Raw genomic sequence first — 144,179 nt, 5'->3', positions numbered from 1 at the left:
TGCATGGAAGGAAAGGCATTAGTATATGTAAAATACATGTCTCAAGAAGTGGTAATCTTTGAAAGGAAGAGAGAAAAGGCATCACATATTCCCCAAGTGGGATTAATCATAAAAACATACCATTGTAAGAAATGATAATCACATATGAAAAATGCAGCCCCTAAAGGAAACAGTGATACATGAGATAAAATGAAAGAAAGAAAAAGGAGGGAAAATCCTTGCCCCCCAAGTGAGGAAGACAAAGAGAAACATTAAACATCTTCTAATGGTGATTATTAGAAAATGATATGCCTTCCTAGTGGAACAAATCCTTGTAAGGAAGGGATACATACTTCACAAGAGATCATTACATGCCAAGGGGCATATCCTGCTTGCTAATAATCGAGAGGTAAGTTTCTGAGAGAATGAAGGAAAGAGAAAAAGAGCACTGCCCATTAAATAAATTACTCTTTAGCAAAGATAAAAACCCAAGAACAATTATATTCTCACATATGAATGATTCTTATGCTAGAAAAGAGATCTAATAATGTATAATGCACCAAGATAGAGATGAACATAAAGAGAAATGAATTTCAAGTTGCTGCCCCAAAGTATGTAAAGTTGAAACAACACCACCACAAATGATAAAAAGCCCCCAACTAGCTTGACTATTTATGTGATAAGGGTGAGGAGAAACATGAAGAGAAAAGAAGTGCTAAGGCACTATTTTGATGTCAAGGAAGACAACTAGATCTATTGTAAGAGAAATTTGTGCAAGGTCATATTGCTTTTGAACAAATTTCTTAAATGCATAACATTTCCCAAGAGAATGTGAATGTAAATCATGAAAAATGCAATATTCAATACCTTTCACTTGATTAATATTTTTTTTTATTTTGAGGAGGAAAGGAAATGTTCCTATCATATTTCAATTTCCAATAGATTGGTGCAACTAGTCTTTCAGGAAGATAGATATCATCTTGACATAAAGGAGAAGAATGAGTAGAAGAAGGAGGTTTATCATCCACAATTCTAATTTTGCCACTGCCTATTCCATCTTGAATAGGTTTTTGAAAATCAGGGCAATCATCGGCATCATGGTCATGGGTTTGATGAAATGAACAAAAAGGATGTTTTGAAGAGGAAGCATTCTTGCGGGCTCTTTTGATTTGTTGTTTTTTAAGATAATTTTCAAAATTTTAGAGCCTAAGGAGTTCATCCATAGAGAGAGGAGCATCACTTCCTAGGCCTTTTGTAGTAGTTTGTGTAGGAAGATTTATAGGCACACGAATTCCTTGCTCAAATTTCCCAATTCCTTGTCTTGTAAAACCTTGTTTTGTGATTATATGAAAGCCAAGACTATAACAATGTTGCAATTGAGTAGATGGAGGAATAGGATTGTGAATTTCTTGGAAATATTATGTATAAGGGGGAAGCAAAGGATTTGTAGATGAAGAAGGAGTATCATGTGAAATGACAATCTCCTTTCCTTTATCAAGCTTATCCTTTGTGGAGGATTGGGGATGAACATTTTCATCATCTAGAAGCTCATTTTTAGTTATTTCTATGTGAGGGGAAAGATCATGAATAAAATGCATGACATCAACCTCCCTACATAGACTTTGATGTTGAAGATAGGTCTTAGGAGAATAAGGAGGATTTAAAGATGTAAGAATGTTAATGTTTTGATTTTGCCCCACTTGCTCAAGGGTATGTGTAGAAGACTATGGGTCCTTGTCTCTTTCCAATGCTTGCACTTTTTTAAAGAGAGAATTGGTTAAAGAATTAGGTCTCATCTCATTCACATAAGATACCCTCGGAGAGGTACGAGAGTTAGGATCTACAAAAGCTTTAAGATGATTAACATAGGAAATGCATTTTGCTAACAATGTCACCATAATGCAACATAAATGATACATGAAAGCTTTGAGATCTAATTGAAAAGAAAATAATTTGGAAATCCTAACAACACAATATGACCAAGTGCTATGAATAAAGAGAAGCAACAGGAAATGAAATAAACTCTTATCTGACACATGATTGAAGTAAATATCTGAAAAAATTAATGTAATCATCTGTGAAAGAGCAAGTAAATCCAATTTATTAATTGCCATTGAAAGTCTCTTATTTAAAATCTTAATTTGTTGGAAAAGAAGATCTAAAATTAGGACCTTTTTATGAAATTAATTGAAATTTTGAATTTGATGAAATTTGAATTTGTGTTCGACCTTAGGAGGTGTTAAAATTGATAAAGTATGTTAGTTTTCTGGATTTAAGTAGAAAAATATAGTCAATTCCATCTCCCAGAATTTTAAGAAAAAACTCAGGGACCGTGTTGAAAGTGCACATGGTCCGACCAACTTTTTTCAAAATATTTAGGGTTGATAGCTATTATGATTTTATTGCAAAATTCAAAAAATAGTTGATTTGAAGATGTTTAGATCGGGCAAATTAGCAGTCAAAGGTCAAAAAATAAAAGGATTTAAAAATTAAGGTTTTCTTGTTTAACCACTGAATTTTTAGAATAACAAGGCAGATTTCGATTGCAATTTTGAAATAAAAACCAAATCTGAAACAAACAATTAAAATTTTGCACTTAACAAGCTTAATGTTCACAAAATAAAAAATTATGGTTTCAATGCAATTAACCTCTAAAATTTGCAAATAGACCAAACTTGGAAATGAAAAATTCAAATTCAAATTGCACTTAATCAAATCTAATAATGAGAATTCAAAATTAATGTGTAAGACGTCGGGTTCACCAAAATGTAAAGTGGAAAATTGGATCCTAGTGACTCCCCAACTAGGAGAGAGAAAGGAAGCCACTAGGATGATTTTCACTTGGAAGGACTTTACATTCAAAAGAGGGGCTTGAATCCACTAGATACAAATCCAAGGGAAACAAGGATGTGAATTCTAGGTGGATTGCAAGGGTTGAAGTGTTATTTACCCTCTTTTGTAAATGAGAAAGTTGACTTGTTGACTATATAGAAAAGAGAGATGAAATGAGTGAAATGAGGGGCTACCGGTTCAGGATCACATTGTAACTTTGGATCTGAGATATCTAGACTAGTATGGATCTGCCCTGCAAATTTGAGGAAAATTTATCAGGACTGTGCTAAAAGTGTCCATGATCCTCTGACAAATTCGTGAAACGAAAAGGGTTTCTTTGTCTCTGCAAATGAAGCCCAAACCTGCAATTACAGTTGCGCACTTGCAACCTACACACAGAAAAGAGGGGAAGAAGGGTTGTGGATAGGGGTTTGCCTCATTCAAACCCTGGTTGAGGAATCAACCTTAAAAGAAAGTAATTGCAATTGCTTGAATGTAAACAATAGAAATGTATACCTTGTAGATCTGAAATTTATTGATAATGGTTGCTTAGCTTCTTCAATGTAATCACAAATGTTGTATCCAATGGCATGTAACATGATAAAACCCTAACACACACATATGCTTGCAAATGAATGTTGTAAATGTTTCTCCAATGGATAAATGAAGACACATGGAGAAGAAGACTTGATGTATGCTTGAAGATTTGAATGCTTGAACTTCGCCTATTGTGTATATTTCTTCCTTTGTCTCTTTTGTATCACCCATTCATATATCCAAATTAGAGTACCAACTCCCTTTTATACATGCCTCAAAGGATCAATTCACCAAAGGCCGACATCAAGGAAGTTCAGAATCCCGAAATGCAGATAGGACCGGAGGGACCTATTTTGGGACCACTCTAAGAGGGGGGGATAGGGGCGCCACGCCCTTGTCCTTCCCTATCTTGGGGTCTAGACAAGGTCCTGAAGTCATCACAAGGCTTTAATAAGGAGAGGTTCAAGGTGGAAATGCAAAGATAAGTCCCGGATCGGAAGGAAGATGTTGTCGCCAAGGTGAGGACCTCAAAAGTGGTTAAAATTGCTAGGGTCGCAATTTTATGACACTACAGGGTTACCGACAAAGGTTTTCACCATGTCGTGAACTTTCTTGTTGACTTCAAAGGAGACTATATCAGATATGTTTTGAGCAGGATACATGATTAGTTCATGTGGTTGGATCGACCACATAAGATTACAAAGGAAGCTATTCATGCCATCATCGGATTGTGGGCAACCAGTGAAGTTCCTGTTCTGAGGACAATCCCGAAGAATGAAGTCGCCTGATTGACAAAGTCTAAATGGGATGGTCGAGCTATGATAATAAATGAAATTGAAGACCCTGAGGTTAAATATGCTTCTATGGTCATCGGATATAGGGTTTATCATTAAAGTTGAACAAACAGTATTCTCAAAGCTATAATACACACTGCCTACCAGATGATAAAAGAAAATGCAGGCTATGATCTTGCAGAAGCCTTGACAACCCAGTTGATATTGAATTTTGAATCTATTAAGAATGATAAAAGGTATAAATTCAAATTTGGACAGTTAATCATAGGTTTGTTTTTCTATTTCCAGAACTCCTTTCCTGCTATCGGTGATATTCAATGGTCAGAATGTACACTGGTAATGTTACAGATAAAGAACAGCATCAAGATGATCGGTAATGAGTTTACAAAGGTAATATGGGGTTATTTTAAAGACTTCTAGAAAAGAATGCATGCCAGAGAAAGGATACTGGAGAATGTTGTTAAAATTTATGGATATTCTATCTATTTCATGGTTGATATAGACACATGTCAAATGGAGGCAGTAGAACCTAGGACATCATGGGTGATTCCCATGGGTTATGAGGTTAAAGTTGTTTTACTGATTTCTTATGTTGATCATCTCCTAGAACAACCGGTAGATTCTAATGCAACCAGGTTTGGAACCTTTAAAGAAAAATCTATTGAGGTGCATTGTGAGCTTTCCAAACAAGTCATTGCTAAGAAGGTAAGAAAAGAGGTGGAACAATTTGTTGTTGAACGAGGATTTACAAAAGAGGCAATTGCAAAGGCTAGAGCTAAGTTTGAAGCAAGGAAGTCTGAATCTTCTAGTGCCCCAACCAGTACCAGCATCGGTAGACAAACCAGGAGTATAGTGGTGAAGGAGAAGCCCCCTCCTACTCCTAAGATCCAGATTAGAAGAAAACCTAAGGAAGTTAAGCCTAAAGCACCCAAGGTGAAATAAGTATACAGGAAAAGGAAGAAACAGCAAGCACAAAGGACACTTGAAACTGTTGAGGAAGAAAATACAGATTCTGAAGGTGAGAAGAAACAATTAAGAGCCAGTGGGAATAAATCCAAAGTGGTTAGATCTCCTACTGTAAAATCTATAAAGCAACCAGTAAGTAAACTCACTTTACTTGAAAGGATTTTGGAAAAAATAAGAAAGTATGGTATTTTGACTGATGTAAAAAGATATTATAACAATTTTGGTGAAGATGAGAAAATGCAAATTGAAGATACTATTGTTTGGTTCATGAATAAGTATAGTAAAGCATTGACAGAATTACAAGATTTGATTCCTGATTCTTTGTACAATAAATTAGATGCAAGATGGCAAAGCTACAATAAAACAAGACGGGGAAATTATTGAATTTGTTCTTGTAAGTTTACAACCAGAAGCCTCAAAGGAGGATTTGCAAAATATCTTTTTGAATTCAAAACCATTATTTAGATCAAAGAAAAGGCTTACAAGATTACTTTTGTTGGAGAATCCCAGTCAGTACAAGATGAGACTGAGGAGATTTTGAAGAATTTTTTAGGATTAGTACCTGAAAAAAAATAAGAGGAATCAGAGAGAACTGAGGGAGAATATTTCCCTGACAATTTAAATATTGATGATATTGTACCAGATGAAATTGTGTTTTCTGATACAAACACTAAACAAGAAACAATCATTATCACTGATGAAGAGACAGTGTTATTGGAAGACTTATCCACCGGTAAGGATAAAGACAAAGATGTAGAAGAGATTGAGACTAAAGAAAATGTGCAAACAAATGATGTACAAATTACTGAGCCCTCGATGAATATAGAAGAAATGCAAAAGGAAAGTGAACAGATTAATGTTGAGCAACAAGTGAATACAAATGTTGAGAAAACTACAGAGCCACCGATAAAGACAAATGAGAAGCAGAAAGATGAAGAGAAGCAAGAAGAAAAGAATGAGCAGAAAGTGGCCTCTTGGTCACTTACATCCAAGAAAATTATTGATGATGATGTAGAAGATGACATTGTATCTATACAAGGACTGATTAACATGGACATGTTGAATCCAACTGACCTGATGGAGATTGCATCTGCCATGCAATCTAAGGCACAAAAGAAGATTATGAAGGCTCGAAGAAAAGAAGCACAAACTATTCAAAGTGTTGTTGACATACTTTCCAATATAATATTGGAGAGTGGTATTGACAGTCTTCCTACACCTATTGACAAACTGGAACATTTGGTTACAACAAAAGGAGATCAAATGAAAAGCTTGGAGGAAGATGCAACTAAGAATGTGGAAAAGGAGTATGAGAAGAGAAGAATTAAACAATTGATGAAGGCAATTGATAGAGAGAGGGTAGGTCTTACTGTCAACATGGACCTAATGAAAGAAGCCTTACAAACCAGAGGTAAAATCCTATCCACAATTTTAAACTTTTCACTATTTTGTGATGATATTGAGAAGAAGAAGCAGGAAGCTCAGCAAGAGCTAAAAGTTTTGAGTGAAAGATTTAACCCCTTAAATGATTCAGCAACCAATTTTGGAAGATTGGTAATTGCATTACAGCAGAGGCTTAAGGCTTATGAGGTTGAACAGGTGAAAAGGACAACTTCACTGTAGGAGTTGCAGACATTATTAGTCCCTAAGATTGAAATTTTGTAGAGGCTACAAGGAGACTGAAGCAATTTTGGTTACACCAGAGATGAGAACACTTGATGCCATGGAAGAGACTGCATCTCAGATCCGGACACATACTGAGATAACAGGGACACTTTTGGAGACTTGGCACAATGATTTGACACTTTTGAAGTCTAGTTTTGCAGATGTATTTTATAAGATGACATTGTAAAACATTTTGAACTCCTATATATATTTTGGTAATACAAATTTTGATGTATATTGCATTTATCTTTTCATGTATTTGCTTACCTTTGTCATTGCAGCAATAGATAACTATGAAAAAATTCAATTTTAGGGACATCATGTGTAGTATGATGAATCTTTGTTAGTGATCTTGATTCCATGTTAGAAAATGAGGAAATTGAGTCTCTTGAATATTGTACTAATACTATTTTGGAAAATAAAACTAGGTTGCAGCAATAGCATGTCTTTTGGAAGGCATTGAAACAATGAAAAATCATGGAGACAAGGTGGAAGCAGAGGGAAAAGTTAAAACAGAAAAAGAGGTAATGGGAGGCCTTTATTTCATTAAAAGAGAAGGTATAAATTCAATTTTTATATCTAATTTTAACAGAGTGTATTGGTGGGAATTAAAATTTGAAATTTTGAATTTCATGATGTTGTCAATATGTGCAACATATTGTCATTGATGTCAACTTGATTGTGTTGTCATTGATGTCAAGTCGAGGTCAACTTGATGACCTATCATATTTGTATAGAGATGTTGAAGACTCATAGAAATTATTTTGACTAGCATATTTGAGAGAGATGGTTTGATACATATTGTGTTATAAAACTAACATGATTGAAGTTATGAAAGACAGTGCGAAATACTAGTAGATGCATCTTAGGCAGAATAACAGTCTAGATGTATGTGTATATGGTAACACATTGTTACACATGCTTCATGTCTTGATTATGGGATGTAGTTACATTGATTAGTGTCTATATGATTCAAGGATTTTTTTATTAACATTTGAGACTAGATTCATACTTATATTTTTGAGAAAGTTGTCTAAGGATTAAACTGCATATTTCCCAAAGTATGTAAGTAGATATTTTGTTCCACATTCCTCCACCTTGGATGGCTTCACCTTGTGTTTTTGGGAAAAAAATCAATAATCAAGGAGTTAAATTCCAATATTTTTGTCTTAATATCTTCTACATCAAAATTTATGTGCGATTGTTCTTCGAATTGCAATTTAACAAAGTAATATGCCTCGTATGTTCACCAAAATGCTCTGCATTCCTCTAGAGTGATAGGTATGCCTGTGTAGACTTGAGGATAGGTTCCGAGAGGTGTATAGTTTCATCCATATGAAATTCAATTGAGTTTTTGAACTGCAGTACAATATCCAATATGTTGAAGTATCATTGTCTATCTAGAATGCCATGTTTCTATCAATTCAAGCGGTTTCTTTCTTTGTTGGAATATTTAATGATAAAATTATTTAGGAGATGGTTGTAGGGATTTTGTGCATGTATACAATTATTACATCTTAATTCACATAATGTTTTGGTTTCTCCCCAGTACCATAAAGGTAAGCAATTAGCAGTTTTGGCAATTTTGTTGTTTAGGCTAGCAGCATTGGTTCCTTCATTTGTAGTTGATCTTGACCTTTCTTATCTTCTTTGGAGGATGTGTTGAGATGTATTTTGGTTTTAGTTATTATTTGGGTTGATCTACAACCTATTTTATTTTATGATACTTGTGTTTTAAGTTGTCCTATATTGCATCACACGTTTCATCTAAAAGTCTTTTTGGAGTGGACCTAATTAGCATTGACGTAATGAAGAGGCTATTTAAAGAAGAAGAAATTATTTGTGAAATGTATCCAGTGAATAAGAACTGTATCATTTGAGTATGAATTGTTCAAAGTCAGTATGATGGATTAATTGTGCTAAAAAGGGATTGCAACATTAGCATATGATAAATGATTTTCTTATATTCGTCCAACTTATGTTTTCTCATTCAATATTCCATATATCTTGATAGAAGATTGTGTGTCTCCTCAATAAGTCCATATTTCTTTATATATTTCTCAACAAGTCCATCATGAAACAGTGAGCTTCCTTAGGTAGTGATCCTTAAAATAAACATTGTAACTTGTTCATTTATATTGTGAGATAGCTCTCACCATGGTTTTCCCATTATTGGGTTTTCCACATAAAAATATTGGTGTTATAGTGTGGTGCATTCTTTGTTTCTATGTATTTATTTTAGTGGATCAGGCTTAATGTTTAATTTGCAAATTGATGTTTAATTTTACATCATTGTTGATCCACCCCTTGCCTCTTAGCATTTGGGTATGTTCAACACATGAAGGGTAAAACAGGAGTACAAATGAAATGGGATAATGTTTTGAGGTTGTAGAGAGTGAAAAATAGGAAAATACCATTGGATAAAGTAGAGTAATGGATCCAAAACAATTAGAAAGTCTACAGATATTTTTGAGTTTGGCTCAAGAAACCTTTTTTTCTTTATACCATGGGTGTCTAATGAAGGAGCTTTCATTGTCAATGGCAACCCTCATCAACCAAAAAGAGAGTGTGATTTAAATTTTTCTAAGGTTTGGTGATTTTTTTGTGTGAGAAAATGAATTACATCATCTCGGCCAAAATATTCTCTAGTATTTGATCATCTATTGATGTTTTAGCAATTTTTTATGTGAAAAAAGTGTAAGAGAAAAAATTTAATGTTTAAATTTGCTACTTTTCAAAGTTTGGTGTGGAATTCCTGGGATTGGGAGTTCCAAGAAAAGACATAATTAATTACTCGTAAAAAAAAGGGTTTCCAATTGTAAGTTCCCATGTGCTTCTTTCAAAGTTTTTATATTTCAGGCCCTATGTGGGAGGAGTGGGAAAGTAAGAATAATCTATCGTTTTAGCATATTGAAAAAAGGCTATTTTGAAATATTAAAATTAATTTAATGATGGGATTTAATATGTTTTAGAGTATTTGGTTGTGTATTTAAAATAGGACTAAGATTTGGGCTTTTGAAGAGCTTTGATGCATTATTGATTTAAAAATTTAATGGGTGATTTTCTGAGAAGTGGGATTTTTCTAGGAGTAAGAGTGGATTTTGGAAGGTGATTTTACCTTTTCCTTGCAGGTTTTAAGAGGTTTTGTAGCAAAAACATGGTTTTAGAAAGCCATTGTTAAATAATTACATATCTAAACGAAGATTTGCACGTTGGAGAGCTTAAATTTCTAGTGAGAAGAGCTAGTTTGGAGAAGATAATTTTGAAGCCTGTTATACATGATTCTAAATATTGTTGGACTGATTATAAATCAGATTTTAGGTATTTTTATCAGCCCATGAGGCTGCAATATTATGTTATATCATATTGTAGAGACATAGTATCATTTCAGGAGATGTTGAATAGAGAGATCTAGTTATGTTTTCAAATTTTCTACTCTTATTCTCCTCATTTTTTGAGATTGATTTGATATTGTTTTGTGGATTTTAGAGAGTTTTTTTGTGTGTGTAAACCTTCTTGAATCATTAGTATCAGAGTGATTAATCATAAGTGTATAAATAGATCGTTGAAGAGAGGCATTGTACACCAAGACTGTGAGTGTGGGTTGTGAGAAGAATTTATTCCAAGAGGAGCCCCATTAGATATGGGTAGAGGTGAAGGCAAAGGTGGAGGTAGAAACCCTCAAGATGTTGTCCATGAAGATGATTTTAGATCCTTGATAAGGAAAGTTGAAACTTTACAGGAAGCGCTATGTAGAGGTTTTAAGAAAAGGAGAAGAGAACCTAAAAGTGAAGAAGATGAAAAACATTTAGAAACATCTAGCTAGTCATTCAAGTGGTGGAAGAAATGTAGTAGAGACAATTGATAATGACCCTTTTTTGGTTGCACATTCAAGAATAGGAAAGAGACATTTTTTATGTTCAAAATATAAATGGAAATTTGAATGTAGAGGAGTTAGTAGTTTAGTTCAATGAAATGGAGGAATACTTCAAGTTTTAGGAGATTGTAGACCCTGATAGAGTAAAGATTGCTAAGACAAAATTAAAAGGTAATGCAAATATATGGTGGAGAGAAGATCAACTAGATAGATGAAGAAGAGGAAAGGGAAAAATTACAAGGTGGGATAGAACAATTGAGAAAATGAAGAAGCATTTTTTTCTAATGAATTTTAAATTTGAAATACTAAAGAAACTGCACGGGTTGAGACAAGAAACAAAATCAATCAAGGAGTACACTCAAGAGTTTCATAGTCTCTTGATTAAAATGGCACATTCCAGCAAGGAGTAAGTAGCAAGATACATCAATGGACTTAAGCCAAGCATTCAGGAAGAACTTAGCCTGGTAAGACTTCTTAAATTGAAGAGGCTTATCAAAAATAATTAGAAGTTGAGGAAAATTTAAATAAAAAAATTTAGAATAAACAAAAAGGGAAGGGTGGGGCTTATGTGTAGCAAGCAGAGGAAAAGCAAAAGAATGAAGACACTACGGGTAGCCAAAATGAAAGAGGAGAGAACTCAAATCAATCCCCTAAATAAAATTCTAGAGGAAGAGGTAGATTGGGACAAGGATTTGGAAAAGGAAACTACAAGATAACTTGTTCCAGATGTGGAGAAGGACACAAAGCATATGAATGCCCATAACATGCGAAGACAAGTAGGAAGACTGAAAATAATGCAAGAATTGGAAATGTTACTGAGGATGCAGAATCATCACATTCAAAAGAAGTTGAAAGAGGAGAAACCTTTGTGACCAAAAAATCCTAAATGAATCAGAGGAATGCATTATATCAAAGAAAAAGTTGATTAGGAACAAGGTGTAAGTGTGAAGGTAAGGTTTGCAATATTATTATTGGTGGAGCTAGCATTAATAATTCGGTTTATGGGGAGATGGTTAATTAGATACAATTGGAAACAAGAAGCAACCTACATCCTTACAAGATTACGTGGTTGCACGATGATCACAAAGCCATGGTAAGTGAGCAATGTTTGGTAAAATTCAAGATAGGGAATTATTATGATGAAATTTTGTGTGATGTTATGCAAATGGATGTTTTCAATATGTTGTTGGGTAAGCCTTGACAATTCGATAGAGGAGCTATACATGATGGTTATACAAACACTTACTCTTTCATTAAAGATGGAGTTCGACCTAAACTAGAACCATTGGATGAGGAAGGAGAAAAGGTGAGTAATCATACTAGTATTTGTTTGATTAATGAATTGAAAGATTTAGTGAATGCAGACGAAGTTGAAAAGGATGATTTTCTATTGTGTGTTGAAGTGGTTGAAAGAGAATGGAATGAATTAATTTTAAGTAGAACAAAGGTTGTAGCAGAAGGTGAGGTAAAATCATATTTTACTAGTTTCTTTGATGAGAATGAGAATGAGAAGATAGATAAAATTATTGCAACAATAGATAATTTTGATCAAACTTAATTTGAGGGACATGATGTGGAGTTCGATGAACTTTTTTTTAGAACAATGAAGAAGAAGGTCCCTTAATTAGTGATATTGATTCCTTGTTAAAAAATGAGTAAATTGAGTCTCTTGAATATTGTACTAACATTTTTTAGGGTGAAGGAAACTAGGTTGCAGCGGTAGTATGTCTTTTGGAAGGAATTGAAATAGTGAAAATTCATGGAAGCAAGGTAGAAGGAGACTGAAAAGTTAAAATAGAAAAAGAGGTAATGGGAGGCCTTATTTCATCGAAAAGGTGTAAATTCAATTGTTTTTATCTAATTTTAATAGAGTGTATTGGTGGGAAATCAAATTTGAAAATTTGAATTTCGTGAAGGGTTGAAGAGGAGTAAGGATGAAAGGGAATAATATTGTGAGGTTGTGGAAAGTGAAGAGAAAGAAAATAGAATTCAACAAAGCAAATAAATGGATCTAAAACAAGCATGAGGTCTACAAATATTTATGAGTTCGACTCAAGAAACATTTTTTTCTACCATGGGTGTTTGATATATAGGAGCATCCATGGTCAATGGCAATTGTTATCAACCAAAAAGAGAGTGTGATTGTAATTTTTCTAAGGTTTGGTAATATTGTTGTAGGAGAAAATAAATCACATCATTTAGGCCAAAAAAAAATTTAATATTTGGTCATCTATTAATGTTGTAGCAAGTTTTCATGTGGACAAAGCGTAGATGGAAAATTACAAATGTTTAAATTTTCTAATTGTCAAAATTTGGTGTGGGATTATTGGGAGTTTCAAGCAATGTTGTCATTCATTGCTCCTAGAAAATAGGGATTCCAATTCTGAGTGCCCATTTGGTCCTTTAAATTAATTTTTATTAAGTCCTATCGAGGAGTGGGAATGCAAGAGGAATTTATCATTTTAGCATACTGAAAAAGGGACATTTTCGAATATTAAATGCATTTAATGATGGGAATAAATGGATTTTAAAGGATTTGGTCATGGCATTTTTAATGGGACCAAATTTTGGGCTTTCAGAGAACTTTGATGTATTATTGATTTGGCAATTTTGTGGTTAATTTTCCCAGAAGTGGGATTTTTGTAAGTGTTAGTGTGGATTTTGGAAGGAGGTAATTTTTCCTTTTATTTGCAAATTTTGAAGAGTTTTTGTAGTAGTATTTCCTTAGGAAGCCATTGTCAAAGATGTCTAGGTCCACATGAAGATTTGCAAGTTGGAGAGTTGAGATTGACAGTGAGAAGAGCCAATTTGGAGAAGGAATTTTTGAAGCTTATTCTTCATGATTCTAAATCATATTTTATGTGTTTTATTAGCCCATAAGGCTGAAATATTATGCCATTTCATACTGTAGAGACATGGTCTCATTTCAAGAGTAGTTGAATAGAGAGATCTAGCTATGTTTTCATATTTTCTACACTTGTTCTCCTCGTTTTTTGAGATTGATTTGTTATTGGTGTGTGGGTTTGAGAGATGGTTTTGTGTGAGTGTCAAAAATTCTTGCATTAGTGGTATAAGAGCGAGTAATCCTAAGTGTATAAAAAAACCACCAAAGAGAGGTAGCTTACACTAGGACTTGTAAGGAAATTTGTAGCCATCTTTATGACAATTTCCACATAGCCCATTTTAGATTTTAATCAAATCAACACATAAAATCCATATGCAAAAAATAGACAACATACCCATGAAAATGTGACACAAGATATACCTTGGGAAAACCCTCATGAGGGAAAAACCCATCCTCCAAAAGCATCATCCACCATGTATTATCAGCAATGTGTCCATTACAATACAACTATGGAAAGCTTATGAAACCCTAAAACCCAGCCATAACCAAGCGCTCTATGTGACCAAGAATGAATCCACACATCCCATGCCATGTTTTCTCCTTCACAAATGCTAACCTAGCTAACTGACCAACCCAAACAACTACCCTTGTGGTTGCTTTTATAAACACAAGCTCCCACAAAACCACCAAGTGGTATTACATCAAAACCATGTGCCCAAAACCATGTGACAATAAAATATAATATTTTTCCTACCTACCCCTTGACCCACATTCAATATTGGGTACATCACAATTATATTCCCCAATATAAAATAAATACAATATAATAATACCAATGTCTCAATACAACTCATCAAGTGGTTACAAGAATATTCCAACAAAATCTCTACATGTTGCACGTCCATCTAGGTGCTCCTAGGTGCAACAATACAATATGATATTACAATATAAATCTATGTCCACCTCACACAATAATAAAATAATACAACAATAAAACATTATTATGCAAGGTGTACAACACCATTTTCGCAACAGGACTGTGACTGTGGGTTGTGAGAAAAATGCTTCCAAGAGGAGCCCCACAAGGTAGGGGTAGCAATGGAGGCAAAGGGGCAAGCAGAAACAATTCAAATGTTGTCTAGGTAGATGATTTTATAGCCTTGAGAACGGAGGTTGAAACTTTACAAGAAGAGCTATGTAGAGATTTTGAGCAAAGGTGAAGAGAACCTCAAAATCAAGAAAATGAAGAATATTCAAAAAAATCTATTTAGTCAAATGGTCGAAGAAATGCAGCAAAGGCAGTTGCTAATGACCCTTTATCGATTGCACTTCCAAGACTAGGAAACAGACCCAAGTTTGATGTAAATTTTTTTGTGAAAATTTAAATGTTGGGGAGTTCATAGATTAGGTCAATGTCATGCAGGAATAATTTCAGTTTGAGGAGATTGAAGACCCTAACAAATTAAAGTTTGCTAAGACAAAAATAAAAGGGAATGCAAATATATGGTGGAGAGAAGTTCAACTAGACAGAGGAAAAAGAGGATAGGGAAAACTTACAAGGTGTGATAGAATGGTTGAGAAACTGAAGAAGTGAATTATTTCAATGGATTATGAGTACGAATTACTAAATAAAATGCATGGATTGAGACAAGGAACAAAATCACTTAAGGAGTATAATGAGGAGTTCCATAGTCTCTTCATTAGAATAGGACATTTAGATGTTAGGGAGGAGAAAGTATCAAGATACGTCAATGGACTGAATCCAAACACTAATGAAGAACTTACTTTGTTAAGACTTCCTAGTATTGAAGACGCTTGTCAATTTTGTTTAAAAGTTGAGGGAAAGTTAAAGGAAAATTTCATAATAAAAAAAATAGGAAGGGTAGGATTTATGTGCAGCAAAATGAGGAAAAAGGGAAGAATGAAGACACTAAGGACAGCCAAAGTGAAAGAGGAGAGAACTCATATCAATCCCATCATTATAATTCGAGAGGAAGAGGGAGATTAGGACAAGGATTTGGAAAAAGACACTACAAGATAACTTCTTTTAGATGTGGAGAAGAGGACATAAGGCATATGAATGTCCAAAACATGGAAAGACAAATAGAAAGACTAAAAATAATGCGAGAATTGCAAATTTTATTAAGGATGCAGAAACATCATGTTCAGATAAAGTTAAAAGAGGAGAATCCCTTGTGACCAAAAGATCCTTAATGAATTAGAAGAATGCATCAGATCAAACCAAAAGGTTATTCAAAACAAGGAGTAAGTGTGTGTTGGCAACAATGCAGCAAACTGAGAGGGGAGGGGGTAAATTAGTTTGCTCACAAACCCTACACAACTCAAACCTAAATTCAAATTTGATAATAAACAGTAAAAGCATGAATCAACATTACATCAATAACACACATAACACCAAGATTTTTGACATAAAAAACCCGGTTAAGGGAAAAACCACGATGGGAACCTACCCACAATGAGATAATACCCTGTTAGGAGTAAATGTAAATATTACAACTGGGAATGTGTTGGCAACATGAAGGAATTGATTATGTGTTGCATTGATGTTGAAACACTAGTTGTTATGGTTGTTTACCGACTTTCAGTAGAAGGATTGGATTGGGAAGATTATCAGTTGATTATCACCAGTATGATCTGAATGATGGAATAAGTTTGTATGAATGGTTCATATGCTTCTAAAGTATGTTTCAGTCGGTTAGTATTGACTTGATGATCGGATGCTATCTTAGGTTCTAGCAATCCTGCTTTGTAGGTCTGGTAAGGGTTTCACCGATAGAGCTTTATTGAAGATCTTTGATGTAATGCATAAGTGGTGTTGGTGCAACTTCTAGAAGGGATTCGGGTTGTTTATGGTGATTGTGTTTGTGCCTCGACTGATTGGTGTCATTTCTTTGGCATTTGTGGATCTAATTTAGGTCTGGTGCTATCTAGGTTATGGACCGGTTTCATGAAACGTGTTGTTGGATCCTTCTGATGCACTTTTGGGATGTTTTATTGATTGGATGATGTTTGTTTGGTGTTAGGCTGACATGTTTTATGATTTTATTTCAGGATTATGTAATGGATCTATTGAATTATCATTTTGGTGGCTGACCTAATTGTTTAGGTCCAGGGCTTGTATAAATATTTGTAAGATCTCATTATAGATCATAAGCAAGGAGCGAATAATGTAATAATCATTTGTGCAGAGGATTTGGTAGATCATAGGTGATTGATTTGGGTTTATTTAAGAGGTTTTAGACCTCTGGTATTGAGCTTAACCGGAATTGTAATCTGGCATGTTTAATGCTATCACAGGTAGTTCTTCTTTTCAGATTGTAGTATTGTAATTTGAGGTGGCTGACCTCTTTTGTAGTCAGTGAGACTCCATTGTGATGAGCAGTGTGCCTTCCTGCATGTGCTAGCCCCTATTGTAATCATATACTTTCTGTAGAAGTATCATTTGACTATGGGTAGGATTTCCCACCATGGTTTTTCCCTTTATCGGGTTTTCCACGTACAAATCATAGTGTTATGTGTTATGGTTGCATGGTATTGATTCTCTGGTTTTCAATTATGCTTTAATGCTTTATCAGTTATTTCGGTATTTGTTTTCTTATATTTCGGTAAAAGGTTTTAAGTGTTTTAATTCACATAATCTGTTGACAACTGATTCACCCCCATGTCAGTTGTCCACCGATTATCCTAACAATTGGTATCAAAGCCTGGTCCTCTTTTTGCAGAAGCCTAACCGCTTTAGGAAGATCTTATGGCAACTAATAGTTCAGCTACTATTTACCGGAAGGACTGCCCTAGGCTTGATGGAACAAACTATGGAGTATGGAAAATTATGGAGACTCATTTAAGATGCATTGGAAAGTAAAATTGGGAAATAACTCAGAAAGTTTACACTCCTCATGATCCGGCATCTGGCAATCCTGCATCGGCAGACTTGGATAAGAACATTGAAATGACTGCAGAGCTAGAGAAGCCCTCTCAAGCGCCTTATCAGATCAGCAGATCATGGGATTATCAGATAAATCATCGGTAAAAGCTATATGGGACAAGTTGGAGACTCTGAATGAAGGTGATCCCATTGTTAAAATTGCAAAACTTGAATGTTACCAGGTAAGATATGAAAACTTCAAGATGGAGGAAGATGAAAGAATTTATGCATTCATGGAAAGGGTAAATGAAATTGTATTAGGAATTCAGTGTTGTGGTGGATCTCTGAGCGAGGAAGATATTGTTTCAAAAGTATTGAGGCTTTTGCCACCGGTATATAAGATGAAGGTAACTACAATTAATGAGCTAAGAACCATGCCTAATTCTTATGTTAAGAGAGATACTCTTGTTGGGAAGATATCTTCTTTTGAGCTTGAAGAATTTGGTCCTCCAGGAGCTGCAAAGATTGATACTACATTTAAGGCATCTACATCATCAACCGGCAAGCAAGATTGGAAAGTTTTGTATGCAAAGGAATTGGAAGAGATTAGGAAAGAAGATGAAGAGCTTGAGCAACTTGAAGGCCTATTTTATAGAAGGATACCTAAAGGTCCAACAAGAAGTAAGTATGAAAGAAAATCTCCCTTCAAATGTTTTGCATGTAATAAGATAGGTCATTTTGCATCTAGATGTCTTGAAAGGAATTCAAAATTGGAAGAAAGAACAAGAAGATCTTTTAAGCCTAACCCTGAATATCAGATCAAGCATAAGTACAGGAGAAACAAAAAAACATGCTACTATGCTGATGAGGAAGGAGTAACGGATGACTCAGAGGAAGAACTGGCAGGAGATTTAGCTAGTGGATCCGGCAATGGAAGAGACTAGGTATTTTATGCTATGAAGGAAGATGATCCGGAACCAATTATCAAAAATGAGGAAAAGGCCCTTGCAGCAAAAGTTGAAGACAAAGATGAATGGGTAATAGACAGTGGATGTTCTCATCATAAGATAGGAAACAAAAGAAATTTTCTAACCCTGCAAGAATTTGATGGTGGTCAAGTCAAATTTGGTAATAACAAAGCATGCATGATCAAAGGAAGAGGAACCATTTCATTGGATGGTAAGCATAACACTGAAAATGTCTATCATGTTGAAGGTGTGAAGCATAATCTTTTGAGTGTAGGACAATTGGTAGACAGAGGATTTCAATTACAATTTAAGGATGGAAAGTGCAAAATCATTAGCAAATCAGGATTGGAGATTGCAAACGGTACACAGACAAAAGGTAACATCTTTCATTTGAACTCCGGTGAAAAAATATGTTTGATTGCACATATTGATGAAAGTTGGCTATGGCATAAGAGGTTGTCATAAATTTCGATGGCATTGTTAAGGCCAGTTCAACTAAGGTAGTTAGAGATTTACCTAAGATTGTGAAGCCTCATAATCCGGTATGTAAGGAATGTCAAATGGGTAAACAAATTAGAACTTCTTTAAAGAGCATACCTGATAAATCTAATGATATTCTTGATTTGATTGATATTGACCTATGTGGTCCTGCTAGTACAAGAAGCTTTCAAGGAGATAGATATTCCATGTTAAACATTGATGACTATTCTAGAATAATGTGGGTTGCTTTTCTAAGGGAGAAATTTGAAGCCTTTGAGAAATTCAAGATCTTTAAAGCTATGGTTGAGACAGAGACAGGGATGAAAATCAAGTGTTTGAGATCAGATCAAGGTGGTGAATTCACATCCGGTGAATTCAACAGCTATTGTGAGAAAAATGGCATTAGGAGATAGTTATTTGCACCCCGGACACCTCAGCAAAATGGCATTGTGGAAAGAAAGAACAGAACCATTTTGGGTGTAGCCAAAACCATGATGATGGAAGCTAATTTGTCTCATATCTACTAGAGAGAAGCAGTAAGTAAAGAGGTTTATACATTCAACGGAATTCATATCAAAGGAGACACCGGTAAGACACCTTATGAATTATGGTTTGGTCATTCCCCTACTCTTAAGTATTTCAGAATCTTTGGAAGTAAGTGTTATATCAAAAGAGATGATTCCATTGGAAAGTTTGACCCTAGATGTGATGAAGGAATATTTATTGGTTATTCAACTAAGAGAAAAGCATATAGATGTTATAACAAAAGATTGCAAAGAATTGTGGAGAGCACTAATGTGAAAGTGGATGAGCAGCACAAAGACCAAGCTAAATCTTATGACAAAGAACCGGCAGTGGAAATGATCATAACTAATCGGGTAATTCCTGTACTGCAATAGAATGTTGAACCAGTTACCCCGGCATCATCAAAAAACTCAATTGTAACTGAAGAATAGCAAAGAGAACCTGAAAAACAGAAAACACCAAGGTATGTAAGGCTAAATCATTCTGAAAATCAGATCATTGGAGACAAAAACAAGGGAGTTATGATAAGAAGAAGATTGGCAAATCAAGAGGTATGTTTCATTTCTCATATTGAACCGGCATTAGTAATTCAAGCTTGTAAAGATGAATGTTGAATGAAAGCTATGGAAGATGAATTAGATCAAATAGAAAAAACAATACTTGGACTTTGGTTCCCCGACTTGAAAATAAGAATGTCATTGGAACTAAATGGGTTTTTAGAAACAAACTAAATGAGGCTGGACAAGTTGTAAGAAACAAGGCTAGATTGGTCTACAAAGGATATTCTCAAAAGGAACGAATTGATTATGGTGAAACTTTTGCACCGATAGCTAGAATTGAAGATATTAGACTATTTCTTGCGTATGCAGCATATAAGAACTACAAGGTCTATCAAATGGATGTTAAGTGTGCATTTTTTAATAGAGAACTTGAAGAGGAAGTATTTATTGAGCAACCTGATGGATTTTTACTGACAGGTGACAAAAATATGGTTTGCAAATTAAGGAAAGCCCTATATGGATTAAAAAAGGCTCCTAAAGCTTAGTATGCAAGGTTGGATAAGTATCTTTTGAAGCTTGATTTTATAAAAGGTAATGTTGATAGTAACCTATATTATAAGATCACTAATGATGATATTCTGATCATTGAAGTATTTGTTGATGATAACAATTTTGGAGGTGAAGAAAAATTATGGATGGAATTCTCTGATAATATGAAGAGTAAATTTGAAATGTCTATGACTGGAGAAATAAGATTTTTTCTAGGTTTGCAAATTACTTAGACTGACAAAGGCATCTTTATTTGTTAAACTAAGTATCTAAGGGAATTATTGAAGAAATTTGGTATGGAAAATTCCAAACCGATTAGTACTCCTATGGTTACAAGTGAAAAATTGTCAATTAAAGATGTATCCCCTCCAGTAAATCCTACAAGATATAAATCCATGATTGGTGGTTTGCTATATTTAACTCAGACTAGACTGAATATAATGAATGCAGTCAGTATTGTATCAAGATTTCAAAGTAATCCAAGAGAAAATCATGAAAGTGCAATAAAAAGGATATTTCGGTATTTGCAAGCAACAACTGAATATGGTTTATGGTACCCTAAAGATGATGACTTTACTTTATGTGCATATACAGATGTAGATTGGGCAGGTGATGTTGATGACCAGAAGAGAACATACAATGGAGCATTCTTTCTTAGGAAGAAGTTGGTTTCATGGATCAGCAAGAAGCAGTCATGCATTTCTTTATCTACTGTTGTAGCTGAATATGTTGTAGCCACAACTAATTGCACTCAAGTTCTATGGATGAAGCAGATGTTGAAGGATATACAAGTGAGTTGTAATGATCCGGTTGTTATTCATTGTGATAACTCTGCAGCTATTGACATATCAAAGAATCTGGTATTTCACTCCAAGACTAAGTACATATCAATCAAGTATAACTTTTTGAAAGAAAAGGTGGAAGCAAAAGAAGTCAGATTGGTTTATGTGAACACTAAAGAACAGATAGCAGACATCTTCACTAAACCTTTGTCTCGGGAATCATTTGAGTATTTGAGAGACAAATTGGGGGTTTCTACCCCTCCGGTAGAGACTTAAATGATGTAGATGTGCATCAGTCTGGTATGCATTATCAGAGCTATCTTTTGCTCTGGATTGATGAAATAATGCTACTACTCAGGGGGAGTAGTCAGCCTTGAGATTTAGAGTTTTTCATATTCTGTTTGATATATATGTCATATCTTTGGCATTGTTGTCAAAGGGGGAGGAATATATGTGAAAACCCATTGCTATTTATTTTTCAGATTGATTGCACTCCTCATGGGGAGTTTAGCGGTGAGTTTGGTATTAATTGGTGCAGAGCTTCATTGCTATATCATTTTATGGGAGATTGTTGGTTGTCTTCCATAGGGGGAGACTTGTTTGGCATTTCTTGGCACTTGGATTTTTTTACATATAGTGTTTCCATCAATGCCAAAGGGGGAAAGTGTTGAAAATATGAAGGAATTGATTATGTGTTGCATTGATGTTTTGTCATTGATGTCAACACTAGTTGTTATGGTTGTTTACTGGCTTCCAGTAGAAGGATTGGATTGGGAAGATTATCAGTCGATTGTCATCAGTATGATCTAAATGATGGAATAAGTTTGTATGAATGGTTCATATGTTTTTGAAGTATGTTTCAATCAGTTGGTATTGACTTCATGACCAGATGCTATCTTATGTTCTAGTAAGCTTGCTTTGTAGGTCTGGTAAGGGTTTCACCGGCAGAGCTTTATTGAAGATCTTTGATGTAATGCATAAGTGGTGTTGGTGCATCTTCTAGAAGGGATTCAAGATGTTGAAGGTCATTGTGTTTGTGCCTCGACTGATTGGTATCATTTCTTTGGCATTTGTGGATCTAATTGAGGTCTAGTGCTATTTAGGTTATGGATCGGTTTCATGAAACGTGTTGGTGGATCCTTCTGATGCACTTCCGGGATGTTTTATTGATTGGATGATGTTTGTTTGGCAATAGGCCGACATGTTTTATGATTTTATTCCAGGATTATGTAATGGATCTATTGAATTATCATTTTGGTGGCCGACCTAATTGTTTAGGTCCAAGGCTTCTATAAATATTTGTAAGATCTCATTGTAGATCATAGGCAAGGAGCGAATAATGTAATAATCATTTGTGCAGAGGATTTGGTCGATCATAGGTGATCAAGTTGGGTTTATGTAAGAGGTTTTAGACCTCTGGTATTGAGCTTAACCAGAACTGTAACCTGGCATGTTTGATGTTATCACAGGCAGTTCTTCTTTCCGGATTGTAGTCCAAATATTTTGAGGTGGTTGACCTCTTTTGTATTCAGTGAGACTCCATTATGATGATAAGTGCGCTCTAGGCAGTGTGCCTTCCTGCATGTGCAGACCCCTATGTAATCATATACTTTCTGCAGAAGTATCATCTAACTGTGGGTAGGATTTCCCACCGTTGTTTTTCCCTTTACCAAGTTTTCCATGTACAAATCATGGTGTTATGTGTTATGGTTTCATGGTATTGATTCTCTAGTTTTCAATTATGCTTTAATGCTTTATCAGTTATTCTGGTATCTGTTTTCTTATATTTCGGTAAAAGGTTTTAAGTGCTTTAATTCACATAATCTGTTGACAATTGATTCACCCCCCCCCCCCTCTCAGTTGTCCACCAGTTATCCTAACATAATGCACATGCATTTAGGCACACTGCCTAGAGCTCGCTGCTCAAACACAAGAAGGGCTACAACCCTGAGGAAGGCTCACTGCCTTACATGGATCGCACAACAATATAGATTACATGAACTGTGAAAATAGCATCTCCATATGCCCGATACAGTTCTAGTTAAGCAAATATACCCAAACTCTTCTCTTTCCGCTTCTTCACACTCTTTCGCACTCTTTCGAACTTCTCCTTTTCTACTAAAAGATCAATTCAATTTACGCACATAAAGATACATCTCATAGATAAATATTACATAAATTTATACAAATCATCAACCTATATTTCAAGGTCGGCTAAACCCTCATCACAAATAACAATATAATAACCTCACGCGCTACAACAATACATGCAGACTAAAATAATGTCGGCTAAGACATAGTCTAGACCCAAATCAATACAGCAACAAAGAAACACCACCAAGAATTATGCCTCGATTATCCGCAACACGCTACAACTACCAAAAATGTCGTATAATACAAAGAACACCACCGGATCAAGCAAATGATCAATAACACGCACAACGATCAATACGGACCATCAACATGGATAGGACCCAATCTAGAAATATCCACAAGCAATGTGAATCGCCACAAAAATAACCACAACATCACCACTTACTATAATCTCCATCATCAATATACCAAACCTCAAGAGCACAAGTTAAACTAACTGTCAAACTAAAAGATTCACTTGCAAATTTTCAAATCACGAACCATCTGAAACTTCTACTGAATCAACTAGAGATGAGTATCTCTAAACCCATTAAACCACAACAGCTCATCTACAACACACTAGCCAAACCATTTTTTTCCAGTCTAACTGCAACATTGGAATGCACAGAAGAATATGTTGACATCAATGACAACATATCATTCTAGCAAAATTCTCAGCAATATCCAACAATCTCCCCCTTTGGCATTGATGGCAAAATATGGATGTGAAAAATAATCAATGCAAAGAAAGAAATAAACAACCAACAATCTCTCATAACTCTCAAACAATCTCCCCTGAGATCAGCCCAGGATATAGCGGTTTTTCACATGCATCTCTCCCCCTTTGACATCAATGCAAAAGGCATATACAGCACAAATCTTGATTCTCAATCCCTTTACCAGATAATCTCTCCCCCTTTGATACACACTCTAACAATTTTGAACATCTAAAACACATACTGACTACTCCCCTTGAGTAGCAACCTCACTCATCAATCTGGATCACAAGATATCTCTGAAGTCCATCGAACTGATGCAACTCCATGCATCTTAGTTCTCATCGGGAGGGGAAATCACCCCTAGCTTCTCTCTGAGATACTCTAATGTATCTTTAGGCAAAGGCTTCGTGAAGATATCTACAATATGATCATTTGTAGATACATACTCCAATCTGACTTCCTTCTCATTCACCTTCTCTCTCAAGAAATGAAACTTGATTGATATATGCTTAGTATTTGAAAGCAGCATCGGATTCTTAGAAATATTGATAGCACTTGAATTATCACAGTATAGCAGTAGGCTCATCAAAAGTAACTCTAATATCCTTCAACATCTGCTTCATCCAAATCACCTGAGTATAGTTGCTAGCAGCAGCAATGTATTCAACGTCTGCAGTAGACAAAGATAAAGCATTTTGCTTCTTACTCATCCATGAAACCAATTTCTTGCCCAAGAAAAATGCACCACCACTAATAATCTTTTTATCATCAACATCACCTGCCCAAACAGCATCAGTAAAAGAACTCAAAGTAAAATCATCATCTCTAGCATACCACAAACTAAAATCAATTGTCCCTTTCAAATATCTAAAAATTCTTTTTACAGAAACAACATGAGATTCCTTAGGATCAGCTTGAAATCTAGCAACAAGACATACAACATTCATAATATCAAGTCTATTCTGAGTCAATTACAATAAACCACCAATCATAGATCTGTATCTAGTATGATTTGCTTTCGGAGAATCATCATCCTTTGTCAAATTACATCCAGTCACCATAGGTATACCAACAAGCTTTGAATCATCCAAACCAAACTTCTTCAACAATTCATTCATATACTTAGATTGAGATAAATAAAAAATACCTTAATCCAACTGAGTAATTAGAAATCCCAAAAAGAATTTCATCTCACCTATCATAGACATCTCAAACTCATTTTGCATATCATCAACAAACTTCTTACACAAACTATCATTTCCACCAAAAATAATATCATCAACAAAAACTTCAACAATTAAGATGTTATCATTTTCAATCTTGAAGTACATATTACTGTCAGTAGTACCTTTATTAAATTCAATCTTCATCAAATACTTATCCAATATGGCATACCAAGCTCTCAAAGCTTGCTTCAATCCATACAGTGCTTTCTTCAACCTGCAAACCATATCTTTCTGATCTCTCAATTGAAAACCATCTGGTTTCTCAATCTAGACTTCTTCTTCTAGCTCACCATTAAGAAAGGATAACTTGACATCCATCTGATACACTTTGAAATCTCTGTAAAAAGCATAAGCAAGAAATAATCTAACAGCTTCAATTCTAGCTACCGGAGCAAAAGTCTTTTCAAAATCAATACCTTCCATCTGAGAATAACCCTTACAAACAAGTCTTGCTTTATTCCTAACAACTTCACCTTGCTCATTCAATTTATTCCAAAACACCCATTTAGTTCCAATTGCATTCTTATCCTTAGGTCTGGGAACTAAAATCAATGTATTATTCTTTTCAATTTAATTCAACTCTTCTTCCATATATTTAACCCAATTTTCATCTTTACAAGCTCCATCAACATCTTTAGGTTCAATCTTAGAAATCAAGCAATACTCTTCAGCAACTCTTCTCCTAGTCATCACACCTCTATTCTTATCACCTATAATATGATTCGTTGAATGATTTAACCTTACATACCTAGGAGCCTTAGGATTTTCATGATTTTTCAGACTCTTGAGCTCTTTCTTTTGCACTAGCTTCTCTTTCATTCTCTGGCTTTTCCAAAGCAATCTGAACTTGGATCTAGGTTTGCACATGCTTTCCTTTATTTGCACTGACAATCTGATCATCCGAATCATATCTAGAGCACCTGGGTTGATATTCATTTCCTTCATCCACCTTCACATTAGCACCTTCAACCATCTTCCTCAATCTCTTATTATAACACTGGTAGGCTTTGCTCTTAGTAGAATAACCAAGAAAGATTCTTTTATCACTTCTAGCATCAAACTTCCCTAGATCTTCATCTCTTCTAATATAGCATTTACTACCAAAAATTATGAAATATCTAACTGTAGGAGCATGACCAAATATAACTCATAAGGAGTCTTATTGGTATCACCTTTGATATGCACCCGGTTGAGAGTGTATAAAGCAGTACTCACAACTTCTTTCCAATAGATATGTGAAACACTTCCTTCAATCCTCATGGTTCTAGCAACTTCTTGAATTGTCATGTTCTTCCTCTCCACAATACCATTTTGCTAAGGGGTCTGTAGAGCAGATAACTGTCTCTTCACAAAAAGAATTGAACTCACCAATAGTAAATTCTCCACCTCTGTAAGATCTCAAACACTTCAGGTTCAAACCAGTCTCTGTCTCAACCATAGCCTTGAAAATATTGAACTTCTCAAATGCTTCAAACTTCTCCCTTAAGAAACTAACCCACATCACCTTTGAATAGTCATCAATCAACAACAAGAAATGCATGTCACCCTACAAGCTTCTCACTCTAGAAGGACCACACAAATCAATATGCACAAGATCTAATATCCCATTAGAAGTATAGTGTTTTCTTTTGAAAGAAACTCGTGTCTACTTCCTTAACTGGCATTCCTTACATACCGAGTTAGTAGGCTTTACAATCTTAGGCAGATCTCTTACAGCTTGAGTGGAACTTATCTTAACCATGCAGTCAAATTTACAGAACACATATTTTTATGCTATAACCAACTTTCATCACTCTGAGCAATCAAACAACTTTTACCTTTAGTCTTTGTACTTAATGCAATTTCAGTTCCGGACCTACTCAAGATCTTACATTTACCATTCTTGAATTGCAAGTCATATCCCTTATCAACCATCTGTCCAACACTCAAAAAATTATTCTTCAGACCTTCAACATACAAGACATCATCACTATTATGCTTACCATCAAGAGAAATAGAACCTCTACCACGGATTATACCAGCTTTATCATCTCCAAATATCACTACACCACCATTATACTTTTCCATACTCACAAACTTACTCTTATCACCTGTCATATGATGAGAGCACCCGCTATCAATAACCCATTCATCTTTCTCTTCAGTTTTAGCAGCCAAAGCTTTCTCTTCAACAATGTAGCTAGTAGAATCAGCAGTCACCAAATCATCTTCCTTGATAGCAATGAACACCCACTCATCTCTTGAATTTCCTTTCTCGGACTCATCATCACTCACACCTTCATCAGCAACAAAATAACACTTTTTCTGATATTTAGGCCTATAGGGCTTAAATGGCTTCTTAGAAACTCTTTCTAGACACCTTGAGGCAAAATGTCCTATCTTATTGCATGAAAAACATTTAAGAGGCAACTTTCCTTCATACTTACCAGCACCTTTAGGCAATCTTCTAGCAATCAAGGCTTCAAGCTCTTCAAGCTCTCTCATTTCCTTCTCATATCTGGATACTCTTGTAGAACTTTCTCCCGGATCATATTTCTGCTTCCCGGATATAGTAGATTTAAAAAAAGACTCGGATTTAGGAGGGGTTTCACCAAACTTGCTCAACTCAAAAGCAGTGAGCTTACCAATCACCATGTCTCATGTCACATCTGTCACTATCTGCATTTCTTCAATAGCAGCAGTTGTATGCTTCTAAGCAGGAGGCAAGGATCTCAACACCTTAGCAACAATCTCAGATTCTTCCAATACACCACTGGCACATCTGATGTTCAACACAAGCTCATTCACTTTCTGCATAAAGGAGGTAATGTTCTCATCTTCACCCATCTTCAGGATTTCATACTTTCCCTTCAATCTCTGCAACTTAGCAACTTTCACATGACTATCACCTTCATACAAAGTCTCTAGCTTCTTCCAGATCTCATGAGCAGTCTGCAAATCCATCACATTAGTCATCTTAGAATCGGATAAGGCATTCAACAATGCTTCCTTAGCTCTAATATTGAATTCATCTTCATTTATCTCATTCAGAGTGGTAGGACCATTCTAAGGAGCATTATACACATTCTTAGTAATCTTCCAATAGTTCACCAATGCATCTCAAATGACATTCCATCCAGTTCTTCCAGAGAATATAATTCATTCCATCAAACCTCAGACTATCCTTCTTAAAAGCAAAGGTTGGCATCTCAGATCTCCTCAAGCGATCAAGCTTCTTCCGGAGGATTTAGCTTTGATACCAATTGTTGGCAACAATGTAGCAAAGTGAGAGGGGGGGTGAATCAGTTTTCTCACAAACTCTACACAACTCAAACTTAAATTTAGATCTAATAATAAACAGTAAAAGCATAAATCAACACATCAATAACACACATAACACCAAGATTTTTTACATAGAAACATGGCTAAAGGGAAAACCACGGTGGGAACCTACCCACAATGAGATAATACCCTATTAGGAGTAAATATAAATATTACAATGGGGAATGCACATGCATTCAGGCACACTGCCTAGAGCTCACTTCTCAAATACAAGAAGGGCTACAACCCTAAGGAAGGCTCGCTGCCTTATAAGGATCGGACAACAATCCAGATTACATGAACTATGAAAATAGCATCTCCATATGCTTGGATACAATTTCGGTTAAGCACATATACTCAAACTCTACTCTTTCCACTTCTTCACACTCTTTCGCACTTCTCCTTTGCTATTGAAAGATCAATTCAATGTACACACATGCAGATACATCTCAAAAATGAATATTACATATATTTATACAAATCATCAACCTATATTTCAAGGTCGGCTAAACCCTCATCACAAATAACAAAATAATAACCTCACATGCTACAACAATACATGTGGACCAAAACAATGTCGGCTAAGACATAGTCTGGACCCAAATCAATACCGCAACCAAGAAACACCACCAAGAATTACGCCTTGATTATCAGCAACACGCTACAACTACCAAGAATGTCGCATAACATGAACAACACCACCGAATCAAGAAAATGATCAATAACTCGCACAACGATCAATACAGACCATCAACACAGATAGGACCCGATCTAGAAATATCCACAAGCAACGTGAATGACCACAAAAAAAAACCGCAACATTACCACTTACTAGAATCTCCATCATCAATATACCAAACCTCAAGAACACACGCTGAACTGACTGTCAAACTAAAAGATTCACTTGTGAACTTCCAAATCACAAACCATCTGAATTGATGACACATATGAACGTCCCAAACACTGCCAAATCTGCAAACCAAGATAATGACAATTCTGGAGCAATGCGGGGCACAAACCAGAATACCGAATAACACAAACAACTGAATATCAATCATAATACTGGATCTCATAACTCGATCAAATCATCATGCAAACCTCTGAAACTTCTACTAAATCAACTAGAGATAAGTATCTCTAAACTCAATAAACCGCAACAGCTCATCTACAACACACTGGCCAAACCAACTTATCCAATCTAACTACAACACTGGAATACACAGAAGAATATGTTGACATCAATGACAACACACCATTCCAACAAACTTCTCGACAATATCCAACGATGTGAAGGTAAGGTTTGTAAAATTGTTATTCATGGTGGTAGCATTGATAATTTTGTTTTTGAAATCATAAATAAGTTAGAATTGAAAGAGAGAAGGCACTTGCATCCTTACAGGATTGCATGCTTACAAGATTATCATAAAGACATGGTAAGTGAGCAAAGTTTGATAAAATTCAATATACGAAATTATTATGATGAAGTGTTGTGTGATGTTATACAAATGGATGCTCGCCATATGTTGTTGGGTAAGCTTTGGCAATTTGATAGAGGAGTTATGCATGATGGTTATGTTAAGACATTGTTTGCTTAAAGATGGAATTTGACATAAACTAAAACCATTGGATGAGGAAGGAGATAAGGTGAGTAATCATACTAGTATTTATTTTATTAATGGATTGAAAGAGTTAGTGAATGCAGAAGAAGTTGAAAAGGTTGATTCGCTAATGCGTGTTGAAGCAATTGAAAAAGAATGGAATGAATTAATTTCAGTTAGAACAAAGGTTAAGGTAGAAGGTAAGTTAAAATCGTATTTTACTATCCCGACGAGGTAGCATAGTTGGCTTGGCCATGTGTTTGCTCCCCATTGGTTCTGAGTTCAACTCTGAGGCCTTGTACTCACTCGATGGGTCTAGCAAGTGGGTTGTTCGGTCCATCCTCAAGGACTAGTCTCGTCTCAACTCGCCCCTCTCCTGAGCCCCAACTCGGTTGTTAATGGCCAAGGTAAGGTTAATAGGTTTGCGCGTTGGGCTGGGACGTGGGGATACCCTGAGTTACTAACAAAAAAAATCGTATTTTACTAGTTTCTTTGATGAGAATGAGAATGAAGAGATAGAGAAAATTATTGCAACAGTAGATAACTTTGATAAAATTAAATTTGAGGGACATGATGTGGAGTCTGATAAATCTTTGTTTGAGAATAGTGAAGATGGGGTCCCTTAATTAGTGATCTTGATTCCTGGTTAGAAAATGAGGAAATTGAGTCTTTTGAATAATGTACTAACGTTGTTTTGGGTGAAGGAAACCAAGTTGCAACAATAGTATGTCTTTTGGAAGGCATTTAAATAGTAAAAATTAATGAAGGAGACAAAGTGGAAGGAGAGGGAAAAGTTAAAATAGAAAAGGATGTAATTAGAGGCCTTATTTCGTTGAAAGAGAAGATATAAATTCAATTATTTTATCTAATTTTAATAGTGTATTGGTGGGAATTCAAATTTGAAAATTTGAATTTCATGAAAGGTAGAAGAGGAGTAAGGATGAAAGGGGATAATGTTGTTAGGTTGCAAAAAGTGAAAAACAAGAAAATGTGAGTGGACAAAGTATAGAAATGGATCCAAAACAAGCATAGGGTCTACAAATGTTTCTAAGTTTGACTCAAGAAACATTTTTCTCTTTCTACCATGGATGTCTGATGCAGGAGCATCCATGGTCAATGGAAATCCTCATCAACCAAAAAGAGATTGTGATTTTAATTTTTCTAAGGTTTGGTAATTTTGTCGTGGGAGAAAATAAATTACATTATTTTTACCAAAATATTCTTTAATATTTCGTCATCTATAATGTTTTGCCAATATTTTATGTGGAGGAAGTTTATGAGGAAATAATTTTTTGTTTAAATTTGCTAATTGTCAAAATTTTGTGTGGGATTCTTGGGAGATGCAAGCAATGACATCATTAATTACTCCTAAAATATAGGATTCTAATTCTAAGTACCCATGTGGCACAAGAAGAATCTACCATTTTAGCATATTGAAAAAAAGGCCATTTTGAAATATTTAAATGCATTTAATGATGGGAATTAATGGATTTTAGAGCATTTGGTCATAGCTTTTTGAATGGGACCAAATTTGGGCTTTGGAAGAGTTTTAATGTGTTATTGATTTAGCAATTTTGTGGGTGATTTTTAGAGAAGTGGGGAATTTTGTAGGTGTGAGCGTGGATTTTGGAAGGAGGTGATTTTGCCTTTTGTTTGCGGGTTTTGAAGAGGTTTTGCAACAACAATATGACTTTAAGAAGCCATTGTTGAGAACTTATAAGTTCACATGAATATTTGCAAGTTGGAGAGTTGAGATTGCTAGTGAGAAGAGCCAATTTGGAGAAGAAACTTTTAAACTTATTCTCCATGTTTCTAAATGTTGTTATACTGATTATAAATCAAATTTTATTTGTTTTTATCAGCCCATTAGGCTGCAATATTATATCATATTAGATTGTAGAGATGTGGTCGCATTTCAAGAGTTGTTGAATAGAGAGATCTAGTTATGTTTTCAAATTTTCTACACTTATTCTCCTCATTTTTTGAGATTGATATAATACTATTGTGTAAGTTTCAAAGAGGGTTTTGTCTATGTCAAACCATCTTGCACCACATTGGTCTGACACTGTGCCTCTAAATGTCATTTGTCTTACATTAGCACCAAGACAAATGATGGTCTCCATATCTAAAATGCCAATTCTTCACCAACATGGCAAGTTAAATTGTAAAAATATACTATAGCTAAATATAATACAATATTCTAATTTATAATAGAATATTTTTTAAAATAGAATGTAATTGTTTCTAATATATAGATTTTTAGAATAGTTTACAATATGAAATTTATAAAACTTAATTCATTTAATTTTTAGAAAACTTAGTTAATTTAATTTTTGACAAGATTGTCTTAAACATTTTTATATTAATTTAGAAACATGTTATAATAGGTAAAATTATATAAAGGTTTATATTAACTAAATATATTTTTTATTGTTTATTGACATTTTAAAAAGTTGTGATTCTTATTATAAAATAACTAGTTAATTTAAATTATACATATTATATTTTAAAATAATAACTTAATTTTTAAAATAACTCTATAAAATAGTGATTCTTATTATAAAATAACTAGTTCATTTAATTTTTAGAAAACTTAGTTAATTTAATTTTTGATAAGATTGTCTTAAACATTTTTATATTTAATTTAAAAACTTAATTTATAAAATAACTTTATAAAATAGTGATTCTTATTATAAAATAACTTGTTCATTTAATTTTTAGAAAACTTAGTTAATTTAATTTTTGACAAGATTGTCTTTAACATTTTTATATTAATTTAGAAACATGTTATAATAGGTAAAATTATATAAAGGTTTATATTAACTAAATATAATTTTTATTGTTTATTGACATTTTAAAAAGTTGTGATTCTTATTATAAAATAACTAGTTAATTTAAATTATACATATTATATTTTAAAATAATAACTTAATTGCATTGCTTTATAAAAATAGAAAATTATATTTTTTTGTAAGGGTGGCCGTCAATTTCTAGATGCAAACTCTTATTAATGAGAGACTCTACACCTATAATGGATGTAAAAACGTTTTGTAACACTTAAATACATGAAAAAAAAAAAAAAATTCTCCTTTCAACTAGCACTCACTCTTGAGTTAAATTAATCAATCAACACTCCCTATCTCCATCATACAATCAGTAAACTCTGTAATTATCTCAATCTAAAATTATAATAATAATATAATGATATTATAATATAATAATAATGTAGTCTTAATAGATGTTTTGCTTTGGTTAAGAGTTTAATGGAAATATAATAATATGATATTTTAATAATTGAATATTAATTACAATGTCATAATATTATAATAAATATTAATTACAATATAACAATATAATAATTTTTTAAGTGGAATAATGAACAAATATGATTTTTGGTGTACTTTACCTATATTCCTCTAAAACGGGTATGCTAGTAATTACATCATAATCATAAGAACTCTCCACATGAAGCCTAGAATTTGACATTCTATATGGTTATTTCTTGACATGCTATTTTTTTATAAAATTGTATAGATGACAATTTAAAATAATAAACCGTAAAAAATTACAATAGATAATATATATAAAATAAAAATTATAATTTATAATATTGATATATAATTTTAGAATGTTTATTATAAAAATACAAATTTATCTAGAATATTTTGAAATGGTAGAACATAATTGTTTCTAATTTTATAATATTTTAATGGTATCTATTTTCTTAAATGAATTTAGAAACTTAATCAATTTATTTTTTTTAATATTTTTAATAAGATTGTGTTAAATATCAATTTAGAAACTTCATTATTTCTAATTTTCAAAATATTTTTATACGAATTTTTGGAATACTTTCTATTTTAATTATAAACAAGATATTTGGAATGACTTTAAATACTTAGTAAATTAAAAAAAAATTGCATATATTATTAATTTATCATCATTTTCTAATTTTTTACATTCTGCATTCTTTTTATCTATATATGATATCCGTAATAAGAATAATGAAATGACAAGAATTTTCATTATTATAACTTCAATCTTTTGTTTGCTCATAGGTGAAGCTTAAGATATATACATTGTAGTTCAAGCAATTATGTTCTAATTATTTTTATTTATCAATAAATATACATATATACTTTGTAATTCATACAATTATGTTCTAATTCTTTTTATTTATCAATAAAAATTATGTTTATAATAGTACTTTGTTGATGCAAATCAACAGCGCACTTTAACTATCATTTTTTTACAAACTAAATAGTAGACAACCACAATTAAAAACTTTAGAATTGCCATTAACATATTTAATACTCTATCTACAACATAAAACTTAATTCCTTTCATATAGATTTGTTTACACAACATACATCTTTCATTTTAGATTGTTATATGTTGACTTTTTAGTGACATTTTTTAAAATAATAATCCCTATTAAAGATAATTAGTTAATTTTAATAATACCTAATAATATACTTTAAATAATAACTAGATTCTTTTCACAATACTTTATTAAAAATATTTTTTAATATCCGTTCAAATTTTGACAAATTTTGTTAATAGTCATTGTCGAAAATGGCTATCCAGACCCTAGGATGAACCAATGCATAAATTGTATTCTAGGGGTGGAGAGCCATTTCCAACAATGACTACTAACAAAATTTGCACGGGAAAAAAAAGTCACCAACTACAGATGTCGAATCAGAGTAGTAGCATAGAGTCAAATTTTTTGGTGAATGGAATGTTTTCATTGACATTAAACCGCACTATCCTTACAGTAATGGATTCACAAAATCTAATTGACCCCTTAATTTTCAAATGAAATCAGATTCCAAGTGCGAAGCACCCATCGCTATGTTGATCTATCAACGCACCTATAACATAGGCTTCCCAAACATAAGGGCTGTTCAAAAATCATTGTCACTGATCCAATAAATATATTTTCGCTGCACTTAATCATATAGATATTGCAAATTTCTTTTGCAAATAGTAGACATGCAGTAAAACAATTGAAGCATTCTTCTCTAACTCAATGAAAGGAAAATAAAACAGTTTGGGATCAAACTGTGAAATTTAACTTTAAAAAAAAAAACAGATGCATCTCATAAACACTACTAACAAATGTATCTGAAAATTAAAGTTTAATTGATATATGTAGTACGTCAGAGGATTCTAAACATGAAATGTTACCAGGTCTTTATGAGAGGCCATGATATGAAATGTTGTTTATTGAACCAATAGTACAATCCAAAGGCCTCCTGGATGGAAATCCATTATTATAAACCAAACTCTTTTTTGGAAATTTCCATATCGAAATCACAATTGGTTGAGATGACCAATTTGTCAGTAAAGTCAGACGATGCCAACTTGATTTCTAAAATGAAATTGATTTATAATCCTTCAAGAGAAACACCTACAATTTCTCAAGGATTTCATCTTCAACAGCACACTCAAAATTTCACAAGACTCTTTAAGCAGATAAAATTATGTGCATCAGATGTGCAGACTTTTCGAAAGAAACCCCATTTCCCATCTCTTAGATATTTCCCTATTTCCTGTACAATAATTAAATATATAACATCCATCTTTAAAATCTGAGGCACGGTTCCCTCTGCATTGCAGTGTGATAACAAAAACACAGCTTTGCTTAATTGCATCCTTGGAATACATAGTTTAAGATTCAGGTAGCTTCAATGCATTGGTGAACGGGAGGTCCGAGGCCTCACAGGTGTCTTTGATGGACTTACTCTATACACAAAACCAAAACAGATTTAGGATAGGACAAAACTAGTGTAACTTCTTCAAATGTAAAATGTTTCAACTTTAGTTTGCTTTAACATATCCTACCTTATGGGTAGAGACCCCAAAATAGCACCACTGCAATTCAAGGCAGCAATTGCACTCTCAGCCTGCCCAACAAAGGACCGCCAGTTAAACTTGAAAATAATCTCAATGAATGAATATGATGATCTCCAGGTGTCCGGGTTAACTTTGTACTCTCTAGTATTGCATATCAGATTTCATTTTACATGTTTTAATGGATAAAATTAGCAAGGAACCAAGACGCGAGAATAATTGTATACCCAACACCATATTGTGTTCTGCCAAAAATATCTTCAACGTGCACTTCAGCAAATTCAATATATTAATTAATTATAGAGAACACGATTACTCACCATTTATATAAGCTTCATGCTTTTATCTTTGATAAGTTCCGATTAATGTTATCAGGGAGATCTCTTGATAGCAATATCGTCAGGAATAACTTGATTGACAAAAAAAGGCAAAAATGGAAGCTAATTTACCTTAAATAATAAAAATCTAATGCATTTTTCAGGCATTTGTCTCTTCAGCAAAACCCATCTGTTTTGATATTTCTAAAAGATTAATACAACACCACAAGAAAAAGTAAACATACACAATAAATGTTTGGTATGGTAGTTCTGAATCTGAACGCTGGATTATGATAGATTTTAAAACCATCCAAATACCTTTTTAAGATGTATACAAGAATAGCATCTAAATTGTGGGACACTAACGTAATTGGATGTTTTAATGTAATTGGATGTTCAATTATTCCAAGTTGGTTGAGCAAATCCAATACTGATAGTACATAATTGTTCCAAGTTCTTAGATCAGATGTCTAATGTTTTGTTGTTTGAAAATAGAGTAATCTAATTGACCAGAGAGTGCACATCCCTTACATGGCTTCAGTTTAACTTGCAATTATTGGGAAGTCAAACTCAATGTGGGTCAAAACTGAGGTGAAGAATCGAGACTCAGATTACTCAAGTCAAATTAGAATTGTCACAATGAAGCTAAGATAGAAATCCTACCCTAGACACAGCTTTGCAAAGGTTTTAAAGGACTTTAGGAATTTGTACCATTATAAGAGTTTCCTTTAGGGCTATCAGCAATTTTTCATCAAAACTTCACTGTTCAATAACTACTCAAAGTAAAAAGAAAAACTAAAAGATAGTTTACCTTTTTCACTTTCACAGGAATTTAAAAAGAAGCAACCTTTTGTCTAGAACTCTAAAAGTACTAAAAAAGGTCAGGGAAAGAGAGTGGAGCAGAAGGCAGATTGTTCAGTGCATAAGATAGTTCACCTTTTTCACTTTCACGGGAATTTAAAAAGAAGCAACCTTTTGTCTAGAACTCTAAAAGTACTAAAAAAGGTCAGGGAAAGAGAGTGGAGCAGAAGGCAGATTGTTCAGTGCATCTGGACTGTAACAAACCCAATTTAAAATCCCAAACCTAACTATGATTTACTAGAAGTCAACAACTTTTCACCTTTCCAAATGAAATTATGGAAGCTGTGACCTGTCATATATGCAGTTGACATGATTTATGTCAAGCCAAAATTTGACTAGTAATTAAATTAATGTTATCAGATTTCCACAATCCATGCTAATATCAGTTAGTTGCTTCTGGATTTGATTGTGTAACTTTTTTTTAGCATCAACATTTCAGATCACACTCCATGATCCATCATCAGGATGTTTGGAGAATAACAGGAGATGTAAGATTGTAAATTGCCCATAGTAATTAAATGATTAATTATAGGTGTTAATAAATTACGTCCATTAGTTGAGTCAATATTGCCTACAAAAATATTTTCCTTATGAAATGATATAAATGGGGAAACACTCTGACTAAGTCAAGTCAATATCCGTTGATAGATAACAGTTACAAGGAACCCATGTAGTGTAAGTGCCTAAAACCGGACAGGCATACATGGCAAGTTCAATGATGACCAATTGGCCCAGTATACAACCCGCATGACATGTAAAACAAAACATCCTCTTAGCTAATCTTCACTTAAGAAGCACTGGATCTAGCCATAGGACTCCCTTGCGTTTTATTGTAAGCTTATTGATCATTTATCAAGCATTCATGCTACACCGCCTTTGAAAATCTAATGTCCCTTTGTCATTATTTCTGTGTGTGGACCCGTGGATCTATGCCTTTATTTCTTGTTGGGCTCAAAACTTATTTTAACAGGATGCAGCGGGGACATGGCCTGATTTGGAAGAATAGGCACAATAACAAATTAAATAATATTTAATTTGAGCATCTCTAGATATGGGGCAACGATTTATTTAGAGGTTATGACAAACTCCATTTAATTATTTCAGATTATATGGCGAAGCATTGTAAGGGAGTTGCAAGTTGACTTTTAAGAGGATGTTATGATGACCAAAGTGGGATGCTGAAATTGAGGCGGAATCTTGACTTGAATAGAATTTTGAAAATTTTCTATTCTGATAATTAAAACAAGTCATGGTTGTTGAGATTTGGGCCCTCCTTTGTGCTACAATATGAGGCATTTGGTAGTGTTCTATTTTCTTTTGGCAAGTTGATTTGATGATTGGATCAACAGTATACAGCAAATATTAGATAACACTCAGGGATGCAGATTATTTGCATGCTATTGCAGAAAAATTGCATGTTATTATCCATTGATATAATACAGCATACTTTATCAATGAGAATACAGCTACAGTGTGGGGAAAGTGGTGGATAATTTATGAAAAGGCTATAGAGGTCATCATAGAAAAACGTGCTTTCTGTTTGAGAATTGATTATTGACAATCACCCCTTTCTTGACTACACAAAAACCCAAGCTGTTCTGCAATTGCCCTAGTGATTATTTCATTGGCAAAACCAGCAATCTCGCCTTTTATTTTTGCTAAAATGATTCTTTTGCATGCACCATTTTTCAACTAAATTTGTCTCAACTCTAATTCAATTTGCTTTTGGAAGCACTCAGAATAGGAAAACTCGTGCTTATCTTGGCTAATTATGGATCACATGTTATTTATAGCTTGGCAAGATATTTTGGAAGGATATTTTGGTATATTTCCTCAAGAGAAGCAATTGTTTTTGCACTCCAAAATTGTTGAACACCAGCACTTATAGTCTCTATTTTGCAAAGCCATACAAAAATCTAAAATCTAGTTAAGTATTCTAGAACATCTAGCATTATCCAGCACAGTTATATAGCCTCCCAAAATCTTTAAATCAATCAAATTTGTCAGTTTACATTCCATAACAGTTTCTAAGCTCCTCGGTCTTTAGCACCAGCTTATTACTCTGTCCCCAAACTTTTGTCTTTGGTCCTTTTCACTTTGATTCCATCAGATAAGAGAATGCATAGCGAGACAAAGAGACGTATACCAATCTAGCTCCCTAAGGACAATCTTGCTAACAACAATCAAATTCATATCTTCAGCGTAAAGAATAATAATTAGGATAACGATAAAAATTAATAAAAAATAAAAAATAAAAAAAGCTTTTAAGCATCAGGTTTTGATTAGTCGTTGGATTTATATTAGTTTTACTTTTTATTAGATTAGATTATCGATTACTTCATTTCTTTGTAATTACCATTTTCAAAACAGCAGAATATTATTTTCAAACCATTCAAACAAGCATTCAAAATCAGCACACAATTGATTCTCTTTCAAACAAACAACTAATCTGACAAAAACCAAGCAATGGCAAGCAAACAAAACAAACACTTTTATCAACAATTACATTCAAAAATCACAACTTTCAAAACAGCAGAATATTATGTTTAAACCATTCAAACAAGCATTCAAAATCAGCACACAATTGATTCTCTTTCAAACAAACAATTAATCTGACAAAAACCAGGCAACGGCAAGCAAACAAAACAAACACTTTTATCAACAATTACATTGAAAAATCACAACTCTCATTTCTCATTTCAAGCTCTAATAGCGTTGATTGAAATTGCAAGAAAACAAGGAAAGAAAAAACAGATTAATTTTTCATCAACTAAACTTATTGTTCATGTTTGTCCATTGAGATTAAATCCAAAACTAAGAGAGAAGTATATTCTGTTCTTGTTTGCATTGAGTTTATCATTGTCTCATAAAAAAAGTCTCTTTTCCACACATGCAACATATCAAAATCAAAAAAAGAAAAGGAAAAAACAAGAAACACATTTCTCTCAGCAATTAGTCGTGTTTACATTCAATTCATTTTTAGCATTTAAAACATACACAAAGTTAAGCTTCATCAATTATCATAGCATTGTTCATAGTATGCTTAGTATAGTTTAATAAACGGATTCATTATTAATTAGTCTTAGATAATTCACTTGTATTGCAATTTTGCACTTGGAATAACCACAAACATTTGTTGCAAAACATTGAAAAGAAAACATTCAACTTTTAGGACATTCAACATTCAGCATTCAACAATCAAGCAACCCAACACCAACAAATGCAAATAATCCAAAACTCGCCAATAAATCACAACCAGTCAAAAGTATTCAAACCAACACTCTAGGCACATTTTTCTTAAGTACACTTGGCATATCATGCCCATGTGTCCAAGGATCAAAGAAGATTGGATAGAGATCACCTTGCGAAAGTTATGGAAGTCGCCTCCTCTTGAAATCATCGAAGAAGAATATGCCCAAACCATACAATCAGAAATTGGCCATGAAGTTAATGCATTTAAAAGCTAAATTTGAAATAGAGGCTCTACATCTTGATATCTTCCCCCAAAATGCTTTCTGAGAACTTAGAACCATACAAACAAAAATCACCATCCCGCAAACTCCCCCAACTATCCACATTGTCATCACCACTCCACAATCAAACAACTTTGTCCTTTATAGAGCACTCATTCATCATGAAGAGTGTAGCTTGCCTAATCCCTCACCATTACAACCACTATTGCCTCATGAACAACAGTAGTCAGCTTTATCCTATAAATATAACCATGACTATGTCTACAATTGATGACTACATGTTATTTATTTCAAATTACAACCATTAGTGCCTACACAAATATTGTCATTATGATGATATAACTTGAGAAGCGCTTTGATTAAGTCAAGTTGATAACTGTTGATGAATAACAATTAACCATACTCAAGAGTAATAGCATTATTCTTTTATTACAAAATGATAGTTATAATCGATGTAATATGTTATTATTATCAATATGATATTATAGATGATTGCAAAATTGAATTGTTATGTGAATGGTGTTATAGATTAGTTAAAAAAAAAGTTATAATGTTGCATCTTACAATTAACTATTATTTTGACATGCAAAAGGTGTGCATGATCAAAGGAATAAATAAGGGACATATTTGTAATGTCCCCTTCCTAAGAACATCAGCATGATGGACTATTAGCCTATCCAAGTGGTACCTCTAGGCTAATGAGTTAGGATTAGGGGACTGTTGACGTGTATTTTGTACACAATCATACACAGAATAAAATACCCAAGGGTACCTTATCCTCTCTTGAGTAAAGCCTCTGATTGCTGAAGATATCGCGAAAAAGGATCAATCAGGATGACTTCAAGGTTCTTTTATGTAGGGTCTCTACGTGTGGATAAGCTCTTTGTGGTATGATGTGATTTGCTGGAATCACAAGGGGACTTACATTTGATGCCTGAACTTCTGATTTGCTTTGAATCTTGCTGGAACACAGGCTCTTGCTAGCTTTGATTTGAAAAAAGGAAAAAAGATGAGGGCGAGGAGAGGATCTAATCCTAATACTAAGGAATGTAGGAGCAATGATTGATCTTTGATGAAATTCTAACTAGGTCTTGTTTTGACATCGCAGGACCATCTCCACAAGGCTAGTGCGATCTTCGAAGGAAAGCTTTATGATGTTCAAATCATCACTGCAGGCATAGACACCATCAGGTTGATGCATATCAATGAAGAAGCGACAATTGAAGTTAAGCTTAAGCTGAATGATTCCAGTTGACTACACAAGGCAAGTTTGCAATCAACAAACTACTAGTAGTATGGATGTACGAATTCCACCATCAATCAAGCACATTTCTTCCACTCATCTAATAACATGAAATCAAACACGAGAAGTATAAAGACCATGCAAATTGTCGAATCGACCCATAAATTTCACCATTTCTTCAATGAAGTTACAAGTCTTTTACAACAACATCTTGGCAACAATCTTTGCCTTCTCTCTCTACTCTACTCTAATTGCTATTCTAATACTTCCAACTGCTTACTAACTATTCTAACTCTAACTATTTTCTAACTATTGCCTTTACAAATGAAATGCCAGGGCTTATATAGTGCCCTCAATACAATTCGATGGCTTAGATCAATTCGAGATCAATGGCCAAGATTCAACAATGAAAACCCTAATTAGGGTTTGTTACAACCATTACATAACATTTAATGCTTGACCAATGATAAAATTGTATTGCTTGGACACATGTCCTCTCTAGAAAATTCAACCAATGAATAGCTGGGGTAGGTACATCGGAGTTTGTGCCACCTTCCATGAGTTAGGTACATTGAATCTGGACATGCTGAGGTGGACCACACTGACTGGAGAAGTGATGACTAGGATGCCACCTCGTCTGACACTTGTAACTTGGTAGATATTCAACTTGATGTTGTTGAGAAGCTAGCTTTAATTAATTCATCTGGAACTATCTGCTTCTTCAACGAACCCTTGTTCTAACTTCTTGTGTCCTTGATGTGCAGGATGATTGATGTACCTCGCCTTGGAATACTGGATTGGAGAAGTCGCCCTTGATGACGTTAGTCCAAAGAAGGCCGTCCTTGTCGATGCTAGGCTGGAGGAGGTCGCCCTTGTCCTTGCTTGATCGTCCTTGATCTGGCTTGATTTTCCTTGATGAGAGCCTTCCGACTTGTAGATCCTTCGAGTTTGGGAGTCGCCATCTTGATACCTACACAACATTTCAAAATTAGTAATATATCTTGAAATCTAAAAATTAAACTTTAAAAGGAAGATTCAAGATTTTAATTTAGGAAACCTCATGATAAATCTTGAGTTATCATTTCCTAATTTAGGATTTTCAAAGCAAAATTTAAATCTTCAAAAATGGTGCCAAGGTGATTACGCCATACCTCCACTTGGGAATTAATTCTAAAAAATGATGCAAAAATAGGAGAATTCACTAGGCAAAATGTAGATCAAGACTCCCTTTAGCAAAATGCGCCCCCTTTAGCTTGGAAAAGAACTCCATCTTCCACTAGCTTCTTCAAGATCTGGAAATTCGCCTTCAAATGTCTTCAAAAATCTGGAAATTATCCTCCAATCTAGCAAGAAATACGCCTCTCCAATAGCCTTCAAGATGAATTTCGCCCTCCACTAGCTTCTCCACACTTAGTAGAAATTCGCTCCACTCCTCTGGATTTCGCACTTCCTTCCTTGTCCTTCCAAATCGCATTTGAAATGATGAGTGAATGATGGATTAAAATCGCCCAACACACCTCTCTTATATAGAGCGCTCACCATTTTATTTTCCCATAGGCCGACTTTGAAAATAAGCCAAAAATAAATAAAAATTAAATAAAAGAAGAGGCCGACTTTATAAATAATATTAAAATAATACCCCAAGCGCTCTTTCTTTTTATTTTATTAATAATAATTAATTTCAAATGCCTTTATAATTAAAAATTTCGATTTTAAGGCTCAAAATTAATTATTAAATGCCATGCGCCATCATTAAATGTCAATTTAATTTCAAAATATTTCAAGGTTTTATCGAATTTGGCATTTAATGCAATTTGAAGGATATTGGCGCCCAAGTATGGGAAAATAATAGATATCAACAAGATCGCTCTGGTCCCTTGGAGATGGACAGGAGCGCCTATACCTTTTGGACCTCACACTTCTTGTTTTTTACGTCCAAGACCTCATTTTTGACGTCCAAGATGGCATTTTTACTTAGAATTTCGAGTTCAATTTATTCGATCTTTGAAATGAGTGCACTTTAAAGCATTTTCGCCCTGGTCCCTTGGTGACGGACAGGAGCGATTTCATCTTTTGTCCTTGGTCTTTGTCCTTTAGATCACCAAATCAAGTTTGGAGGTAAGCAATGACCTTCGTTCATCTCTTCTATGCATGTTCAACCCGCTTCTTCAAGGCAAAAACGTGCTTTCCCAAGATTTTCGCCCTGGTCCTTGAGTGAAGGACAGGAGCGATTTTGCATTTATAAGCTCACTTGTGTTTTGCTAGCTTCGAAAATTATCTTCAACGGATCGATTGCGTCTTCCTTCACCCACCTCAAACGCGAAACTTGCCTTCCTTTTGCCAAAAACTTGTCTTGAGGGAAAATCGCTCTGGTCCCTTGGAGAGGGACAGGAGCGCCCTGGCCTTTATGAGCTCATTTATGTCTTGTTAACTTTCAAAACTATCTTCAATGGGTTGATTACGTCCTCCTTCATGCCTTTGATGTCTCAATTTGTCCAAAAAAGGTCAGGAATGACTCCACTAAGCTTTTTTACTCTGGACCCTTGGTGAGGGACATGAGCGATTCGCCTTGGACCCTTGGAGAGGGACAGGAGCGCTTTTCGCTCTGGATCCTCAATGAAGGACAGGAGCGAAATTTGACTTTTTGAACTCTCCATCAGGATAATTTTTATGGAATATAACATTTAAGTATGAGTGATACTTTAAGTTATATTCCATACATACTTTCAGGATGTTTGAGAGTGGTTTCAGACCTCCAGGAGTTATATAGAAAAATCTAGTTTTTTGAGGTTTTTCAGTTTCCAGACTTAGTCAAATTTCAGGATCAGGACATTCCAGACTTAGCCAAATTTCAGGATCAGGACATTCCAGACTTAGCCAAATTTCAGGATCGGGACTTTCAGACTTAGCCAAATTTTCAAGATCAGGACATTCAGACTTAGCCAGATTTCAGGATCAGGACATCACTCAAGCCGGACTTGCTATCCTATTGATCTCCCCAACAGCACTCAAAATGCAAAGGCTAACTAACAAAACCCTAAAAGACCAAAAAAACAAACCCTAAAAAAACAAAAAAAGCAAGGGTCCCCATTTGCAATGGGGCGATGTGTGAAAACGTCACAACAGGGACTTATGATGACGGTTTGATCCAACAATTTGGTAGTGGCGGGTGTTCCATTAAGTTCAAGCGGTTGAGACATGCATAACACCCTTTTTTGGAGTGGTTTTGAATAGTTTTCCAATAATATTTTTAGTAAGTCAGCCTAGGCACTGACTAAGCCAGTTGTCAGTGTTACTATTTTTAGATTTGTCTGTGGATGTAGTTAATATTGATATCTTGAAATTTAATATAGTCTAATGCTTTTAATTTAAATAACCATAGATTATAAAGTTAAATTAAATATTTAACTTTACCGTTTAATTAAATATTGACTATATGGCACACAAAGTTAAAATTAAAAGGGGCTAAGTGCTAAATATTAAATAAATTGACTTTATGAGTTTGCGCACCCACTTTTTGGGAGACAGATTTTTAATCATATTAAAAAAGCATCCCCAATTGAGTCGCATTCCATTATTCATCATCAAGATAGTAGAGAACTAAATGGCAGATATTGACAAGTAAGCAAGTTTCAATGCCAACAAATGAATATTATTGAAGAAGAATTATGCATGGCAACATTTTGGGAAAGTATTTGGAGCATCAAGCATTAAGATTACAAGAGGCGAGGATGAAGGTCCTTTAAAGGGAATCTAAAGACATGACCTAAGCGTGAAAAGAGCATGGAACTGTAGGGGAGTTCAAAGATTTATTTCAAAAATGATTACTCTATAGTAACAGAGAACAAATAAATGTGGCAGACACAACACATGGTGTTAGTATCAAAATTCAAGGAGCAGCTTCAACAGTGTGTACACATTCATAAACTAAGTCACGTTTAACCATGACTTCAATAGGTATAGCAACAAATTTACAGACAACCATATTAAATTTTATATCAAGTCTCGTACATATTTTGTCTAGGATACCACAATTGATTAATGATGGTGGAAGAAAGGCAAACCTAGAAAATGATGTAAATGACCTAGATCGGTCATCTGAAAGGTATGACTTATTTTATTTTTATATTTGTGGATTAAGGAGGTAAGGCTACTTGTGATGATTAAATTTTTCACATATAATACAATTATCACGATAAAAAGTCCAAGGGTTATCTATTTTTGCACACCAAGCTCAAGAAGCTTAGTTAAGGCCGCAAATGTTAGGTTCATGTATCATTAACCTTACATACCCTAAGTATATTTTGTGTTTCCAACAATCTTGGAAGGTTTATTTGGACACCTAGGGTGTAATTAGAGAAATAAATCAAATTTAGATTCACCTAAAATCTTGACATTAGTTGTCATATGAATTTATGAGGGAGTTGGAGCACTACAGTGATGTTCACAATTGACTTTGGAAACGTTAAAGGCATATTTCCAATTATGGGAACTAGAGGAAGGAGTGGAGAATCTTGTTGTAACAGAAGGTGAGTTAATGGAATCCAAAATGGAGTGCTACATTTGAGGATGCATACCATTAGGGAGTTATGAGTCAAAGATGCCTTTATAGTTATGTTTTCTATTTGAGAATTCATAGATTGGGCTCATGTGATGTCCATCTGAAGATGTAATGTCCCCATTCTCAGTCCAAGTTTAAGTGGAAATAATTTAATTAATTATATTAAGTTGTCCAAATTAATGGTTTTTCAGACAAGTTGTATTTAATTAATTGTGTTCTTAAGTTGAATATTTTATTAAGTGACTTTACTAAAGGCCAAAAGTGAAAATATTATGAAGCCACTTTTGAAGTTAATAGAAATAATATTTAAAAAGTGATTCTATGATTCTGAAACGTTACAAATGTTGCTATAAAGGGAGGCTGAGGAGAAGGAGGACAATAAAAAGTTTTACAATTTCTCTTTATGAGATTTGTGCCTGTGGCCAGCTTTCTACCAATGGAAACCCAAATTGTTTCTTAACAAACGGAAGTCCAAAAGGAAGAGAGGTCCCATCCAAGGATTGACATTGAGCTAAAGATTTGGAGTTTGGAGACGAAAACCCTCGAAATCCACTGGAGAGCAATTTTATACAGAAATTCCCTTTGTCCTAAATCGACATATTTCCTTCCAAATTTACGGAGTTTGCAATTTACAAATTCATTTGAAATTTCGCAGGCAAAAATAAATTTGAAGGGGCAAGCCATTTCTTGTATTGGGAATAACAATGTGGTTTCTATCATTCTGATTACCTCTTTGTCATGCCCCTGAATTGATACCCTAATTGGCATTCATTAATCAGTAGACATAATCGGAGAAATTGTCATACCACAGTAAGACTTCACAATTTCTCAAGGTCAGATCACAGTCATTACCAGATCGTAGTTCTTTATAATGCAGATCGTTGTTCTTTTACTATGCAGATCGTGGGTTCTTGTATGCACCACCTTCTTCCCTTATCCTAACAATAATCATCCCCAACCGATTGTGATTAATTAAACTAAACAAAGTGGGTGGTTTGTTATTGAAGGGATGCAATTAGCAACTAGATAGACTCTCCACCATCAGTCACATCCCTGAAGAGGAGTTGCCACCCCACACACCAAATGAAGGGATATAAATGGGTCATGCTGGCTTCCAAGATCATCATCGAAGGTGTCTGATCTATTATAGTCATTAATTATTTCTCTCAGCAGTTCAACTTATCACTACACTTGGTATGAATTCCTGTGCATAGCATAAAGTGCTGTATCTATATACATAATTACTGCATATTTCATGATTTATGATGTAATGCTTTATGATTGCTTATTCATATATAAATCAGTAAATAGGAATGTAATTATATATATGCTGCGGTTGGTTTGTTATTTGTCAAATATATTCCTGCATATGTTCTCAATGTCTACCAGTATATTTGCGTATATTCTGAACATTTCCAGCCCTGATAGAGGGAGAGGGGATTACAAGTAGGAACAGTGTTGTGGTTACCTTCTAGGCACACCACCTTCTGGTATAAGACCGGGGAGTGCCATGAGTCCAAAGGGATACAGAGGGTACTGCCTTTGGGCCTATGAAGGATAGACTTTCAGGGCACCCTATTGTGATGGCCCTCGTGCTCTCTATCATGGTGAATGGTTGCATTAATCATGAGACTTAGGATAGAGGTGACAAGATTAAGGGGAATGGTTATAGGATACCTCACTAGGTATTCCACCTCATATGGATGGCACAAGCCACATGAGGCCAAGGAGGAGATAAGGTCCGCCCTTGAGCCTAGGGTAGAGGGTCTCTAGGGCACCTATCTAGTCATCCTATTCTATGCCCTTCTATGATTGAACTCTCTCAAGCGTAATTTAATCTTGTAATTAGGCCTATGCTTTATATATGTATGGTTGGTGTTTCCCAATGAATAGATCTATTCAATGAAATATGATTGTGTGTATTTCCTAACTCACTTGCAAGGTTTCAATCAAAGTGACAGGTATCTCTAACCCCTATCTCACTTCAATTAGGGCAAATTTTGGGTATTTATAATTTGGAGACATTACAAGTGGTATCAGAGCATGTTCTTGCAAGCCTAAGGGAAAATAGTTGATGCAATTAAGTCAATAAGCTTTAAGGGCTATAGAAAGGGGAAGGAAGAAAGCTACCATAGCCCAGGACAGCAAAAAAAAGGAACAAGAGGAACAAGAGTTTAGAACCTTTATGGAAGAAACCGCTCAAGCCCTACAAAACATAACAGCAACCATAAGTGACCTTAGGGCAAACCCAAGCAATGAGAGGGAAAACACCCCTAGTCAATCAAAAAGCGATCATAGGACCACCAGGGAGTCAGCCCCAAGAACAAACTAACCAACTTTCCTATTTAGCGAGGAACCATCAAGGAGAAGAGAAGAAACAAATACCCCCAACACAAGGTAACTCATTGCAGAATATGCAAGACTAGACCCTAAAATAAAAACGAGTATCCCTTTTTTTGAGTTTTGTGACACCGATGCAAGGAGGAACCATAGGAAAAGACAACATAAAGTGGGGAAAATTACCATCCCCAACTTTGATGGATCTAGAAAGATCACAGCCCATTCATGGATTCAAAATCTGGAAACATACCTCACCCTTTGTCCTATGAGAGAAAAGGATGCCATTTCATTCACCATACTACAACTAGAAGGAATGCCACATGAACGGTGGCATCATGGCCTAGTTACTCAAGACCATAAAAATATAAAAACCTATGAGGCTTTCAGGAAAAGACTTATTGAAAGATTCAACCAAGCTCACCCTCGGAAGCATTTCAAGGAGCTAACTAGAATAAGGCTAAAAGGAACTCTTGAGGACTACAATACCGAATTCCAAAGGCTAGAAGTCATGGTTCCCAATATTTCGGAAGAATGACTCACTTATCTATTTTTAGAGGGACTATCAGACTCCCTCCATGGCCTAGTAAGCGCCTTCAACCCCACTACACTCCAAAAAAGTGATTTTAAAAGCCACACAACTCGATGCCAAAACCAAAGAAAAGGACCACTCTAGGAAGGCATCCTCAAAAGACAAACACTTCCATGGAAAGGAGGGGTACAAGAAAGCATTCCTTTCCTATGATGACCATGAGGAACTAAGAAGGAAGGACCTATGCTTTGATTGTAGAAAGAAAAGGGAACGAGGACACAAGTGTGGGCAAGAGGAAAACCAAGAAGGGAAGTTATGCTTTAGATGCAAAGATACATGGAAGTCGGGACACTCATGCAAACAGCCGAAAGAGGAGTAACCAATGCTGCAAGTGTGGGGAAGGTTGGGAACTTGGGCATATATGTGGAAAAAGGAGCCATGCTCACCATATTGAAACTATACCTAATGAAGAAGAGGAAGCTCCAAGTAAAAGAATAAGGCATAATGAAGACAATGAAGAAGGTGGGACTTTGGCCTCCATTTCAAGGGCATCAAAACATCACCCCTTTAAAATCCGAGGTATGATCAAGGGAAAAAAAAGTAACAGCCCTTTTTGACAGTGGGGCTACCCACAATTTTATAGATGAGAAATTAGCTACAAGATTGAAGTTAGAAACAGAAGACTTCAAGGGATTCAAGGTGGCTTTAGTGGATGGATTCACTACACCATGCACAAAAAAGATCTCCCAGCTTAATATCACTATGGGAAAACACAAATTCAAGGACAAGTTCTATATTGTAAAACTAGGGGATACCAATGTAATTTTGTGCACCCCTTGGCTACATTCGTTAGAAGATGTCAACCTAAACTTCTCAAAATTAGAAATATGTTTTGAACACAATGGGGAAAAGGTGTTATTGCAAGGTCTATCCAATGGGTCTCCTAGGGTAGTTTCAATTAAAAAGATAGAGGATAGAGGGAAACCTTAGGCATGAGCAAGTAGAATGGGTGGCTCAATGCTTAATCTTAGATAAAACTTCTCCCAAAGAAAAACCAATCCATGTTGACATACAACCCTTACTAAAAAGGCATAAAAAGGTTTTTAGTGCCATTCTTCCAAGCCTCCCCCAAAAAAGGGGCTTTGAACACTCCATTGAACTAGACGAAGGGTCAAAACCAATTGTCACCACCCCCTACAGCCACCCTCACAAATATAAGGAAGAAATTGAAAAGACCATAAAGGAATTGCTAGATATGGGGCATATCCAGCCAAATTCCAGTCCATTTGCCTCATCCATTGTACTATTAAAGAAAAAAGATGGCACAAAGAGGATGTGCATTGATTATAGAGCATTGAATAAAAAAACAATAAATAGATATCCCATTCCTCAAGTCAATGAGCTTGTTGACGAACTCCATGAGGCAATCTACTTTTCCAAAACTGACCTAAGGTCGAGTTATCACCAAATAAGATTAAGGGAGGAGGACATACCAAAGACAACCTTTAGGTGCCACTATGGCCATTTTGAGTTTCTTGTCCTACCATTTGGGCTAACCAATGCACACGCCACTTTCCAATCTTGCATGAACCATATCTTCAAAGGGCAACTAAGAAAGTTCTTATTGGTTTTCTTTGTTGAAATCCTAATCTATAGCAAAACTTGGGAGGAACACCTAAAACATGTAGATGAAGTCCTAGAAATACTTGAGCAACACTCCTTATTCGCCAAATTATCCAAATGTGAGTTTGGTATGGAGGAAAACTTGTACTTAGGGGACAAAATCAATACTCAAGGAGTAAAGTGGATGAAGAAAAGATTGAGGCAATTCAAAGTTGGCCAAAACCCAAGACTAACACACCTCAAAGGGTTCTTTGGGTTGTGTAGTTACTACCGAAGATTTGTAAGAGGATTCTCAAAACTAATTGCACCACTCACTAGTCTAACTAAAAAGGGAACATTTTCTTGGAATGACGAAGCACAAACATCTTTTGAAAAACTCAAGGAAGTGATGAGTTCCTGGCCTATGTTAGTAATACCAGATTTCACCTCACCCTTCGAGTTATATTGTGATGCTTCAAGGGAAGGGATGGGGGCACTGCTAATGCAAAATAAACACCCATAGCCTTTGAGAGTAGGAAACTCAAGGACATAGAAAAAACATACTCGGTTTATGACAAGGAGATCCTAGCAATTATGCATGCCCTTGCAAAGTTTAGACAACACTTGATTTGCGAGAGATTCATTGTGAAAATTGACCACAACAGTTTAAGATTTTTTCTAAACCAAAATGACTTAAATGATAGACAACAAAAGTGGGTAAGTTGCAAGCATACGACTTTGACATTGAATACATGAAGAGAAAAAAAAACATTGTGGTCGATGCCTTGTCACAAAGACCCCACCTCAGTTCAATGACAACAATATCCACATAATGGAGAACATCTATACTCACAAAATATGCTAAGGACTCGTTCTCAAGTGATATAATAGAAGGGAAGATACAAGATGAAAGGTATTGGGTTATGTATGACTTAATTCTCCATATACATCACACCAAGATCAAGGGTAAAGAAAGAAATTTTGAAAAACTATCATGACAACCCATCAATTAGACATCAAGGGTATTACAAGACATATAAACAGATTAGGAAGAGATTCTCATGGAAAGGCCTTAAAGGAAATGTGTTAAAACATGTTAGGGAATGTATGATGTGTCAAAGGAACAAAGAGGAGCATACATATCCGACAAGACTACTCCAACCTTTGCCCGTACCAAATCAAAAATGGGAAAGCATGTATATGGACTTCATACAGGGCTACTAAAGCTACAAGGGAAAGATTGTATCTATGTGGTGGTTGATTGCTTAACCAAATACGCACACTTCATGGCTATATCAACAAAATTTAAGGGCCCCTAAGTAGTCAAAGTCTTCTTTAAAGAAGTTTTCAAATTGCATGGACTACCCCGAAACATTGTGAGTGACCAAGACAGTCATTTCCTCAGCATATTCTAGCAAGAGCTATTCAAACTAGTTGGAACAGAGTTAACTCCAAGCACTAGCTATCATCCACAAACCAATGGGCAAACCAAGATTGTCAACAAATGGTTGGAAGGGTATTTAAGGAATTATGTCAGAGGCCAGCAAAATGCACAGATCAAGTGGCTTCATTTGGGGGAATACTGCTATAATACCACCCATCTTATGTTTATAGGGATGAGCCCATTCCAAGCATTATATGGATACACAGCAACATCCTTCAAAGACTTGATTCATTCAGAGAGCCATGTGTTGGAAGCCAAAGATTTCATACAACTACTATGGATATTATTAATGCGCTAAAGGACAATCTCCACCACGCACAAAACCAACAAAAGATGTATGCGGATAAGAAGAGGACTGAACGAACTTTCGAGATCGGAGATTTGGTCTTTCTAAGGTTGCAACCATACAAGCAATCATCACTCAAAGCAAGTGGAGCGGAGAAACTTAAGCCCCGGTTTTGTGGACCATATAAAATATTGAGGGTAAGAGAAGTGGCCTACGAATTGGAGCTCCCCACAAATAGCTGGATTCACAACGTGTTTCAAATATCTCGCCTTAAGAAAGTGTCGAGACAACATGTTATCCCCTATGTAGAGTTGCCACCCCTTGATGATGAGGGCAAATTGATCTTGGAACCAGAGATTATCTTTGATGTATGGGAAAAATGACTAAGGAACAAAACTATTGAGTACCTTGTCAAGTGGAAAGGCCTACCCACCCAAGACGCAACTTGGGAGGAAGCTGAGATATTTGACCATCCAAACCTAACGTTGCTTGAGGACAAGCAAATTTGGGAGGGGAGGACTATCACGCCCCCGAATTAATACGCCAATTGGTATTCATTAATTAGCAAACATAATCAGAGAGTTTGTCTTACCACAGTAAGACTTCACAATTTCTCATCGACAAATCACAATCATTACCAAATCATAGTTCTTTATAACACAGATTATGCTTCTTTTACTATGCAGATCATGGGTTCTTGTATGCATCGTCTTCTTCCCTTATCCTAACAATAAACATCCCCAATCGATTGTGATTAATTAAACTAAACAAAGAGGGCGGTTTGTTATTGAAGGGATGCAATTAGCAACTAGATAGACTCTCCACCATTGGTCACATCCCTAAAGAGGAGTCGCCACCCTACACACCAAATGAAGGGACATAAAGGGCTCATGCTGGCTTCCAAGAAAATCATCTAAGGTTTCTGATTTATTATAGTCACTAATTATTTCTCTCAGCAGTCCGACTTATCACTATAGTTGGTATGAATTCTTGTGCATAGCATAAAGTGTTGTATCTATATACATTATTACTACATATTTCATGATTTATGATGTATTGCTTTATGATTGCTTATTCATATATAAATCAGTAAATAGGATTCTGATTAATTATATTTTGCAGTTAGTTTATTATTTGTCAAATATATTCCTGCATATGTTCTCAATGTCTACTAGCATGTTTGCATATATTCTGAACATTTCTAGCCATGATAGGGGGAGAGGATTACAAGTAGGGGAACGGTGTTGGGGTTACCTTCCAGGCATGCCACCTTACAGTATAAGACTAGGGAGTCCCACGAGGCCAAAGGGGTATAGAGGGTACTGCCTTTGGGCCTATGAAGGATAGACTTTCAGGGCACCCTATTGTGATGGCCCTCATGCTCTCTATCATGGTGAATGGATGCAATAATCATGAGACTTAGGATAGATGTGACAAGATTAAGGGGAACGGTTATAGGATACCTCCCAAGGTATTCCACCTCATATGGATGGAACAAGCCACATGAGGCCAAGGGGGACATAAGGTATTCCACCTATGGTCCTATCTAGTCACCCTATTCTATGCCCTTCTATGATTGAACTCTCTCAAGCTAAGTTACCGGTTCGGGTTCGGATTCGGGTTCGGATTCGGGTTCGGATTCATGGATTCGGCAAAAAAATAAAAAAAAATCTTGGGTACGGGTACGGGTTCGTCTATATATATATATATATATACCCATATACTATATATATGGTCAATATATACAATCCGTACAAAAATTAAATATACAATGTGACTTTCCATATATATATGATAAATGATAAATGATAAATCCATAATTATTAATTGCCAATGCCAATAAATATTTATATATCACAAATGTAATCAGTAAACTAATAACTAAAGTCTAATATCATATTCATAATTTGCAAAAAAGATAATATTCAAGTTTCAAGTCTTTTTTAAAAAGTCATAAAGGGGCGAATTAGAGTTTTATTATTAAAAAACTATTTTAAAAAGTCTTTTTTTATTTTTTTTTTAACCCGTGGGCCCTGTTTTTGGGAAACCACAGGCCTGGGTTCACGCGGGTCCTCCTGGGTTCACCCGGGTCCTCCTGGGTTCAACCTGGGTCCCACCCGGGTCCTTCCCAGGTAGTCGGGTTCCCTGTGGGTCCTACGTCGGGTTCCCTGTGGGTCCTGCGACCCAGGTCCTCCTGGGTCCTTCCCAGGTGGTCGGGTTCCCTGTGGGTCCTACGTCGATTCCCTGTGGGTCCTGCTTCCCTGTGGGTCCTGCGACACAGGACCCACAGGGAACCCGACCACCTGGGAAGGACCCAGGAGGAACCCAAGGAGAACCTGAGGAGAACCAGGACCGACGCAGGACCCACAGGGAACCCGACCACCTGGGAAGGACCCAAGAGGAACCCAAGGAGAACCCGAGGAGAACCAGGACCGGGCAAGAACCAGAACCGGAACCCAAGCCAAAAGGGGAAGAACTGGTAACTTAGCTCTCAAGCATAATTTAATCTTGTAATTAAGACTATGCTTTATATATGTATGATTGGCGTTTCCCAATTAATAGGTCTATTCAATGAATTATGATTATGTGTATTTCCTAACTTACTTGCAGGGTTTTAATCAAAGTGATAGGTATCTCTAACCCTATCTCACTTCTATTAGGGAAAAATTTGGGTATTTATAATTTGGGGACATTACACTCTTCCACTAAATCTCTTAAGTATTTATTGTTGGACATTTATTAAGTACATGATGACTATTTGTGAGATCTCAATTGCCCTTTTATTTGTTGGTCATGGGTTTATATGGCACTATGTAAGGAGTTCGATGGCTTCAAGGAGAAAGTATGCAAGGTAAATTAGCAATTATTGGTCAAGTGGAACCTTCACCTAGTCAGAGATGATAAAAAAGGTGAATCGTTGGTTGTTTCTTCTTAGTTGTCTGATGTTGGAAATATTACATGAAACAACTAAGTGTAATAGCTCATTTTAAAGGTCTTGAAAAGTTATTTTTAATGGATGCCTTGGATTAAAGACTGTTCATGAGAATATTATTATTCCTCAAAAAGGTGAATTTTAATGGACGCCTTGGAAAAAAGACTATTCATGAGAATATTATTATTCCTCAAAAAGGTGAAAAGTCCACCATAAAGTTAATTATTTATTTTATTAAAGGAGTTTTGGAGCGAATAAGAAAAAAACAATGTTCCACAGAGTTTCGTGATGGGGTGACATGGGGACAAGTTTCAAGAACGAGGAAGCTCATTTTAAAGGTCTTGAAAAGTTATTTTTAATGGACGCCTTGGAAAAAAGACTCCGTTCATGAGAACATTATTATTCCTCAAAAAGGTGAAAAGTGTGCCATAAAGTTAATTATTTATTTTATTAAAGGAGTTTTGGAGCGAATAAGAAAAAAACAATGTCCCACAGAGTTTCCTGATGGGGTGACGTGGGGACGAGTTTCAAGGATAAGGGACCAAGGGCGGGGAGGAGGGGGGGCGACAGTGATATGCATATAGTACTTTAAAACTATTTATAAAAAGATGCAAAAGAATTACATTTCAAATGGAATTTTGGCAAATTAGTAAAATAGCAAAAATGCAAATACTCAACTTTAAAATCTTAAATACTTGAATACTAAATAAGATTTAACAAATAAAAATGTCAAATTGGAGATTTCTATTATATCAAAAATATCATAAAGATGATTACAAGTATACTGATATCAAAATAAGTACAACAAAATGTAGTGAAGGGAGGCCTCTAATCATCCCCAAACTCCTCATCACTAGACTGAACTCCTCATGGTCAAGCTCCGCCAAACTAACACCAACCAGCCTAGCATCTAAAGTCGTGGCATCCTCATCAATCTTTGTTGGCTCATCTAGCTCTACATCCTATTGTGTTGCTAGACTCTCTTTGTACACAAGTGTCTTGCGGTCAATGACACGCAAAGCACTATGTACAACCACAAGCTTCTTTGCTCTCGTAGAGGTAAGTTTGTTCCTTTAAAGAGACTGGATGAAGCTATAAGTAGGCCAATTCCTCTCAACAACTAAAGAACTAGAAACTTGAGATGGCAATGAAATGGCTAGAGTGGTAGTCAAAGATCCTCATCCATGGCAATTCCACAACAAAATTGAGTTCTCTTGTGCCATAGTTGCCATATCTATCTTGGCCGCCTCAAAAGAACCCCTAAGAGTAGCAAATTTGGTCCATTCGGTGTGAATCATGTTTGCATCTGGAGGATCATACATCTTCTCAATGGCCTTAAAGAACCCTGCTTGCACCTCAACATCATGTATCGATGGAACTCTACAAGACCTAGTCTTGTACCACTTAGGATTCAATGCATAGGTAGCCATGTGCAAGGGAGTGTTGAGCCTCTCCCATCTCCGATGAATAATTGGCTGAATGTGCTTATTGTAGAAAGCTAATGTGGGGTCCTCTTGCACGGCAACCCTCATCTAGTCAAGCATAGAATCAATGCACTCATACATCTCTCCAAGCTTAGGTGCATCCACATCCCCATATATGATGACTTGGAAAACTGGAGCAATGATGGAGACTATATTTTGTATCACTCCAAAACACATCACTCTTTACTATATCCTTCACCCTCCTCCCCCATTTTGTCCTAAAATCAAACCACCAATTCCAATCTACTCTCATAACCATGAGTTGCAGTGACTCTTGCAACTCAAGCATTCTATCCAAGAGAATGAAATAGGATGCATATCTGGTCTCAAAAGGTTTCATGAACTCCTTACAAAAGCTCCTAAAGAGTGCATGTGAAGTGTGATGGTTGCAAATAAACATCTACACATCTCTAGCATCACTAACCACAACTCTAATCCACTCAATCTTCCACATGTCCTTGTCATGGCATGCACATAACAGAAGTCTACCAAATATACCTGTAAGCTGCTTCAACAAGTTTCCCCACAACTTTGCACGCATGTGTTGCATCTCTCACTACTTGCACCACATTTTGTGGCCCAACCTCCTCAATAGCCTCTTTGAGGACCTGAAATTGAAAATCAACATCTTTGCAATGCCCTGTACAATCAACTGCCTTAAGAAGGTATGGGCCCTCTGTACATGTAACCATGATATTGATGACAGGAATATGGTTAATGTTCGCCCACCTATGCATGACTATACTCCATCAAGTCTTCACCCAACATTCCTTCATCCTCTCCGTCAACACATTGACCTTGGAATAGTTCTTATCCAAGATCGTGGTCCTCAATTTGGTGTCACCTGGTGGCAAATAAGATGGTCCTCCCCTTGCTACAATCAACATCATCTCCTTATGATAAGGAGACCGAGCTACATGAAATGGGATGCCATTGGCAAAGAACTTGTCAATAGCATCATCAATCTCATCCTTCAGCTACACATTGAACAAATCAGCTATGGGGTTACTTTGCAACTTGTGTTTCCCCTTACCCTCTCTTGCATGGGCAATGGCACTAGAAGAATTTGGCATCACTCCTACTCTCGTCCGCAAAGTATGACTAGAACTCTCTAGCTGGCTCTACTAAACATGTGTCCTATGAGACAAAAGTAGTAGGCATAGGTGTAGTTGCAATATCATCAAAACACCCCAAAGCTTGTTTATCTCAGCTCTATGCTTGAGGTTTGCCGCTTGTGCCAAAAAAAGAACATATATCTACACCTTTTCCTAGAATAAAAATAAGGTATGCATTAACTCTAGATTCTAGAACACAAAAGTTGCATTTCCACTTCCTTGTGCCACTAGTTGTCCCCGACCTGCTTGGTAATTTTGTTGCAAAATGTCTAAGAGGAGACTTGCGATCAAAAGGACTCCTAGCATACTATGCTAGTAATGCGGAGGGGCACTCTATACTAGTTGCACTTGCCATGGAACTAGTTTGGGCTTCAAGATCAGCCCCATGGTCACCCCCCTTAGCCTCGAGTTCATATTCAAATTCAGTTTCACTGAGAATGAACCTCTACCTCATCCTCACTCATGTCATGAGAGCTCATTGTGACACTGCAAAACACAATATAAATTCTGTAAGTGCCTAGTTTAACAAATTTGAAAATTAAATTTAAATTTTTAATCATAATTCCATAAAGATGGCTGAAAATGCATAGTCATAGATTCATTTCAATGTTCATTGTTCATTATAGATTTTGAAAAATGAAATTGAAAAAATAGCCCTAGAAACCTACCTTTTGCTTAAAAAATCCCTCCAAGTTAATGTAGAATCCCCCTCCTCTTCTTCTTCTTGCTCCTCCCCTCTTGCACTTGCAACACCTCAATCTCACTCCTTCAATCCTTCACTCACTCGTTTCTTTCCTCTTCACCTAGCTGCTGGAAAACTTAAAAAAAACAAATGTGAGGAAAAAATGAGGATATGAGAGTGTGAGTGTTTTGTAAAGCTTAGAGGGTTTGGAGGGGGCCCACTTGCCATTAGAGATCAACCCTAGGCACAAAAAATCAAAAAAAAGAGATTAAAAAAAAAATACTTCGTCCCCGAGACATTTGAGAGACGCCTAGGTATCCCTGGACGTCACAGCATCCCAGCAAAGTTTTGGGCGTTTCGACGGTGGTTGGGGTACAGTGAGGGGACGTCCCCGACTCATACCCACATCGGGTAATATTTTGTAGCTTCAAAAAGTTATAAAATAAGGTTGAGGGTTGTTGATGAATTTGATTTTGCTTCTGCATTTTGGAGAGAACTTGTGTTCTTCTCAAAACCCTTGAAGATGAAACCCTCTTGAGTTTGCTAGTTTATGTGTAAGATCCTCCCTAGTTGGTTTATGGTGGTTTCACTTTTAAAATCGCATTGGAGCTTCAATGGAGTTTGTCGTTTTCTACAAAGACCTTGAAGTTTGCTGATATATGTTGAAGTTTTGGTTTGATTAATGTGTTGAGCTTTTGGCAGAAATTTTTATGGTGTTTGAAGATTCCTCTAGTCATCCCATGCTGGTCGTACATCTGTGGTTGCCTGTGAAACTCTAGAGAGACCGTACCATCATTCCAAGCTTGTGGAACTGTGACAATAGGTTAAAATCAGCAAAGCTTGTTAGATTTATTCTCCTTGAATCTGGGCAACAAGATCGTATATGGATTTGAAGGGGTTGCAGCATGGCTTGTGTTGTGTGAGGGGATCGTATCATTAAAAGGTTTCCAACAGCTTGGTGTGAGGTCTTCAAATCTTGGTCGCCCTAGTTTTGAAGGCTTTTTCCAATCAAAAAGGGATGCCCAGCTTATGTGCTTAATTTGCAACAATTTTCAGGTAGAAAGGAGCTTTTTTGTGGCGTTATGAATTTTTCAGGGAAATCGCCCCTGCTGGTTCCACCGCCATTATTACTGTCATGACTGTGAAATCCTTTCAGACTTCCTGAGCTTAATTTGTCTGTGGATTGGAAGCTATTAAAGGTTCACTGGATTAGTTTGGTGCTTACCCGTGTCTTGGGAAGGTGATTCATGCATGTTTGGTGACTGCAAACGATGGTTAAACTTGCTGTTTGGGACTGCAGCAGCACTTTAGCTGACCTGCAAACAATCTTTCTGATATAGCAGACCTGTAGCAGATGTTCCTTAAGCTTACTGCTGCAGCTGCAGTGATGTATAATTGAAGATCAGGTATATTTTGGAAGGTGGATGATATTGCAATAGCCTGCAATCTGCTACAGCAGACCTGTAATTGTCTTTTACATCACGTGTTGAGGTATTTTCATAATGATTGCACGTGTTAACCACTTCATATAATGAATCTCAGTAATGGTAAGTGCTAATCTTCCAATTAATCTTGCACAAAATATCAGAACTTTATGGCAACCCAATATCTTATTGCAAAACACATTAAAAGTTTGTGACAGTGATCATCTTTCATTGCATGTTCATTTTCTCAGTTATGGTTGTGGTTTCCATTAGCAAAAAATTTTCAAAAAATCAGGGGTCGTTACAAAATCCAAGTTGCCAGCTTTTGGGAGCGCCGTGAGGAAGAGGGGAGGCACATGAGCTAAGGTGACATAACGTCCTAGAAGAGAATTTGCCACCCATATCCTCTTGACATGTTTGGACATAGAGTTCATGGGTCTGCATAAATAGTCCAGCTTTGGAACAGATATTAATTAATAAAGGAAACTAGCATGGGCAAATTGGAGGATTTGTACGAGTTTTGGAAGCCTTACCCAGTGTTAATTAAACTCGTAAGTGGGCATACAAAAGTGTTGAGCAGCAGTTTGGGAGTGACCATAGGGCCAATTCTGCCATTCCCAAAGCTGACCACTCTTCTACATGGGTATACGATTCATCTCGTGTATTGGGCATCTTTGAGAAGGTTAGAGCATAAAAATTTATATCTGTATGCTGATATTCAGAGCAAGCAGCTAAAAATGTTACACATTTTATTCATCTTGAAAGAATGACATCTGTTTGACAAAATGCCCTAGCTATTATGTGAATGTTGGTGTAAGTTCATGCTGGATTAATGACCTGGAAGTTTAGTTGCAGCTGTTCTAAACAATTGAACTCATAAAATACTTAATAATATATTGCATGCAAAGTGTTTGACGAAACACCTATTTATTAAATTTGCTAAGTCCAAGTTCGGTAAAATATTCTAGTAGGGGTTCATACAATGGTATCAAAGCCAAGAACCTTGCCAGCCTGTGGTGTTTAATCTTCTAGTGTAGAATTCAGTAGTACAAGTATGTAACCAGCCGAGTAAAAAGGCAGTTTTCAGTGGCTAATGAAACATGCAGACAAATCAAGAACTCATGGCACAATTTTTGCAAGAACTTCAAAAATATCAAAAGAACCTAATCAAGTTGTTAGAGAACCCATAGTTGCTGAAACCTCACTTATCAGTTGGAAAGATAGGGGAATTTCATGTTGCACAACAGGAGAATGCTTTAACTTGAAATGATGTTTAAGCTAATGTTTTAAGAGCACCTGTAAAGGAAGAAGTATACTCGAGTAAAAAACAAGTGAAAACAGAACAGTGTTGCTTCACAAGCCATGAAGCCTAGACACCAAGTTACACATGTGGGAACAACAAAGATGAAGAATTTGTGACTCCTATCACATGTTGCAACAGAATGATGATGGGAGCAAAGAAAGAATTGAGATAATAGAGCTTGAGGAAGTAGAAAAGACAACACCAGAGATCCTTGAAATTACAAGGAGAGCCCAAGGATGATTCAAATGAAAGGTATGCAAAATGACATAAATTTTGAAATCACTAATGATGATTTTTGGTTTGTTGTGAAATTCAGATTAACAGATAATGATGAGCACTCATATCAAGCCAGTGAAGTATATTTTGAAATTGATGGAGAGGAACATGAGATTGGTGGCATCCATGATGACACCATTGGGAGGTATGAAGGAAATTTTGATTTCTGTATGCTTACTAACAACAGCTCTTTATCCTTGTATGATTCCAACATTCATGAGGAAGAAAGGAATAAACAATTTTTAATGACAGCTGAAAATGAAATGCAAGCCTTATCTAAGTCAAACGATACAAAAAGGTGCATTGAAAAATTAATACAAAAGGCACAAAGAGGTCAATTTAAACAAATTGTTGCCTTTGCAGACTTACAAATATTAAAGAGTACAATGGATGAAATGAAATCAGCATACTTACACAAGATTGAAGATAGAGATGTGGCTACCAAATTTGCAAATGAGGTTCTATCTATCTATATTCAAGGAAATGAAGGCAAACGTTGATGAGCTCACCTTTAAGCTTAAATCAACTAAGAACTCTTTGTAAAACACTCAATTAGCACTCCTTGAGGCAAAGAACAGCTTGTCACAATTACAAAATGCAGGGAGCAAGAGAATGAAGAGAGACTAATGAAATCAAGCAGGTGATTGATGAGCTTGATAGGCTTCAAGGAGATCTTGATTTAGTGCAGTGTCATAATATTGCATGTTCAAAGATGGGACAAAAGGAGGTTTAGTTCAAATCAAAGAATGGGAATAACTTCCAAGCCTTTGATAACCCACTCTTTGAGATGGATGGAGAACAATAATTTGATAATGCTCTTTTTAGTTTTTTGCAATGAGTGCTGAAACATCTCTTAAATTAAGTAATGAAGATGTTGCAAAAGCAGAATAGGGGATTCAGGTGATTGTTTCCCAAGACTAAGACACAAAGTGGAGCATGCAAGTGAATTTCACTCATGCAAAATGGTGAGGAATGCTCATCATTTTGTTTTCAGCCCACATGCAAACAATTTGGTCATGTTTTTTAAGACACATAAGAGTGGGATGAATAAAATATTTCACAGAACGCTCTGGTAAGAGGAAAGTCCAGATTTTACAGGTATTTCAGCTTGATTCAAGCTAGCTATTATGCTAGGCTTCTGGAAATGGAAACAGTGAGTTAGCACACAGAATTTTCCTCCACCAATAACTCTATATAATTATAGACAATAAAGGTTAGATATGATATATATAGTATATATTAGTTATTACCTTATCTAATAATAAACTACAATAACAATAAGATTATATAAGTTAGTATTAAACCATTATATTATATCATAAGGTTATAAAATAATGTTTAATTTTAAGATCATGAAATATAATAATTAATTAATATGTTATTACCTTGATATAATATATGCCTTAATTAATATTACCTTGACAAGTAAATTAACATATCTCGATCTAATATATTTATAATTTTATATACCCATCAAGAAAACCTTAATTATTATAATATCTTACAATAATAAATAGAACTGCAGTAAAGTAAATATCTTAATATATAACAATAACCATATATATCTTATTACTATATAAAACCTTGATATAATGTTGACACATAATATCTTAATATATATCTATAATTAATTTAAATATCTTAAAAATTTACTCAGTATAAATTATTAAATTCTTAAGGTATGCATATATCTCAGTATATGTTAATTACTTAATAACCTTACTAAATATGTTACTTTGTTCAATATATAATTTACCTGTTTGGATACTTTATTGTTTATCATTTTACATCTTAATAAAAATAGCATTTTCCATAGAGTTATATACTTCACATCTAAAGAATTTAGATTTATAATTGAATATCATTATAAATATTAAAAATATATAGAGTTATTGGTGGAGGAAAATTCTGTGTGCTAACTCACTGTTTCCATTTCCAGAAACCTAGCAAAATAGCTAGCTTGAATCAAGCTGAAATACCTGTAAAATCTGGACTTTCCTCTTACCAGACTTAATCACTGATATAATTGACTCATATTGGACCATCTGAATTCGTTGGATACACAATGATGGACCAACAAATTATATATAACTGAATAACCTAACATAAAGGCAAATTATATATATCATTGTATATATCATTATTGAGATAACATTTTAATATTGAATTAGTTAACTATTCACAATAACACTAAAAATGATTAATTATATATGCCTAATTAAGTCTGGTTGATGGAATAGTGTATCATCTGATATGCATAAAGTTACTATTAATTGAAAGGCATAATTTATTCGTATATATTATTATTCATCGAGAAAAGTGTATCATTCAATACCCATGCAGGCTTCATAGATATATATAATTTGGAAGTAATAAGGAGCAGTTTGCATAATGACATGTTATAAATTTATACCCTAATTCAGACCTTCAAATGTAGCCTAATTTATATATAACATATATATGCCTCTATTTGTTTAATCATTTATAACTTTCTTCCAATCATGATAACATATATAATTTAACTTGGTGAAATATATAAATTGTTAATATTAAATTACCAATTAAAAAAATATTATATTATATATGATATTAAAAAAGATTAATATAACATATTCTAAATTAATGATATTATGCCTAATATTATAATTTAGATATGATAATTAAATTACTATAGGCATAATATTATTGTTTCATAAATGGATGCATAAATTCTTAGTTATATCATTTATAGCCTTCTTCCAATCATGACTACATGTATAATTTAACTTGGTGAAATATATATCTAATTAATTATATCTGTTAATATAATTATAACAGACAATATTAGGACTATGATGATTTTGAAACATAATTACAATAATCATAGCTTATGCATGAAGGCATAAGTATACCTTATTATGGATCACTAGTTATAATTCTTAACTTAATTTGAAGCAATCACATTATTTGTAACTAATTCTTGGTTACATTGGTAATAATTATAAGTAATAATATTAAAATGATTACAGGGTATATGTAAATTAAATTGTGCCCTTGAGCTAGCTCAATATATATAGTCAGTTAATTATACTCAAGTCAGTTGGTTACTTCAGAAGGGCTATGTAAAATTGAATTAGTTAAGGGTTATCTTGATCTATAATAGCATATCCAATAATAGAGTAACTTCTGGAAATGGAAACAGTGAGTTAGCACACAGAATTTTTCCCATAAGACTAGTGATCCATGAGCTGGAAGGCATAATTAAATTATTTTTATATGATAATTAAGTTATAAATTATAACTAGTGATCCATGAGCTGGAAGGCATAATTAAATTATTTTCATATTATAATTGTTTCATAATTGTTAGATATGCATTTTCCTAAATTTATATAGAATATCTAAATTACTAAATTATATAACCTTTATTGTCTGTTATAATTATATTAACAGATATAATTAATTAGATATATATAGATATATTATAGAGAAGAGTGTAACAATTTAAACAGGTAACTGCAGTAAAGCAATACAATATGTTAAGTGTATTCAATCTTTAAGCACTTTAAATTTATATAGATATATCATATTAATTTCCTTATATAGATCATAAAGATATAATATATACTATATAGATCAAGATACAAATTAGTTAGATATTATATATAAGAAATTAAGATATTATTTCTCAGGATAAATATATCTTGCCTTCATGCTCTGCCTTGCTCCATTTTGTCTCCTGTATCAGAACTAGATCAGCCTTACTATTTTCAATTTGGAGCTTGAAAAGGCACCATTTGTTAGGGGCTTACCAGTTAGCATGAATTGAGCTTATGAATTCATAAAGTATATTAACTTTCTAGAAATTAATATAGAAACAATTAAATGACTATTGCCATGATATCAGTGTATCTTAATTGTATCTTTTAAATAGTTACCTTATTGGTTTATAATTAATTTGTTTATCCACTCGATTTAATTTTAATAAGTATTAATTATACAACAAGAAGCTAACTAATAATACTATATATAAAGGGATATTATATATAGTATAATATATTATATCCAACCATTGGACTTCATAATAACATGGTCCATAATTTTATATGGTATAAGGTATATAATATAATTAGATATGATATGTTAGAGATTCTGTTTATCTTCCTTATATCAAGGTAATATGTAAAATTGATTTACTTAAGATCATGTTTATATGATATAAGGAAGATATTATAATATAATAACCTTAATAAGATACTATAACCTTAATTATATATTAGTATTACCTTGTCTAAATTATTAAGAAAGGTTCAATAAACATGTTAGTATCAGTAATATCACTTTGTATAATATAATATTATATTATAAATCTTATAATATGGCAGTTAAACACTGATATTACCGAAAGTATATACAATAATTTTCCATATAAATTTATAAAATTAGTCTATCGTTACCTTATTGGGTATAGACCATGTTATCAATTAGTATGATATGTTAGCACCTGTATCTACTAATTGGATTTTTATTAGTTGAGTTAGCTTTATTCAAGATAATAAAGCTAAAAAATCTTGATGGACCAATGATTATAAGTAATAATATTGGATAATTTGAAGCAATCACATTATTTGTAACTAATTCTTGGTTACATTGATAATGATTATATGTAAATTAAATTGTGCCCTTGACCTAGCTCAATATATATAGTCAGTTAATTATACTTAAGTCAGTTGGTTACTTCAGAAGGGTTATGTAAAATTGAATTAATTGAGTTAAGGGCTATCTTGATCTATAATAGCATATACAATAATAGAATAACTTCAAGAGTAACTTCTGGAAATGGAAACAGTGAGTTAGCACACAGATTTTTCAAGTTATATCAAAGTAATGCAGTAAAAACATGGTGCATTGTACTTCAAATTCATTTGGGATCCTCAGACTGGGATACAGGTTCAGAATGCTTGGAGACAAACAACCTTTGGGAAGGGAGGACTGTAATGTCCCCATTTTTGGCCCAGATTTACGAAGTGGAAAGAATAGTTTAATTAATTAATCTATTACCGGATTCTCCTATCCAGGCCTGGAATCGCAGCAGAGTTTGATTCTGGTTAGGAGCCTGTTGACGTGTATTTTGTACACTGCCTAACACAGAATAAAATACCCAAGGGTACCTTATCCTCTCTTGAATAAAGCCTCTGATTGCTGAAGATATCGCGAAAAAGGATCAATCAGGATGACTCCAAGGTTCTTGTATGTAGGGTCTCTACGTGTGGATAAGCTCTCTGTGGTATGATGTGATTTGCTGGAATCACAAGGGGACTTACATTCGATGATTGAACGTCTGATCTGCTTTGAATATTGCTGGAACACAAGATTTCACTAGCTTTGATTTGCAAAAAAAGGAAAAAAGACGAGGGCAAGGAGAGAATCTAATCGTAATACTAAGGAATGTAGGAGCAATGATTGATCTTTGATGAAATTCTAACTAAGCCTTGTTTTGACATCATAGGAACATCTCCACAAGGTTAGTGCGATCTTCGAAGGAAAGCTTTATGATGTTCAAATCATCACTGCAGGCATAGACACCATCAGGTTGATGCATATCGATGAAGAAGCGACAATTGAAGTTAAGCTTAAGCTGAATGATTCCAGTTGACTACGCAAGGCAAGTCTGTAATCAACAAACTGCTAGTAGTATGGATATACGAATTTCACCATCAATCAAGCACATTTCTTCCACTCGTCTAATCATAAAATCAAACATGAGAAGTATAAAGACCATGCAAATTGTCGAATCGACCCATAAATTTCACCATTTCTTCAATGAAGTTACAAGTCTTTTACAACAACATCTTGGCAACAATCTTTGCCTTCTCTCTCTACTCTACTCTAATTGCTATTCTATCTTATTACTTATCAATCTCTTATCTATCTAATGCTTCCAACTATTTTCTAACTCCTAATTTATTGCTAATTGCCTTTACAAAATGAAATGTCAGGGCTTATATAGTGCCCTCAATACAATTCGATGGCTTAGATCAATTCGAGATCAATGGCCAAGATTTTACAATGAAAACCCTAATTAGGGTTTGTTACAACCATTACATAACATTTAATGCTTGACCAATGAAATAATTGTATTGCTTGGACACATGTCCTCTCTGAAAAAATCGACCAATGGATAGCCGGGGTAGGTACATCGGAGTTCGTGCCACCTTCCATGAGTTAGGTACATTAAATCTGGAAATGCTGAGGTGGACCACACTGACTGGAGAAGTGATGACTAGGATGCCACCTTGTCTGACACTTGTAACTTGGTAAATATTCAACTTGATGTTGTTGAGAAGCTAGCTTTAATTAATTCATCTGGTACTATCTGCTTCTTCAACGAACCCTTTGCTTTGACTTCTTGTGTCCTTGATGTGCAGGACGATTGATGTACCTCGCCTTGGAATACTGGATTGGAGAAATCGCCCTTGATGACGTTAGTCCAAAGAAGGCCGTCCTTGTCGATGCTAGACTGGAGGAGGTCGCCCTTGTCCTTGCTTGATCGTCTTAGGGGAGACCATCCTTGATCTGGCTTGATTTTCCAACTCCGGGATCTCCATTTGATGCCTACACAACATTTCAAAATTAGTAACATGTTTTGCAATGTGGAAATATAGACTAGAAAGAGGATTTAAGTTTTAAATTAGGAAACCTCATGATAAATCTTTGAATTATCATCTCCTAAATTTAACTAAGCCACTTGAAATTGAAAATTCAAAATTCAAAATTGAGACTAGGAGAATCTCGCCATACCTCCACTTGAGAACTAAATCTAAGAAAAGATGCAAAATTAAGCAAATTTGCTTAGGCAAAATGTGGATCGAAGTCTTCAAAATGTGCTTCCTCTTTAACTTCACCACCCTTTGGGGTCTTCAACGCTTTAAGGAAAATTCGCTCCACCTCTAGCCTTCAACAAAGTTCGCTCTCCCTCTTGAATCAAAACTCGCACCTCTATTGCTCCTTCAAAATCGCACTTGGACAAATGATTGAATGATGGGTTAACATGCTCAACACACCCCTACTATATAGGTGCTCATCTTGATAGTTGCCTCTAGGCCGACTTGAAAAATAGGCCCAAAAAATAAATAAAATTTAATAGAAGAGGGGGCCGACCTTACAAAAACATTAAAATAATACCCAAGCGCTCCCTTTCTTAAATTTAATTTAATAATAATTAATTAAATGCCTTTGTAATTAAAAACTTCGATTTTTTAAAGGCCTAAATTAATTATTAAATGCCCATGCGTTATTATTAAATGCCATCTTAATTAAATATTTCAAGTTTTTTTTAGCGAATCTAGCATTTAATGCAATTTGGAGGATATTGGCGTCTAGGCATGGCAAAAATATCAACTTGTTAATAACTTCGCTCTGGTCCCTGGGAGAGGGACAGGAGCGCTCATGTATTTTGGCCTTGTATTTCTTGCTTTTTTATGTTCAAAGTCTTGTCTTGGACGTCCAAAATGGCATTTTCATTGGGAATTTAGAGTTTGATTTATTCAATTTTTGGAATGAATGCCCCTTAGAACCATTTTCGCCCTGGTCCCTTGGTGAGGGACAGGAGCTATTTTGCAAATCCAATCTTATCCGTCCTTTGTTAGCCTTCCAAATTATATTCAATGGATAAATCATGTTTTCCTTGGTCTCTTCAAATCATAAAATTGTCTTGATCCTGCAAGAACAGTGCAAATTTGAAATTCAAGCTCCGGTCCTTCAGTGAGGGACGGGAGCACTTTTGCAATTACAAGCCAATTCGTCCTTTGCTAGCTTCGAAAATTATCTTCAACGGATCGATTGTGTCTTCCTCCACCCACCTCAAACGTAAAACTTGTTTTTCTCTTGCTCGAATCTTGTCTTGAGGGAAAATCGCTCTGGTCCCTTGGAGAGGGACAGGAGCGCCCTAGCTAGTCACCTTGGTCCCTTGGAGAGGGACAGGGGCGAACTTGTTACTTAGGCCGATTTTCTTCATTGTGGCGTACTTAAGTTATATTCAACGGGCGAAACATACTCCCCTTGACCTCCTCAAATCGCGAAACCACTTAAATCTTGCAAGGATAATGCGAAATTGGAATTCAAGCTCCTGTCCTTCAGTGAGGGACAGGAGCGATTTTTGCTCTCAGGGCCAAATCTTTTTACTTTTCACTTCAGATTTCCTTCGCTGAGGAAAATATCATCTCTTTACACGCCATGAATAAAAGTTTGAGTCCAAACAAGGTCTAAAAATGTGTATATGAATAAAATCGCTCTGGTCCCTTGGTGAGGGACAGGAGTGAATTTACCTATCTAGACAAATACTCCATCATTTCATCGTCCTTAATCAAGTCTGGATGCTCTATCACGTTCATTTTGTCCTCCATCATGCCTTTGATGTCTCAATTTGTCCAAACGAGGTCAGGAATGACTCCACTAAGCTTTTTCGCTCTGGACCCTTGGTGAGGGACAGGAGCGCTTCGCCTTGGTCCCTGGGAGAGGGACAGGAGCGAAATTCGCTCTGGATCCTCAGTGAAGGACAGGAGCGAAATTTGACTTTTCGAACTCTCTATCAGGACAATTTTAATGGAATATAACATTTAAGTATACTTATACTTTAAGTTATATTCCATATATACTTTCAGGATGTTTGAGAGTGGTTTCAGACCTCCAGGAGTTATATTGCAAAATCTAGTTTTTTGAGGTTTTTCAGTTTCCAGACTTAGTCAAATTTCAGGATCAGGACATTCCAGACTTAGCCAAATTTCAGGATCAGGACTTCAGACTTAGCCAAATTTTCAGGATCAGGACAGACTTAGCCAAATTTCAGAATCAAGACATCACTCAAGCCGGACTTGCTTATCCATGTGATCACCTGGGCGACACTCAAAATGCAAAGGCTAGCTTACAAAACCCTAAAAGACCTAGAAAACAAACCCTAAAAAGCAAAAAACATGGGTCCCCATTTGCAATGGGGCGATGTGTGAAAACATCACAACAGAGCCCAGCCTGGTCCGACCTTGGGTTCACCCGAGTGCGACCCAGGCGGCTGGCTCCTCTATGGGTCCTGATTCACAGGACCCACAAAGGACCCAGCCGCCTAGGTTGCACCCAGGGTGAACCCAAGGCAGACCCAAACAGACCAAAGCCCGTGGTGGGTTCCAAAAAATGGGGCCCACGGGTCAAAAAATGCCCATTTTTTATTAAAAAAAAACTCCTTTTTTTCAAAAAAACCCTAATTTCGCCCCTATGATCCATTTCATTCATCTAAATGATCATTCAACTCATTTTATTTGCATCTTTCAAGTTTTTTTCTCTACAAGCAGGTTTTGAAGCTTTTTGCATTTTTCTTCGAATGTGAAGGCTATGGAGGTGTGAGACACGCATCAAAGGCGTTGCATTTATGGCAGCTTCCCTTCAACATTGTTAGATCACCTTACTTTTGAGACATGGTGCATACCCTTTGCAATACACCTTCTGATTATGTTTGTCCAAGGTAAGAAAAGGTGCGTGAAGAGCACACGGTTATACTGAGAGGGGGGGTTAATCAGTATAACAACAAATTTTACCAAGTTTAAACCTTTTCAAATTCAATCACAAGTATATAATTTATCTCATTAATATATTCATTGCATACCAACATTCATATGTGATCTAACTAATATGAACACAAGTAGAACACAAGATATATACGTGGAAACCCTTACGGGAGAAAAGCATGGCAAATTGATGCTTTCATACAATTCTTCTTTTATAATGTTTGTAGGCACCAACCCCTATGTTTGTGAGCACCAACCCATTGGAAGCACCCCACAAGGATGAAGCACCAAGTCCACCTAAATGAGGCACCAACCTCAACACATAAATCTGTTATAAATAACTCTTCTGATCTGCTAGATCACTGTCATAAATCTGCTATGAAGTATTCACAAATCTGTCAAACGTGATCACTTTGCCTTCTTAAATCTACAACAGGTTCTCCTTTAATGGATAATAATTTTCTCAAATCTGATTACAAGAATGCACAATATTCTTTCTCAAGACTCGTCATAAATATAGTAACATCTCCCCTCAAAATCTGTTCATAAACTTGCTCATAAAGTCTTCACAAGTCTGCACATATTCTTCTTTAAATCTGAAATACATTTCATTCTTTTCTCTTCTAAATTTATTCTATATTCAGTCACAAATCTGTTGCATACTCATCAAAAATACTCATTAAACAACAATATGGCTGTTTACAAAAACACGAAGAATACTCCTCCAAAAATACTGTCACACATTTTTCAATCTGCACACAAATCTAATTTATAATCTGCAACAAGTCTTCATCTCCCCACTTTGATTTCTTGAATAATCTTCTTTATGTTCTTTTTCATATCATCATTGTCACTCATCCACACTCTTCATATTCATTTACCAACTTCTTTTCTATCTTCTAAGGAGTACGATTGTCTTATAAGACATACCATTTCATAGAAAGGTTGTGTCTCTTTAATATGAAAAGTTTCATGTATTTTCATTTATTAAATTAAAACATAAATCACATGAATCGCACCTCTTCATCTTAATTGATGTGTTGAAACATAAGTAAATTGCACCATTTAAAGAGTAGAATTCCTTTCTAAGTTATCGCATCTCTTTCCATAATACATCGTATCTCTTCATTAACCAAGATCCCATTTGTAACTCTTGATAACATGCACCTTTTCATGTATATTTTGTTTCATAAAATATTGTAACCAAACGCTGTATTCTTCTTGATTGCTGCATTAGCTTTCTTAACACTAACTGTTGTCTATTAAGAAAAATTACTATCACATGTTAATTGTGGTCACTTTATTTATTTTAGATTGATACTGTACATTTAAACAAATCACCACTTTTGTCTAATTAATCAAGGAGGTCACTGATCAATCTAGTCACTGCTCTTGTTGCACCATAATTACTATTTCTTTAGTCGCTCTTATATAATGATCTCATCTTCAGCGCTGCCTTATTAATATTATCACTGTCCAGGTTTATGACTTGCTGCAAGTCATTATCTTGAGCGCTGCTCATAAAGTCATCAAACCCAACCAATTGGTTACCAGTCATAATTAAACATTTCTTAATTGGATCGCTGTTCTTGCATGATCGATGTCTTAGCGCTTATCATTGCCGCATAATACAATTTTATTATATCAATTGATGCTCATTAACCACTGATTTTGGGTGATTTAATGTGGATCGACCAGCATAACAAATGATAAAAGATCTAATATATAGTTTATGAATATACTCTCCATTCTTCGTAAATTTTGCTGTTTGCACATACATGTATCTCTTTTCTTTATTTCTCCATTCGCTCATTTACAGATTTGCTTGCATCTTTGTATATATTTCTGCCTTACATATCGCTTACTTTGTATATCTCAAACATTGCTCTTTGTAAACAATTGAAATCCATGATCGCTGCTATCTTATCCATGTACACTGTTCTAACTGCCATGTCTCATACTTATTAAGTTGCTGCTCTTCTTGGCCTGTCAATCTTGTCTGATCTGTCATAGTCATCAGCCAGTAACTCTTGTTTTTATTTCTCTTTGAAGTTGTCCTTCTTGAACACTTGATCGCTGCAATTTATCAAGTTGGAGTCTGCCCCTTACCAATATTTATTTGTATTGTAAATACCTTATTAAAGGTCAACGTTTAGATTATGTTCTTCACTTCTAATGTAGTCAGCAAGCAAATGTTTTGTCTTCCTCCATTCGACATACAATGTATATAGGCATATATTTTTCCTCAAATGCTAATCGCTGACTTTCATATTAATTATGTCTTGTATAAATCCACTGCTTGGGTTAAGAGCCTTCTACGTGGAGTCTCACCTTTTTAAATCTTACCATTTGTTAAATATCACTCTTGTAAATAAGTCAGCTGCATATTAAGTAAGAACCTCCACCTTAGTATATAAACATATTAATTTATTTGGCCACCATGTTTCTTGCCATAAACATAGAATTGATTCTATTCAGTAATCCACCATCTTTCTTTGCTGTATGATATCATTGCTCTATCAATGAGTTGCTATTCATGTTCATAATAATTGCTGTCATATGTATGGATCACTGTCTCATGTAAGTAGTCTTTGGGACTTGTTCCGTGGTTTAGTGGCCTTTGGTCTTAATGTGATATGCATATCTTTAGCCTTAACAAGGTATATATCATTAGTCTCTCTGATAACATCAACACTTCAACAATATACTCTGACATCTTATTTTTGACATGATAGCAAGCTCCTATTAACCTTGCCATCAATGACAACTTTGTTTCTTGACTTTGACATCACTGACAATATTTCCAACAGTGCGAACCACATTATTGGCAAAGGAGAAAGCATCCATAGAGTCACAATTGAGAGTCATCAAAGATACATGGACGGAAACAGGTGTGTCCATCATTTCTAATGGATGGAAAGATTGTAAAAATAGGCCATTGGTCAATGTTATAGCAGTGTTCCCTAAAGGGGCAATGTTTCTAAAAGCGGTGGATTGTGAGGGGCAAGTGAAAGATGCAAGTTTCATTGCCAATATCCTCATAGAATGCATTGACATGGTGGGGCCAGAAAATGTTGTCCAAGTCATAACGGACAATGCTAAAAATTGTAGGGCAGCTGGGACTATAGTGGAGGCTACATATGGTCACATCTTTTGGACACCATGTGCAGTCCATTCACTCAATTTAATCATGCAAAAGATTGGCACACAAATTGATTGGGTGAAACAAGTGTACGCAGAGGGCGAGGAGATTCAAATGTTTGTGACTAATCACCATATGTCACAAGCCATTTTTAGGACCTTCTCCAAGTTGGAGTTGTTGAAGGTAATTATTGATGCAGGGGCATCAAGTTGTTTAGTCTTATTTTTAGCTTTAGTCTTGTAGACACAGATCCTATCGCCATATCAGCAGGAAGTTGAACAGAATAAATTAGTTACCTTTGGCAAAATGGAGTTGTTCGATTAATGAGCGATGATAAGAATTACTTACGAAGGGTAATGAAACGGTCAGGAGAAGTCGAGCAGTTTGGGAGAAACTAAACCAAGAGTTAAATTGGGCAAACGGAGGCAAAAGAAGGGATTTGGCAGATTAGTGTGGGCGCAGAAAGAAAAGATGCCGATAGGCCAATCGAAAAGAAGGCGATTCGAATGGAATGAGAAGGGCCAAAATTGGTAGTACAAGAAGAAGAGAATCGTAGTTGACGAGGTGTGTTGATAATCGGTACAGAACAAAGAGGCATGAATTGGCCGAATGAGAGGAGAATGAATGACAGTGGAGTAAGCTGAGTTCGAAGGCCCTGATAGAAGGCAAGAGGCCGTATGGAAAGAGGGAGTCAGTGGGTGAATGCCGACCGTTTTATGACTCAGCAATAAGCAAGCAGAATAACAATTGGAAAGAAAGTATTGAGGAGAATAAAGGAGGATACTCGGGCTCATAAAAGGTCAAAGCCAAAGAGTGATGAGTAGATGAGGAGACATGTAGAGACAGGAAAGAAATGCAAATTGCATTGCAGAGGTTTGTTCGAATGCAGAGAGGAAGTCGGCCGAACAGGTGTATGGCCAATCAATTGAATGTAGACATCTATTATTGTATGCAATCTTCATCGTATGTTGAGCGATAATAAAGATAAGGTTTTGGTGTTTACATCTGTCTTGTTGATTGTTAATGTTGACTCATGTTCTTTATGTAACCTGGTACTAAGTGATTAGTTCAATACATTTCTGTTATCGAATTCTATTATTCTCTATTGTGTTCATGTCACAGTTTTGACAGGAAGCCTGTAGATACTAGTTATTTCCTAAACTTCCTATCATTATTTTCAGAGTGGTGAATGTGTGCTTGGGGATTAGCTTGGGCGTCCCCATCAATTACTAATTTAAATTTTATTTTTTAATTTTTTAGTTTTTTATTTTTTATAGTTGATACATGATGTGTATTTTTTATATCATGTTAGGTTGCTGGAACACAATTTGCATCTCACACGCTCGTCTTAAAACGACTTGTGAAGGTGCGAGAGGCCTTGAGTTCTATGGTCATCAACGGATTGTGGAGTGTATGGAAGCAGTCCAACACAGAAAGAGCTCAAAAAGTAAGAGATTGATCCTTGATGAGAAATGGTGGGATAATGTGGAATATGTTTTAAACTTCATCGAGCCCATCATGAGCATGATTAGGTATGCTGATACTGATCGCCTATGTTTGGGTGAAATTTATGATGCCATGGATTGCATGGTGGAGAAAATAAGAGAAGTAATACAAAGAAAAGTAAATGACCCAACAGAAACATTTTTCAAAGTTGTGCAAAAAATTGTTGTTGACTGTTGGAACAAGATGACCACCCCCTTACATCTCTTAGCATTTGCTTTGACGCCAAAATTTTACAGTATAGAGATGCTTGCAACACCAAGGAGGGTGCCACCATATAGAGATGCAGAGGCTGCTTCTCGCTATAGGGCTGCCTTTAAAAAGATATATCAAGATGAGGAGACAAGAAATGTTGTCTTGAGGGAATATAGCCAATTTGTATCCACAAAATATCATGATATTGTAGCTCTTCATGCTAGATATGAGATGGATGCTAATGAATGGTGGTATGTACATGGTCAAGGCTCCATTTACTTGCAGCCTCTTGTAAATAAACTTCTCTCCCAAGTATGTAGCTTTTTATTTTTTATTTTTATAGTTTTCCAATTATATTTGATGCTATCATATTTTTATTTTAGAATTTATAAATTTCTAATTATGTTTAAACTTTTAACAGGTTGCAAGTTCTTCTTCAGCTGAGCGGGAATTGGAGTACATACTCCTTCATCCACTCAGTCAAACGTAATCGTTTGGGTGCAAAGAAAGCTGAGGATTTGGTCTATATACACTCCAACCTTCGTTTGTTGTCACATAAGAAACCTGAATATAATGCGGGTGCAACAAGGAATTGGGATCCAGCCCCTGAGTGTGCTGATTTAGATGCTACAATTGCATAAGCTTGCCCAAGTTTGTATAGACGAGGCAGCTATGGAACTTGAGGGAGACATGGCTAGTGGGAGTGGCATTCCAATCAATAGTGGTTCAATTGATGCTGAATTTGAACCAAATGATGACCTTAAGCTTGGGTTGGATGCTTCAGATGAAGATGAATGTGGAGATTAAATCCCACAGATGGCTTGTAATTTGAATTTTCATTGTGTCATGACATTTTGAAACTTGAATATTATCATTTTTGCAAATTATGACTATGATATTATATTTACGATATGTAAATATTTATTGGCAATTATGGATTTATCATTTATCATTTATGTATGGGAAAGTTACATTATATATTTGTATGGATTGTATCATTGTAATAATCAATAATGGTAGTGATAGTTTATATTTTATAGTTTTGATTTTTGAACATATATATATGTGTGTGTGTGTGTGTGTGTGTGTGTAATCGTACCCATAGCCAAGCAAAAAAAATTTGCCAATTCCGTATCTGTACCCGTACCCGAATCGGTAACTTAGTAATTAATTATGTTCTCCAAATTAATATTTTTTCGGGCAGCTTTTATTTAATTAATTGTGTTTTTAAGTTGAATGTTTTACTGACTTTATGGGGGCCAAAAGTGAAATATTATAAAGTCACCTTTAAAAAGTTAAAATGAAAAATATTTAAAAAGTGAATTTATAATTCCAGAAAGTTCCACATATGGCTATAAAAGGAGACTCAGGAGAAGAAAAGACATTCAAAAGTTTTATAATTTCTCTTTATGAGATCTATGCCTGTGACCAGATTTCTACTAGTGGGACAAAAACCCCAATGGTTTCCTAACGGACAACAATCTGAAAGGTAGAGCACTTCCATCTAGGGATTGACTGTGAGTTGAAGATTTGGAGTTTGGGGACGAAAACCCTTGAATTCCACTCTAGCAAATTTATACAGAAATCGCCTTTGTGCTGAATTGACACAATTCCTTCCACATATATGAAGTTTGCAATTCACAAATTTATTCAAAATTTTGTAGGCAAAGAATAAATTTGAATGGGTGAGTCATTTCGTGTGTTGGGAATATTGTGGTTTCTATCATTCCGATTACCTCTTCCATTAAATTTCTAAGTATTTACTGCTTGGCGTTATTAAGTATATGATGATTATTCAATTGCCCTTTTTATTTGCTAGTTGTGGGTTTATATGGCACTATGTGAGGAGTTTGAGGGCTTCAAGGAGAAAGTATGCAAGGTAAATTAGCAATTATTGGTCACATGGAACCTTCATTTAATCAGAGATGATTAAAAAGGTGAATCACAAGCTGTTTTACAGCTGATGATAGGAGTCATAAGAATTGAAAACTGAAATCGCAGTCTTCATAGGAGATTAGTAGGGCCCTTTAGGGGTGACGTGTTGTTTGCAGGGATCGGGACAGTAGTCGAATCTAAGTCACCAGCTTTTGGGGGGAGCCACGAGGAATGGGGGAGGTGTATTAGCTAAGGTGACATGGAGTCCTAAAGAGAATTCGCCATCTATATCCTCTTGCCACATTTGGATAGGTAGTTCAGGGGTTTACACAAATAGTCCAACCTTGGTACAAGTATTAATTAATAACAGAAAAAAGCATAGGCGAATTGGAGGATTAGTGGGAGTTTGAAAGCCTTCTCAGGTATTACTGAACTCAGAAAACAGCATACAAAAGTGCTCAGCAGCAGTCTGGGAGTGACTGTAGAGCCAAATCTGCCATTCCAAAAGCTGACCACCCTTCTACATTGGTATAGAATTCATCTCTTGTGTATTAGACATCTTTGTGAAGGTTAGAGTATAAAATTTTATATTTTTGTATGCTGATATTCAGATCAGCAAGCTATAAATGTTTACATTTTTTTCATGTTGAAAGAATGGCATCTATTTAACAAAATGCCTTAGCTATTATGTGTATGTTGGTATAAGTTCATGATGAGTTGATGGCCTGGAAGTGTAGATGCAGCCATTCTAAATAATTGAACTCAGAAAATACTTTATAATATATCGCATGCAAAGTGTTTGATGAAATGCCTATATATATTAAATTTTCAAAATTCCAAGTTTGGTAAAATACTCTGGTAGGGGTTTTTATAAAAGATGCTCTCCAAGGTGGGCATTGGGTTTTTTGCATGATACCATAGTTTTGCTATCCATTGTTTTAGTGAAACCATTTATGATTTTGGTCTATCTCTGTTTTGCTATCCATCGTTTTAGTGAAACCATTTATGATTTTGGTCTATCTCTTTGCCTATGTATTTAAGGCATGAGATAGTAGTTTGATATCATGTTTATAGGTACACAAGAGCTGCTCGAATGCTTTTAGAGTGTAGAGAGGAAATGTATTGATATTTAATTTATGTTCTTGAAAATTAATGTATACTCTCTTTTTTCTCTAGTCAAATTTTTTTAAGATTTCTCCACATAAATCTTATGTTACAATGGTTTGTTGATTTTATTTTTATTGTTGATTTATGCTCACACAAATAATCTTTTATGGTAATCCAATTATTAAGAGATTAATTTCAGATTTACACACACCTTGTGAAGGTTTTGTCTGAGTAATTTCACTTTTGTCAGAGCTAATGGTCTTGTACAAAAGGGGACGCATTTCTAGAAAATGTTGAAAGTTTTTTGGCTGCAATAGAAGCTTTTGCTTTGTATGGTTTTGCAGATTTGTGAAGGATTGAAAACCATGGCCTCTACCTCTTGTTCAATATTTCAAAATTCAACAGCATTGAACGCAATATGTGGAACCTTAAGATGGATGATCTTCTTGCAAAAAGAGATATACGGAGAACAGTTGAAAAAAAAACTGCATCCATCTACAATGACTAATGAAGACTGGTTAAAATTGAACAAGAAGGCATGGGGAACAATTCAGTTGTGCCTTGTGGATCCCATCCTCTTGAATGTCTTTGAGGAGACCTCTACATACAACCTATGGAAGAGGTTAGATGATATTTATCAAACAAAAAGTCTAACCAATAAAGTATCTCAAAAAATGAGTTTTCTTCAAATATGAAATATGGTTCAGTTGCATGTATTTGATACTGATAAATTAATTTGAGTAAACTTGTTTCTATAGATGTTAGCTAGAAGAAGAAAATAAATGTATCTTGTTGCTTTGCTCTTTGTTAAGTCCCATTTTTTCCAGGTGAATGATATGACACAACTTAAATGACCATTATAAGCTAAATATAACAATATTACTTTAATAATGAACATCCCGCAGAGAATACTAGCTTATTTTATTTCTGTAGGCTAGGGTGCCCAATTATAAGAAAATAAATTAATTAAGTAAATTATTTTAAAGTTGTCCCAATAAAATTGAATCCTAAGGATAACTTTATTTTAATTATTTTAATTAAAGTGAATTGAGTGAAAATAAATTAAATATTATTAAGTAACTTTATTTAATATTTTTAAAATGACTTAAGTGAAAAAATAAATCAAATATTATAAGTCACTTTATTAGATAAATTTTCCTCTAGAAGCTTTAAAGAGGCTAAATCAGATCTTCCTAGAAGATCCAGCTGAACCTTAAAAAAGGAGATGAGAGCGAGTCATTTGGAAATCTGGAGTTTTGATATTTCTTTCAGAGAATTTCAGAAAGCTTGTGTTTGCAGGTTCAGCATGACCTAGGATAAAAACCCTTGGATAAGACAGTTGTGTGGGCGAAAACCCATTTAGCCTATTGGGTGGATTCATTCCAGAATTCACATTTGTGCTTATTTGATCAGTTGGTAAAGATTTGATGAACTTTGTGAGATATTGAAGATTTTATGAATTTTGAAAGCATGCTGCAGAAGTTTGCACTGCTGCTACAGTAATTCATACCGCCACTACAGTAGCCTGCACTGTTGCCACAATGTTTGTTGGGCATTAAAGCTGAAGTTTTGGACACCATTGCCATTCTTTCCTAGCTGGGTGATTTGCATTGCAGCTGCAGGGAAAATTAGGACTGAATGGAATGAATATTTATCAATGTTTATGATATATCCTATTCCCTAATTGCGGGTTTACCAGTGGTAATATGAAGACTGTTTCATTATATATATGTTGGGCATGAATTTGGATAGGTATATTAATTTTTGTCATTGGAGCAACTACTAGGCATGAGAATATAACATCAGACCTGGGCATCTACATAGGAATGACAAGACGAGAGATTTCAGTCATTTCAGTCACAACTAAAACTCTTTCCAGGTCTGTCTTAAAGCACTGAACAGCAAAGGCATTCAAAGGACATCAATTTGGTATTTTCCAGTTATATGGAGCTGAAGAAATTATGAAACAAATTAATTATGCTGCTATTCTAAGCATAGTTTTATTTAGGACTTAGACTTGGCAGCCCAAAATTGGACTTGGACTTGGGACTCGGCACAGACAGCAAAAAAACAAACCGTAGTTTTACAAAAAATAAAAAGAAATTAATGCATTTAGAGAACACAAAAGCCTAATTTGACTATCAATTTGTCATAATCCAAACATTACATATGTTATATGATCTTTAAACACTTAATATTTGAAATTTCATAACTCATACTCAATAACTAGTGGGGGTTTGGGAGTAGAGACCCTAATGGGTTTGAGGGGCAGCAATGATAAGATGCACAAGGTGTTAGATATGAGAAAAACACAACGATAGAAGGGGTGCACGGAAACGAACTTTCGCAGCGGTCACCACCACATCCAAAAATTAGTCATCTTTTGGTGATTATACTTGGCATAAACTAGACCAAATTTTCTGGGTCACCATCGAGTAGAGGAGATCATCATGATCTGCCAAGGCATGGTATTTCCATTGAGAGTGTTAGTGGAACTGCAAGAAGACTTCAAAGGAAGATACTTCATTATTATAAAGTTTGTTATGCCTTGGATGCATTCAATACCACCCTCCTAAGCTGGCTACCAAATGAGATATTTGCAAAATGGGAACACCACATTATACTTTTTGGGGACTTGGAACCTTTGGAGACTATTGGCAAAAGGTTGCAGCTGAAGGCCACAAGTATTTCAGCTAACATTGCTTCATATGATTTTGAAAACCAAGCAATTCATGACTGCCTGGAGTTACATTCAGTTTGCATACAAGCTGATTTGTGTTCCCTAGGAGGAACACCTCAAATTTTTGTTCCAAACATTAACTTGGAGACATTAGCTTGGAGGTTGGATATTTTATGTTGATGACTTGATGAGTTATTCTTATCCTTTCACCTTGAGGATATATGATGATTGTAAGGCTTGGGATCCAGGGAATGTTAGAATACTTCATAGGGTAATGCAACAAAATAGAATTATCGATTTCAGTACCATCAGAGTGGCGCAGGAGAAACTTGGTAAGGCAAAAGCATGTCATGGTGAGTTTGCTAATGCCATGCTGAGGATTATCATACTTTATCCACAAGAAATAAGAAGGTATTATTTGCAAGTATGTTGCACCATAGTATTTCAAATAGAAGATTTTGCAGACCTCCTAAATTGATAAAGAATCCTGGTAATTGGTTTTGGCATACAAGTCCAAATTGCTTGGCAGCAAGCAATCTCCGGGAAGGGAGGACAATACTGTCCTATTTTTCAAAGTGAACATCCAGTAGAGATTTCTAGCTTATTTTACTCTTGAAGGCTAGGGTGCGCAATTATAAGGGAATGAATTAATTACGCTAATTATTTTAAAGTTGACCCAATAAAATAAAATCCTAAGGGTAACTTTACCTTAATTAATTTAATTAAAATGACAAGATTAAAAAATAAATTAAGTATTATAACTTGCTTAATTTAATAAACTTTCTTCTAGAAGCTTTAGAAGATCCAGCTGAACCTTTAAAAAGAGATGAGAGCGAGTCATTGGGACATCTAGGGCTTTGACATTTCTGTCAGAGAATTTTGGAGAGAACATTCTTCTAGAAGCTTTAGAAGATCCAGCTGAACCTTTATAAAGAGATGAAAGCAAGTCATTTGGACATCTAGAGTTTTGATATTTCTTTTAGAGAATTTTGGAGAGCTTGTGTTTGCAGGTTCAGCATGCCCTAAGATGAAACCCTTGGGTAAAACGGTTGTGTGGACGAAAACCCATTCAGCCTATTGGGTGGATTTATTCCAGAATTCACATTTGTGCTTATTTGATCAGTTGGTAAAGATTTGATGAAATTGTGAAGATTTTGAATACTTTATGAATTTTGAAAGCATGCTACAGTAGTCCGTACTTCTGCTACAGTAATCTGTACCACTGCTACAGTGTTTGTTGGGCATTAAATCTGAAGATTTCAACGCCATGGCCATTCTTTCCTAGCTGGGTGATTTGTATTGTAGCTGCTGGGCAAACTAGGACTAACTGGAATGAATATTTATCAATGTCTTTGATATATGAATATCCTATGCCCTAATTGTGGATTTACCAGTGGCAATATGAAGACGGTTCCATTATATATATGTTGGGCATAAATTTGGATAGGTTATCATTAATTTTGGTTACTGGAGCAATTACTAGACATGAGAATATTACATCAGACCTGGGAATCTACATATGAATGGCAAGACGTGAGATTTCAGTTATTTCAGTCACAACTAAAACTCTTTCTAGATCTGTTTTAAAGCGCTGAACAGCAGAGGCATTCAAAGGGCATCAATTTGGAATTTTCCAGTTATGTGGAGCTGAAGAAATTTTGAAACAAATTAAGTATGTTGTTATTCTAAGATTAATGAAAGCTAGAACAGAAATCCTTATGTATTTTTTTCGATATATTTCACTCTCAATTCAGCATTTTCTAATTACATTTTCCAGGTCAGAAAATGAGTTAATTTGATCAGTCATTTTCTGTAATAGGTTGATGTCGGAATATTTCAATAATAATCTTTAGATAGAAGCAATTCTCTGTAATATATATATATATATATATATGATTTTATTTCAATATATTTTGCAATGGCATTTGTAATAAAACCCCTATATACCATAAGCATTTAAATCTATCACAAGATTTTAAAACATTTTTCAGGAGTTTGAAAATTATATGATTGAATGTGTATTGGAGGAAATATGATTATTATGTGAACCGAATTTCAGTAAGGGTTTTTACACTCTTTTACCTATATCTTGAGAAAATTTAACTGTCACCATTAATGGTGGTGGTGAAAAGATCAAAAAAGATTGTTGCAATGCTACTTTGCTTTAAGGGGAGATGAGAAGGAAATCCATGAATGGTAGCTCAAAGGATGCCTTGCATACTTAGGGGGGGCCAAAGATAAAGGTCGCTCAAAAGGGAATAAAAAGAAAGATTCAAATCAAAAGGACGATAACACCCCAAGAGAAAAGTTAAATGTTGGAACTATGGGAAGAGAAGGCATGTGAAAAAGAAATGCAAAAACCAAAAAAAAATCTTCGGATTCTTGCATATAAAATCTTTTGATGACTGTGAAAGTGATGCTTTATTTATTTTTGCTAACACTATTAATGATGATTCTTGACTCATTGACTCGGGTTGCTCCTACCGTGAGTCCTCACAAGAAGTGATTTTTGACTTACATAGCTCATAATGGAGGAGGGGTTTTCCTTAATGACAACATGCTAAGCAAATTGTTGATAAAGTAAAGGTGCCCCTTAAAAATTTCACAAAGGTCTTTCTAATTCCCACTTAAAATATTTCATTAAGCTCAATAATAAAGTGATTTTTAAAATTTCTTTTATATTTCACTTTAGTCAGTTTATTAGTTGATTAAAATATAGTTATACATAAAATGTTGCTTTATTGGACAACTTTAAATTATTAATTTAATTTATTCCCTTATATCTTGAAATTAGCCTACAGGAATTAAATAGGCTAATTGGTCACCTCCAACTACTCCTCAAAAGGGAACATTAGAGGAAGTCTCTAACACCCATGTTTTTTACGCTCAAATTCATGAAATCACCAAGGAGCTTATTGCACAACAAATAACCCTTCATTGGGTTACTTAAATATAAACCCGTCTAATAATATGTCTTCTATGTCAGAGGCAAATTTGAGATTTTGACCTATATAGAATGTATCATATATGATAGAAGATGATACATAATAACATATATTAAAGTAATATTGCAATATTTCGCTTACAATGGTCATTTAAGTCACTTGAGTAGTTTAGTTAGTAATTTTCTATTATGTATGTCAATTAGTCAATTTTAGTAACTTCCGTTTATGTCTTTAGTACTCGATTGTTTTTGTTTTGGAAAGATCCTCTGTAATTGCTTATAGAAGGAGTATTCCTCTCCTTTGTTTATATTCAATAACAAATTATCATTTCATGGTATCAGAGCAGACGTAACTGTTTGACGAATTTTTGATTCGTGGTTTCATTACTTGGAATTTATTTCCAAAAGTTTTTTAAAGCGATGTTTTATGAAAAATCGTGGTTTTTCCTGAAAAATTTTGCAAAGATTTTTTGCTCAATTTTTTTAATAAAAATCAATGGTCTTTTTTGTTTCATAAAAGATTGTAGATTTCTCTAAAATCATGGGTCTTCCTAAAATCACTTGTTTTGAAGTGCCTCTCTTCTCACGAGGAGGGTTTTTTCTCTACTCAAACACACGCTTTCTAAGGTTTTTCTGCCCGCATTCAAGAGATTTTCGGCACATTTCTTCTCTACATTTCAATTGTGAAACGGGAGCGTTTTTTTTTTTGCAATGCCCGGGGTCATGATTCTTGAATGCGAAAAGGGTTTCATTTTCTGACTTTCCTCGCATCAACTACATTTGGGGAGTTATCTTCTACGCAGCGGCTCTTCTCTGTTTGAAATCACATATGTGATCAGTTGTAAGTCGTGCGATGGTTTTTTTGTGTGACAGGCCACGTGAAGGATTTTCCACACAACGGTTTATAAGGTTTGACGGCCTTGCAGACTTTTCTAGACCCATTTTTTTTCTATCATGACTTAGTATTTCCACATGACATCTAATGTTTTGTCATGCGAAGGGCTTCTGGCCGTAGTGCAAGGGTTTTTTGACTACTCACAACAAGAGTAATTTGCAACTCATCATTTCTTCTTTACCTACAAATTGTATGACAGGTTCTGCAAATGTTTTTTTTTGCATGGATGTTTTTTTGCATGATTTTTTCCCAAAAATTGTGGCAAGTTCTTCCATTGATTTTTTACTAGAAAATCATGGTCCTCTTTTGCTATTTTTTAACAATTTTTGTAATTTGTGCATTTTTGCACAGCACTGCTAACAGCTTCTCTCCAATAGATATGCGGAAAATTTCCTTCAATCATCATAGTCCTAGCAGCATCCAAAATAGTTATGTTCTTCCTTTCAACAACTCCATTCTACTGAGGGGTTCGCAGAGCAGATAGTTGTCTCCTGATTCCATGCTCTTCACAAAAGGAATAAAACTCACCGGAAGTGAATTCTCCTCCTCTATCAAATCTTAGACACTTCAACTTCGATCCTGTCTCTATCTCCACTCTAGCTTTGAATATTTTGAATTTCTCCAATTGTAATGTCCCCTAATAAATAAGTTGCCAAACGTTACATTTGAAACAATATTAATTATTATATATTAATATCCCATTCATTAATATAAATAATTAATATTACATGTTCCTATTATTACAGCATTTTAATAAACACCGTAACTATCTACTTAATAGTTCTTAACTATTATTTAGTTTCCTACGGGAAATAAAACCAACTTATTTGGTAAATAAAAGGATGGCATCGAATGGAAGGAGTATGTCTGGAGAAGAAGATTCGATACCTATGTGTGTGTTATTGCACATCTCAGAGCAACTAACCTTTCGTCAGTCATTGGCTGGCCTATTGGTTTCACAGTTTGGAGAAGAATCATCATTGAATGATGCAGAGTGTAGTTTGAGGGAGAGTCTGTGGTGTGTGATGCGGGTATGCGTGTTTATACACGCAAGTCTGTAAATGTTTTCACGAGGGAGTGGAGGTTTAGATGCACATTACCACTCCGCGTTTCTGAAACCCGCATAGCGACGGCAAAATACTACCTTATGTGCCTCGGTAACCCGTTAACGGGTTGTAGTGTGAGAACAGTCATTCCCGTCGTGTGGCGTAGGGCCAGCAGTACCATGAAGGAAATGTTTGGTCCTGTTGCAGAACAGAAATTGTCGAGATCGCGTGGAGGTTCGGGAAGCTGTCGATAGCATTCCGCACACGTAGAAACTCAGAGTGTTTGATGGGGATGTATATGGGTGTCCCGATAGTTCAAACTCTGATGAATTATCTGCATTCGGGGCTATCATATTCTGGTTAATTCATTGATGAGTTAATGAAGATCTTTGGAGGTATCTACAACCAGTTTGGCGGAACGTATAATCTTTCAACGGCAGTCACAATCCAATCATTAGGTGCACCATAACAGATATTCCCTTCCTGCTCTTTGATGAAATATTTAATAAATTGATGTCAATATCTGATTGTCCAAGTTTGCTATCAGTGTTTACAAAAAATAGAATTTAAGATACTATGCGTTGAACAAACAAGGAAGATTCCAAATTCAAACTGTATAAAGGCGTTCATTATCACTGGATGTGTTGTGTAAACAAGTATCTGTTTTATACTGATCATACAACTAACTACAAACCATTCCTAGCTAAGGAATTTTACAGTGGTATCAAAGCTTAGAAATCTTGCCAGACTGTAGGGTGTTTTTCTTGAGTTGGAAATTCATGAAAAATCTATGCACAACTGAGTATGCACAAGGGAAATTATAATTTTCGGAATACTAGAGTCCGACAAAACAGATATCAAAACTCTCCTTTAGCACAAGGTAGCTCTTCTATTCAGTTTGAGATTGAGGACAGCCATACTGAAACTGACGAAGAGATTATTTTTGAAACAAACAGTATGGGGGACCAGAAAACAATAGGGATCTCATAACAACTTTAATTAGAAGTCAACAAGATATGCAGGACAATGTCAATAGAATGACTAATTTAATGACCCAATTTATTAATCAGCATCAAAATAATGGAAATAATCAACACCATAATGTTGGGGCAAACAATGGGGGTAGAGATGAGCATTCTGTCAATAATAATCAGCCGGAAAGAACAGGAACAGCCAAACCTTTTATGCCAACTTTCACTGTTAGGAATGTGCAACCAGAAAACGAACCGACAATTAGAAAATTACAGGATGAGATACACCAAGATTGGTTATTATCAGGGGATGAATTTAGGTCAACAATGACATTTAGAGAGTACTTGGATGTCAAAATGAAACATAGGCCAAGAGGACAGCGAGGGAATAACAGTGAGTTACAGAGGAAAATCGGTAAGATGTCTATCCCTTACTTTGATGGGTCAGGGAAAACAACAGCTAGGGCTTGGGTGCAGAAACTAGACACCTACTTTCAATTAAATCCTATGTTGGAAGATGAAGCAATCAAATATGCAGCATTACATCTTGATGGTGTAGCACACGAATGGTGGCACCATGGGCAAGTAACTTTGGGTCATAATCAAATTATTACATATGTTGAATTCACTGAGAAACTTATTGACAAATTTGACTCTAAAGATCCTGAACTTCATCTAAAAGATTTAACTCAGCTTAAGCAATCTGGAACTGTTGAACAATACATTTCGGAATTTGAAAAATTGGCAGTTTTTGTAACTGAAATTTCAGAGAGACATAAAATTGTGATATTCATAGATGGATTGTCTTATTCACTCAAAGGTTGGGTTAAGTCCTTGAACCCTCCTACTTTACAAACAGCTATTAAAAGAGCAAGAAAATTGGAACCATCTTCAAAAGGGAATTTTTTTAATAAAGCACCATCACCTAAACCTGAAAATGACAAACAACCTTTCAATAAAGATAATTTCCCTAAAAACAAGTTAGATAAAGAGGAGAGGGAAGAACTCAGAAGGAAAAAACTATGTTTCAGCTGTAGAGAATCATGGCAGCCAGGACATAGATGTTTGGGAAAGGGAAAAATTCATGACATTGAGGTTATGTCAGATAGTGACGATGAAGAGAATGTTGAACCTAATATAGAACCTACACCACAGAACACAGAATCAGAGACAGGTACTAAACATGGAGAAGGGGTAATAGCATCTATGACAGGAACACCTCATTATAATATTTTCAGAGTTAGAGGAGTTTTGAATGGGCAGCGTCTGGTTGTCATGCTCGATAGTGGTTCTACTCATAATTTTATAGATGCAACTCTTGTGGGAAAACGTGAATTGCAAACTGAAAAACATGAAGGTTTTGATGTTAGAGTAGCAGGTGGAACTAATTTGTCCAGTACTCATAAAGTTCCTAAATTGAGTATTACTCTTGGCAATTATACTGTTACTGATGATTTTTATGTGATTGATTTGGCTGATACAAATGTTGTTTTGGGCATTCAATGGATGGAAACATTAGATGAGTATACTCAGAGTTTTAAAAGATTGTAATTTTCTTTTAAGATTGATGATAAGAAAGTAGTGCTTCGGGGTACGTCTAACGGTGGTCCCAGGATCGTCAGTGCTAAAAGAATGGAGGCTATTTTCAGACATGGAGATGTGGCATGGTCGTCACAATGTTTAATTTCCAACAAGGTATCAGGATTCGAATCTAAACATTATCAAGATGATTTGTTGAAAGTATTAGATTCACATAATCTGGTTTTCAGTGATATACCTCCAGGAGTTCCGCCTGACAAAGGATTTGAACATACCATTGAATTAGAAGAAGGTGCCAAACCCGTTATCACAACTCCTTACAGACATCTTAAAACATTCAGACATGAAATAGAAAAGGCAATTAAGGAATTGTTGGATATGGGGCATATCAGGCCCAGTTCTAGTCCTTTTGCATCATCAGTAGTACTGGTCAAAAAGAAGGATGGGACTCTTCGCATGTGTATAGATTACCGTTCTCTTAACAAGAAAACAATCAAAAACAAGTATCCAATTCCTCGAATTGATGAGTTGTTAGATGAATTACATGGTGCTGATTATTTTTCTAAAATTGATTTGAGATCAGGATATCATCAAATTAAGTTAAGAGATCAAGATATCCATAAAACTGCTTTCCAATGTCATTATGGTCATTATGAATTCTTGGTTATGCTGTTTGGTTTAACAAATGCTTCGGCAACATTTTAGTCTTGCATGAATCATACATTTAACAAACAGTTGAGGAAATATTTGCTAGTTTTCTTTGATGATATATTGATTTACAGAAAAACTTGGGAAGATCACTTAAAACATATTGATATTGTTCTTGGTATTATGGAATCTCAATCAATTTATGCAAGGGCTTCTAAATGTGAATTTGGAATGACAAAAATTTTGTATTTAGGGCATATGATCAATGCTACAGGTGTACAAGTTCATCAGGAAAAGATAAGAGCCATTTTGGATTGGCCACCATCACGAAATCTTACAGACTTACGAGGATTCTTTGGATTATGCAATTATTATAGAAGATTTGTCAGAGGTTTTTCACAGCTCGGGGCACCGTTGACAGATCTTACCAAAAAGGGGGCATTCCAATGGACGGAGGAGGCACAACAAGTTTTTGAGAAACTGAAAGAGGTAATGAGTACTTGCCCAGTACTTACGCTTCCAGATTTTAATCAGCCTTTTCTCTTGGAATGTGATGCATCTGGTGAAGGAATACGAGCCGTCTTAATGCAAAATAAACATCCTATAGCATATGAAAGCAGGAAACTTAATCATCTAGAGAGATTGTATTCTATTTATGGCAAAGAAATGTTGGCAATCATGCACGCATTGGCAAAATTTAGACAATATTTGGTTGGTGGCAAATTTGTAGTCAGAACTGACCATAATAGTTTGAGATATTTCTTGGGACAGAAAGACTTGAATGACAGGCAGCAAAAATGGATCGGTAAGATCCAAGCTTATGATTTCGAAATTGAATATGTGAAAGGTAAAAACAATGTTGTTGCAGATGCACTATCTAGAAGGCCTGAAATAAATGCATTATCTGTAATAACAGCTGATTGGAAATCTTTATTGCTGGTTGAATATTCTAAGGATTCTTTTGCCTGTGATTTGCTAGATGGTAATACACAAGATGATAAATATAAGGTTGTAAATGATGTTATCTATTACAAAGACAAGATTTACTTGATTCCAAGATCGAAGTTGAAAGAGAAAATCCTCCAATCAGTGCATGATGTTCCTTTAGCAGGGCATCTCGGCTACTTCAAAACTTACCGGCAGATAAGAGAAAGATTCACCTGGAAAGGACTAAAGAATGATGTCCTTTGTTATGTTAAAGAATGCATCACTTACCAACAAAATAAAGCAGAGCATACTTATCCTGCGGGTCTGTTGCAGCCATTACCTATACCAGAACAGAAATGGGAAGTATATCAATGGATTTCATTACAGGCCTACCGCGATCTCAAGGTAAAGATTGCATTTTTGTTGTGGTTGATAGATTAACTAAATTTGCACATTTCTTATCTATCATTACAGAATTCACAGTTGTTCAGCTCGCAGAACTATTCTTTCGAGAGGTGTTCCGTTTACAAGGTTTACCAAAAAATATAATCAGCGACCGAGATAGCAGATTTCTGAGTATATTTTGGGAGGAACTTTTCAGATTGACAGGTACAGAGTTGAATCACAGTACGAGTTATCATCCACAAACCGATGGACAGACAGAAATAGTAAACAAGTGGATTGAGGGATACCTTCATAATTATGTGTCTGGACATCAAAAAGCCTGGGCCCGTTGGTTATATTTGGGTGAATACTGCTATAATACTACATATCATATATCTATCGGTATGACTCCTTTCAAAGCATTATATGGGTATGATGCACTATCTTTTATTGATCTTGCTTTTGATCAGAGTGATGTACCCAAATCTCATGATGTACTTCAGGAATGCCAAGATATATTGAAAGCACTTAAGGAAAATTTGCAATATGCACAAAATCAACAGAAAATTTATGCAAATAAGAAGCGTGTTGAGCGTCACTTTGACATAGGAGATTTAGTGTATCTCAGACTACAACCCTATAGGCAGTCATCCCTCAAGCGTAGTGGGGCTGAGAAATTGAAGCCTCGGTTTTATGGGTCGTACCAGGTGATTTGAAAGGTTGGTGCAGTGGCATATGAATTAGAGTTATCGGCCAAAAGCAGAATACAAAATGTGTTCCACGTATCTTGTCTCAAAAGAGCTTTGGGTCAATAGGTGAAAGTTTCATGGATGAGGAGGGGAAATTAGCGATGGTACCTGAAGTGATTTTGGAGACCCGAGACAAGCATTTGCGGAATAGGACAATCAGGGAATATCTCATTAAATGGCAGAATTTACCATTAGATGATGCTACTTGGGAAAATGAGTAGGTTCTTCAACATCCGGAGTTACAGTTGCTTGCGGGCAAGCAACATTTGGGCAGGGGAGACTATAATGTCCCCTAATAAATAAGTTGTCAAACGTTACATGTGAAACAATATTAATTATTATATATTAATATCCCATTCATTAATATAAATAATTAATATTACATGTTCCTATTATTAAAGCATTTTAATAAACATCGTAACTATCTACTTAATAGTTCTTAACTATTATTTAGTTTCCTACGGGAAATAAAACCAACTTATTTGGTAAATAAAAGGATGGCGTCAGATGGAACGAGTATACCTGGAGAAGAAGATTCGATACCTGTGTGTGTTATTGCACATCTCGGAGCAACTAACCTTTCGTCAGTCATTGGCTGGCCTATTGGTTTCACGGTTTGGAGAAGAATCATCATTGAATGATGCAGAGTGTAGTTCGACGGGAGAGTCTGTGGTGTGTGATGCGGGTATGTGTGTTTATACACGCAAGTCTGTAAATGTTTTCACGAGGGAGTGGAAGAAATTGTCGAGATCGCGTGGAGGTTTGAGAAGCTGTTGATAGCATTCCGCACACGTAGAAACTCAGAGTGTTTGATGGGATGTATATGGGTGTCCCGATAGTTCAAACTCCGATGAATTATCTGCATCTGGGGCTATCATATTCTAGTTAATTCATTGATGAGTTAATAAAGATCTTTGGAGGTATCTACAACCAATTTGGCGGAACGTATAATCTTTCAACAGAAATCACAGTCCAATCATCAGGTGCACCATAACAGATATTCCCTTCCTTCTCTTTGATGGAATATTTAATAAATTGATGTCAATATCTGATTGTCCAAGTTTGCTATCAGTGTTTACAAAAAATAGAATTTAAGATACTATGCGTTGAACAAACAAGGAAGATTCCAAATTTAAACTGTATAAAGACGTTCATTATCATTGGCTGCACTGTGTAAACAAGTATCTGTTTTATACTGATCATACAACTAACTGCAAACCAGTCCTAGCTAAGGAATTTTACACTAGTGCTTCAAATTTCTCCCTTAGAAAAGTAACCCACATCATTCTAGAATAGTCACCAATCAACAAAATAAAGTATATGTCACCCTGCAAGCTTCTCACCCTAGAAGGACCACACAAATCAATATGCACAAGATCCAATATCCCATTAGATTTAAATTATTTGCTCTTGAATGAAATTCTTGTTTGCTTTCCCAATTGACATTCTTTACACACTGGATTAGTGGGTTTCACTATCTTAGGCAGATCTCTAACAACTTGGATAGAACTTATCTTAACCATACAGTCAAAATTAGCATGACACATCCTCTTATGCCACAACCAACTTTCATCAATCTGAGCAACCAAACAACTTTTCTCACCAACATTCAAATGAAATATATTATCTGAATATTACCTTTAGTTTTAGTTCCTAATGCAATTTCTATACCTGAGCTATTCAAGATCTTACATTTCCCATTCTTGAATTGTAAATCATATCCCTTATCAACCATTTGTCCAACAATCAAAAGATTATGCTTCAAACCTTCAACATATAAAACATCATCAGTATTATGCTTACCATCAAGAGAAATAGAACCTCTACCACAGATTACACAAGCTTGTGATTAGGCTTGTAAGACTTATCATACTTTGACACTCTTTCCGCTCTTTCAGGACACCTAGAAGCAAAATGTCCTATCTTATTGCATGAAAAAAATTTCCAAGGTAACTTCCCTTCATACTTACCGGCTCCCTTAGGCAATCTTCTGGCAATAAGTGCTTCAAGCTCTTCCAATTCTCTTTCCTGTTCTTCCATCACTCTCATTTCTCTTTCATATCTGAAAACCCTAGTTGAACTCTCTCCCTGATCATATTTCTGCTTCCGATAGAGTAGCTTTAAATGCAGTCTCAGTTTTGCCATGTGATTCTCCAAGTTCACTTAATTCAGAAGCAGCAAGCTTACCAAAAAACATATCTCTTGTCACAGTTGTCACAATCCGGATCTCATCAATAGCAGCAACTTTGTGTTTGTAAGCAAGAGGCAAGGATCTCAACACTTTAGCTACAATTTCATCTTCTTCAATGATTCCACCGGGACATTTGATGTTTAGTACAAGATCATTCACTTTAGCCATAAAGGATAAAATATTCTCATCTTCTCCCATTCTCAGCAACTCATACTTTCCTTTCAAGCTTTGCAATTTAGCAACTTTCACGTGTTTGTCTCCTTCATATAGGGTTTCTAACTTCTCCCAAATCTCATGAGCAGTCTGCAATCCCATCACATTAGTCATCTTTGAATCAGTCAAGGCACTCAGCAATGCTTCTTTGGCTCTTATGTTATGTTCAGCATCCTTGATCTCATTTGCAGTAACAGGACCATTCTGAGCAACATTGTAGACATTCTTTGTGATCTTCCAATAATCTTCTCCAAAACAATTCAAGTGACACTCCATTTGGTTCTTCCATATGGTGTAATTAGTTGCATCAAATCTCGGACTCTCCTTGAAAACAACAGTTGCCATCCCAGATCTTCTCAAGCAATCAAGCTTCTTCCAGAGGATCTAGCTCTGATACCAATTTTTGGCAACAGCAATGCAAGAAAACTGAGATTGGGGGGGGGGGAGGGGGGGGGTGAATCAGTTTTCACCAAACTTAAACAAATTAACCTCAACTTAAGATCTGATAAAGAAAAACAATAACAAAGATAAACTCCACATCAACAACACACATAACACATGAATTTTTGACGTGGAAAAACCACGGTGGGAACCTACCCACAATATGATGATACTCTACAGTAGTATGTGCAAATATTGCAATGGGGAACGTACATGCATTCAGGCACACTTCCTAGCGCTCACTGCTCAAAAACAAAGGGCTACAACCTTGGGAAAGCACACTGCCTTACAAAGATCGGACAACAATCCGGATTACATGAACTGAAAGAATAGCAACTCCAAATGCCTAATGACAGTTCCGGTTAGGCACACTGTCTACACTGTAACACTTCTCTGCTCTTCTTTACACTACCGAAAGATCAATTTGCTTGTTCACGCATACAGCACTCTCAAAGAATGCAAACACACATCTTACATGATTATCACCCTTATTTATACAAATCATCAACCTTAATTTCAAGGTCGGCTCAACTCATAAGACCTAATTACATCTCACCGTACATAAATCAATATGCAGACCAATACAATGTCGACAAGGACATAGCATGGACCCAAATCAAAATCTCGAACACGCAACACCACCGAATATCTCGCCAAGATCATCTGCAACACGCAAGAACTATCGGGTCGGCCAGAAAGTCGTATAACACAAAGAATACCACCGGACCAATAAAATCTTCAATAACATGCACAACGATCAATGCAAACCAACAAGCAGCATAGAACACGATCTAGAAACACCGACAAGCAACGTGAATTCCCCCGCAAAACTAGAATCATCATCATCTCCCTTTGGGAGCTCAAGAACACCAACATAACTTACTGACAAACTGAAAGATGTGCTTGTGAAGTTTCAAATCATGAACCACTCGAACTAAGGACACACATGAACGTCCCAAACACTCTCCAAAATCCGCACAACATAATGAATAAATTCTGGAGCAATACAAACCAGAAATCACAACTCTACAATACAGAACCAACAAAAAAACTAGTCATCACACCGGACCACATAACTTGATCAAATCGCCTTCCGGAACACTGAAACTCATGCTGAAACAACTGAAGATACTAATCTCTGAATCCTTAAATCCGCATCAGCATATCTGCAATATACCAACCAAACCAACTCTCTGCAACACAGAATCACAAGAACACAAGAATATGTTGACATCAATGACAACAACACATTCCACCAACTCTAATATCCAACAATTCTCAATTATGATGGACAAGAAGATGTCTTTGTAGGATCATGTAATGAAGATCAAAGATATTCGCAATCAACTAGAGGCCATCGGTCGCAATATGGAAGAAGAGGATATGGTGATTATCGCATTGAAAAGCTTACCACGATCCTATGAGCACTTCATCGAAACTCTCAACATTACATCCACTAATGTTGACTTGAAGTTTGATGAGTTGTGCAATAAGCTCTTGCAACAAGCCAGGTGGATACAGCAGTTTGGTAGCAACAATGACACGACTAGTGTAGAACAGGCGTTTATTGCCAAGGACAAAGGCAAAGGCAAGTCCACTCAGCAAAAAGGGCAAACCGCACCTAGTGATTCTTCAAAGAATCTAAAATCTATCACGTCATTATTGTGGTAAACTTGGTCATGTACAGAAAGTCGTTGGCTGATCAGAAGACCAACCAGGGAGGATCTCAATAGTAGGCTCATGTCACAAAGCGTTCCGAAGAGAAGTAATCAGCCTTCTAAGCATTTCGTGGCCAAATCAACTGTAAATTATGTCAAGTCTTCTATAGGGTAGTTTGTAGAATGACCATTAAGGGAGGGTGTTAAAGTCATATTGTAATATTTAGGTTATAACAGTCATTTAAGTAGTTTAGTTAATAACTTTCTATTTTGTATGTCAGTTAGTCAGGTTTAGTAACTTTTGTTTATGTCTTTAGTTCTCGATCATTTCCGTTATGGAAAGATCCTTTGTAATTGCTTATATAAGGAGTATTCCTCTCCTTTGTTTATATTAAATAATTAATTATCATTTCAAAATATACAAATGATAGGATTATTAATGAGTTGTTCATACCTCCGGTCCATGAATGGTCTTCAGCAACGAGTATGACATTCCTAGTTATTGATTATGATTCAATATATAGATGATAGTGAATGGATTCACAATTGAGATTAATTTTGTAGGGAGATTGTTGTGTATACCTACAATAGTATATGACAATACAATTGTCCAATATCTTTCGCCCCTTCTACACATAGACACTTCTAAAATCGGAGAGCAATTAAAATGTCAACTAGGGTTCTAAACTCGACACTTTAGAGGAAGAGATATGTCAACTAGGGTTTTCCAAGTGAAAAGATTAAAAGCAAATCACGAAAACTATTCTGAAATCCATCTTAAAATGCCACGTCACGTCAAAATCAACAAGCAGAGGCAAGAAAGGTTTTAGCATGCAAAACCCATATTGATTCTTAACAGGTGAGCAACTGGTGAGGATCATGCAACTAAGGAAGGATTGAGCAACTAAACCAGCAGCTCATTGTTTGGTGCAATTTTTTTACTGTATTATTTTCTTAGTTTTTGTAGTGTCCCACACATACATAGTGAAAAAATATAGGTGGACATTTCAAAGAGAGAGATATGTCAACTAGGGTTTTCCAACTGAAAAAAAAAATAAAAAATAATGAAAACTGTGCTGAAATCCATCTTAATTTGCTACATCAGGTCAAAATCAAGTGGAGGGAAGAAAGGTTTTAGCATGTAAAATCCAAACCCTAGCTGATTCCACAAGGTTTTAGCATGTAAAATCCAAACCCTAGCATGTAAAATCAAAATCAATATTAGATTTCAAGATGTACTCTACCCGAAACTGGTAGGGAAATGAGCCGATTCAATAACCTAGACCTAGAGTTAAATCTTAAAGTTCTTTAAAATTTGAGAGATATTCTCAATTAGCTCCTTGTTATTGTGATTAGTTTGAAATTTTAGAAAAATATAAGAACCTTCTCAATAGTATAAATTTAATAATGTTTTCATATCAAATTTTTTTTTAAAGTATATTTCTAATTATGTACGTAATTGATTAGGGTAAAAATCTCAAACCAAGTTGTGAATTTAAAATTGAACTCGAGGCAATTATTGATAAATGAACAAGAAATTGCATAATACAATAATTGATGAAGTCAAATAAATAATTTTTTTGTGATGTTAATGTTTGTACATTAAAAAATCAAAAATATGTTTTAAGTCAACATTCACATATGTTTTAAGTTTCGGGATGGTGCCTTACAAGGAAGAGTTTCGAAATGGAGAGAGGGAGCGGGAGAGCGGAAACGGGGAGGGTTTCTTGCAATGGAGTTGCGGAGGATGGGGAAGACGATGTTGCGGATGATGATGAGTTCCTTCCCCCACCTCCTTTCTTCTTCCAAGCCGTGATCTCTGTCTGATGGGGCTCTTCATGGATTGGCCCCTGTGGCTTCATTGCTGGAGTGGTGGGTGGAGGAGTTTGGTGCGGAGGAAGGAGTGGAGGTTGCAGTAGTGATGGTGGCGTTTTGGGTTGGTCTCCCTGTGGATTGGGTCCCGTTTTCGGTGGTCCCTTTTCACTGCAATCCATTTGCCCCTTCTTTCGGTTTTAAGCTTTGTACCGGTGGAGGATGTGGAATTCTGCAGAGTTTGGGAGCCAGTAGAGATCTTCCTGGACTGGGTGCGAAGCTTGATTCTTGGAGGAATAAGGCTTCCTACCTAGTCTTTCAGCGTAGGAAAATTGTGGCCTCTGTTATTGGTCAACAGGGGTGTGAGGTGGCTCCTGACTTTGGCCTTTTTTCTGCTCTTTCTTCGATGGTCGGTGTTCTCCTGCTTGTGTCTGGGAAGGTGTCTGGTAAGATCTGGGACCCTGGCGGATCTCTTGTAGAGAGGCTCTTTTGCGGTCTTATGTTCTCTCCTTCCCTCTATTCTACAGATTTATTGAAGATCTGGACCATGTTGCTCTGGGCTTTCGAAGGAGCTTCTTTATCTGGCTCTACTATGTTAGGCTACTCTCCTATTGAGGTGGAGAGTCTGCTTTGGTGTGACCCTTTGAGAGGGGTTTCTTGGCTCTTGTTCTTTTCCCCTCCTTGTCTGTTAGAGGTGACCCTATTTTCTATGGAGGTGGAAATTTGGTGGAGGCGAAAGGCCTAGTTTCTGCTTGCTGCTAGAGAGCTCTGGATGTTGTCTTTCTGCCTTATTCTTCGTCCTGTAGAGGTGGAGATCTTTCCTATTGAGGTGGAGAGATGGAATGTTGGGGATTTTCGACTTCTGGTGCTCCTCTTGCTACTGGCTAAGGCTGCCTGTTTCTTCTCTCAAAGGTGTCTCCTTGGGTGGGTCTGGAAGTTCCTTTTCTCAGACTCCCAGCTGGTTTCTTGGCCTCGATCCTTTTTGTTGTATCATAGTTTGGTCTTTTTCCTTCTGGTTTTCGGGGTCTTTGATCCCCCTTTTTCTTGTTGTGGGTTCCTAGCTAATCCCATAGGCAGGCCGATTGCTAACAGTTTTAAAGGGCCCAGCCTGTCCTTCTGTTGTTTTTGGTTAAGGGCAAGTCTTGTGTTTGGTGTTCTAAGCTCTTCATTTAAGGTTGAGGGTGTCTGGCAAAACCCTATGTTGTTGGTCTTGGGTACCATTTTAAAACCCAGTTTGAAGGTTAGGGGAGCCTCTCAAAACCCTTACTGGCCAGATTCAAATTGTATGAAAATCTGTTGTAATCTGGTGTTGTTGATGAAGGTTAGGGGTACCTTTCAAAACCCTAAAAGTTGGTTGAGGGTGCTTGTTATACCCTCAATCATTATTCTTCCGTGCTATAGTTTGGTGTTGTAGCTGTGCTGGTTTTTGGTTGCGGTTTTTCATTGTTTATATCTTTTAGCAGCCTGCTTTGTAGGGTTCTAGATCCCGGTAAAATCTATTGGGTTTCGGGTCCCTCCAAAACCTGTTGTAAGGGCTTTCGAGTCCCCTCAAAACCTGTTTTCCCTTAATCAAAAATATTCACATATATTTTGACCAAGAATTATTGATTGTGATTAGTGACACAAATAAAACACGTGCCATTGAGGGTAATAGCCAAAATATAAGGAGAAAAATGTTACAAAAAATTTACCTGAATTTGTAAAGGATCAATACTCCTTTAATTTATGTAAATGCGGTAAAACTAAAAGTTGTTAAATAAAATAACACATGTAAATAGTTAAAAGAATAACTAGTGTAATTAAGAATTTGAAAGAGTATGTTGGTTGATAACTCCTTAGGGAAACTATTTATTTCCTCATAAGCCTGGATATTTGGTATTGTGGAATTTCATGGGTGACCAATCAAGGTAGGTAGCAGGTCCAACCAAGGATACAAAGTATACCTTGGATGGTCCTAGTGAGGGCTAACGTGAATTTATGTAATATTGTTTTTCCTCATACTCAATAGCCATAACTTCAAAACTTTGCCTCCAATCACCATGAGTAGTGAAAAAACAAAATATAGATAACCAATGGATAAGTACTCATAAAATGAATATTTCAAATACTTCATTTTGTTATTTTGGAACTATTGACATCTTTTTTTCCAAGGATGCCTATGAACGTCAATAAGCTTACTCAAACATGACACCTTTCCAAGGATGGGCATTTAAGCATTCCAATGTGCCACTGATTTCTTAACTATATTGACATGGTGCCCCATTAATAGGAAATCCGACATGTGGTTGACTGCCTTATCATGGAAAAGGATTGAACCTCCGTCACTCACTTTCAAAAGCATCCCTTAACCGTCATACCACAGCCCAATGGATGAAACTATAACTTCTATATGTATTCATTATTGTTGTTCCACACTTTATTCATGCTCTATTAATTAGTTAAATTTATGTTTGGTAATCTAGGAAATTGGTCCATAACAACTATTACCCTAGAAAAAGAAAAGAAGAATAGGGGATATACATACCATAGTAGCATTATTAATTATATTAATACAAATTAAAAGTGTAAATGAAATAAAAGTAGCAATTACTATTAATTAATTAATATTTTATTATTATTAATTAATTAATATTTATCAATGTTTGTTTGATATTATTATTAATTAATTAATATTTATTAAAGTTTGTTTGATATTATTATTAATTAATTAATATTTATTAAATGATGATATTCATGAAAGGTTTGATGAAATAAATTTATAATATCAAAGGCCACGATGAAGGTTTGAAAAGTCTTGGAAACTCATTGCCAACCTTTAGAACTTCTTAAATGCCACATCACACCAAATAACTTCATGTAGTGTTACGGCAGATTAGATATATGGTATTCCTTAGTAAGCTACAATTTTCTTATTTTTATATGTTGTGGCGGTTTGTCCATGCTTGGGGTCACCAAAGGGGAACGCAGCATTATATTATAAGGGGTGGTGCTATTAGAAGGAGCAATGTTTGGGATAAGCAACACTCAAAGTAACATCGATTAATAATAATAAGGTAAGCAGAGTAACAATCAATTAGAATACTGATCGGTATTTATGATAACCATCCATTTGTTAAGAAGAGTATGTCTCTTGGAGGCATCCTACCCCACTTGCATAATATAAGAAGGGGATTGATCCCTCTCAATCAGACACAAAGTACAATCAGAAAAAAACACATTCAGAAACCACGAACTATCTTATTGACTTCTTCATTGAATCGGTCCATAAATCCCAGCCTCTTGGCACAACATGGACACATACTTATAGGGGACAAGAAAAAGAGGGAATAAGAAAGGAGGACAGCAGTCACTGCCTGGGAAATAAGTATGGTAAGAATATAAGGATATAAGATTAGTGTTAATACAAAAGGATGCTGTCAATATAATATAATATTGTTAATATAATAGGCTGTTATTAATATAATATAATTGTTAATATAATAAGATACTATTAATATAATATAATACTATTAATATAATAGGATTCTGTTAATAAAATATAATATTGTTAATACAACATGGTGCTGTCAATACAATATAATTACTGCTAATACACTATGTTGCTGTTAATAAAATATAATATTGTTAATACAATATGGTGCTGTCAATACAATATAATTACTGTTAATACACTATGTTGTTGTTAACATAATATCATACTGTTAATACAAATACTATAAGTACAACTTAACACTGTTAATACAATGTAATACTATAAATACAATTTAACACTGTTCATACAATTCAATACGATTAATATGACATAAGAGGGGAATGTTAAATACTGTTAATACAATATAACATAATGTTGTAAATATAACATAATGTTATTGATATGATTTGAGGCTAGTGCTGAGAATAGAAATCTGATATAATATTGCCAAGATAGTACAATAATATTAACATAATATGATGAGTCCAATAATAACTAATTGCTGTTTTAATGAACACGAATATTAGTTCTTCATCACTTATGATATATCCAAGTCATGGTGAAGGAGGGTGTGAGAGTATTACAAGAGGGGTACAGTGTATGAGCACTCTTCTAGATAGGCCACCTCAAAGTGGGACAAGATGAGCCCATAGAGGCCAAAGGAGTACAAAGGATACGGTCTTTGGGTCTAGGAAGAGATGGTTTCTTCAAGGGCACTCTCCGCAATCTCTCCCCTCTTCTCCGCCATGGTTCACAAATGCAAGAGGGCCAATCGTAAAGGAACTAGGATGATGACAAGATGAAGGGAAACGGTTATAGGACACCTCACTAGGTACACCACCTCATATGGATGGCATGGACCACATGAGGCCAAGAGGGATGGTATATCTGCTCTTGGGCCTAGGGTAGAGGATCTCTAAGGCACCTTATCGAATCACCTTATCCTAGCTTCTCTATGGCTGAATTCCATCAATAAATTAGGTATATCATATGATTAAGTTGATGTTCCTCTATTCCATTTCTTGTTTTACTTGGAAATTGTGATTTAGGGTTAAATTAGGGCATTCACAAATAGGGGACATTAACCTACAAATGGCAGTGTTTTTAATGTGTGAAAAAGGAGAAAAAAAATATTTGGGTTATTTAGCAGCCCACATTTTTTTTTAACCCAGGTTTGTCAGGGTCAAAATCATGCCAATTTGACCCAACACAGCCCAAGCATCGAGTGACAATTAAATGTGGTTAATCACATTTTATTCTTGTTTCTTGCTTCTATGATACGTACAACATGAACCCAAAGTGAAAAACAATGGACTACTTTCCTCTCTTGACAATAGTGTCGAATCTGGAGACAAAGAAGTTGAAGAAGATGTCGAATATGTTCAACTTCAGATTTGTAAGGCCAAGTGACTAGTTTGCCAAATTTAAAGAGAAACAATTTCATTAGGGTGGAGTTGTTGGTTGTTCCAAATGATTGCCCAAGACACTCTATGAGTATATTCAACACTTAAGCTCTTAGATCAATGGCCAACTAACAAGACTCAATCAGACTTAATCTCAGGACCGATGTATTCTACACTTTAGGCTCTGCAAAACCAAGGTGGGTTCTCCTTAACAATATCTAGTGATCTTCATGGTATACTCAGATATTGTGATTGAAGCAGATGGGTTCTTAATGAAAATAGACCAAGGAAACCTCTACTTATTCCAGAATTGTCTCCATTCTTGGATATTAAGCATTAACTAATGATTGAGAACAGAATTCTAACATAAGCTACTCCTGAACAACATGGAAAAGTAAAACCATTTGATGATTTGTGAATGTTTCTAAACAAGAATTGAGCAAATCAATAGATTGGTGCCTATCCTAGTGTATTGGAGTCAAAGTTGCAGAAAACAAAAGTATTCAAATAGCAAATTAGTCTAAACCAGTGGATTGACTCATTAATGTCTTCCACCGCTGAACCCACATATACCATTACAAAGTCCTACTTACAAATCCATATTGTTTATCCAAATTCACAATAATTTGATTAAAGAATTTAACTCTTTCCTTGAAAGAAAGCCATAAAGAAACTACACAATCACAAAGACACTGCAATGACATCCTTGATGTATTGTATTCATTTGAACTTGAATGTACAATTTGGAGAGAAACTTTGAAATAATTTTCATCATTGTTCAAAAACTGATTGACACTTGCTAAAAGAACTTAAACATATACAATCTGCATTCTCTTCTTGTAAAGTGGAAAATTGGATCCTAGTGACTCCCCACCTAGGAGAGAGAAAGGAAGCCACTAGGATGATTTTCACTTGGGAGAACTTTACATTCAAAAGAGGGGCTTGAATCCACTAAATCCAAATCTAAGGGAAACAAGGATGTGAATTACAAGTGGATTGCAAGGGTTGAAGTGTGATTTACCCTCTTTTGTAAATGAGAAGGTTGACTTGTTGACTATGTGGAAAAGAGAGAGAAAATGAGTGAAATGAGGAGCTACCAGTTCGGGATTGCGTTGTAACTTCAGATCTGAGCTAATTAGACTGATACGGATCTGCCCTGCAAATTTGGAGAAAAGTCGTCGGGACCGTGGCGGGAGTGTACATGGTCCTCCACAAAATCCGCAAACGAAAAGGGTTCTTCCGTCTCTACAAATGAAACCCAAACCTACAATTATAGCTACGCACCTGCAACCTACACACAGAAAAGAAGGGAAGAAGGGTTGTGGATAGGGGTTTGCCTTAGTCAAACCCTGGTTGAGGAATCAACCTTGAAAGAAAGTAATTGCAAATGCTTGAATGTAAACAATGGAAATGTATACCTTGTAGATCTGCAATTTGTCTATGATGATTGCTTTGCTTCTTGAATGTAATCACAAGTGATGCATGAAATGGCATGTAACATGACAAAACCCTAACACATACACATGCTTGCAAATGAATGTTGTAATGTTTCTCCAATGGATGAATGAAGAAGACTTGAATGCTTGAATGCTTGATGATGTATATCTTCGCCTATGCTTGCTTATCTAATTCCTGCTTATGCAAATGAGAAAACCAACTCCCTTTTTATACATGCCTCAGAAGATTAATTCATCTCACCAAAGGCCGACATCGGGGAGATTTGGGATCCCGAAGTGCAAATAGGGTCGGGGGGACCTATCTTGGGGCCACCCTAAGAGGGTGGGACAGGGGCGCCACGCCCCTATCCGGGCCCCAAGGCTCAAACAGGAAGGGATCAAGGGGTGAAAATGCAGAAAGAGGTCTTGGTCATAAAGGAGGGTGTCGTCGCCAAGGTGAGGGCCTCAAATGTGGTTAAAATTGCAACACTACACTTCTATACTCTAGACTCAACACTATTCTATGCTACCTGCCCAAAACATAAATTCAAAACCCTTCAAAATGGCCTTGAAATCCCTTTTATAGAGGAAAGGAGCAACAAGCATCGAGCCATGTACATTTGTCATTTTTTTCACTTAACAAACATTTGAAATTGGAGAATATGCCAAAGGCATCTCTAAAAGCATATAAGACAAAAAATGCTTTGCACCGCCTGGAAGGATGCTGGAGCAGCAGAATGAGCATGAACTTGGAGAAAGATGCTCCACTTTCTAAACTGATGCAACTGCATGGGGAAATAGCACGTGATTGCAAGAAGCTGATGTAACAAAGAGGTCCAAATCTGATGGCACATTGAAATGCAAATCGAATGCATTTCTCTTTCATTTCATTTCATTTCTTCAGAACTGAAAGAACCCGTGATCAAATGATCTAGCAAGGATCCATACAAGACAAACTAAAATACAAATCAAATTTGCATTTACTCTCTTTTCCTCAGTGATTTAGCAACAAGAATTGATTTATTTTTGCCATGTGTTCTGCATAATCTTTATAGGCATGTGTGGAAACAGAAGCATTAATTGTCATCATCCCAAACTCAAGCATTGACAATTTATCCAAAATGAAAGCTCGGATTATCAATAACTCTTTCTTTATCTTCATTTATAAATTGATAATCAAAAAGGGAACTTGTGAAAACTCCTTCCATTCTGCTTGATTCTTTTCTGCTCAATCTCCATCTTCTTTCTAGAATGATGGCATAGGAGATCCCTTCAATTTGTCAAAATGCTTTAATTCATTAACAATGAGTTAAAGAAATTTCTTATGTTGCCTTAACATATTTCTGATCATTTTGAGACCATTGACAATAGTTGTCAAATGCTTCAAAGAATTTTCATCAAAACAATTTTGTTGCAAAAGAATATTAAGAAGAGGCATCATGAGGAACCTATTTCTTCCCATACATTTCAATCTTACTTCTGTTCTTCTCTATTCAATTTTACTGTTGCCTCATGTTTTTCCCAAATCTTGTCAATTAATGCCTTTATCTTTTCAAAAAAATTATTTATCAAACCTACAGCAATGTCAAATTTTGCCTTTCTCAAATCAGTGGCATGTTGCTCTTGCCTTTTTCTCATTTCAGTTATTTCTTATTGCAATTTTCTTTCTTCAGCAGTGGGCAATGGAAGTGCTATTGGAGGCATGGCACCTGTGGCCATATTTAATCTTTCATTTAATGCTAGAACCTCCCTGTTCAACCTTCCATTTTCAGCTTGCATTTTCCTCACTGCTGCATGTGTAGTCAAACTAACCTCAACTAGACTGTTGTCCTCCAATCTGTGGACTACAAGAATTCCCACAATTTTGCTTGGGTCATCAATAATAGCTGGCCTCTTGTCTGGTGAGTAAAGTGACCAAATTGCCAAGGCATTGATGTCAGGATCTAAAGCTGATCCAAAAAACAACTTATCTGCTCCTTCCTCATTAGCTTTATCTTGATATTCTCATTTCTCCTTATGTTGTCAAAAGCTATTGCAAAGGATATGTCCCAACCAGGCAAGAGCATGCAACCGCTCTTTTCAACCAATTCCCTTGCCTTTTGTGTTGTCATTGCATCCATTTCCTCTTTCACCTCTACCCACAATTTTGAGATTGCCTGCTACTGATTTTCAGGAGTAACTTTCTTCTAAATTTCTTCTCCTTTAATCTTTAAAATAAAATCTTTTAACTCTTGAGTGCCGATAAAAGTGTCATCCTCCATAAATTGAGCATTGGCTTTAGTCCTCACATCATCAAATAATTGATCAGAAGGCTCAAAAGTAATGTCCAACCTCTCTTCAGAAGGATTAGCTACTACAATCACTGGCTCTGCATCATCTGGGGTATCCCACCCATCACTTTCATCCACTGAGAAACTAGGAGCAGGAGTGGATAGAGGAAAGACTTAACACAAAGGTGTCACATACTTTGGGCTCTTAGGCCTTGAAATTTGTCCTGACATTGTAAAGGCACTTGTTGAAAAAAAATTTAAACTTCTAATTGGCACATTGAACAACAATTTTGCCTCATTCAATAACATTACCTCAACCCTCTTCACATGATCCTGAATTTTCATAAAGGCGCCTTGATAGGAAGGGTCAGTCTCTTTTCTTAATTTCTTTGCCCTTTGGATCCTCTTCCAAAGATCCAACTTCCTATGCACATGATCCATATCAGGGCAATTCCTTATTAGGTCTTCTGGCATGGAGAATTCATGTCCATAGGCACCAAGCTTGTAAAATGTTCTAGCATTATGTATAAATTGCACTGGATCAAACATCTTTCCTACTGCAAGTGGCAACTTGAATAATCAAGTTTGCATTAATAAGTTTGTATCCTTATTTAGCAGTGACTTTAAAATCACCAAAACATAGAGTACCGGGGCTGAAAAATGCCTTTCTATCCTTTCTGAGTTGATGGTTATCAGACTCGTTCAATTGTCTCACAATTTCTAAAAAAGCAAACCTGTCAGGCACTATCCTTGGTAAGATGTGAGGGGCACCCTCAAATCCATAAACCCTGATTACAATGCAGCCTTCATAGAGGTACCAATCTCCCCAATTATGGTTGATCTTCACCTTTTTATCAGGGTCCTTGGGCCTCAAGAATCTCATAATTGTCTCAGATAACCTCCAACTTGAGGGATAACCTACGCCCTTGTATATGTCCTTGACAAAGAATTCTTCAAAATACATGTAATGTGCCTAAGGGCACCCATTGTCCCAAATTTATGTCCATTCTTGGACTGGGAGCAAATTGTCTTCTTTATCCAATGTTGTCAAAGTGGTGGCTGCCATATATTTAATTCCCATCCTCTATACAACAAGATATGGCACATTAGAGAATACCACTTGAAATAGACAATAGAATTGTCCTTCTTAACATTAGCTAAGGCCTTATTTAGCCTGTCTTCTATATGTGCTGCATAATCAAAAGGCCTGTTATTTTCATAACTCTGCACATCTACAATGAGCAGCATTAAGTTGATTGGTATGAACATTTGTGCATCAAATCCAAATACCTAACAAACTGCAAAGTATGTCTTCTCAAAATACTCCTCAAATATATCAAAGCTGAAAGGTGGCTTATCCATATCTAAAAACTTTGGAGCTTATCATCTTTTTTAGGCTTGTGGGCAGGGAGCCACTTACGTTTATTGTCAAATAATAAATTCAAACCTTTCATACGCTATTAAAAGATCCTAAGTCAATGGGCATCTAAAAATTAGGTTTAAGCCCAAAAACCTGGCAAATATATTCCCTAGTCAATACAACCACTGGCTAAGCCCAAAAACCTGGCAAATATATTCCCTAGTCAATACAACCATTGGCACACCATCATGTGTATAAATTGTCTTCTTTTATGGCACATAGTTCCTTGCTAAAGCTCTGCTCATTTCAACATTTACAAAAACATTTGGTACTATGAGCCTGGCCAATCCTAATCTCTAAGGGTTGCACACATGATTTTTTCTAAAACATTTTTTGTAATGGTACACAAGGCATAGCCATCAATTGGCTATATGCCATCCTTCCAATTCCGTTGAATGTCCTAAGGTCTATCATGCTAAATTCCACACCCTTGATGCTGCCTAGGTCTTTGGAAGGAACCGGGTAACTAAGCAATTAAATCATCACAAAAATCCCTCTCCCTTTTCATTCTCTTCAATTTTAGTTTGCCCTTGGAAGAACCCTTAAAAGAACTCGCCATTCTAGGGATAGGGTTTTGAAAATTTCCCTATCCTCGGTCTCAAAGAATTATAGGGCCTTCCAAAATCAATTTTGCAGCTCTCTTAAAATTACAGCTAAGCTAAGGCGCACACCCAAAATTACATACGATTACCTCTTTTACGCCCTAAGCAAAGCACCAAAAACCCTAATTATGGAAGAAAGTTGACTGGAGCACTCACTAGTTCTATGGCAACAAATTTTTGCTTGATTGATCCACAAAAGTCTTCCCTAGTTCACAAGAAATTGCGAAATTCAAACTCCTTTGATCTCCTTGAGCTCTGAAAAATTCTTTATCATTAGAATTGTGGAAAGGAATCGACAAAATCCAATTAAATCATCTTCGATTGGCACCATTAATGCCAATTCGTGTAAACATTTAAAACTACCAGTGAACCATTGTTCCTTTAAACTTCTGGCCATTGATCTAAAAGATCAACAGCTATTGATGGAGTTTAAAAAATCTTTGGGAGAAGAGAACGAACATCTTTTTTTGACTTTCCATGTTTTGCCACAACCCTTTCACCGAGTCACTAGGACATTTTTAACATTTCCAAGAAGCATATAGCTCGACCGAAAATCCTTACTCATGGTAATAGATTCCACTGTGGCATCCTTCACTAAACTGTTGAAGCCTTTGAAACGTTCTGGCAAGAGCACAAGTTCCAACGAGAGCGAAACCCTCAACCAACTCACTACCATACAAGACAATCATACTCCTCGCTAGCTCGTTGGAGTTCACAAGGAGCTCGAGCAATCAACAAAGTTTCAATGAAATACAAAGAGGATATAGGCCCACCAACCACCTCATCTTAAGTCTCAGATTGTCGGACCACTGGAGCTCAAGAAAGGCTTCCCCAAAGGGGAGAGCTCCAACAAAATGCCAAGTCACCAACCATGTCAAACATTCCCTTATATCATCAATTCGCAGGAACAAAGGAAAGGTTCCTACAAAAAATGAAGCTCTAGCGATATACACGCATTGCCAACTCATTAGGCCTTTGAGCCCCTTCTTGAATTTCATCAAGTCCCTAGAGCTTCAAAGAGGTTTCAACGAAAGATAAAGCTTCAACAATAACCCAAAAACATTGAATCATCAGCCACGGTGAACACATCTTTGATTTTGCCCACTCGCAAGAACTAAAACAAGGCTCCCACGAGGGTAAGTGTTCCAACGAAAACACTGACGTAAATTAATAGGGACCCACAACTTAAAAACCATATAATGCACGTGAAAACATTTCGTCAACTAGGGAAAAAGGGGCCACGTGCCATATAGACATAAACATTTGGTAAGTGTTCCAGCGAAAACACTGACATAAATTAATAGGGAACCACGACTTAAAAACATATAATGCACGTGAAAACATTTCGTCAACTAGGGAAAAAGGGGCCACATGCCATATAGACAAACATTTGTCAACTAGGGAAAAAGGGGCCACGTGCCATATAGACATAAACATTTGTCAACTAGGGCTAAGGGGTCATGGGCCATATAAACATAGAACATAGGCTTAGGAATTTAGAAAGGAAATAAATCATTCCAAGAATAAACATTTCCTAAGCCATGAGGGGCTGATCATGCTGACGAATAAGAGGACTTAAGTTGTAACTAATGTGACCAGCAAACGAGAGTAGGTGGTCAACACAAAAATATAACACAAAGCCAAAAGGATTAAAAGGGTTTAGGTTTTTAGGGTTTTACAGCTTAATAAATATAAATCAAACCTAAGACCTTAATCCAACCATATTTTCACCTTCCAAGTAGTGTGGAAAAGTCATCTAATTGGGTCCTGTTAACGTGTTTTTTTGATAGCGTCGAACACAAAATAAAGTTACCAACAGTCACCTTACCCTCTCTTGATCAAAATTAGTCCATATGCTAAGATTGCATAAAGTTCAAATGGCTAATTCCAAGGTTCCTCCGGTGCATGGACATGACTCAATTGATTGATGGGTTTGCTGTTAACCCAAGGGGCCTTACGTGTGTTCAATTGAAGAAAACTCATGCAAGCTCAAGGATTTCTATACGAATGATTTGCAATGAAAGCCCTAGTTTTAGATTATTGATTTTCGAATTATGCAGAAAGTAAATTAGAGTGGGGAAGAGAGAACTATGCTAAAGCTAATCTAATCCTAAGAACAGGAGACAGGATCACTCATGCAAAATCAAACCACGCTTCCCTTCTCCAGCAAAGCACAACTACGCGAAGGCGGTGCAATCTTCAAAGGGTGTGTAGAGGTTTTTCAGATCACCAATCCGGACCATCGGATCGAACAATCTTCACCGATGATCGAAGTTAGGCGTACACACATAGCAAAAGGCTCAAGCTAACTTTGCACGGTATACAACAATCAACTGCACACCAAAAGTTTGAGCTTGAATTCTGCAACAAGTACTCCTATCAAATCCAATTCTCCTAACAACATGTAAGCAAATCTAATCTAACTGAAGAGAGAAAGACCATGCAAATTGCTAAAATAGAACAAGAATACACCATCAAAATCGAACAATGTATTAAGTTGGCTACTTCAACAATCCTGATGCAACAATCTCAAATAATAATCTCTCCTCCCTTACAAATGAGGGGGGTCACCCCTTTATATAGGCCTCGGGCCAGGTCACCCCTTTATATAGGCCTCAGGCCATGCAAACCCTAATTAGGGTTTCACCCTAGAAGATTCTCCACTCAAGATGCAACAAGGTGGGAATCAGCAATAAATATCCCATAAAGCCCATATACAATTATTCCATGAGCCCAGAATAGTGCCCACTAGTGCATTAAATGCACCACCTCTTTCAAATTCGCCCAACATGCGTTGAATATTCATCCATGCAAAAATCACCCCATTATGTCATAAATGCTCCATCATTCCCACATGCAGCGGCTGCATGCAAAAAGAATTTTCCATAAATTCAACATGCAATGACCAGGTCGCCATTTGGTCGAATATTCCGGCAATGAATGCACCATCATACTGCCATGCGTTCAATAGATCCTCGCCATGCAAGTGGACCCTATTGTCGTATATCCCACATCTCGAATTGTTGGAGAGAAAATTTGATTCAGGGAGAATTTTCTTGAAGTCTCTTCAACTTTCCTTGCTTGAAGAAGGTTTTTCATCAATTCTACGCATTTCCTATTTTTTAGGAAAATTTCCAAATTAGGGCTCCACGGTCCAAGAGAGAGAAAATTCTCCTACGAATCCAAATCTGTAAAAATTTTGAAATTTGGATGTGATTTGATGCCCGAGAATGAATTTTTTTTAACTTTTCCTGGGGGAAATTTCTTGTTCAGTTCATCCCTGATTCCTTCCTTGCCAAGAAATTGTTTTTCCACCTTCAATTCATCCCGGCGTAGAATTCATGTTGTGAAGGAATTCTCCTTTGAAAAGAAATTTGTTCCTTACCCCTGACGAAGGAAATTCTTCATGCCTTAGCCAATTTTCATGATTTCCAAGAACTATGTCATGAAGGAAGGAATTTCCATAAGTTAGTCAATTTTATTTTTTTCAGAATTTCTTCTTCTTGGGCACAATTCTTTCTCGAGGAAGGAATTTTTTTGTGCTCTTTGAATTCATCACATTCACAGGGAGCCTTTTGACCAATTTGCCACATTTCCTATTTTTTAGGAATTTTCCTAAAATTTACGACCCGGGTCCAGGAGATAGAGAATTATCTCACGAGTCCAAATCTTCAAAACTTTCCGGATTCTGATAATATTTGGTGTCTAAAAATGGAAATTTCAAAAATATTCTCAAGGGGATTTTTTTTTGCTTTTCATTCCTCCTTGACCCTTTGACTTTCATGCCTTAAGACAAATTTTCAATTTTCAAGCTTAAGCATGGAATTCACCATGTCTTGGAATTTGATCATTTTCCATGCCTCCAAGCACCCCTCAATTTGGCGCTTTCCATTAGTCTAGGGCGCTATTTCCATGTGCAGAGGAATTCACACTTTGTTTGGAATCTTCCATCACTTCCTTGTTTTGGCGCCTTCACCATGCCTTGGGCGGAATTTCACTATGGAGGAGGAATTTCATCAAATGTTGAATCCTCCATGACCCCTCCATTTTGGCGCCTTGTTGAGTGCTTTAGGCAGAATTTCTCTGTGGAGGAGGAATTCATTAAATTGAGAATCCTCCATGACCCTTCCATTTTGGCACCCAACTGAGGATTTGGGTGGAATTTCTCTTTGGAGGAGGAATTCATATAATTGTGAATCCTCCATGACCCTTCCATTTTGGCGCCCAGCTGAGGATTTGGGCGGAATTTAGCTGTGGAGGAAGAATTCATCAAATTGTGCTTCTTCCGGACTTGGATGGATTTTGAGCCTCTTCCGAATCAGGCCACCATATAAGAATTTGGGATGATTTTCCAGACTTAAGACAAATTTCCCAAGCTTTCCATTTCAGGAATGGGCTTCCAGCACTCAACCATTTTTTGGCTCTCTCTGTCTGCTTTCTGACTTTTCGGAATTAGAAGTAGTCGCAAATGCCTGACCTTTGTCACCTTGCCCGAATGGTTCTGTCAGAACAAACTTTCCACAAATAGAAACCTTTAAAGTGTCACCATTGGATCCCTAGATAGGACACAGTAATGACTTACTAAAAATAGTAAGTTTGATTTTTGGCAAAATGACGACATTCCGGGACTTAGTAAAATCCCTAAAAAATAGGAACTTTCTAAAAATAGAAAGTTGCTCCGTTTTGGCTCAAATTTTACTGGGAGGTTCCTTGAAGGGTCTTGATTCCAATAGTATGTTTAGTTTCTTCGAAACCCTAACAAAAACCCCTAAAATCTAGGACAAAAGGCAGAAACCCAAAAAAAGACAAAACAGGCCCTAGACTTCACCAAACTTGCTCAAACGAAAAGCAAATTAAATCTAAATGACCCTCAAACACCTGCAACGCGGAAAGACTAACGAGACTGCCACCAAAACCCACAAAAACCAAGACCAAACGACCAAAAGGGCCTACAAGTTAGGGGGTCCCTATCTGGGATGGGGTGATGTGTGATTAGGTCACAACAGGTCCCTTGAGTTATTGATACTTGTGGCACAGCACTAGGTTATGTGTATCATGTGTGCATAGTTGAAATCATAGTTGAACTACTCGCCAAAACCAAAAACTCACCAAGGCTTGAAAAAAAAACTCGGGAAAAACTCGACCAGTACTTGGCACAAACTCGGCAAAAAACTCGACAACTTAAAAAATTGCTTAAACCTAATTCGAAATGCATTTTTTTTGCAAAATTCAATGAGAAGATGCATCCAATGAATCAATAAATGAGAACACAAAAGAAACAAGTTGAGTCTAGATATATTTAAACGCGAAGCGAGTACAAAATCGCATCCTCACGAGGAATGCTGATGGCTGGAAGCAAAATAGTAAATAGTTTTTGTAAAACTAAAAGTAAATACATCATTACAATCACATCTTCCTCTTCCCAGCTCTAGTAAAAACTAGGGGAGAGGTGGAACTAAAGGGTCTAGTCTTAGTGGTTTGTTGTGGACGTGATTGTGCCTCCTCGCTCGGTATGTCTAGCTCAGGCTGTGGCTCGTCCTCCATCCTAGATGTAGCTCTGCCGCTAGTTGGTCCTAGCACTGGCAATGACTCCTCAACCTGCTCAATGTCATCTAGTGTGAAACCAAATCCACCCCCCTCCTCCTCCGTAGCCTACCTCTCCAAATCATTGATGTCATCCTCTGTAAACAATGGAGGTTGCTCCTGCGATGTCCAATCATTGTAAGGATCTATATCATCCAAATCAATTAGACCAGCCGGTGCTTCCTCTACCTTTCTTATGCGCAACCGAAGATTATATTGCACAAAGGCAAGGTCATTGAGGCGGTTTTGAGCTAACGTGCTCCTCTTCTTCGTGTGGATGGCCTCAAACAAGCTCCAATTGCACTCACAACTGGATGAACTACAGGGTTAACATAAGATTCTGAGGGCAATTTTTTTGAGATTTGGGGTATTTCCACCCCAACTTTGCCACCAAGCATCTACAAAATAAAATTAGGTTGTGGTAGCACCCCTCGCGGGGGTCTAAGGGTGAGAAAGACAGGGGTAGGGAGATAGGTCTAGATCTTGGGGGAGAGAGGAGAGAGTGAAATGTAGAGTGGGAGAGAGGGGGATAGAGGAAGAGTGATAGGGAGATAGATAGGTCTACAATTCGGGGCAGATAAAGTGAGTGAGATCGAGAGAGCGAGAGAATGTTGATAGGAGCATACTGATTACTGAAATTTGACTGTCTGAAAATTTAAAAGATCTTCTAAAACCTAGAATTTGCATTATAACTCCTAGAGATCTGAAACCACTCTCAAACATCCTGCCAATATATACATGAAATATAACTTAAAGAATAAGAAAGGAAAAAGACATATTGAAATGTGACTATATTTTGATGAAGAGAATGAGACTGACTTGAAAAAAAGAATAGATAATTTTTTTACATGTTTGGGCCTCTTTTTTTAATGCAGCCGAGTTTTTATGGCGAGTAAAAGTCGTAAAAACTCGCCCTGAAGAAAAACTCACGAGTTTTTAACTACTTGCCGAGTTTTCGGCGAGTAGTCCAACTATAATTGAAATGTATTAATGGCCCAATAGGAGTTACAAGGACATGGATACTAATATGGTATCAAATATGGATATGGATATTTTTCAAGCCCCTTAATATGGATACAATTGGATATGACATTCATAAAATGATGTGTATATACACATCATATATAATATATTGTTAATTTATTTATGGCATATATACATCATAGATAATTATAAATTAGAATAAAATCTAATAACTTACATTAACTAGATCTTACAAAACTAAACATAAAAACATTTAATCACGTTTCAAGATTTAATGTCAATTAAAATTTTAAATATATTGGAGTAAACTATATGCAAATTAAAAATATATTATTATATAATTTATTAAATTAAATATAATACATTATTAAATATATAAATTACAGATTATAACATTAATTTTATATCAAATGTTGACTTATTTATTTTCTTAGATAGATTGATTGAGGGCTCTATAGATCTCCACACCAAATGATAAAACACTATGACAAAGAAGCCTCAATGCCTAGGTTTGGCCAATAAGGCAAAAAAGATGCAACATCATAAACACAAAACCACAGATGCGCTACAAAACAAATCCTAAATAGAACAAAACAAACAACTCAGAACTAGCTAACACTAAACATGCTTGCCAGCCTAGCCTTCTTGTGAGATCTCAAAACCATCTAGGAGGGAGCCTTCTTATAGAACAAGAATTCTTGTAAGAAATTGTTGTGGTTGCCTAATCACCCTCCCTTGAGCTGACTACTATAAGATCCCCAACCATATCTAGAGAATAGGAGGCAATATCATCCTACACAAGAATCTAAGGCCTAAACACGTCCTAGGAGGAAAGAACAAGGGCTACGACAACTACATCTATATAAAGCACACAAATTGAGGTAGGCATCATAGACAAAACCTAATACATGCCCTCACAATCAATTCGAAAGCTTCAAATTATGATAATCTAAAGAAATAGTATGTTGCCACATAGCCTATGAAACAAGAAACTAGTGACATGCAAACTTGGTATCCAAAGATGACCCCACAACAACAAACGGGAAAACATCCTCAAGATGCCACCCCAAGGCATCCTTAGAGGATTGACATTTTCAACAATTTGATGGAAAGGTTTTGCATTCTTCCACCAAGATGTAATATCAAGAGCCATATGCTTCATCCTTGTGCATGAAATTGTTTGATGACCAAGACAAAAACAATTATGGCAACAAAAAGCCAACTTTTCAAAATCCAACTATTATTTCCAAGCTTAGTATTCCACCTTGAGCCAAATTTGAGTTAAAAGACCCTTACAAATATCAATCTCAACCAAAATACAAGCATAGGTTGGATGAGATTAAGCTGTCATTTCAAAAAATAGAAAAAAAATTCCAAGAGAGTTACCAATACTCTCCAAACAAGAAGGAAGCCAAAATGCAACGGGAGATTAGGCAACCTAACCCAAATCAGTAGCACAAAGAAGAATTACAACAGATGATCAAAATATACGTAACATGGTTTCATAAAGAAAGGTCTCACCCCAAAACCAAGGATCCCTTGCAAGAATAAGCTCCCTATCTACCACCAACACAAACAATTACGAAAAAATATTGAACAAAAATCTTAGGCACATAGATAACAATTACATCCAAGAGGAAGGATTTCCATTTTGTAGACACCCAGGAATGCAAATCAAGAAAACTAGACCAAAAATGATGAAATCTACAAATCAAAACCATCTTTACATAGTGTTCAACTTCCTCCACAATATCATGCCATAGTTTATCAAATGAAACTTCTCTAAAAATTTCACCAACAAACCTTCGGGTGAGATTTAAAATATGAAACACAAGCAACATCACCTAAAGGCAATGATCCAACTCTTGATCAAGGCAAGAGTTGCAACTTCTTTACATGGATTGAAGCACCTGCATCCAAACCACAACAACATTATAGTGGAAGGGCAAAGCATCCATATATGTGCTTAATGCAAAAGCTTTCACACATCTAGGAGTAATGGGTGCAATAGCATTAAATAATTACATTTTGGGCATAATTTGGAAGCATTTATAGCGCACTCCAAACTATTTATAGTAGAGTTTGGAGCAAGGGAGGCACAAGCCCCTACATGAAACATCATCGCAATCTCCATCATTCCCTAATTTTTATTTTTAAAGATAAATTTGGTCCTTGGCCAATATGTCCACATTTCATTCTCACCTCTCGAATTGGATGGATCTATCATCCTTGATCCAAAGGTTATATTAGACCAACGATTGCACTCACTTTGTAACCCAACATCATAAAAATTTTGGTTTAGCGGCAAGGATTGCAACTAGAAAACATCACTTAGGAACCTCTCCACCAAATTCAATAGAAATTTCCCCACTTCCAGCATTAAGGACAAGATTTTCCAAAGAGGGGAAACACATTAGGCTCGTCATGTCTTAACTATTTTAAGCATTGTAGTAGTCATAATTTTCTTATTTAGTTAATATTACATTGTGTGGACTTATCCTGCATTCGCCAAACCCACGAATAAATCTACAAACCAAATTACTTGCAAGCCAAGCCTTACAGACAAACTCAGCCACCAAAAAAAAGAATCATATTGGGATCTTAACAATGCGAAGTGATTGTTGAAAAATTGAAAAGGATTTATTAGCAATTGGTTAAAAACGATAAAATTATGATAAATGGGATGCACCATGAAGGTCCTTGTGACGTTGAAGCACTTAATTCAAGCCTAGAGGCAAGAACTTTCTCACTCGACCCTGTTGCAAGGTGTGCACCCTTGGCCTCCTTGTGTTGTGCAGTGTAGCGCTCGGGTTTGTGACATGGCTTAACCGACCCTTGTGGATTCTATAAGTCTAGTGGTTGTATCGGGCATTAAAAGGTCGCTCTTTTGGTGCAACGGCAACCGTACTTCTAACAAGTGGTATCAGAGCCTGGGTCACAAGTTCAAACCCCCTCGCTTGTGCTGGGGGGGATTGGTGCAAGGTGTGTGCCCTTGGTCTCCTTGTGTTGTGCAGCATAGCGCTTGGGTTTGTGACATGGCTTAACTGCAACCTGAGGATTGTATAAGTCTAGTGGTTGTTTCGGGCATTAAAAGGTTGATCTTTTGGTGCAACAGCAACCGTACTTCTAACAAACCCCACCCTATAACACAAAAAGTGACAAGCCTGAGGTGTTGCCCCCAAACCTCATGAGGGTCATTGCCCCTCAATCTCACTAGGGGTTGTCACCCTAGATCCTGTTGATGTGTTTTTCATGCACATGTGAACACAGAATAAAATACTCTCTTGAACAAAATTTCCCCGAATGCTGAAGATTTCGCCTAAGGATCATTCGAGAAGACTCCAAGGTTCTTATATGTAGGGTCTCTACGTGTGGATAAGCTCTTGTGGTATGATGTGATTATGCTGGAATCACAAGGGGGACTTACATTCGACTGTCTGAGCGTCTGATTTGTTGGAATCACAAGTCCTATCTACTAACTGGGAGATAAAAAAATATCAAAAGATACAAGGCTCAAAGAGTCTACTCTAAGACCTAGAATGCGAGAAGATGGATGAACGACTAGGTGGAGTCCTACTGGGTTGGTCTCACCATCAGATTGAACAACCCGACACCAACTCAATGCGATCTTCTAAAAACGGCTTCAAATAAATTCAAATCGTACACCATCTGACTCTAATCACCATTCAAGATAATGCATGAACAATAGACGTGTAATGACTTGAAATTAAATTCATTCTATGCCAGTTGACCACGCAAGGCGCACTTACAATCAGCAAGAGGCTAGTGGTTTGGACTAGACGGATTCCACACGAGTGCATTCATTAACTTCCTTCATTCAATCTAATTAATCATCATCTAAAATGAAGATTCGACAAGAGACCATGCATATTGCAAAGAAACGACATATTTCACCATGACTTCAATGAAAATGGAGTTTATTTACAATCAAGGCAACAATTTCTTGCCTTCTCTTCCTAATCTACTCTAATTGATATTCTATTCACTATTCTACCTACTAATTCTTAGCTATTCTAACCTCTATTAACCAACTATTCACCATTCACCCTTACAAATGAAGAGCCAGGGCTTTATGTAAAGAGCTCCTTACATTTCAATGGCTCTGATTGATTTACAATCAAAGGCTAGGATTACAAGATAGAAACCCTAATTAGGGTTTGTTATAACAAACTCCTTTAGCCAATGAAATAATTACATTTAATATTTGAGAACCAATAGGAAACAGGGGTAGGTGCCTCAAAGTTTGTGTTGTCCCTGATAAATTAGGTACATTGAATCTGGACATGCTAAGGTGGACTAATCTGACTGGAGGAAAAGTGACTGGGATGTCATCTTGTCTGACGTTTGTGTCTTGGTTGATCCTCCTCTGTCTTTTGATGCGATGAATGATGTACCTCTTCAACTTTCATGTGCTTGATGGTCAAGTCATTTCTTTCTCTGATAGCATACTTCGCCTTGAAGTACTTGTAAGATCCTTCTTCTCTATCATCATGTGGTTCCTTTGTGTGGCGAAATGAAGGTTTTGGAGATAGCTTACAATTCTTCGAACACTTGCAGTCTTCCAACGCTTCAAAACACCTTGACTCCTCCTCTATGCATTTGGAATGTCCTCGATGATGATGGGACTGGAATAGGTCGTCCTTGTCCTAACCTGACCTTCTTCCATCTCCAAAACAAACCAAAAGATGATTAAGCACACATGATATATGTATCCTGGCCATAGCACTTTTTACCTTAAATCATTAACAAAAACGGATCAAAATGGAATTTGCTTTAGGATCCTCCCCAGGGACAGGCCCTATAAGAATTTCGCTCTGGACCCTTTGGAAGGGTCAAGAGCGATTTTTTGATTTTGCTCAATTAGACCATTTCTTTCAACATTTCACAATCCTAGACTTAACCTTCAAACCTCCTCCCATCATGATCTCACAACTAGCCCTTTGCCCAGCTCAAACAAGGTGAAAAATAGGGGCTTCAAAGGATTTCGCTTTGGACCCTTTGGAAGGGTCGGGAGCAAAATTCATGATTTGGTCTAAATTCCATCATTTCCTTACCCCAAATTGCTTCCCAAGACAAGCATATACTAGTTTTCTCTCCACCAAGGCCTAGGAATCTATCTTTTGATCTCAAACGTGAGCAAACTAGGTGATTTTGAGGATTTCACTCTGGACCCTTTGAAAGGGTCAAAAGCAAAATTCATGATTTGCTTGTTTTTCCTCACTTAGCTTCATTCTTCATCCCTTAAGTCATTAAGAGCAAGTCTTTGGGCTTCAAAATTGTTTGGGAATGCACTAGCTTGTAGATTGGAGCAAAGAATAGTGTCTTATGAAGAAATTCGCTCTGGACCCTTTAGAAGGGTCAGGAGCGAAATTCCTATTTTGCTTGCTTTCCCTCACTTAGCTCTATCTTTCCTACCTTGTTTTCCTTTGACTCTCACCTTTGGATCCCTCTCACACGAAGACAACACTTGTTTGATCCCAAAAAAGGGCTGAAAGGAGAAATTCGCTCAAAACCATGGCCAGGGACGTGACCTATTTAGAATTTCGCTCTAGACCCTTTGGAAGGGTCAGGAGCGAAATTCATGTTCTAGCTCAAAATCTTCACTTCTAGTGATCACAACTCATTCAAATGCATGCTTAGGGGCATCTTCAAGCTCAATTCACCTTGGTCAATGTTTGTCTTAACACATAATTGGAAGAAAAAAGGAGATTTTGAGAATTTCGCTTTGGACCCTTTGGAAGGGTCAAGAGCGAAATTCAAGATTTAGGCTTGATTCTTCATTTCTTCAACTCCAATCTACCTCAAAAGGCAAGAATACATCACTCCACTTCCATCCACGCCATAGGAACCAAGGTTTGGACCTCATCTAAAGAGAAAATAGGTGCTTTCAAGAATTTCGCTCTAGACCCTTTGGAATGGTCAGGAGCGAAATTCATAATCTTGGACAAAATTATCTTCTTTACTTTCTATCACTTCAAAAGGCAAAAACATGTCAATTTACCCCCATCATGTCCAAGGAACAAGGCTTTTGGTCAAAACAAGGAAGAAAATAGTGCTTATGGAGAATTTTGCTCTGGACCATTTGGAAGGGTCGGGAGCGAAATTCTTGTTCTAGGTTGATTTCACACTTCTTCCCTTTAGTCCACCTTCAAACTTGATCAAACTCACCTTTCCTCACCACAATCAAGTCTATTTGCCATCCACTTAGCTCAAAATCCTCACATTCAATGTCTTAGGCAAAATAGAGTGTCAAATTGAGGATTTCGCTCTGGACCCTTTGGAAGGGTCAGGAGCGAAATTCCTATTTTGGGTTGATTTTCACTATTCCATCGCCTCAATCCACCTTTCAAAGGCTAGAACACATCAAAGTCCTTCCATCCATGCCTTAGAAGTCAAAAATTTGGCCATAACAAGTAGCAACATAGAGGATATGTGAATTTCGCTCTGGACCCTTTGGAAGGGTCAGGAGCGAAATTTTCATTTTAGGCTCATTTCTCACTTCCTTTCTCCTTTCCATGCTTTGGACATAACTTCTCAGGCCTCCTCCTATCATGATCAAGTGAATTTGCTCCTTGAATTGGCATTTAGTTCAAGATTTTGTGAAGAAATAGGGTCCTACAAGAATTTTGCTCTAGACCCTTTGGAAGGGTCAAGAGCGAAATTCACCCTTAGGTTCAAATCTTGACTTCATTTCCCACATTTTCTTATCCAAACAAGTGTTTTGCCTTCACTAATGCCTGAGAATGAGCTAGTTCCTAGTTTGGGGTCAAGGTGGAGTGTCTTATAGAGGAATTCACTCTGGACCCTTTGGAAGGGTCAGGAGCGAAATTCCTATTCTTGGCTCACTTTACCTTGAATTTGACTTGACTTTGCCTTAGACTCACCCCTTTGATATATTTCCTTCCATATCCTTGCAAATTCACTCAACCACTCTGACTTAAGTGAAATTTTAGGTCCTTTGTGAAATTTCGCTCTGGGCCCTTTGGAAGGGTCAAGAGCGAAATTTGAGATTTTACCTTAGAGACCACTCAAACATCCAAACTTCCACCTCAATCACATTCCTCCTATCTAACAAACCACCTTGAGGAGTTCCTTGCTCAAATTTTGGATTACAAAGACATTTCAACCATTTCGCCCAAGTACCCCTAGAAGGATAGGACCTATCCTAGAATTTCGCTTTGGACCCTTTGGAAGGGTCAGGAGCGAAATTGGTGAATTGGGCTAGAATTTCTCATTTTTTCCTCAACTTTGCCCTTTGACTTGGTTCTTAGATCGTTCCTTCATCTTTTCAAGTCGATTCACCTTCAAGGTGATATCATTTCAATGTTTTTGATGACAATTCAGGTCTTTTCCAAGGATTTTGCTCTAGACCCTTTGGAAGGGTCAGGAGCGAAATCTTTCCTCTAGGCTCAAATTTTGACCTTTTCATCAAATCTCCAAGTCCAGACTTGTCCAAGGTGTCCCCAATGGGCAAATAGGTTAGCTACTCATCAATCTATGCCCAAGACTTCATAACTCATCAATTTGACCTATCTCAGACCCTCAAAGATGATATTCACTCACAAAGCTTCATTGACTTCCTCAAACTCAGACAAGACACAACTAACAACAAAAGCAAAACTTGACCTAAGGAAGGCATTCAATGAGACCCTGACCTGGATCATCTACTGATTCACCCTAGCCCTAGCAGAGCCTGCTATCTTAGTGATCCCTCTGGCAATACTCAAAATGCAAAGGCTAATAGACAAGAACCTAAAAGACCTAGAAAACAAACCCTAGAAAGCAAAAGTAGGGGTCCCCATTTACAATGGGGCGATGTGTGAAATGGTCACAAGAGATCCCTAGACTGATTTAAAGAATGCAAAACATAAAAAACATTTTGGCTGCACCAATGAAAAAGTAGAGCCTTTGCCCTTTATTTGGCTTGAAATAACAAAAACTATGGTTTTTCCCTATTTTTATGAAATTTTCAGCAGTTTTGAGTATCTCAATTGAATCCCAAGTTATCAAATTCCATTTGCACTTTTGGTTTGCCAAGTCAATCTTAATTCCAGGTAATGCTAGTGTGACCAAAATAGAATTTGTGTTCTCTAAATTCATTCTTTATGTGTCTCATGCACTATTTAAGTTTATTTTGTGTATCTAAAAAAAATATTTAAAAACTTTTTGTTGAGCCCAGAGTCTACATCAATATTTCAGGCTGCCAAGTTCCTACGGCATGAAGGTCCATGCAGCCTCACTGCCCTTAATACGGGCTTGGCTGGGGCTCCACCCCTCAAACATGCCCTATATCACAACAGGGAACACACCTGGGGCACTGCCCTCAACCCCACTGGCGACTGCTGCACCTAGCCCCCCACACTGATTTTAAAAAGAAAAGACATAAAAATTGTTTTGAACTACACCAGATAGAAAAGCAAATGTTTTTCCCCTTTATTTGGCTTGAAACAACATAACAGTATTTTTTCCCTACTTTTATGAATTTTTCAGTGCTTTTTTGTTTACCGATTATTTTCCAAATAATTTAATTCCATTTGTACTTTTGGCTTGCCAAGTTAGTCTCAATTCTGAGTAATGCTGCTATGATCAAAATCGACTTTTGTGTTCTCTAAATGAATTCTTATGCATTGCAAGCATTATTAAAGTTTCATTTTAGACAAGAATTATGTAAGTTTATTTTGTGTATTTTCTTAGCCCAAGGCAAAATTGTGGGCTGCTAAGTTTTTGCCACGTCCAAGTTATTGAACAATGCACACAACAACCTTAATAAAACTTTTCGTCATTCTATATCCAAACGTACATGCAATTATATTTGTTAAAGTAAATTTTGTAACTTGTGTACTAAGAAACCAATACGTTTCTATTGCTGGAAGTTGCAATTATGCAGATTGGCATGATTAGAGTGTAACACTCGCACATTAGAATTCTGTAACATATGTTGGTTCAACCATTGTGATCCAACATGAGACTTGCTCAAGCCATTTTAACTACCTCTCTCTATCTCTCCGAATGTCATGTATGAGGCCACTATTCGATTGACTTCACTCAAATACAACAAACAAAGAAAAGATGCAAACCACAACAGAATTTAGTTAAAAACAGATAATCTCACAATTAAAAACTTTAATGTATAGGTGATAAATTAAAACAGAAGAAGAATGAAGCTGAGGATCCTTCCAAGTTCTAACTTTAGCAGGCCAATGTTGTTGATAACCCAATAAAGAAAGGAAAAGAAGATTTTGAGTGGCCATAATTCATCATTACAAGATTTTTCAATAAACATTAACAAATCAATAACACTGGAAAACTCTACACTACTCTGTGTTTCTCTCTAGAAAGAATTTGAGCATTGAAGAACCATAAATCCAAAATGCTAACTTTTGCAAATAGCTCAATGTTATGAAAGTAAAATGCATGTGTCTATCATTCTAATCATTTGACCAAGCATATCATTTTTCAAGGACTTTCAACCAGCTCTGAAATTGAAATGCTATATCATTCATTGCCCCATGACATTGCATCAACAGATTATTAAATCAGTTCTCAAATAGGAATGCAAATGTATACTAAAGGCTCTAAATCTCAAATTCTTGAGAAACCTCAACAGTTAGAGGCTTAGAGCAACATAATCAAATATTTGAGAGATGTGGGGGCAAAATACAACTAACAATGCGAGCAAAATAGCAGAACAAAACAAGAGGGATTTCATTAGTATGTAAGCCACTTACCATTATAAACTCTACAAACGCTATACGAGTGGAATGATGATAATCTCCTAGTAATCTCAAACGAGAAACCTGAAAATATATAGATAAAATATTTCAATCCACTACCTGTTCTTCTGCAATTTCCAAAAATAAGCACAAGGGAGACATGAATTAAGCAGAGAGAAGTGGTACCCACCTCACCACAAAGTGACTCAAAGAAAAGTTTCACGTCTGCTTGAGAAACCTACAAACATATTGATAAAGGCATACAATAACGCTTCTAATTGCCACTGTAGCTCATTACATATGCAAGCTCAACATATTTCAGCCCATACTGGACTTTAAAACATATAATTCAATTACAAAGGCTATGCAATTGCAGACCAAGCTGTAATAAATATGAGGGATTTGCAGTTCACCTTCTTGTCAATGTTTGTACAATAGATTGTCCGTGCACACATCTCCCGCTCATCTTCTGACTGAATCATGATTGTCAAGACTCAAAACAATTAGAGCATTCTAATACTAGCATTTTTGTGTAATTTATTAAGCTTCCTTCTGAGGGCATTGCCAGGATAGTGAGACACAATCTGCAAATAAGTTAGATCATACTCACCCTTGGAAGAAATGTTGGGTTTACTGGGGCAATTGCAGTTTTAGAAGGTAGGACCCTGACAGGGTAATATCCCAGCATGGTCCCAGCAAGACTCAAAGCTGCTCTTGCATCCTCTACAGATTAAAAACCATGGGGAAAACTCTCTTTCAATTTACAATTACACAAGAGAAGCCATGCTGATCCAATTTATCATTTAAGTCTCAAATGAAGACTTACCCTCACAAGTGAATTCTACAAAAGCAAAACGGAGAACTGAATTTGGATCGCCACACACACGGCAATCAACAACCTTTGACCAAAAGAGATTCCAGCCTTAGGAATGCTCATTGATTGCAATGTTTTATGAAGATTTCGACACAAGGGCAAATAATGAATGAGAAATGAAGCATGAAAAGTCACCTGCCCACAATTGATAAACAAAGCTGCAAGTTGCTCTTCAGTCACCTGAGTCATATGAACAAAAGCAACGAGAGATTGTCAAGGTTTTTGCTGCTACCTCCATGCTCAAATGCCACAGATTTCATGTCTTGAGATCTTTTCAAGAGGAATGGTATTTTGTTATGGAATTAACTGTCAAACATTCATTTTCAAAATATTTTGTAATCATACAAAACAATGCTTTTAGTGGCCTGGAGAAAAAAATAAGAATACCAAAACTATGCCTCTTCTGGAACACAAAGTGCGTTCATGTTAAAGTTCCAGTTACCAAGTTCATTGCATTCAAATAATCATTTGCACTTGTGTTGCATTAACGTTACAGTTTTCAACAATGAGGCACCTCTTGAAGTACTTTTATTTATAGGCTGACAACCTTATTTAAGTGATTCCCTTTATAGCTGAGGAAGACAAAGAAAGCTCTATCTCTTATTTCAGCAAGAAGAAAGGCAATTTTTTAATGGATCGCCTAAAGTTTAAACCATAGTAGCCATGTCTGTAAAAATATGAATTATGAGAGATCCAAAAAACATGTGTAAAACACCTTCAGCAAAAAGGCTTTGCGAGTAAGAAAAAGATACACAATAACAGTTTAAAAAATTCAAGCAAACATAACTTCTTTAATTATTCTATTGGAATCATGATTTAGGACAATAAGCATATAGAAAATATAAGTCGTTTCAGGTTAGAGAGGGCCGGTCGATGTTTTATATGCACAGCTCAAACAAATGACGAAACGTAGTGGTTTTTTTAATTTGACAATTTTTTGCTACCATGGCCATAGCATACATAGCTGGGTAGTAGAAAAGTCTCTTAGCTCTACTACAACATACTTTACCCTTATTTTGGACTGACTTAAGTTGGAAAAACAAGGGGGGACGCAAAATATTCCATATATCAATTGTACTCGTTTCAATGCAATGTATTATATACTCCCAGAAGAAAAGGAGGACCCAAACTTGCAATCCCTCTTGATTGATGAAAAATATTCTTCTCTTCATGGATATATATGCAGCGTACGTTTATTTTCTATAGTACAACTGCAAAGGATATGCTTCGGAGCAACTTATGCTTGCATGCCATAAAAATAATTGCACCAAACAAAGGAGCGAAAATCTTATTGCCAGAGGGTTCTCCACATGTTTTAGTTTATCAAATGGATATGAAAACATGCAGATCATGTTACGTTTCAGGCGTATTGTACTACAGGTTTAACTGGAGTTGTAAAGTTTCGGTCACTCTAGAGCTTGGCGATGAGGAAAAACCTCAGGTGTACAAAAATTTGGAAAATATTTAGGGTAACAATGGAAAGAAAACCCCTCGTGTGCCCGTGCAAGCTGGTTTCATACGTTAAATTGGAAAAAAAAAAAAAAAAAAAAAACACAACCTTTTACCCATATAAGCGAAAGTCACGTACTAACGGAATTGATAAACAGACAAGCAATTCCCTTGTACTGACCATAAATATAAAAAACGTCTACGCAGTTACCTGTTGGTCAATGTCTGAGACATATACGGTTCTTCTAATGCTGTCTTCTCTCTGAGCTATACTTGTTCTGCTGTTCATTCTATTTTTCCCATGATAATTATTTTTTCTCTGACGCACAATCAGACACAGAGCCGTTAGAAAAAAACCTAATTTGTAGATCATCTCAAATCTTTGTCAGTATTATTTGATAAGTATGAAAAAGTATTATGGACGATGAAAAATTGAAATCTAGAGCCAACCAAAACTTGAACAGTGACACGGAATGCCTTTTCCAAGCCCTACCCTTCTAGTGTTATTATTATTGATGATAAAGGCGCTGGTTGTGCCGTTGATGAAGTTAGTGTTATGGTTGTCATACATAAGAGCATTAGCAACAGAAAAGGCAGACGCATGGCTGGCAAGCGAAGGCGGAACGAACTCCTTGGCCATAGGATTCAGCTTTGAGAGCAGATCCTCCAAGTCCCTCATATCACGATGGAAATCTTGCGAACAAGCCTCCATGTTCTCCCTTCCATTCTCATGCGGACCACCACTGCTCAAGCGCTGCTGCACCGAAGAAGAAGAAGAAGAAGGTGACGAAATTTGCACAATATGCGCACCCTGCACAGCCTCGTTATGATTCTGCTGCAGTAAAACATGCGCATTATGTTGAATACGATTTGCTTCACTGCTCTGCTGATTTTGAAGAATATTTCGCTGAATCTGCGAATTATGATCAAAGCTCAGATGATTCTGCTGCAACTCCTCAGCGTGCAGGTTCTGCATCGCATTTTGCTGATTTCGCAGCATATGTTTCTCATTCTGTGCCATATTTAGCCGATTCTGCAAAGGAACCTGCTGGCTATACTGAATACTCTGCTGCAATTGCTGAACCTGCTCATTAAAGCGGCCATTTAACTGTAAAACCTGCGCATTGTCTTCCATCTCAAGGCCAAAATTTCGACTTGCCGACGCCACATTTAGTCCTATTTCCACAGCAGCTTCGTTTGCCATGATCAAAAACGGAAAAAAAAAAAAAAATTGAAACCCTACTCTTTCATTAAATTTCAAGCCGTTTCGTTTGTCTTGTGCCGTAGAAAAACCAGGTCAAAGAAGCATCATCGCCAGTAAGTCCAAGCAGATGCATCTATACTCCATTTGCAAAAGACTGTACCGAATTGAGATGCACATGACTGCTCTGCGATTATTAAATTTCCATTTTTTAATTTGTTTTCCTCTTCCACCTAATCTCCTTTGCCACTACTGCTTCTTCCTCCTCTGCCTTCTTCTCAGGCAAGGACTAGACTAGAGCATCATACCATATGCCCATGCCCATGCCCCATGCCTATTTGACATGATGGCCATGGCAATTAAGAAATGAGTATGTATACGTGGAAGCTCAAAAATGATCTATGCGCGTACGATGATGCAGAACTGGTGCAGCATAAGACGTGTGTCATGCTGCCCGGTAGCATGGCTACCATGTCAAATTATTTTTTCTGATTTTTAAAACGAAGTATGTTAACAACCTGCATCTTTTATTTTTTATATGTTTTTTTCTGTAAATGTTTTAGTTTCTGCGTTTGACACTATATAATTATGGTATATTGGGAATTAAGAGACAGGTCTCGACAGCGGCTTGACCTCAACACCTATCTAAGCCATATTTATTGTCCAATAAGAGACTCACACGTGCAATCCTTTTTATGCGGCAACAAGATTCGGTTGGAAAGTAGATAGTAGAGATTACCTAGCGGATTTAGGTAGTTTACCGCTTATTTTTGCCCTCGCCTAGGAAGTGAACTAACTTCATGCCCCTAAAGATATTGTGGGGGAAATAAAGTAGCTTTAATTCTAATTTAACTTTAATCAATGATATAAAAAAATAAAAAAATTGTAAAGTTGAAAAAGTGAATATTTTTTGTTTGTTTTTTTTATTTTAGATTTATTGTGATGAAGGTTCTTTAAATGTAATGATTTTGTGGGTGATATGTTTTTATATATAAGTAGATAAATTATTTTCACATATTCTAAATGTTAAGATGTATATCTATTTATATTTGTACTACACAAAGGTTAAATTTTGCAATCCAATGATGATTAAAATCATTAGTATCGTTTGTCTTTTTTCTCAATTGAGTTATCTTCTTCTGTTGTTTAGTTTTATGTTACTAATTTGTTTGCACCTCAAACTCTTTTCCTCTACCTACATTGACAAAATTGTCAATTCTAACTAGGTAGTGATTGCTAAACTACCACAATGATTTGTGTACTCGTTTTATTTGTGTATTTGTCATAACAACTATGAAAATGTCATGACCATCACAGTACTCGCCATAGAAATTTTACAATCACATTTATGTTGTAGCGAGTAGTTTCACCTAAGTGCATAGAAGCATGATTTTTTACCATTTCAAGTTTGTGTCTCTTTGTTTTATGATTTATTTGGCTTTCACTCTCCTCCAACATGTCTAGAAACTTCCTCTATTGTGCTAAAAATGTGTGAAAGAGTTTTTGGAGACACTTATTCCATAACAATATTTAGAATAAATTTCTTGTATACTCTACATATCCTTTATGCAACCAAGACATTGTATGCTTTTTTACAACCTCACTCAATTGGTATCTCCCTCATCATGTGTCTCAACTCATTTGTGTAATCAATTGTCACGCCTTGACTTTTTGCTTGCATTAGTAATACAATAAACCGGTTGAGACTATTGGTTTATTATCTTATGATTGTTTGATTATGGATAAATGTGTTTGCGAGATAGGAAATTAGATATCATTTCTAAATGTATGAAATTGAAATTGAAATGATGATGAAATATTATGTTACACGTACTTTGGTTATGGTTTTATGAACTAATCTATTGATAAGAGTTTGAGTGTGAATGAGTGCAAAAACATGTTGAAGACGAGAACATGGTTGAGGTAGAGATGTCCTAGTTGTCAAGCAACAGTTGGTATTATGGAAATTTGATGCACACACTCATGTAGTTGCATTCATACTATGTTTTGAATGGTTCATTGTGCATTTTGTGTTGTGTGTTGTGCTTAAAATGATAATGATGTTTTAAGATTGTTTGAATGATTACATTACAAATATGTGCATTAACGTTATTGTCATTATTTGTTTACAATGTGTACTCTTTTTTAAAATGGATTAGTTACGAAAAATATAAAATCATTCATTTATATATTAATATTTAGGTATTGATTTAAATTAGAAAAATCAAATGCTAATATTAATGTCCATAATGACAAAATTTTCAAAATGTGTGTGTGTGTGTGTGTGTGTGTGTGTGTGTGTGTGTGTGTGTGTGTGTGTGTGTGTGTGTGTGTGTGTGAAAATATACATGTATATAAAAAATACAATTTATATATATATATATGCAATTTTTGAAATATATATTTGGTTGTGTGTATGTGTATGTGTATGTGTATGTGTATGTGTATGTGTATGTGTATGTGTATGTGTATGTGTAATTTTATGTATATATTGAATTTAAAAATAAAAAAAACCTAAATGTTTTCTTAATAAAAATATAAAGTAATACATTGAAAATGGAAGTTTAAAATAAAAATTATTGAAAAAAATGCTTTAGAAAACCTGTATGGTGGTGACGAAGGGCAATTTGCATGAGAAGAAGGGAAGTTTTAATTAAAAAATTACAACTCATAATTAAGTTGATGCTCCCATCTAGAGTCAATTTGCCCAAATAAAGAAAGGTCGCCCAAAATAGAGGGCAAAAACATCAATTACAAGGAAAACAAAATTAAATTAAATCTATAGTTTATGAGGGATGCCTCCTTAATAAAGGAAGGGTGACATCTTTGGTAAAGATACACAATCAATTCATTGCATTTTGGGACATTATTTTTTTACCAATAATGTTTGGAGGAATTCAAACTTGGTAGCTATTTTTCTTAAGAAAGAGGGTGTTTCTCTTGAACAGTTACAAAGGTTTCCACGTAAAATTTTGGGCGAGTTTTCTAAGAAAGAAATTGACATAATATAAATATTTGTTACCACGTACACACAACAATTTGAAGAAAAATGGCACAACTTCTATTTGGTTGGAATCAGCATTTCTAGCATCAAATTTGGGGCTTTCTCTAACAGATCTAAGTAATAATCTTTATGGTTTGTAGTATGTAAATCTTACTTGTGAATTCTTGCATTATAATCTGTATATAGGATGAAAATGTTATGTTTAAATAGTGATTTCCAGATCTTCATTTCGTTGTCTATGAAGATTATGATTTTATGTAAACTCTCTCTCTCTCTCTCTCTCTCTCTCTCTCTCTCTCTCTCTCTCTCTCTCTCTCTCTCTCTCTCTCTCTCTCTCTCTCTCTCTCTCTCTCTCTCTCTCTCTCTCTCTCTCTCTCTCTCTCTCTGAATCTATGGTAATTTGTTGTCATGGAAGAAACTCCCTTTGAATTGCTTAAGAACAAAATTACAAACAAAGGTGCTTGGGGAGTGTTGTGCCTACACCCAAGATAGTAAATCTCACATAGTGTCACTTAAATTGGATGAAGGCATCACTGTTCAAGGGATCCTCAACCATATTCCAAAGGAGAAGTAAGCCTATGACACATCTCTACCATAGTGCACTAAGCAGATTCATACCTTGAGCCTCAAAGACACAAGAAATGATGTGGTGCGGGAAGAAAGCATCTAGAGTGAATCCATTGGAGGGGATAAAAAAAATTCATGAGAGAGCTTGAGCAACCTTTTCCTCTTGAATAATATCTTGCAGGTCTTGCCATTATGGCAAGCACTTATCCACCACCCATTCCAACATGTGGATAACAACCATATTGGCCAACTTGTTTGCATCCATGTTGGCCTCCCTATAAACATGCTTAATTGAGAAGATCGATCTTTTCAGAATCTCCCATGTCTTCCTGACCAAATTTGATAGTTTCTAATTCTAAGAGTCACTCTTTCTAATTGCATTCATAGCTAAATGTGAGTCCCCTTATATCTCTACTTCTTGAATTCCTTCGAGTTGGCACTCCAGAAGGTCGCATGTCAACGTGATGTCAACATTGTTAGCTTGGCTCTATTATTAGTGGTGTTGTCAATGAAGCTAGGGACCATCTGCCACTACACCAAGAGCTCAAATTGTTAGTGAGAGAACCACTGAAGAGGTTAGGGTGTCGAGAAGGTTTGAGGGTCCCACATGACAATAGTTTATCCCCCTTAACCGAGAGGTATGCACTGGACATAGTCAGCCATGAGGCGAGTAAACTATCGAGGGTGGGAGTTGAACCCTCCCCAACAGAGTCACAAGTTTTGTTAACACAGGCTAGTTGCCACTACACCAAAAGCTTGAATTGTTAATGAGAGAACCACCAAAGAGGTTAGGTTGTCAAGAAGGGTTGAGTGTCTCATGCAACAACACTTGGTAACAATTTTTATTAAGAAAGAGGGTGATTCTCTTGAACAATTACAGAGGTTTTCACACAAAAATTTGGGCGAGTTTTCTACGCAGGAAATTGACATAATACAAAAATTATTAGCACACACACACACACAACAATTAGGAGAAAAAGGGTGCAACTTCTACTTGGTTGGAATCATCATTTTTAGCATCAAATTTGATGCAGGAGCATCCCTGGTTCATAGCAATCTTGCATCAACCAAAAACATTTCCTTTATGTTTTTCTTTATGTTTGTAGTTTCAGCATTTCTTTCTGCGTGTCCCGGATTTGGCTCACCGAAACCTGTGGAGTTGGATTTTTCTTGAAGACCTAATCATCTTCCTTATTCCCAAACCGTGGGGCATTTGGATCATTTCTGGCAAGTTATCGCTATCGGATTCCAAGACAGTTTTTTGTTACCGGTTGTCTGGACCTATTTGCATCGGTGATCTACCAGATCCCTTCCGTAGCTTGCAGAGCCCTGACTATTGATTCCAATGTTCCTTAGCGTGTGGTCGACCTTTTCTCATGATCTATGCTTCATCCTTTGGATTTTTTGGAGGAATTTCTTTGGCAAAGGCTGACCTTGTTGGTTTTGCACATTAGGTCTTGTTCTTCGGGTTTTTATCCCTTTTTGGGCCAACCAGATACCCTTGGATTGTATAAATCATTGTAATAGAGCATTAGAATGTAATCAAGAAGTAGACTGAGCATAGAAGATAGATCTTAAGATTTGAGGTCCCGGTTGTGACCTGTTCTGTATTTTGAGCATGTTTTAGCAGGCCAATGAGCCGGTTTCAGTAACCCAGTTGTTATCGATTGGTTGTAAACAGTTTTCATGAAATAATTCAATCTATTCTGCATTGCTTCTGTATACACCTAAAAATGGTCTAAAGATAATTAATTAAATAAGCAATTATTTAATTCATCCCTCCTCCCCAATTTAATTAAATTCACTAAGCAATTTGATTAAATTTCTCTCATTCATCTACTTATTAATAAATCTAAGGATTTATTAAATAGGTTCATTTCATTTCACCCTTTTAATTAATTAATTCCCTCCATGCAAATTCATTCCTTCTAAATCCCCTAACTAATTAAAACAAATCAAATCATGAGTTGTTGAGATTAATTAGCCATTTTCCTAATATTTGAATTTTTAAATTCAAATTCTCCTAACTTCTACCACTCCTAAACCTAACCATTCCTAAACCTAACCCATTCTACCTACCACCATGTCCCCTTTCATCCAACATATTCTAGAACCTTTGTGACACTTGTCACTAAGTGTTCCCTTTAATCCAACCCCCTTTGCCAACTTCCTCCAATTTAACCATTGATATCTTCAGATCAATCTCAACTGTTGATTCATGCCAACTCACCCCTAGCCTTGGAAAATCCTATAAATAGACATCATTTTGGAGCAATATTGGTCCCAATTTCATATGATTTTTGCATATCATTTGATCCCATCTCATTCGTAGCTTAAGCATTGTTACTATAGGCATCTAGCTTCTAGTTTATCAGTTTTAGCAATGTTATCATGCTCATTTTAGCTTAATTGCATCTTCATTCTAGTTAATTTTCTAGATCAATCAATGCATTCATATGGCTTAATCATGCTATTCTTGCTAAGATCATGCATTTTCAGCATTCAAATCCTCCGTCTAAGTGTAGTCAAGTCACTGGAATTTTGCATAATCCGATCTGAGAGCATTTTTCATACTCGCATTTACTAGGAGGCAATAAGTCGATTAGCTATGGTTTTGTCTTTCATTGTTTCAATTTACTAACCATTGCTTGTAATGATTTATTGAGTGCATTGTGGTTGCAGGTACAGGTACACTTCACAGAGCACGACATTTTGGCGCCCACCGTGGGGCCGAAATCATCATTTTTCAACCTCCCAAGCTTCCTCAAACTTCATCTCTGTCAGATTAGAATCAAAATGTCGTACGAGTTGCCTTTCTAGCTCGTACAAACTTCCTTTTAGTCTTGTTTGATACCTCATCCTGACTCGTACTAGGTATAATCCTGACTCGTATGAGATTTTAAACTGCAAATTCTTGTCTCGTACTATGCTAATCCTTTGTCGTACGAGTTTATTTGCACTGTCATACGATAGCTAAATCCTTTTCGTACGAATTTTTGCTTTGAAAATTATTTACTCGTTTTAGGCTGATTTTGTCTCGTACGAGTCTGTTTTTCTCTCTGTGCGAAGTTTAATCCTCTGTCGTGATAATTGGAAATTTGTGTCGTACGAGTCTCTGGTTCTGTGATTTTTTTGAAAAAACTGCAAATTAGAAATTAGAAATTTGTCTATACGTTGGTAAGGCTTTCTGGTCATTTTTAGCCCCTGAGAATGCCCAAAGGGCTTGGCTTTGAAAATTGCATCTAGAACTCTTGGAGACCTTTCCGACAAGGTAAACGGCTTGTAATTTCGAGACCCAAGCAGAAAGTTATGCCTATTTGAAGTTAGGCTAAAATTTCATATAATTTTTCTGAAAATTTCATAGTTCGGATCACTAATGCTAATCTTGTTATGTCTATGAGATGTTTGGAGACTAACTCTTTTATGCAGGACACTTGTCAAAGATACGCTTGTCAAAGACAAAATTCAAAACAATGACTACTAATGAGTTTTTGCAGGTTGCCTAAGGATTCAGCAAAAAACTTTGAGTATTCTTTAAGATTTTTAGGCACATTTCAATTTGGGCTTAAAGAAATGAACTATCATGTCTTATGTGCTTGTGATGATAGGCGAGTATGCTCTCACCTTCCTTAGGTGATCAGAAAGCTAGACTCATCTTTTTGTTTTCAATAGTGCATATCTTTAGCGGGCCTGTCACAGTGGGAAAAAGTAATCACCCTATGAGAATGACCCAAGTGAGTACAGTTGGACCTGAGCATTCCAACTCACTATAATAAATAGGTCTCTGATGATTAAAGTCTCAGAGGATGGGATTATTTGAGTCTTCTCTTTGAGATCTCTCATATCGGGCATTTTGTAGGGCCTCGTGGTCTCAATCACGTTTACGTGACTACAACTTGTTTCGGTACCTTGTCGAGCTATAGGCCTCGATCATGCTTGCGTGACTTCAAGGGGTAATTTCAAACGGAATTCCTGACTAAGAACTATAAAATAGAAGCTACCCGATTCACCTCCGAAAGGGTGATAATCTTTGTGCAAGAGAGATAGTAACTCTCCCAAGACACTTGCCATATCGTGCCCTCATTAGCATTTGGAGTCGGATAATACGACGTTGAGAATCCATTATGTGAGACTCAACGGTCGTATTCTGATTAGCTATTGGGTGTGTACCTAAGTCAACAAGCAAAGGTTTTCATTCTCAGCCAACTTCCTTAAGGTTTAGCTTGATTGGAGTCATTTATCACATCGTGTGTTTGCTGTGTATTCATCCCTAAATTGCAAAATCAGACACTTAAAACTGGAAAACCAAAGTAAAACATCAAAATTCAGTGGTCAAAACTCAAACAAGCAAGCACTTTTTATAACTGCTCAAATACCTGTCGTACGAGTCAGGAGTCTCTATCGTATTGCTTGATCTTCTGTCGTACGAGTCAAGGTTCTATGTCGTATGAAAAATTGTTGTTCACATGAAGTCACTAGTCTGTTGTTCTGTCTTGTATCTCTTGTCGTCCTATGCTGCATAATCTGTCGTATGAAACTCTGCATTTGTTACTCCAGAACTGTGTCTTACATGCCTGTTTTAGACTTATCATTTCTGCCTAATCAATTTGCAGTAAGCATAAACACCTGTTATCTGTCAATTCGTGCTTAGATTGTCTGCTTGGTTTGCTTGGTCAAGTTATCATTCATCAAAATCAGACTCTAGAACATAAACAACTCAAGATTTTCAAGTGCTCACCCCCAACAAGTTCAAAAATCTAAACATCTCAAAGTGCATTATCACCCTCTTTGATAAATTGATCACTCAAACCTAGTTTCTCATCAGGATCAATCATCCTTTATCACGAAACTAAAACGTTTGGTCAGGATAATCTTGTCCCACATCGTAGGATATATCTTTCCTACGGGACTTGGTTCTTATCAAATCATCACCATTGCACTCCTAAACCGAAGATCAGAAAACTTGCAAACCTTTAAACACTTGAATCCTCTTTTAGTGTCATATCACTCTATGGCCTTGAAATTGACTATTGATCACTTACCAAAACAACCTTTAAACAATCAAATCCTAGCACAATATCAAACACAATGCCCATTTTAACAAGAGAGCACAAACATAAGATCACAAAAACATTTGAAATAGCTGAAAATCATATCAACATGACATATCAAAGCAAAACACAAGAAGAACACATGACAAGCCAACATATCAGAGAAATCAAACAAGTCCAAAATCAAAATCCAACTATGTTAAAACCTCACAAGGATTTAAACACATCTCAAAAGAACAGTGGTTCTTTTATGCACCTCTTAAAGAGATCCCTAAAGGATTTGGCTAAAGAAGATCAAAATCGTACACCTATATCTAACAATGATCCATCCATCCATAAGCAAATTGACTCTCCAAAGACACCTATTCCTACACCTCCTAAAAGCTTGCAAGAACCTTCCATAGCATCCTTGCCAAACAATACATCCAAAGCCGAAGTTTCCCAAGTGATATCTAGGATTGCCATCAAGCCTATCTCAGAGAATCCTATTCAAAGCTCATCTCCTTCATATCCAAGCATTGATTCCTTGCAAAATCCCCATAGTGCTTCCTTGCAAATTGAATTCCTCATTCATAGAACGCTTGTTAAACGTGTCCTAATAGATGGAGGAGCTAGCTTGAACATTTGCTCTTTGAGTCTTGTTTGTGCTCTAGGCTATTCAGAAGATGCAATTGATCCCCCAAAAGGGATAAAAATCAAAGCACATAATGAAGAAGAGCATTCATCTAAAGGAATGGTGATATTACCCATCACAGTGGGACCCTTGCAAAAAGATACAGCATGCCAAGTTTTAGACTTGGACCTACCATACAATATACTCTTGGGAAGACCATGGATTCAGGACATACAAGCTACTACATCAACATGCCATCAGTGCTTAAAATTTCCCCACAATGGGAAAGAAATCACTATCTCAACAATCTCAAATCCAGTGTAGTGTTGTAATAATCTGAAATCAGCTCAAGAAGTAATTGTTTCACATAACAGAGAGGCAACATCTTCAAGCAAGGAACAATCATTTAAATCAATTTTGTCAAACATGGAAGAACAAATGTAGCTAAAAGATCGAGGGACCGAAGAATATTTGATATCATGGAAAAACAAACAATAGCAACTTCAAATTGAGAGGGATGAAGAAGAAGATATAGTAGTCAATGTAGTTCACACGTATGCAGAACAAACATTAGGAACTAGCCTACTTGAATCAGAATCATAGGCGACTGACATGGACTTAACCGAGGACGATCAGGATTTTCTTGCACGAGGTCATTCTGACGAGAGTATCATTCTAGACATCGACATACATACTGAAAGCTCTGACATCTCTATCATGACCCCTAATATCTTTAAAATAATTCAACCTGAAGGTCCTTTATCCTTAAGCTATCCTGGACCTATGGACTGGGAAAATGAAGGACATACTGACATTGATACCTTACCTAATGACCATGCCATATCCTTATATCTTGATGAAATCAAACCCGCAACAACTTTCACCAGGGATTTTGTTAACATATCTTTGAGTCAAATGGATGTCAAATCTCCTAGTCGCAAAAGTGAAAATCAAGAAAACAATATCAGGTCTAATGCTGAAAACCATTTATTGGCAACATTAGACCAGGAAAAAGTAAAAATAAAGGACACATCTAATGGTGAAAACCTCCTCGAGGCACCCGAAGATGGGAGATTTGACACCTTACCTGAATGTTATCAAGAGAAGTTATCTATCATAATGGCACCAGCAAAGGCAACTATCATGGGCACAACCGATCTACATCCAACAATCTCTCTATCAGAACTAGCAAGGCAAAAATACTTGAAACCATTCAAAAGATGGCAAATCAACTTTACCTGTTCATATACAAATGTTCCAAGGTTTGATCCATATCTTACAATACATCACCCGAATATCAGTCTGGGAGTAGACATCAATAATGGAACACATCATGGATCAAGAGAAAACATTAATAAAGGAACACATCGGGGATCAAGAGCAAGCATCAATAAAGGAACACAACATAAATCAGAAGCAGGCATTCTATTCATCAAAATGGTTGTAGAATGGAACATAACACAAGTTCAAGTCTTTGGAGACTCTCAGCTTGTCATTAATCAAATCAATGATGACTATCAAACAAAAGATGACAAACTCAGGACCTAGAAAAAGATGGTGGATGATTTCAAGAAGCACTTTGTAGAAATAACTTTTGAACAGATCCCAAGAAATGACAACAAAGCAGCAGACGCCATGGCTACACTTGCTTCTCTATTGCAGACACAGGAAAATCAAGAGCGTTATGAATTCCTGATTGAAGAGTTGTTTCATCTTGCCTATAATTGTCCTAATTCCCAAACCATTAGTCAACTTATTGGACACGATTCCTCTCGCTATGGCCAAACTTACACATACCTGAAAGACAACATCTTACCTCCTGACTTATCAAAAAACCAAAAGAGAAATTTTTTTCGCCAATCCTCACATTTTACTCTCGTTGCGGATACCCTATATAAACGAGGTCTAGACGGTACTCTCTTAAGATGTCTTGAATAAGAAGAATCTGAGAAGGCCTTACATGAAGTCCATAACGGCATTTGTGGCACTCATTCAAGTGGTCTTACCCTTTCGAAAAAACTCATACGCTTGGGCTACTATTGGCCGACTATGGAACAAGATTCTTTTAAGATAGCAAGAACATGCAAACAATGTCAAATCCATGGGAATTTGATCCATGCACCAGCATAAGAACTACATGCTTTAGCAACATCTTGGCCTTTTTATCAATGGGGACTTGATCTAGTAGGAAAGATAAATCCTTCCTCATATAATGGACACAAATTCATCTTGGTAGCTACTGAATATTTTACAAAATGGATTGAAGTTGTACCTCTTATCAACGTCACAGGAAAACAAATTGTTGCATTTATCTTGAATTATATCATCTGTCGTTATGGAATACCAATGACCATTATCATTGATAATGGACGACCATTCAAGAATCAAGATGTACAAGAGCTATGCAAGAAGTTCAAAATCTAGCACAGATTCTCCACACCATATTATCCACAGGGAAATGGGCAGGCAGAAGCATCTAACAAAACTATCCTGAAAATTCTTAAAAAGACAGTGAATGATGCTGGGAAAGATTGGCATATCCAACTAAACCCTGCTTTATGGGCTTACCGCACCAGTATCCGCACACCGACAGGTGCCACACCTTTTTCTCTTGTATATGGATCAGAAGCCATATTGCCAATCAAAGTAGAGATACCTTCTTTACGTGTATCACTAAAAGGTCTCATTCCAGATGAAGAACAAAGAGTATCTAGACTACAAGAGTTAGAACTGATCCATGAACGAAGACAAAATGCCTTTGATCATCTAAAGGTATATCAGCAAAGAATGTGTCGGAGCTATAATCATAAGGTTAAACAAGAATCTTTCAAGTTGGAGAACTAGTTTTAAAGGAAAATCCACGCAACCAGGCAGATCGAGAAAAGAAAGGAAAATTTGAACCAAACTGGTTAGGTCCATTTGTGGTCACAACAGTATTTGGATCGGGAGCATATCAGCTATCAACATAGGACGAAGATCAGCTCGAGGAACCTATCAATAGTATGCACCTGAAGAAATTCTATGTCTAAAAATAAAAAAATAAAAAACATTGAAAAATCAGAAAAATCAGAAAAATAAAAAACAGTGAAAAATCAGAAAAATCCTAAAAAGTGAAAAAGCAGAAAATCCAAAAAAAAAAATCAAATATCAGAAAAAGTGCAATAAAAACAGATGGTGAAAACCTGGCAAATAGGCGCTATCTGTCGGCTGGCTCTTCCATCTATTAGTTCATGCAGTTTTTTCGCTTGTATTCATTCTTCCATCAGCATGACCATCATAAAGCCTTTATACAAACGCAGACATCCCAGGTGGCTTCTTACCATGGTTTGGATCATTGGATATATCATAACGACTTTGTTTCTAGGCTTGGGGCAAAATCTTACACCTAACTGGGGGCAAAAATTTTGACCATTTTGAGCTTAATCAAACAAGTAGACCAAATAGTTAGACAACTCTTATCAAGTGAAAACTGAGACACATCCAATGTTGAACACAAGATCAAACTATCAACTATCAAGCTATCACGAAGTCAATCTAAGAACATCACACACTTTTCAGTGGATAATATCTTTTTGAATGAATGATTGTTACATGATTGTTCAACTTTTTTTATAATTGCTTTTTGCTATCATGATTTTTGAGTGACTCCAAGATGTCTTTGACTAGAGGAACAAGGAAGAAACGTGATATTTTTCTTGTCTGTTGTCTGAAAATTAATCATGAATATGTGCAAATTTGTCTCGGGACATGAGCATCAGAATATCATTGAAGACATTTCTGATTTGCGTATTGAAATGATTAATACTGCCTGTTTTACACAAGCAACACTCAGGTCATCTCGGTTCAATTATACCTCGATGCTTGTGTTAACTTGCTATATCAAAATCCAGGAAAATAGTGCTCAGGTCATCATGGTTTAATTATACCATTGATGTTTGCACTCACTTCCCACATTTCAAAAGCTCAATGATGACAAAAACGCAAAATAATCCAGTGACTAGTCTGGTCATAGCTTTGCATTCCATTGCATTTCATTTGCATTTTAGCTTGCATTTCAATCTTGCATGGGATCCAACCAAGCTCCTTTTATTCTAGGTTAAATCTATCACAAGAATCATCAAAGTATCATCACAAGTGTATACGCAATCATAATGACGATTCATCTCTCTCATGATATTATCGACCTAGCTCAAATCTCATGCTATCTCTCTCAACAGAATCAACAATCAGCATATCCAAAATATTTTTGTAACTTGATATCAACAAAATGTCAGTTCTTTATCAATCAACCTTATCAAATCAAATCAATCAATCAAACTTAATCAATTCTATCACATCTTATACAGGATGAATCCTTCCTGAAACCAGACGATCTGATTCTGATTCATGTCTTATACAGGATGTATTTTTCCTGAAACCAGACGTTCTGATCATGTCTTATACAGGATGAATCCTTCCTGAAACCAGACTGAATCTAATCAATCAAGATTTTTCAATCTTATCAATCTAAGTAATCAAGCTAATCGAAGACCTCGCATTTTCATCAAACCATAGTTGCAGAAATCAAATCAAATCTATCGAGATATCAATCTCACAAAAACACCAAAGATCAATTCTCTCAATTGATCTCCTGAGGGGGCATCATCATACCGGAATTTAGCAATCAAGAGCTGGGGCATCCTATCAAATTAATACCATCATCAAAATGAGATTATTTTTTGAATCAACGCGTCATCACACCTCACTTCAAAGAGGGGCAAAATGTATACACCTAAAAATGGTCTGAAGATAATTAATTAAATAAGCAATTATTTAATTAATCCCTCCTCCCCAATTTAATTAAATTCACTAAGCAATTTGATTAAATTTCTCTCATTCATCTACTTATTAATAAATCTAAGGATTTATTAAATAGGTTCATTTCATTTCACCCCTTTAATTAATTAATTCCCTCCATGCAAATTCATTCCTTCTAAATCCCCTAATTAATTAAAACAAATCAAATCATGAGTTGTTGAGATTAATTAGCCATTTTCCTAATATTTGAATTTTTAAATTCAAATTCTCCTAACTTCTACCACTCCTAAACCTAACCATTCCTAAACCTAACCCATTCTACCTACCACCATGTCCCCTTTCATCCAACATCTTCTAGAACCTTTGTGACACTTGTCACTAAGTGTTCCCTTTAATCCAACCCCCTTTGCCAACTTCCTCCAATTTAACCATTGATATCTTCAGATCAATCTCAACCATTGATTCATGCCAACTCACCCCTAGCCTTGGAAAATCCTATAAATAGACCTCATTTTGGAGCAATATTGGTCCCAATTTCATGTCCCAATTTCATATGATTTTTGCATATCATTTGATCCCATCTCATTCGTAGCTTAAGCATTGTTACTATAGGCATCTAGCTTCTAGTTTATCAGTTTTAGCAATGTTATCATGCTCATTTTAGCTTAATTGCATCTTCATTGTAGTTAATTTTCTAGATCAATCAATGCATTCATATGGCTTAATCATGCTATTCTTGCTAAGATCATGTATTTTCAGCATTCAAATCCTCCATCTAAGTGTAGTCAAGTCACTGGAATTTTGCATAATCTGATTTGAGAGCATTTTTCATACTCGCATTTACTAGGAGGCAATAAGTCGATTAGCTATGGTTTTGTCTTTCATTGTTTCAATTTACTAACCATTGCTTGTAATGATTTATTGAGTGCATTGTGGTTGCAGGTACAGGTACACTTCACAGAGCACGACAACTTCCATTATGTCCCTGTGTTTCTTTTGTGTTTACTCTTGCTGACCGGTCTGGACTGATTTCTTTGAGGTCCCTCCTAGCCGATGACTGCTTCAAGTGGTATCAGAGTGAGCTTTCAATCCGGAGATTGTGTTGTCCTGAGAATTTTGTTGTAGGGTGGCAAACTGTGGATCTGACTTGCAACTTCAAAGGACTGGTGTAAATATGGTGCAAAGAGGAACTAGGAATGGTGGAGCGCGTGGGAATGCAAACCCCGTTGTGATGGAAATGTTGCGAGGAATAGCAGCCCAGTTGGAAGTCGTGGAGACAGCCCAAAGAAGAGGTCGACACATTGAAGATGTAAGTGAAGATGAAGGAGAAGAATCCCTAACAAAACAAGCAAACCCACCAGTGGTTGATCCGGAT

The 144,179-nt window shown here is 36.0% G+C and overlaps 1 protein-coding gene across 1 annotated transcript; it reads right to left on the bottom strand.

Annotated features, from left to right (window-relative positions):
* Positions 1-35,285: 35,285 nt before the first annotated feature.
* LOC131041462 (polyadenylate-binding protein-interacting protein 12) lies at positions 35,286-129,327 on the bottom strand. The gene is made up of 10 exons (XM_057974573.2): positions 128,065-129,327; positions 127,783-127,890; positions 126,258-126,302; positions 126,075-126,147; positions 125,859-125,971; positions 125,662-125,721; positions 125,439-125,486; positions 125,264-125,332; positions 36,009-36,070; positions 35,286-35,909 (listed from the first exon to the last, which is right to left on the bottom strand). Exons 1-10 carry the CDS (start codon positions 128,773-128,775, stop codon positions 35,852-35,854), a joined length of 1,347 nt encoding a protein of 448 aa, XP_057830556.2. The 5' UTR covers positions 128,776-129,327; the 3' UTR covers positions 35,286-35,851.
* Between the last annotated feature and the right edge of the window lie 14,852 nt (positions 129,328-144,179).

Source organism: Cryptomeria japonica, chromosome 11 (genome assembly GCF_030272615.1).
Source record: "Cryptomeria japonica chromosome 11, Sugi_1.0, whole genome shotgun sequence".
In the NCBI taxonomy this organism is placed as follows: domain Eukaryota; kingdom Viridiplantae; phylum Streptophyta; class Pinopsida; order Cupressales; family Cupressaceae; genus Cryptomeria; species Cryptomeria japonica.
This window is presented reverse-complemented; position numbering and strand designations above follow the sequence as displayed.

Bases quoted from the DNA above. Each gene is read 5' to 3' on its own strand.
- LOC131041462 (XM_057974573.2), bottom strand. From the start codon at position 128,775: ATGGCAAACGAAGCTGCTGTGGAAATAGGACTAAATGTGGCGTCGGCA. The intron at 125,972-126,074 runs GTAAGTCTTCAT...TTTAATCTGTAG, and splicing joins TGTAGAATTCACTTGTGAGG to AGGATGCAAGAGCAGCTTTG. The intron at 36,071-125,263 runs GTAAGTGGCTTA...TTTGTTGGGCAG, and splicing joins CGTTTGTAGAGTTTATAATG to GCTGAGAGTGCAATTGCTGC.